We start from the raw sequence: 144179 nt of genomic DNA on the forward strand, positions 1-144179 counted from the left end.
AAGTGCATGCCCCTCCAGTGTGTGCGGCAGTTAAGAGAATGTAACTTTAGACACATTTTTGTAAACAGAAAGCCAAGGCTGTTTATTTATGTGAATAATTTAGTATACAGTTAGTAAATTAACTTTCAGTCATTACTAAATGGCTGTTCTTCCTTTCATTTTGTTTCCATCTCAGCTTGTTTAAGTGAAATAAAAGTTAAAGCATTGTAGTTACAGCACATAAATTGCCATTTTTTGTAATTTCTTGTAAACTCATTTGTTAAAGACTTTCATTAAAATGTTTGATGGTTGGCCATTAACATGTTAGCTGAACACTGAATCTAACCATTCTCAACAGATTCATGTCATTCTGAGGGATATGACTTGACAGTAATTTATAGACATTCAGAGAATTTGTTGTTTAGTTCCTTTTAAGGGTGTAACAGTTTACGTAGCTTATTTGAAATCGCTAGCTTTATTTTACTAATCAAACTAATGCAGAGAAAATCTGTTTTTAAATGAGTGAATGGTCCTTTCATAAAGGTTGCAATCTGAACATTGACATTACAGAGTGTGATATCATTATTTGAGTTTTGTTTAGATGGTTGGTTGGTTGAATCACTCAGCAACACTCCCATAGGGTCTCTTGTTGTTTATAATCAGGAAGTTTTAGCTACTCTTAAACAGCAAGGTTTTGTAGTCTTGGGTTCTCCTTGAAACAGCAAGTCACAGACTCACACCATGAGTAGATTGCCCTTAGTTGTTGCGAGTCCTTTCAGTTATAATGTTAAAGCAATCACTATACATTCATTTCAAGATGATTACAAAAAATTTCATAAAAGTATGGTTAAGACAAATTCATTCTAAAGGGTCAATCACACTACCCAAATTGAAACTACTCTACTAACTAAAGAGAAAAAGGTTTTCTTGATTATGCTGGTTGTGGGTTTGTGGCAAAAGTCATCAAATAGAGAAGTTATTGTTAAGAAAATAACTTCACAGGCATTTAAATGAGATGTATAAATCATGTTGTCAAGTCAAGTCTTATAATGGAGCAATAAACACAAGGCTTGATTACAGACAATGATGCTTATAGTTTAGGCCCCTTTCCTGGGCGCCTGATGATTATGTTTTCCTTGTGTATCAGCTAAATGTCTGTGGGAAGATCTCCTCCAGATTAAATGCAGGTTGAATGCAACATGTTTGTTGTAGATGGGATAAATTATAGATCTCAAGTAAAAAAGGAACTGTTGCTCAGGGATGTTTTGATCTCTGACAAAACAACCAGCTAAACATATTTCACAATAGGTTTTACAGTCCTTACGATGTGTTTAATTATGTGTATTTGAAGTTAAAAGTCATGCCACAAGTCATGCAAATCGCCAATTAATTGACAGGAGTATGTTAAATGTGAACTTAACTGCCAGCTTCAACATAGATCAGAACCAAGCAGCAAGCCAAGAACAATGCACTGTTGTTCTTTGTGAATGCGTGACAATTGAGGCCTCATGTACATTTGATATGGATTCCACAGCTGAATTAAGCTGTAATTATTTTAACCACTAGGCTCATTTAAGTTTATCTGTAGAAACATGCAAAGCAAGTAGAACCACACCTTCCCTTTAGCCACAAGCAGGCGTTGCTTAATGCAATTTTCATAATGGCGTGTGGATAAACAGGGAAAACACAAATCTCTCAGGGGATATGATGGTAATATTAGGCCACACCACATCATTATACACAATTTCCAAGCACACTATGACAATTACAATTGTTTTGCACATTAATCTTTTTTTTTTTTTTTTTTTTTTTTTTCAGATCCAATTAATTTAGTCTTTAAGCAGAATATGAGGCAAATGGCTGGAACTTTCTGGCTGTACAGTACTTCAATCATTTCGATAAGCAGTCTTAAAATGACAAAATCATTTCTGAATTCTGATTGGCACCACCAGCAGGTGGGTGTGTCTTTAAGACCCAACCTATATAATCTAGTAAGGGTGCAATAGAATCAATGCAAATATTAAATTGCATCAGATGGACCCTTGCATCTCTAGATGTAGACTTGATTCTTTTTAGAGTCATAGCCCACACTCCCTCTTCCAATGCCAAATGTAGGTCTTTCTCCCATAATCTCTTGAGAGAAGACGAAGCTCCATCCCAAAACTCTGAATTAACAGGGAGTAATACACCGATGCCCCATGACCTTTTCCAAAAGCAGTAATCACCACTTCTAGAGTATCTGCCACTTTAGGGGGGTGTATACTACTCCCAAAAATAGTACAGAACAGGTAGCACAGCTGTAAATACCTAAAGAACTGAGATCTAGGAATCTTAAAATGTTGAACCAAATTTTCAAACGATCTCAACACAACACTCTCATATAGGTCACCGAGTGTAGTAACCCCCCTCACAATCCACTCTGACCAACAGAAAGGGGACTTATTAATATGTAATTCTGGGTTCAGCCATATGCTCGAGGCTACATTTAAATAAATGTCTGAATTAAACACTCTGGACACTTGTGTCCAAACCGCGTGCAAATGCGAGATAACGGGGTGTGACTTAACTTCTCTGGTTAGTTTAATATAAAGGCTTTGCAATGGTGAAATAGGGGCAAGGACTTCCTGTTCAATAAAAAACCAGGGAGGGGCTCTCAGGTGGAAGCATCCAGTGACCCAAATGTCTGAGACCGAATGCATAATAATAAAACAAAATCTTGGGTAGGCCTAGCCCACCTCTGTCAATCGGCCTATGTAACTTGTTGAAATGTAATCTGGAACGTTTACCATTCCAAATAATGGTCTTCACTATGCTATCAAATTGCATGAAGGAAGAGAGGGGGACATCTACAGGGACTGTAGCAGGTAGTTGAATTTTTGGAATACAATTTATTTTAATAACATTAACCTTCCCAATCATAGATAAATGTAATGAAGCCCACCTACTCACATCACTCAAAAAACCTTTTTTATTAAAGGGTCAAAATTAACTCACACAAATTTGCTGGGAATAAAATGTCCAAATACTTAATGCCCTGTTTGGGCAACTGGAAGGCACCCGGTTGAAAAGCCATTACTGGGCAGTACGTTATCAGAGCCAAAGCTTCGATTTAGACCAACTGACTTTGTATCCTGAGAACTTAGAGAAAGAATTAATAATTCTGTGGAGGCAAGGCATAGATCTAATGGGGTCAGAGATGAATAATAAAATATCATCTGCGTAAAGCAAAAGCTTATGCGCCACACCTCCCGCCATTGCCCCTGGAAAATCATCCTCCTTTCTTATCGTGGCTGCTAATGGTTCCAGGGCAAGACAGAACAACAATGGGGAAAGTGGGCAACCCTGCTGGGTGCCAATATCCAGAGTAAAATAATCTGAAATTAATCCATTTGTTTGTACCGCCGCTACCGGGTGTCTATAAAGTAACTTAATCCATCCAATAAAAGTATTCCCAAACCTGTATATTTCCAAAAGCTTTAAAAAATAATCCCATTCTACCATATCAAACGCCTATTCGGCGTCAAGTGAGATGGCAGTGACCGGAGTCTGATCATTCGCCACTGACCACATGATATTGATAAAACGCCTAATGTTATCAGAAGAGCTGTGGCCCGAATAAACCCCACCTGATCTATATGCATAAGAGATGTCATAACTTTACTTAATCGATTAGCCAAAATTTTGGACAAAATGTTAACGTCTAGCTGGATCAGAGAAATTGGACGGTAACTCTTACACTCGCTTGGAACTTTGTCCTTTTTAAGAATCAGACTGATCCGGGCTTGTGTCATGGTTGGCGTAAGCTTTCCATTCTTTAACGATTCCATATAAACTTCTAACAAAAGTGGAGCCAGTTCTGTAGCATAAGATCTTAAAAATTCAGCGGAAAAACCATCTGGCCCCGGAGCCTTGCCTGTAGGTAAGGCCTTAATTACCTTGTCAAGCTCCTCCAAGGTTATCTCAGAATCAAGAGAATTTTTTTGCTCAGTCGTCAGTTTAGGCAGATCTAATGGTTCCACACAGTTTCTAATATCTTCATCAGTAGACAAAGACGTGGAACTATAAAGATCAAGATAGAATTATTTTTCACCACTTACAGTTTTCACTGAGGAAATGATAGAAAAAGACTCTCTCTGCTTTATATATCTAGCCAAAAGCTTCCCTGCTTTATCCCCCAACTCAAAGTATGACTGTCTTGCCCTGAACAGCCAAAACTCCACCTTCCGTGACAAAATAGTATTATATCTGTATTTCAATCGGGTCAATTCTCTGAGGCCATCAGACGACATTCGGCACTTCAGCTTTGCCTCGGCACTTTTAATATTCCCTTCAAACTCCACGAGTTCTCGTGCTTCGGATCTTTTGATGAATGAGGCATACTGTATGATCCGACCTCTAAGAACCACCTTGAGTGCCTCCCAAGCCACACCCACAGAGGATACTGATGACCAGTTGGTCTCCGTATAAACATTGATTTCAGCCTTTAACATTTGTTGGAATTCAGGATTTTGCAAAAGGGATACATTAAAGCACCAACTATATGAACACCTCTAAACACACCAGGGTGTGATCTGAGACTAAGATGTTTCCAACTGAGTAATCAACAACAGATGAAATGAGGGACTTAGATTTCAGAAAGAAATCTATTCTAGAATAAATCTTATGGACTGATGAAATAAATGTATAGTTCCTAGCAGACGAGTTCAAAAGTCTCCAAATATCTGTTAGACCAAAATTTGTACACATACTATGAAGTGTTAATGTTGCTCTAGGGGGCTTGCACACTTTTGCTTTACTATGATCAACGATTGAGTCCATCAAAAGATTAAAGTCTTCATATTATATTATATCATGAGGGGTGCCAGCGGCTTGCAACATCCCTTCAAGATCTATAAAAAAGCCCTGATCATCGATGTTAGGTACATAAATATAAGCCAAAATCAACCTTTGCCCCTGAATTTCTGCTAAAACAATAATGACTCTTCCTAATTTATCTTTACTCTGTTTGAGACATTTGAATTGTAGATGTTTACTTATCAATGTAATGACTCCCCTGCTCTTACTTGAGCCAGCACTAAAGAAAAATACCTTATCTTAAAACCCCCATATCTTCCCAAATTTTTCAGCTTCCTGCGGGGAAAGATGCATTTCTTGAAGAAACATTATATAATATTTCTTACGTTTAAGAAAAGAAATAACCTTCCTTCTGTTTATGTGGTGTCCCAACCCATTCACATTTCATGTGGAGAGAGACAATCCACTCATATTAACATTTGACATTTGACATATTAGAAAAAATATATTGTGTGGCAAAAATAAGATCATAAAGACCACATTCCAACATTAGTACAACAAACAAACCCCGAAAAAAAAAAAAAAACAGAAAAAAGAAAAACGTGCGCATTAACCCCGCGCATGACAGCGCCAATTGGTGTCCATCCCTCTAAACTCAAACAGTCCATGTACGCCTACGAGAGTCCCCGTGACAACTTTGCCATTGGATTGCTCAAGTCCGGTGCTTCTATACAAATTTTGTGAGACAGAATTACACAGCAAAAATTAATCTATAAAACAAGCTCCAGCCAATAAGCAGAATAAACACAAAAAACTTGTGGATTCATCAACATAACTGTCCCGAAGATGCATTCCTCCACAGAACAAGCTCCAGCCGCAAGCGGAACCAGCACACACACACACACAAAAAAGGGGGCTGTTCAGTTCAGTAAGCTGGCCCATTCAGCCGATACCTGAGTGCACCAAATGACCCGCTTGGTTACTATATTAATACTACATTAGTTCTGGATGATTGTATCAAAACCATCATTTCCGCCAAAAAGGCTGCAGGGGGCTTAAGTGAATCAGTGAATCATTTATTTGAATTAGTTCATTTACATGAACCATCTGAAAGTACCAACTCTCTAAAATGAACTTTGTTTCCAACACTGAAACTGTAGCTTCGTCGCTACTTTTAATTCACCACTCCCCTATACACTGTTCTCTTCCATGCTCAACCCTGCTTTATACACTGAATGTAACTTCAAAGAACTTAAATACAATACAATGCAGTTTTTCAATCGAGTTTAGTTAGCTTCTTCTGTTCTCATGTCTAGAATAGATCACCATAAATATATTTATCACTTCTTTGACATTCAGATTCAGTATTTTCTGTTTAATGACACATTACGTTATAACAAGTCTTTGATGCACAGGTTTGATGTGGTTGGAAGCACACTGGGCCTGGCAATGACAATGACTTAGAAGACTGTAGAGCCGAGGAGGGCGGGGCCGGGCTGGAATGAGAGACACCCGGTCCCCAATCAGCCTGATGGGGCGCGCGAGGGATAAAGGCGGCCGGGGACGACACACCCACGCCGTTACCCCCGCCAGCATTACAGAAAATGGGGGCGGCGGACGACCCCGAGTCTTTCCTGGATTTGTTTGAGCGGACCGCCGAGATCTGGGGCTGGCCGCTCGGCCAATGGGCAGCCCGACTGATCCCACTACTGTCCGGGGAAGCCCAGCTCGCGGCTCAACAACTGCCAGCATCGAGCCTCCTGGCCTACGGAGATCTAAAAAAAGCCATCTTGCAACGGGTTGGTCGCACTCCGGAGGAAAGTCGTCAACTCTTCCGGAGCTTGAAGTTGGAAAGCTCTGACCGCCCGTTTGCCTTTGCCCAGCGGCTCCGTGACACCTGCCGATGATGGCTGTTAGCGGGGGATCACGACGTCCAGGGAATTATCGACCAGGTGGTACTGGAACAGTTCATAGTTCGACTGCCAAAAGGAACAGCGGAGTGGGTCCAGTCCCACTGCCCGGCGTCGTTGGAGGAAGCTATCCGACTTGCGGAGGACCACATGGCGGCGATCCCGAGGACGGAAGATCCCTCCTACCTTCTCTCTCCTCCCTCTGTTTCTTCCCCCTCCCCTCTCTCTCTCTCGTCTGCTCTCTCTCCAGGTCCCGTTCCTGCCCCACGCAGACGAGGAGGAACCCAGCCCCTGAGACCAGTTCCCCGGGTGTGGGAGGCGACACCTTCCCCTACTCCAGTGCCCCGCCGCTCTCCCCCTCAGGGGGGGGCGCCCGCCGACGCAAGTGCGGGCGTGGCGCCTGGGCCGGCCTGTTGGAGGTGCGGAGACCCGAGCCACTTCCGAGATCAGTGCCCTCTGATGGAGCTGGGTACGGTGGTGCGGGTCTCTGACCTCCCACAGGCTGCCCCCGACCGGGCCGGAGTGTACCGGATACCGGTAAGTGTAAGGGGGTTTAGAGGAAAGGAGGAGGCGAGAACCGGCTTGACAACTTAAATAATAATTTATTAACCAAAAACACACAACCAAAAACACACAACCAAAAACACAGCACAGCTGCCTGCAATTCTCTCTCTCTCGAACTGTCGTCCCCGGCCGCCTTTATCCCTCGCGCGCCCCATCAGGCTGATTGGGGACCGGGTGTCTCTCATTCCAGCCCGGCCCCGCCCTCCTCGGCTCTACAAAGACACTTTTACAGTACATACACTGGAACTCACACTTCATTTCCCTCAAAGCTTATTTCCCTTAACAACAGAATCCATAATTAATGAAATAGCACCCCTTGAACAGTTGGAATTAGTTCTGAGGCTAAAAAGTTTTGTGTTTGAGGCACATGGGAGGAGTTATTGTGAAAGCTTTAGGCGCTTTGTAGTTGTTGCTAGAACACTGTTATTCCTCCTATAATAATGGGCTGCTGCAACTTTTTCAGATTGTGCCTTTAAATATATTGCATGGACTCATGGAAAGCACCACAGGGAAAAAAGCAGGACATTCAGCTTAGCCGTGCTTTGGTGAGGCCAACATTGTTGTGGAAAAAAGTCCAATAGGATCAAATTCCTTATTGTGAATGATATACAACTACAATTTAAGACAAAACAGAGACTATAAGGCTTCATTTAATAGATGTTAACCACTGACCCTGGCTGAAGGCAATCTCATTAACCAATGTTTTATGGGCTTTAATTCATAATGTGACAGAGAGCCATAAAATTCTGTCTACCTCTTGAATTATAAAGCATGTTGTAAAAATAAGTCCTTGGTAGAAGCACCCAAGGTGGGGTTGCCTGTGTAAAATGTGAGGAAAGGATGGCTGATACCATAAATCTATCAGACATCCCTCAAAATGTGATGCTCAGAAGCCACACCATAATGAATCTTAGGGAAATCATCATCATCATTACACCTTACGTTTTGCAGAAATGGTCAGCATACAGGTATAATTGCATATTGCCGTGAAGAAATGGAATGATGTCAGGGAGAAGCCTTCAAGCGCTTTGCATTGTGCAAGAGCTGATGAGGGTGTAATAAGAACTTGGATCCATATAGCCAAGAGGGACACACAGACAGGCAGTCCAGCTGTGTCAGAAACATTAGACTTGTCTCAGTTTTCTATTGGTATGTGAGCGCACACTCAAATGGTCACAACAGCAGTTCCAAGTCAAGTTCAGTCACAGTATAGTGGCTCCCTTCCTGACTGGCACTGCAGATTTCACCATATGGGGTCTAATGGAAAGAGCTATCAAACAAATGCTATTAGCGTGCAATTGTCCTGAACGTCATTCTTGGTAGCCATATGTTGTTATAATGTGGCAAAGGGCCTCATCTGTTGGTCTGTTGTTTTTTCCATCATCAGAAAATTGGGGTCAAATATGATTCTGTGTTTCAGTTATGAGCTGAATGTTCCCGAAGTGCAATTCAACCCTAAAAGTGGGGTTGCCTGCTGCATCAAATGCTCCCTCTCTGGGGACCTGGATTGAACATAATGGCCTGCTTACATTTAAGTGTAGCTTAACGAAGAGAAATGAACTGTTTTAGGGCAGTGAAGAGTGAAGTTGTTATGAACTTCAAATTTCATTTTGCAGATATGCATCACAATCAAATATTTAATTCTGTATATTTGAAGAATTAATAGAAAAGTGTCGTTTTTTACTATTGGTTTCAATTATAAAATTATTCTAATATAATTATTCTAGCTTTCATCATTTTATATATATATATATTTTTTTTAAGGAAATGGTGTTTTAAACCATGTTTTTAAACCATTTTAAGTAGTACAAATTTACCCTTAATTGCTTTAATCATTACAGACCAGCAGATGTAATTTTGTGGTTATATCCAATTTAAAAAATCTAAATTTCACCATTATAGCATGGGCATGAAGACTTTTTTAAATCCACCTTAAGTACTTACTAGGTAAAAGAAAATTATTACTGGCCAAACTGTGCCTTTCTCTCCACTATTGGCCCAGTGTCACTTGGAGCCCATTGATGCAAACAATAAACATAATGTGTAAGGTGTTTATATTACGCTCCATTATCCTGTGCATTCTCTTAAATGACATGGTGCTTTGTTACTCATCACTTCTGCAAATGTTCTCATGCTCAGACTGAAATAGCAGTTTGATTTTGTTTTTACAGTTGTTGGTCTCTATTATTTGGACAGCTTCCTAGCCCCTTCATCTGGAGCAAAAGCCAAACTATTAAAAATAATTCAAAATCCACTATTGTATATTAGACATTTAAGAGGTTAAAAAAAATAAAATAAAAAGAAATTATCAGTATGGGTTAAAGTCTTTTGCATTTATTTGGCATGGTAGTTGTGCCTTTGTTTATGTCAAGCTTTGGTTTTTATGTTATGTTTATATGCAAAATTACAGAAAAAGCGTGACTTGACCTAATCAATTCTGCCACTTTAATCAAGACTTATCTCCCTTTATCTGAATAAATTCTTCTCATGCACCCTCTTTATAACAATCCACCTCATCTACCTTTTTAAGCTCTTTGTAGAAATACTGTTGGCCACTGTCTACAGTTCCCATGGGCCACGGTAGGCAAGTCAAGATTATCTGTTCAAACTTTCCTCTGTATATATTGTTTGTGTTGCATACTGTATTATGTGAGTATTGATTGTTCTAAAAGGAATTCTGCAATTCTGCATTTTCTCCTTGACAGCTAATTAGCAATACGCACTGAAATCTCGTCTTAATTACATTTTTTTTTTCATCCATTTATATTCTCTTATTTAAAAGTCTAAATAACTTAAAGAAATCACGGAACATAAATTACTCTCACTGTTAACCCTAAGATTGCCCACTAATCACTGCTATTACAGAGGGGAATATGTAAAGGTCAATGCAAAGCATTTAAGCAAAGAACACAAGTGATGCGAACACAGTGATTCATGAAGCTCAATGAAGCCATAAGCCAAGGCCTTTGCCACAAAATTAAACCTGTCACGATTACAGAGCACAACTTCTCTGGAGAGCTGTAATAATGGTGCAGGAGCCCAGACTTGGTGGAGACACTTAAGTGTTAGTCTTAACAGGACTGACTTGTTGTGCTGCATTCTCTAGGAATCAAATAAAAACCACAGTGTGATGCAAATCCTGCAACGGAGAAAAGGGAGTTGAATTTCTTTGATAATCATAGGAGTCTGAAATGTGCAAGAATCCTTACTTTTAATCAGGGGCGGACTGGGAAGAAAAATCGGCCCGGGATTTTACATAGGATCTGGCCCAAAAGTCGTGGGGGGGTGTCGCTGTCCTTTTCTGCATATCGCTGCCCACTTCGGCATATTGCGGAGACATTTTGTGGCCCGTTCTGCATAACACAGTGGCCCATTTCAGTTTATCACGGCCCATTCGGCCCCGTTTGGCGGCCGGCCCTTCGGGAAAAGTCCCGGTTCTCCCGATGGCCAGTCCGCCTCTGCTTTCACTATAGGTAGACTTTAAATAGTTCTGGAAAGCTGACATGTCCTGTGGTGTTACATTCTGTGCACCAGCTAAAACTATTTTAAACAACATTTTCCCAATTCTTTTGTATTAATTGTAGTGTGTATACTCAATTTAATATACATTAATATACTGTACACTTTCCCTTGAACACTCTAAAAACTATATATTTGGCTGAATTTGATTCAGTCATGGACAGTGAATCCACATGTTTGAAATTAGTTTAGTTTCTTAAATAAAAAAATGACCATGTTCAACTTAAAGTAGAGGGAATCTAACTGAATAAAGTAAACCTAACAAAATTCAACACATCAAAATAACGCAAATAAAAAAAAATTTGTGATATGCTTGCAAGTGATAATAAATGTTAGCATGCTAAATATAGTGCAACTCGGTCAGTATGCTATGGTTTACTTAGCAATTGCTCAATGAATAAAGCAATATTTACAATATTCAGAATGTAATGGTCCTATAGGCTTAATCTCCACTCTTCACCATGATGGTAACCCCCAAAGCAAAGACATAACAATTCTTCTAAATCTCAACTTAAACCTTTAAACACTAACAAGTCTCCCGCTTTATATTCATCTAACAAACACACATAAAACACTTAATTTTAACATTTATCCTCCCTGTTGAGTCCCATGCAAAGAATAAAATCCTCTGACCAGTTTTAGTTAACCAAACAAAAATTGTTCATGTTGTCCAAAAACAAATGGATTAAGTAAAGCTTTTTTTTTTTTTAGATGAATCAACTCAGTTAATTTAAATTCCCTTGGATTTCTTTTGAGTAATCTGAACATGGGAGGACTGAGTAAAATTGACAATAGTGAAAGTTTTTTTTTATTTATTTTATTTTTTTTTTTTGAGTGTACATTCATATACAGTACATGCTAACTTACAATCCTCGTTATTTAAAAAAAAAATCATGGACATGTAATGCCTCTTCAACCCATTTCACAAAGCCTCTTCATCATTCAACTCCTACAAGAGTAGGAGTAACAAATCGTTTTCGCTTATACTTTCATTTCAGTGCATTCTGTGGCAATTCACTTGACAGCATGCAACTGTCAGAACTTGTGAACTGTGAATCCGACATGACAAAACAGAGCAGAGTTCATAGCCTTTAAATTGACAGTCTCGGGCTGATATGAGTGGGCGCCATACACCATGAGAGGGTAGCAATTTTCCAGTATTACAGTTAAATCCTGGTAAAAAAGAACCGGATTCTTGGGGCCTAATTACAAGGTGTTAATAGTAACAACAATATAATTACTGTAATTTACATGCTAGCCTGAAACCTTCATTCCCTTCCAAGTTTATGTCACATTCAGTTTGTAAAGAGCATATCATGCACTCTACCTTTATCAATCATACAGTAATACATGTTTTGCTCTGATAATTATGTTATGATGCATTTTTATACTTAAAACGTATTTAGATTACTAGGCAACTTTTGAGTGAGTCAATTTGTTCTCAGCCAGTAAAATACTTGAATGAAACAAAAAACAAACAACCAAACAAATAAATGATGGAATAGTTTACCCAATTTACCCATTTACTCATGCCATCCCAGATGTGTATGACTTTCTTCTGCTGATCACCAATTAAGATTTTAGAGAAATATCTCAGCTCTGCTGTCTCATTCAATGCAAGTAATTGGTGGCCAGAACTTTGAAGCTCCAAAAAGCACATACAGGCAGCATAAAAGTAGTGCATACTACTCCAGTGGTTTAATCAATGTTAAACTGATATCATAGGTGTGGGTGAGAAACAGATCAATATTTGAAGGGTTTGTTCACACAGAAATGAAAATTCTCTCATCATTTACTCACCCTCATGCCATCCCAGGTGTGTATGACTTTCTTTCTTCAGCAGAACACCTTTGTAGAAAAATAGAACAAAATCTCAGCTCAGTAGGTCCTTAAAATGCAAGTGAATGATGACTAGACCTTTGAAGCTCCAAACAGCACAGAAAGTCAGCATAAACATCATCCATATGACTCCAATGGTTAAATTCGAAAAAGATAAATATTTACAGTAAGTACTTTAATCATCTATAAATCATACTTTAATAACTATAAATCATCGCTTCCGGTCAGCAGCAGTAAGCGCGTGTGACATATTTGTGTTGGCATATTCACACGAGAACTGACGCATGTGTGACACACCAGGATGAGCAGCGCTGTTTGCAACTGAGTAGGAGGAACGCTGTACAGAAGCTTTGTTGGTTTTGATTTAGATCTGTATTTGTATCTGTATCTGTTTAATTACTCACAATGGTGCGTTTGTGCACCAAAAGCAATCGTTTCACTTAAGAAGACATTAATTTAACCACTGGAGTCATATGGATGATGTTTATGTCAGTGCTTTTTGGAGCTTCAAAGATCTTATCACCATCCACTTTTTAAGGACCTACTGAGCTAAGATATTTTTCTATTTTTCTTAATGAGAGTATTTTCATTTTTGGGTGTACTATCCCTTTAAGTCCTTTTTTTACAATAAATTCTCCTCCCTTCCCAGTAGGTGGCAATATGCACATGTAACCAGTCCTGCTCGACCCGCTCCGAATGGGATTCAAACCGACGTCTCCGGCATGGGAGGCAGACACGGTGACGAGGAGGCTAAAGGCTACAGCCTCTAGCGTAAGTCACTTGTGCGCCTCTTGAGGCCAGTGAGGTGAGGTTTACACGCACTGCACAGCTATCACATACCAGCTGGCTCTCATTACACTCACACCCCTAAACCTCACTCCCATCCAGATCAACAGCACCACTGTAACCAGTCCTGCTCAACTCGCTCTGAGAGGGATATGAACCGGCTTCAGCCGGCATGGGAGGTGGGCACGCTAAAGAGGAGGCTAAAGCCTACAGCCTCTAGCATCAGTCACTAGTTCCTCTTGAGGCCAGGGGAGTAAGGTTTTACACATACTGCACAGCTATCAAGTACCAGCTGGCTCCAGTTACAATCACCCCCCTAAACCTCACTCCCATCTGGGTCACGGCACCACTGTGGGTCCAGCTTGGCCCACTCTGAACAGCATTTGAACCGGCATCTCCGGCATGGAAGGTGGATGCGCTAACGAGGAGGCTAAAGGCTACAGCCTCTAGCATCAGTCACAAGTGCGCCTCATGAGGCCAAGTGAGTGAGGTTTACATGTACTGCACAGCTATTACGTACTAGCTGGCTCCCGTTACACATGAAGAATGTGAAAAAAAAAAGAAGATAAACTCTTAGGAGAGGGAAGCGCTAAGGAAGGCTGGCGAAAGTGAACATTTATAGTTAAAACAGTATTTATATTGATTTGTTTCTCACCCACACCAATCATATAGCTTCTGATGACATGGATTAAATCGCTGGAGTCGTATGGATTACTTTTATGCTGCCTTTACGTGCTTTTGGAGCTTCAAAGTTCTGCCCACCATTCACTTGCATTGTATGGACCTATCAAGCTGAGATATTCTTCTAAAAATCTTTGTGTTCAGGAGAAGAACTGGGATGGCACAAGGGTAAGTAAATGATGAGTGCATTTTCATTTTTGGGTGAACTATTCTTTTAAAAACGGTCATTTTAAACTAAATAATTACAATAATCTTTGGGATTCTATCACATTTTTCATACATTTAAGAGATTAACTGTACTTAATTGAACTCTTAAAAAATTGTCGAAGTGAGGGTATATGGACATTATTGGAAGTCTTTTGAACAAATTTCAAGAAAAACTTCGTCTAATTTTAGCATATTACCCCAGCAAGCCTATATAAACACCACATTATGCTCTAAATATAATTCCCGTTTATCTTTTAAGAGTATAATTTAACGGCTCAGGAACTGAAACAGCAGATCTCTTGATGAGGCAATCACAAGCCCTCAACCTCCCTAAACACTCTGGCTGTGTGTCGAAACCTAGTGAGCTGCCTACCTAGACAGCATTTGTGGGATTCATCTTCAGTCCATCTCAGGTGACACGGAACGCGCCCAAATATGCTGCACGCGCCTGAAACCGACCAATTTTCGCCACACAATGCTCAAAAATGATGTCAAAGTAGGCAGCCCACTAGGTTTTGAGACACAGCCTCCGTCTGAAAGCTGATTGGCTCAAACTTTAGGTGGTCTTGTAACTTTTTAGGCAAGTTAGTTTTGTTAGTCAGTGTAAAAGTTAAGCAGCAAAGCGCGCGCACCCATGCAGTTACATGACTCTTCTCAGCATCTTTAATGTTATATGTGGAATGATTTCAGCTCATCATAAAGATACATTTTCCTCCGACGATGATGATGAAGGTTCACGGTCATCTCCGACGGAGCGTTCAGTCCGGACTCCAAGTCTTTCATTCAGCGTTGAGTCTCTCATGTCGAAGAACCGAACAAAAAGTGAATTAAGTTCCCCGGAGTCGATTCGGATGCCATGCATAATAAATCGGGATGATCGATCAGTGATAGCCAAATATTCAGAAGTGCCAGATTCAATGGATTTTCCCAAAGATTGTTTCTCCGTCAATAAAGACTCCTTATCCTTAATCAGTAAACCCAGGTCATCAACACCACCACGTAAGTTTCCAAATTATTGCCGATTCCTTATTTATTCCTTATATGTCCCTTATTATTTAAGTATTTTACATTATAAAATACATTAAAATATATATATATATATATATATATATATATATATATATATATATATATATATATATATATATATTTTAAAAAATCGTATAAACACATAATCATTATTTACAGGTTTTAAAGTCAGCCATTAGCCATGATAGGTGAATTAAACTTATTAAACACCTAGTGAGTCTTTTGCTGTTCCAGTACGTTTACATGCACAATATATTGCAGGTATCTGGTGTGGGATGTATTTGCAGTCTGTCATACACTGTAAAAAAGTGCAAATGTGCAGTAGTTACCTTAACAGCTATTTCTACCTGATCTGAAACTTAAAATGCTATTTGTTGGTGCAGCCTAAGGTTGATTTAGTCATATTAATATTTTTGACTTGAATAAAAATGATTAATTAAGATGTTAGCACATTAATAAAAATTTTAGGTCACTTGACCAAATATATTTCTGAGTGTGCCTTGTTAAAACTATAGTAGTCATTTCCCCTACAGTAGCTGTTTATTACTGAATGAGTGAACTAATTTATGAACTTATTTTACAGGACCACAGAGTCCCACTACATGCGCTCTCCGAAAACACAAGACCAACCGTAAACCTCGAACCCCTTTCACCACCACTCAGCTCCTGGCCCTCGAGCGGAAGTTCAGACAGAAGCAATACCTGTCTATCGCAGAGAGGGCCGAATTTTCTAGCTCTCTCAGCCTGACTGAGACGCAGGTGAAGATCTGGTTCCAGAACCGGAGGGCGAAGGCCAAACGACTTCAGGAAGCAGAGCTGGAGAGGCTTAAAATGACCACCAAACCTATTTTACATCCTGGCCTCACTCTTTCATTTCCACTCTGTACCCAACCCCAGACAGCAGCGCTATTCTGCGGACAGTCTTTCCCCTTCCACAGACATATAATGCCCATTCCACCTGTTGGAATATATTCAACCACAGTGGGCTACAATATGTGTCCTCTCTCCAAAGATGGGTACTCTGTAGAGTCAGTCTAGAGGATCTTATCAGAACTATTGCATTAATTTTAATAATTGTCATGGAAACACCTGGTTAATCTGCTGGACGTATTGACATTGCTTAAATGTTAAAAGGTGGTAATTGAGGTGTGATGCATCATTTCATATATTCTTAAAATTAGTTTTATTTTTATTTTGTAAATGCAATATTTACATTCGAATATGCCAAGGATGCACTCAAGAAGACAATTTTATGTATTTCAATTTTGTTACAAGATTCAGTTCAATTGAACTGAGTAATCTTTAATCCTTTATTTTTGTTATACATTACACAATTCAGTTTGATGGAATTTTGTTATGAAATTAAAATGCGTAAATCTTAAAAATAGGTTCAAATATTTTTGTGGTTTATAAATTTGTATCAGCACAAAATCTATGGTAAAATATTAATATGATAAAATATTACCCAATATTTAGAGACATTGTGACATATTTTTACATATATCTTTTAATTTACACATATAATTCATTGCCTTTGTGAATGAAAATAAGTGTAATTTAAAAAGTAAAATTACACACACACACACACACATACACCGATCAGCCACAACATTAAAACCACCTGCCTAATATTGTGTAGGTCCCTCTCGTGCCGCCAAAACAGCGCCAACCCGCATCTGAGATGCTATTCTTCTCACCACAATTGTACATCTCGGTTATCTGAGTTACTGTAGACTTTGTCAGTTCGAACCTGTCTGGCCATTCTCTGTTGACCTCTCTCATCAGCAAGGCATCTCAGTCCACAGAACTGCCACTCACTGGATGTCTTTGGCACCATTCTGAGTAAATTCTTGAGACTGTTGTGTGAGGAAATCCCAGGAGATCAGCAGTTACAGAAATACTCAAACCAGCCCATCTGGCACCAACAATCCTGCCACGGTCCAAATCACTGAGATCACATTTTTTCCCTATTCTGATGGTTGATGTGAACATTAACTGATTGCATGATTTTATGCACTGCACCACTGCCACACAGTTGGCTGATTAGATAATCGCATGGATGATTGTTGGTGCCAGATGGGCTGGTTTGAGTATTTCTGTAACTGCTGATCTCCTGTGATTTTCACACAACAGTCTCTAGAATTTACTCTGAATGGTGCCAAAAACAAAAAACATCCTGTGGGCGGCAGTTCTGCTGGAAATGGCTTGTTGATGAGATGCAGGTTGGCGCTGTTTTGGCAGCACAAGAGGTACCTACACAATATTAGGCAGGTGGCTGATTGGTGTATATATATATACACTACCAGTCAAAAGTTTTGAAACACTTACTTATTCTTTATTATATATATATATATATATATATATATATATTTTTTTTTTTTTCACATTTTAGAATAATAGTAAAGTCATCAAAACTATGGAATAACATAAATGGAACTATGGGAATTATGTTGTGACTAAACAAAATCCAAAATAAATCAAAACTGTGTTATATTTTAGCATCTTCAAAGTAGTCAACCTTTACCTAGAATTTGCAGACATGTACTCTTGACATTTTCTCAGCCAACTTCTTGAGGTATCACCCTGGGATGCTTTTTAAACAGTACTGAAGGAGTTCCCATCTATGTTGGGCACTTATTGGCTGCTTTTCTTTATTATTCGGTCCAAGTCATCAATTTCAAAAACTGTTTTTTTTTTATTTTTTATTAAATTTTAGATTTATAATTAAATAAATTCATATGGTGGCACAATTATATTTTTGTCTACAAAACTAATTTCAAACATTTAAGTATACGCCTTCAGATCAAAAGATTTTTAAGATCATGAGAAACATTTCAGTCCAGTGTTTCAAAACTTTTGACCGGTAGTGTATATACATACAGTACAGTGTAAAAGTCTTGGGCACATAAGATGTTTCACAAAAGCATTTGTCTTAAGATGGTTATTTATATCTTCAACTTTAGTGTGTCAATAGAAAATATAAATGTTAGACTCCCAAACATTACTTTTGCAAATAGAAAAGATTAGAATAGAAGAACAGGGAGCCCTGCAACAGATGTCATGTCCCCCACAAAGCCCCCCACTGAACATCATGTCAGTCTAAGATTACATAAAGAGACAGAATATATTGAGACAGCTTAAAAAGATAGAAGAACTGTGGCGAATTCTCCAAGAAGCTTGGAACACCCTATCTGCCAACAACCACGACAAACTGAGTCCAGGTGTACCTAGGAGAATTGGGGCTGTTTTAAAGGCAAAGGTGGTCACACCGAATATTGATTTAGCTTTTTTATGTTTACTGGACTTTGTATGACATTAAGTGTAAATGAAAACTATTTATGTCATAATTTTTCCTTACTATGCAACATTTTTCACAAGTGCCTAAATCTTTTGCACAGTACTGTATATATATATATATATATATATATATATATATATATATATATATATATAAATTTAGCTCTGAGGAGGTGTGAGTGTTTTAGGGAAGCTTTGGGGGAAGGAGTTCAGCTCACCCTTCAAGCCTCAGGATTGCTAATGCTTTTTAAATTGAGCTGCCGAAAAGAGGCTTTTAAGCACCTATAATCAGTGGAAATGTTGAGGTTGACCTGTTCAGCTCTCTTCATGCTGGTGGTCCCAGGAAAGTTAATTAAACGGTGTTATTACACAGCGTGCTAAAACACTCGCTCAGCCATGTAGGTATTTTAGTTAGTAAATCTCCCTGTGTGCTGCAACAGTGGAATGTGTCGACCTATCACATTTCTACAATGATCTTAATCCCCTTTATGTATCATTCAAGATGGATTTATTGCCTTTGTTGTACAGCTGGCTTTCCATTAAATAATCTATAATCTTCTATTGGTCTAATTATATTTTTCCTAACTTAAAATCTGTCTGAGCTATTTTAACATTTACCATTAAAAAAGTCCAATATATTTGTCCCCTTAAGTCACAGCACTTTCGCAAGAGTGAATTGAACACACATGCTTATTCTCTATTCTCCATAGAAAACTGGCTGTTTTAGCATGCCTCATGATACCATTGAACAGAAAAGTCTACCCTGTCTGGTCCACCCTTTTGAAAATATCCTTGCCTTTGTGTTGTGATTTAACTCAGTGTCCTAACTGATTGTGAATGTTGACCTCTACATCAACCAACCCTTTCGTAATTGCCCTTAGCCTTCAAGTCTAACTGCTCCAGTGTGAAATGGTGTATGTTAGTGATAAAGAGCAAATAACATTACATGATTGGGTTCACCTACTTTTGCTCGCTTAACTGTAGGCATTGTCTGGCACCGACTAACTGTTTTTGGTCCTCTAGAAACATGTTACAATTATCAGTTGTTTCACAGCCCATTTCTATTGCTTTGTTTTTAAACCAAGCTGCAATATTAGTATGATGACAGATCTTTCTGTGATACAAAATGTACCTTTGGCCCGAGAGGGTAGTTTCGCTACTTTTTTGGTTGAAACTCAAAGATTTTCGTGCCAGGCTCTTCTAATTGTCCAAGTCCACTTAGTGGAAGGCTTTGATCCTAGTGACTATGACGAGGGAGGTCTACATTTGATTCGTTTTTAATTGTTTTTATTAATCCAAATGTGGCACTACAGACTATTGAACAACTGAGCCAGTCTCAGGAAATTTTTTAGCTAAAAAAGGAACCATTTAGGAAATAAAAGCCTCCAACTGACCCAATTACTCTTTTACAATTTAACTTATTCAAGTAGCCTTCAAATGAAATGCAACTGGTTTCTTTCAACTACTCACATCTTGATATTTTGTTTTACAATAGAAGCACCCAGATGCTCCTAAAAAAGCTGTTCTTAAGTCCTTTTATGCCACGGTCCTAACAAACTGCGCTAATGACAGAAGTAAATAATCTGTGACTAAAGGCCTTTTCACACCAAATGCGAACCTTCGCCGTGATTTTTTTTTTTTTTTTTATGGAAACAAAGTAAACTTAAATAATGATAAAGTAACATTTTGTCCCACATCTGAAATCCTTTGAAACTGGCTTTTTAGGGCTACATAATGCTGATATAATCCTGTAGTGCCACGTGCTGATTTTAACCATGTCCACTAGATGTAGCAATTTCTTTGAGAAAATAATGACAAAGAAGCTCATTTACAATGCACATGATAAAAAAATAAAAAAATAAAACTACATAAAATTTGTGCGCTTACAGTAAAATATTTTTTAAGCATTTGATTTTAAAAACATTAACTACAGTATTGAAAAAACTCCCTTTTGTCTGCTTGCACAAGTGATTGCTGTTTCTGACATACTGTAATACTAACATCTGATCGACCCCAGGATATATTTAATGTCATACAAGTAGATCTTGTGCAATGCTGCCTTTTACCTTCTCAAGGTTGTATCTGTGAACAAATCTCTTATATCTGTCATTCTTTTATAGACACACCAATACGACTTCCGTCTTTAGAGGAACAGAAAGTTTGTCTGCCATGTTGACTGAGAATATACGAGGTGCATCTGGGGTGGAATAATCCACGGTTATTGTTCAAAGGTATGCACAAATGATTGACAAAGAGCACAATGGCTCTGATGGGGAGCAAAAGAAGGCAACTGATGCCGATGTGCTGAGATCCACACACCTGCCAACATGACCAGTGACTCATGCATCTCTCTCTGCTTAGTAGAGCATGCAACAAAACTTCAGACTTTGTGTTTTCCTCTTCACTAAGCTTTGAAGAAACATGTTAACTCAAAATGAGAGGCTGTCTGAATTTGGATTAGGGGTTACATTGAATGATGAAAAAAAATTTAAGCCCTTTTTGCTTAATGAATAGCGATAATAACAATATATTGACAATATTCCTGCCATATATTTCTATATTCTCTAGGAAGTCTTTGGAACAATGCATTTGCACATTAATAGTTCATATACTGATTTGTTTTCTCTGTTTATATACATCAGTGTACAGTAAAGGGACCACACAGCTCAATATGTCTATATAAGATTAAAGGTGCACCAAGTAATTTTTTTCTCATTAAAAAAGCTGTACTCCTTAAGAATTGAATTGAAAAATATGTAGGAAATTATGACCACTCACATTAAAATGAAGACTCCAGTCATATCAGTAACCTTATTAAAACTGTTTTATTCTACATTGAGAGGGTCCGCACATGGGGGCTGCCATGTTAGAATCACATGACCAGCCAAATACTGCTGGCTTAATCTGAGTAACCATCCTGTTATTTGACACTTTCACTTATTGATTAAAATAATCATGGCTTAACTGTGAATTGTGAATTTTTACATTGGCATCAGTAACTGAAAACTATTGAGTTTGAATGATGCTGCATCCAGGACACAAGGTGTCTAAGACGACATGAACAAGAACTTACTTAGTGCACCTTTAAATAACACATTTAGATGGAGGAGGGCTTGTTTACACCAATTAAATCTATATTTCAGCCGAAACACAACACAAAAGAAGTCACATTTGAGCGTATGGCGACTCTCTGGAGGCTGGAATGAAACACTCAGTGTTTTTATTTCAGATTCTGTCATTATAGAAATCCCTTTATCTTGCCTTCAAAGCCCTTGAGCAGGTGTGTTTTATGAAACAGTCACTTTATTCAGGCTCTTAATGGCTGGGGAATGAGGCTTGTCTGAAAGCAGTCCTTCTAGTTATACAAGTGATGTTGATGTTTATGTTATGAATGTTGTGTTTATTTGCATTTTGAACTATTTTTTTTTTTAACACAATTGAAATTATCATTAAATAATACTCATATATATATACATATGCTTAAGGCTAGGAAATATTTTTGTTTCCCTAAGGCAGAAATGTGTCAGATTTGAAGACATTCACATAGAGTGAGGACTACCTCCCCCTGTCCAACACTTTGTGGATCACAGCTCTACCCCCATGGCTATTTCTGTCTGTGAATGTTATATCTCCGTCCCTGCAACTCTCCATCACAGGATGTAGAACAACCCAGTTATGGCCGTCTGATGCCAGTGGTGTGGACATTGTTGTGCTGAACGAGTGCTTGCACTTCATTGACTTTGATCTCTGGGCTAGAAGCATTCTCGTGTGCTGCTATTTTTTCTGTATGTGCAAGGTTGAGAGGTCTTTGCTTGGAGGTTGGGACCATTATAAATATTTCACTGGCAATGCAAATGTGCTAAAAAGGAAAAAAAGTTGGTGAACTAAAAATACTACAGCTTGAAATAACCATGACTGTGAACTATGAATGTAGTACCTTTATTATACCTCAGCACTCCAGGAGCAAGTCATCTGTAAAGGCTCTTGGGTCAGGACTATTTTTAGGAGAGACGCAATACAATATACAGCCCCAAAGGATGTGTTCTGTACATGCTTTAATAATAAAGCACTGCGTGTTTCGTCCTCTCTGTTAGGCAGTGTTTTCAGCACACTGAATATGATGACTGTGGGAATGCTCTCAGAATCTTCTTGCCTTTGATTTAAATGTGTGTATAAGGATTGAATTCTGATGGGATAAAACTGGATTGATCAAATGTATATTTGGAGAATCGTGTGAACATTTCTGCCAATGCTAATCTAAACCAGTTTCATAAGAACAAATCCAATTTATATATAACATGTTATGGCAGAGGTTTCAACACATGTTTAGGGGTGCGCAAGATAACGGGGATTTTGATTCATCCCACTGACTCGAGACTTTTGAATCCATTCACCAAGGAGATTCATTCAGCAGCCATTTCTGTATATCAGCCCAATTGTTCTTAACCAGGGGTCAGGACCCACTAGTTGGCCTCAGCAACAGAGTGCTTCTATCAACATGAGCCAACAAGTTTAGCAATGCAATGCATATTTGACGGTACTCTGGCGAGGAGACAGGAGGCAGTTTTTTGAATGAATGTCTAACGAGGTAATGCTTCAGTGTGCTGAATAAACTGCTTCTGTGAGGAAAGAGCACGTCACTTAATTAATTGACCGCATGTTCGCTAATCTTCAATATGTTTTACACAAAAAATCCTTTTGGAATGAACTATGTGTGTTATTTACTACAATAAATCGCTGTTTTATAAGAGAAGACATGGACAATTTTGCGACAGGCAGGTGTCAGTGTAAGGCTCTCTCCATTCATTTGAATGGTATCCGCAGACGGTGACTTGCTGTCGTAACACGCTAGTTTCCCGTTACGCTCTTTCCTATGGTAAAAACGTGCCGGTTGTTATCAAGTATAAACTTCAAACTTCCAAGAGGATCTCAAGATGACTTCAAATTATCAAAAATAAGTTAATTATCTGTAACATAATAATCTAACTTACTATAAGAATCTAAAAGTAAAAAGAATAAAAACAAACAAACAAAAAAAAAACACTAAAAATCAAGATGTATACATATAAACTGACATCATATTTCTTATTTTAATTCAACAAATCCATTCAAAAACTGTTTTTATTGAAGAATATATAGATTTTGAAACTTCAGGAATCATAAAATAAATCACAATTAATCATTTTATCTACTGACATTCCATGTCGAGAACCAATGTGTTAGCCTACATCTTTAGGCTAGCAGGTGGCGACAGTATGTAATGAAGGAGTCGTTGAATAATTTATTCAACCGATAAACACACACACACACACACACACCACTTAGTTGTTCACGAACGAAACAATGGAAGTGACGAAGACCATTCGTTCACTTAAAAGATTCATTCAAAAACATTAGTGTGTTCACGGCTGTAAGTAATCATGGCTGACTGAATACTACATTTCTACAATGGCATCTGAAACTGAAAACTATCAATTTTAAATGATGCTGCATCCCAGTCGCTAGGTGTCAGTGTCAGTCCAAGGTGACATAAAGGCAAAAGTTACTGAGTGCACCTCTAAATATGATGGTCTGAAAGGTTGAAAACCCCTGTGTTATAGAATCTCTTAGATGTTTGCTTCACTCTTGCATATGGTGTGGGGTGAATTTGTGCAGCTGTCCCCTCCCTCTCTTCTTCTTCTGGAAGCTGTTGTGGTTGCTCCTTATTTTCAGTGAGTCATCAGTTTCTCCATTGGACTGTGGGGCGCATGTGACATGTAAAGATACAGCTCGTCTTCATCCTTTTTATCAAAGAGCACAGACTTTCACAAGAATGGTGTTTATTTGCTGAATGTTGTAGAGCAACAATAAAATGGTTCAAGATGAGAGTGTCTCTAATGACCACAATCAGTAATTAAAAGACTTTTGTCTGAAGCAGTAGTTTGTAGATCACTTTGTTAGTTACAAGGACTTAATGGCTTTTAAACAGTTCTTTTAAATAAAGTTACATAATGTTGTAGGTACAGAGCAGATTATAAGATTTAAGTCAGGGTTATTATAGTTTTGGACTATTTAGTTTTTTATTTCTGTTTTGTAATACATTTTCATTTCAGTTTAGTTTAGCTTTCATTAGATTTCACACTTTGCCTTTTTGTCTTGAAAATCAATGGTAAAGAAAATGACAGAAATTTGAGGTAAATCATTTTAAGGTGATAAAGTAAAAGTTGGCTTAATGTTTGTAAATGTTACATACAGTATGGCGTCTTTTGATCTGAAAGTGTACAAGAAAAAAAAAGTATTCAAATAATTTGTAGACACAATAATTTTTAATCTGTCCCACTTTACCAATACTGCCTAAAAAATCTGGGATTTGGACAAAAGAGGATCTTCAAAGGTTCTTCTTCCCAGTACTGAGTATTTTTGCTTTTGAATAAGGTAGGAGACATCCTAAGTTTCTTTGATGGTATAATGTCAGGTTATGTGGCATTTGGATCATTATTAAAATTGTGAAGATAGTAAAGTTCTCCAAAGTGTCCCACTTTTAACATATTCACCCTACTGTGTATTAAAAAACTAAAACTTCTTTGTTGTTGAAAAGTATTTTTGTTTAATTTAATTTGTTTTCAATCATTTCCAATTTTTTTTTTTATTTCTGTTAACAAAATGTTTTATTTAGTTTTCTTTTTTTTTCCTTTCTTTTTTTTTTTTTCGATAATAGCACTGATTTAGGTTAGTGATAATTTGAAATTACATTGCTATTGCCAATAATATTTTTGCAGTTTGAGATCTCATATGAATTGCGAGAATACAGACACTTTGTCACACTGCAGGACAGTTTAAGTGAATTGCAAAAAGTGAAAAAAAAAAAAGAATAAATAAATAAAGCTTGGTGATTAAAAAAGGTTAAAAAAAAACGGTGAAAAAGAAATGGTGATCAGTTACAAAATCTACTGTAAATAATTGCATTTTTTCCTCATAGATTCATATACATTTAAACCTAAAACCTTTGTTTTGCAATATTTCATGCTGTAAATTCTTAAAATGCTTCTTAGCACCACACAAAATCTCACTTGCAACATCACTTTCGAGAAGGTCACAAATGCATTCAGTGTGTAAATAATGACTATATACTAGACTTGCTCAGATAACCCTGGCACGGCATTAAGGGCAATTGTTTTGCTTGTCGAAGTGTCTGTTGAAAGGGTAGGCCTAAACTGAGAGAATAAAAAGCCCTTGTTCATGATGTCACTGCAGCCATATTTTCTAGATTACATTGCAAATGAAATATTCAAGATGCAAAGAGCAACTCATACTCTACACAGCTGCAATTTATTTGACTCTTCTTATTCCGAGGGGGTCAGCTTTCTCCCAGGAACTCATCTGACACGAGCATTTTTCCAACAGAGCCATATTTAGCCTGCTATTTGCTGGTTCCATTGTGAATCTGGATTTTCTAGAGAGGTAATTACTGTATATTAGGGCACCAGTCCAATATTCTTCAAGTCAGTTTTTTGGATGTTGAAATGTTTGTGCAGCTTGTTTTTCATTGTTATTTAAATTGTTGTGTATGACTCATGCAGCTGGACATTTAAATTCAGGTGTTCCCTAAGGTGAGCCTGATGCAACAGAGGTGCTTTAGCATCATTTGAGTGCTGGATGCCCTTGTTAGAAATCTAAATGTTGGCAGAAAGCAGGTATCTCAGTTATGCTTGATTGTGCGTATCTTTTGAATACCATCCAAATGGCACAAGAGGTAACATTGTCTTTCACGATCTGGGAATTAGCACCTCCAATTTCAATTTCTTGCCAAGGAATTTGTGTTTTTCAGGACAGAACGCTAAGAAAAAAAAATGTCTCCATCACTTTCATCTACCTAAGTCCTTCAGTTTCTCATCCTCTCAGTGCGAGCCGAGTGTCCTATTTTGTTGATAGAGGGCATCTGTCTGGGAATGGCAGTGATTTGATGAGATTAGTCAGATTGGACAGGCCTCACTTCAAAAACAGGCCTACAGGGCAGTGCATTAGCATCGCATCCATTCAAACATGGCACAGCTTCCCCTGACTCTGTCCTTCAATGGGAACACGATTCCTAATTTTTTTGAAAGGCCAAACAATCAGCCTCTAATCTGTTACATTCATTATGCTCAGCTTCATTCTACATTTCTGAAGTATAACATGTTGCTGGCACAAACTGTATCATTGTTCAACAAGGGATGCTGTTGTTTAATTTAGACAATGTAACATTACTCTTATGCATGCTCCATGACTTGCATTGCAAAGTATAATCATAAGTATGATCATACAACTGTTAGACACTCCCTGCACAAAAAAAAATGAAATGAAATAAATAATAATTACATAATAAATCAATAACCGCTTGATCTGAACAAAATAGGTGTCATTTTAAAGCTTAGAATCTGGACTTTACAGTTCATATAGCTGATCCTACCAATTCTTAAATAATGCTTTTTAATATGCTAACAAATAAGAATGGTTTCATTCTCATCATTTGCAAATTTGTCATCACAACAATTATATTATATAATTACACTGGTGGCCAAAAGTTTGGAATAATGTACAGATTTTGCTGTTTCGGAAGGAAAATGGTACTTTAATTTACCAAAGTGGCATTTAACTGATCAAAAAGTATAGTCAGGACATTATTGATGTAAAAAACAGCACCATCACTATTTGAAAAAAGTCATTTTTGATCAAATCTAGACAGGCCCCATTTCCAGCAGCCATCACTCCAACACCTTATCCTTGAGTAATCATGCTAAATTGCTAATTTGGTACTAGAAAATCACTTGCCATTATATCAAACACAGTTGAAAGCTATTTGGTTTGTGAAGCTTAACATTGTGTTTGTTTTTGAGTTGTCACAGTATGCAATAGACTGGCATGTCTTAAGGTCAATATTAGGTCAAAAATGGCAAAAAAAGAAACAGCTTTCTCTAGAAACTCATCAGTCAATCATTGTTTTGAGGAATGAAGGCTATACAATGCTTGAAATTGCCAAAAAAGATTTCATACAAAGGTGTACACTACAGTCTTCAAAGACAAAGGACAACTGGCTCTAACAAGGACAGAAAGAGATGTGGAAGGCCCAGATGCACAACTAAACAAGAGGATAAGTACATCAGAGTCTCTAGTTTGAGAAATAAATGCCTCACATGTCCTCAGCTGACAGCTTCATTGAATTCTACCCGCTCAACACCAGTTTCATGTACAACAGTAAAGAGAAGACTCAGGGGTGCAGGCCTTGTGGGAAGAGTTGCAAAGAAAAAGCCACTTATGAAACAGAAAAACAAAAAGAAAAGGTTAGAGTGGGCAAAGAAACACAGACATTGGATAACAGATAATTGGAAAAGAGTGTTATGGATCTTAACCCCATTGAGCTTTAGTGGGATCTGCTAGACTGTAAGGTGCATGAAAAGTGCCGACAAGACAGCCACATCTATGGCAAGTGCTACAGGAAGTGTGGGGTGAAATGTCACCTGAGTATCTGGAAAAACTGTCAGCTAGAGTGCCAAGGATCTGCAAAGCTTTCATCGCTGTACATGGAGGATTTTTGGATGAGAACTCTTTGAAGTAGTTTTTTTTTTTTCAAATTGTAATTGTAATTTTTCACTTTATTAATGTCCTGACTATACATTGTGATCAGTTGAATGGCACTTTGATGAATAAAAGTACCAATATCTTTCCATAAGAGCAAAATCTGTACATTATTCCAAACTTTTGGCTAGTGTATATCAGTTAGTAAAACCATAAAAAAAGGATGATAGCCATGTGTTATGTATCGTTGGAAATGTCTCAATATGTAGAATGCAATGAGCAAATTTGTTTCACTCAGAGGCCAAACTGCAGTGAGTGTTAGTGTATGAAATGCCCACTGTCACATAAATATAATAAATAGGAGTGGCTTTTTGTAACGCTTTTCCTTATATAACTTATAACTTCCTGAAACATACATATAACAAAGACATTGACATTTCATAAGTTACAGCTGACTATCCCGATTCAAACGAGCCCAAACACAACATAAAATGATAAGTAGATCTTGAAATATTCTCAAAGAGTGTACATGGAAAGATGATGCACAAAAGAGTGCTCAACACACATTGTGTTTGTGTGTGTGTCTGTGTATGTAAATAAATTGTAAGAAAAAAGTAATCTGGGTCAAAATGACCGGAACACAACATAAAGGCTAATTTAATTGGTGGAGAACAAATTAACAAAATAACTGATCATCTCTACACTTCTCTCAATATTCTGTTTTGAACTAGTGGTGTTTAAATAGTGGTGAAACCTTTAATTGAACAAATCCTTTTCATCCACTTCCATTGTTTCAGCTGTGAACGACTGTGTTTCTTTAACAAATTATTTGATTCAATGAATGAACGACTCTCTCCTAACATATAAGACATATAAGCCACCTACTGGAGTAAATATGCAATCTCCAGAAATAGTCACTGTACGACTCAGTTGAACGATAAATCCAAATCCCAAACATTATATGGAAAGATAAGGAAAACACAGAAAAGCAGAGTGATACAAATAGTGAAGCATCCCGGTGCTGTTAGACTGTATATCAGCACTTTTGAAATGCTACTCGCCCAGTCAAATTTGAGGACCAGAACTAGCCTAGATGTTAACTTCTTATCACAAGGGTGCTAAATACAACAGCACTTTTGCTTGTGTAATATTGCTGTAAAAGCATTGATATACAATCAGATCTGTGACAGCATGTGTACCCTGAAGTGGAGGGTTTATTCTAAGCTCACTGGCCCTGTTTCAATCATTGTCAACACAGTTTATTCAACTGTTTTATTTTTATTTTTGCCAATCGATTTTGCATAATCCTGCTAACACAACTCAAACATGTTTTCATTTTTGGAGAGGAATGTGCTCATCGCTGTTAAGTCCCACTCAGAGGCTTCTTTTGGCAAAGTATGTGCAGCATTTGGGCCTGACAAGTGAATGGACTGCAAGGATTAGGATGGATTAATAGGGAAAACTGCCTGATGGCTGCAGAGATTATTTTAGTGGTACAATGTGTTATTGCTTTCAAAATGATGAACACATCCATCTTCATGGTGTAATGCCGGGCGCAGGTACAGTTGATGCCTGTTTCCGACTTACGAATTCAACACTGCTCATAGGTGTACACCGTTATTATTAGAAAAATAATCGAGATTACAATTCTTACGTGGGCTGGAATGAAGAGTGCCATTTTACAGCATATTTATCTGACATTTTTGTAAATTGTTTAAATTACACAGTAATTTGATTGAAAACTGTAGAGACTGTGATGTTTTTGTACTTGTATTTTTTTTTTTTTTTTTTGTCATTTCTTTAAAACTCTGCTTAAAACTACACAAACACACATTGCTCCCATAGACTCTCATTGGGAAAAAAGCAAAGGCTTATTAGAGAAATGGCAGACGGCAACAGTTGCTAAGATAGGATTGGTCAGAAATGCTTTTAAGGCAAGACTTAGCATAGGGTCAGTTGCAGCTGCCAGAATGAACTAACCATTAAAAGGGTCAATTAAATTATAATTATGGTAAAATTATATTAAATTATAGTAATCCAGGGCTACTCATATTTTATCAAAATTTTCTATTTCATTCTCTATTTATCGTGTGATTTGCAGTGGCTTAACATTGTAACCAATCACAGACAAGTTTGTTGCTTGCTTCTGTGTATTTATTCTATTTATTCCAAATTTAAATAACAACTTTATTTTTTGTGATTCTAAGAGGGCCAATTTGAAGTTGACCGTTTAAAAAACAAGTCTTGATTTACTGATAAAACAACTCTAAAATAATTCAAGAATACAGTTCTTTGCTAGTTTTGGACGTACAGCCTAAATAAAGAATATGGCATGCAGTTGATCCACCTAAAATGAGTATTTAATTGTAATTTGTATTAATTGTTATTATTCACAATTACAAAATCAAGGAAGTAACCGTCAATTAGGATTTCTGTCATAGTTGTACAGCCCCAGCTCATTTAGTGTACAATGGGGCTGTACTGTAAATTTTTATTTATTATGCATCATTTTCTGAAGTGGTTATTTTGAATAAGCATTATCTTAATTTGCTATGCAAAAAAGCATCTTGCTGTCTCAGAAGTATTTGCATAAGTTGACAAATTGTGCCCTATAACTAGGTATTGCCCTGGTATCTATATTATATCAATATAACCTCCCTGGGGACCTTTTACCAGGTGTGGGGTAAAAGGCCCCCTTGCCACTTTTTTTTTTATTTATTTTTTAAGTATTTAATTCAAAACAACCTTCTGTTGTAATTTCTTTCACACAAATTATGTTGCTCCATCAATCTTCAATAAAAATAAATGTATTGTTTGAATATTGATACACTTTGTGACCAGAAAAAAAGCAAGTTTTCCTTAAGGTGTGCCTATGTAACAAGGCTGGGGAAAGTGTCTGAAGGTTGATTGACAGCATCACTGACAAGTTAAACGGCTGTGCAAAAACAAACACATCGCTCACGCATGCAGTAGCATTAAGACATTGGTATGTACAGCAGTCACTGCACCCTATGACATCGAATGTGCAGCGCTGTCAGTCGACACAAGGATCTGTTGACGCACTACCGCTGCGTCCCTCGCAGTTTCTGACCCGTTACTTATTAATCTGTCACAGCAATTGTATGGGAGCTATTAGAAATGCATTAGTTCTGGAAATACATTACAGTATCAGTTGTGATTTAGCCTATACATTTTAAATGAGAATCTAAAATGGCTGATTGCACTTCCATCATGCTCCTTTCATGCCAGGGTTTTGCATACAGCAGAGAATGGACATTCTAATTTCTCCAATTTCTTCCACTAGTATTTAAAGGCAGCTATGGGGCAGTCCCAGAAGACATAGTGAAGCACAGATATGGTTCTGCCGCATTTTGCCCACAACTGACATTGCTGGAAGATTGCTGTAATAGACCGGTTATGCAAGTCTTTTTCGAAGGGGCCTCTTCCTGTCTCTCTCTCTCTGAGGTCACTAGTAGCCAGTTACTTTTAAAGACTACTTCAGTGGCCACACAGAGTATTTGGACACTTAAGCCACACTTAAAAATGTCTGAATGTCATGGCATTAGATAACAAAATATACAACCAAGTGGCTTTTATTTTAAAGAATGGTAGCAAAACAGTTCGCAAAATAAGTTTGTTAAGTTTAAATGATAAAACATATACTGTTTAAAATGACGACAAAATGTATTTAGACACTCTTTGGTTGTCAACAGTTAGTGGAACATGTCCATAGCTAATGTGATGAACTCCACCTGTGGTTACTACAACAGTGTGAACTTGAGGGGGACTAACTTCATACATCCACTAAAATGCAAGTGGGACAGCTTGGTTACAAAAAAATAGCTAAGAAATGTAAAATAAGTTCTGACAAAAGATCTGGAATCATTTGTTTGCAGATGCCACTTTATTTGATATTTTGTTCCCAATGCAATGAAATTCATACATTTTTAAATGTGGCTTAAGTGTTGAAATACGTTTTTTAGGGGCCACTGTTTATCTGAACATTACATGGTTGTAGAAGGGAAGCAAAGTCTGCTTTGATAGTTTGTCATCTGGCATTATTTCCAGTAGTAAATCTAATTTCCACTCCCCTGGTATCTGTCCATTACATATGCACATGCATGCTATACAATTTTAATGCTCTTCGTTAGACTAATTACCCTGTGTCCCCACTGTTTCCTGTCTGCTGACATGGATCAAACACAACATAGCGTATAGCATCAAATGACATTGATGACTCAGGCACTGCTGTTTCTGGATCTTAAGTACAGCATCTCCTATTTAATAACTCATCCAATATGCTTCCTATTGTGCCTCATCTGAGAGTTTGGAATTTGAAGCTGAGTGATAATGTCAGCTTTGAGGGCCCTCCCTGCTGTGAGAGGTTGGCTTTTACACATTCATAGATGCAGGTAAACAAAAACAATTTGACTCCCCGGTTCCTCTGAGCTGGGCCTGAGCTTATTATCTCTATTTATGCCAGCTTTGCACTGTGTCAAGACAGCTTGACAGTAACAAATGGAACTTTAAGGGGTTGAGAGGCATTTTCTCCTGCCTGCTATTGTTTCCTATTCAAGTTTTATCAATGGAAGAATAAGTGCATGAGTCCCAGGGAATTATGAATCCAGAGATATTTGTATGAATTGTCTAGACAGAAAGCATTGACACTGATAGAGAAATCTTGCTTTCTGTAGGTTGCAGCTGAAAGCCAAACAAGCACAATAATCACAAGGAGAAAATGAATGCTTCTTTTAATTCACCAAAAGCCAATAGAATGAGTAACACTGTGAATCCTGATGTTTGCATATACAGCATTCACTTTCTCATCAGATGTAAATTATTAGGCAAGTTAAAGGTGAAGTGTGTGATTTCTGTGCCACTTGTGTCACCAAAAGGTACTGCAAAATTAATGTGTCAATGTGTGTTAAATAGTTCGCCCCATCTGCCATTGGTTGGTTAAACAGACAGTCCGCCCCAAACTCAGACCATTGTTTGAATCAATGTTGAACCACAGCCAATGTTTACACTTTTTGGGAAATGACTTGCTTATATGGGTCACTGCATATTGAGTTGGTATTGCATTTTATCCTAAAAAAAAAATCACACACTTCAGCTTTAAATATGATTTTGACATAACTCTACTTCAACATTGTATTGGTAGATCACAGACACAATCTTTCTAAACACCACAACAGTAAATGTACTCTGTAAAAACAAGTAACAGCACCAAGTAGTGTTGTGAAATCATGACACAATTCTCTTCCAAGGAAATACCATAAATTGATTATAACATAATTAGACGTTACAGACTTATCACAATTAATTACATTCAATTTGCAGCAGACTTTCTGTGGTTCTTGCCCATGTAGCAGTTGGGTGCAATGTATAATTTTCCACATTACCACATGGCACATTGCATCCCATCCACTAGCACAGTAACAATCCAGTGTTATTTTGTACTGCCGCTGAGGATCCTATACTCATTTAGAACATAATTACAATCTTAACAACAATAGATCTATTACTTGTTAACCATAACTGAGACTTCATTGCTCACCGCCACATCTGCATTTTTATTTTATGGCCATCTGTTCTGTTAGTCTTAGTGTTTAGATTTCACAGTTTAATAATGGATCAGAGGCTTTGAAGAGAATAAGTACCAGAGAACAATATACATGTTCATTACAGCAATAATGGGATGGCCTTCTCATAACTGACCATCTGCCCACTTGTTTTGGAAAAACAAATGCAAAGTCTCATGAATAAGGCAAAGATGTAAAGAAAATGTAATGAGAGTGGATAGGATGAGGATTTTCAAGCAGTGGTGTATTAGACACTGATTGCACTGAAATTTACTAGAAATGGCTGAAATGGTTCATAATTCAATGATATTTCAAATACTGATGGAATAAGAATATATTATGAAGAATACATAAGAAAAATTCTGGGTTCAATACAAGTTAAGATCTATTGACAGAATTGTGGCATAATGTTGATTTCCTCAAAAATTAATCTGGACTTGTCCAAATTACAAGCTTCACATTTTGCCTTTTAACCCTCCATTTATTTCTATTCTAACTGTCTCATTGTAACCTCGACTTTTGCTTTTTTTTTATTTGAATAATTTTTTGTGGTTATAAACATTATGACACAAATGCTGTCGATTGAGCTATATTAAAGCCGGAATATTCCTTGAAGAACATTTTATCCACGCTGTCATTTACAGTAACAACATTTGTTCCATTGTATTGCAGTTTTGCCCGGCAGTTCAGCTTCACATACATTATTATTTTATAGTTTCTTCAAATGTCTGTATATGTAATAATCATTCTTTGCTTTGCATATCTTTGTGAAGGACTTTAAATAATTGCTTGTCTAATTTTTGCAAGTCACTTGTGGCTTCAATAACTTAAATAGCCTGTGAGCCACCTGGAACCCACAGGCCACCCTTGCGTCATTGTTTGGGAAAGTATAGCTTACATAGAGATTGGTTTTGCTTTAGGAACGTCAGAGATGCTGTCCTTGCTCTCCAGCACAGCAGGAGGGCTTTCTTCCCAGAGTCTTTATTTCCAAATCTATTTCCTCACAATTTCCAACAGCCTTCCTTGGCAAAGGTTTGGTGTGACACAGGCTCACATAGCCAATCTGTCCACACATTGAGGGTTCCCTCTGATCTAACACAGAGGAGAATGATGCTTTTCAGTTTTTGTTCAGGCTAGGTGTCTCCATGCTATTGCCTCCTGGACAGAGTCTTTGGCACCCCAATAGGATAGCAAAAGCTCTGCGAAAGTCGGCATTGAAGGCGTATATGATTGGGTTAAGAGAAGAATTTGCCCATCCAAACCAGACAAAAACATTGAATGTTGTTGGACTGATGCAGGGGAGATGAGTGTCTCTACTGGCCAGACTGTGCTTACAAAACGGCACCATGCAGTTCAGGATGAAAAAGGGCAGCCAGCAGCAAACAAATACCCCCATTATAACAGACAGAGTTTTTAGCACTTTTGTTTCCCTTTTGAACGACAGTCTGAACAAGCTCTCAGAATCCACATTAGAGCTGCTGCCCATGCTGTCATGGCGGATCTTCGCACTCTCTGCGGCCCTTTCCAGTGCTGAGATCCTTCTAATCTGTTTGTGGGCGATTCTGTAAATCTGAGTGTACGTCACAATCATGATGGCAACGGGAATGTAGAAGCTGATGAGAGAGGAGGAAATGGCATATGTTCTGTTAAGGCTAGAGTCACAGTTTTCCATCAGCAGGGCACCGTGTGAAGTGTTGACATCGGGAAAACTCACTGGCTGAGCCTTGTGCCATTTCAGCTGCACTGGGATGAAGGAGATGAGCACAGACAGTGTCCAAGCCATGCTGATCATCACAAAGGCCACCCTGGGAGTCATTTTCCTCTCATAGCGAAATGGGCTGGATATGGCCCAGTATCGGTCCACACTGATAACGCAGAGGTTCAGGATGGAAGCTGTGGAGCACATGATATCAAAAGCAACCCAAATGTCACAGAATGAACCAAAGGGCCAGAAGCCAGCTACCTCTGTCACAGCCTTCCAGGGCATGACCAGAATTGCCACTAGCAGGTCTGACACCGCCAGAGAGATGACAAAAAAGTTGGTGACTTTCGAGCGCAGGTGGCGGAACTTTGTGACAGCTGCACAAACCATTGTGTTCCCCAGTAAGGTGGACAGAATTAGGACGGAAAGAAAGCAACCAGTGAGAACTCTGGTTGTTTGGTCACTTTCCATCAAATTACTGTCAATGATGGTTGTCAAGTTCAAATCCACTACTGCCATTTTGTGGGTAAAATTAACCTCATGAGAAATAAATGTCTACTAAGAAAGAAGAAATGCTGTGGAGGTATTTATCTCACTGGTTAAATGCCCCATTTCAGAAGAGTATGTTGATATGTTGATCATGATTTCTTCTTACCACAGGTACCTTCCCCAAGATATTTGTTTTGACAAGAAAACCACTAATTATCGTGGTTTCATGCTTCTAGTTTGTGGTTCCACTGCAAATCAAAACACCCTATCGAAGTTATGTAGTTCAGTTTAGATAAGTTAGACTGGCATGACGTTTGAGACTTAATAACTCTATCATAGAAAAATAATAATAATCACAATGAAAAATAAGGTCAATGGGTTACTTTGCATAACTTTAATTATTACTCACCCAATCAGCGTTCCATTATAATTTCGGGTGATATGAGTGTCATAGGTGTCCATATGCGATAAGACGGTGGTGGATTCAAGGGCGCAATATAATTTAGCTTATGCATAACCTGTTTCTGCATTTTTATTTTACAAACAACGGACAAAAGTAATGTTAAGAGAATATATAGGCTAAACGAAACTGCAATATTAACAAAGAGAGTTTCTACCTCTTAGAAGGCTAGCTGTTTACACTGTAAATAACCGTTTTTTTACCTCATCTAACAAATGTTAGATACTACTAAAAATACTAGACACTACTAGCAATACAAAAATAATGCTCAGTTTTCTCTTTGTACCATCCCTTCCGATGGTAAAAGCACGAAAAACGCGAAACCACGATTAATTAAAACAACTAGAAGAAAAACTTTAGGAATCCGTCCATATACAGTTGTGTTTAATGTCCTCTTCGGAATATTTGCACGTCATCGGTAAATGACTCTTCTTCGAATGTCCTTCGGACAAACGGTGTTATTCCATCAGGATGCACGAGCGTTGATGTTATCGGAGGTGCAGCATGAACTCCACGCGACTAATACGCATCGTTTGCTCGTTGCGCGCGCGGTGCAAGTTTGAAGACATCCACACCAGGTGACATGACAAATCCACTTCACACACCGATACGTATCGTGTCTGAGGGGCTTCATGAGAAGTTGCACTAGCAGCAAGTCGTCCAGTCTGAGAATCGGTGCTGAAAAAATAAACAGACAAAGCCTACGATTCTACTACGAGCTATCACAGTTCATGATCCTTTTTTTTTATTATTTAATTTGAATGTTAAGGCTATTAATTACACGATTACATTTGATTATCTGCGGAATTATTACTGTTATGTTTTATATGATTCTCTGGTGCCTTCTCTTTAATGTCTTTAAAGTAAATTCATTGAGTCCAGGCACATTTTTCACTACTAATGTACACCGTACCACGTAGTCTATATTAAAATGTATTTTAAGGAGATGTCACATAACCCACATGGTCAGTCTGTAATTCAAGTCGATGAGGCCACCTAATGGGGAGTTTCATACTGAGCAAATTTTTTTTTTTTAGTCTTCATTTGATATCCAGGTGTCACCTATTTTATGTGGAAAGTACTCAATGGAAGCCTTAGGATAAAAAAAAAATAATTTTTATATATAATTTCTATCTGCTGTCTCTATTGAACTGGCTCTCCTCTTGAAACGATCAAACCTGCACTTTGGTGAAATGAAGACACATTGAAGACACACAAAGTCATTCCCTATTTTTATTGGTGTGTGTGATGCAGCACAGTTTTAAATGAGCAAACATTAGAGTGAACTGATAGATAAAGCCATCAATGCCATGTATAACAGATGAATGCTGCTTGATTTTGAATCAAGTCGTTGAGAGTAAAGACATCTATTAGAGCTAGAATAGGCTATAAAGTGGACTAATTTCTTAGTCTGCAACATCTTGCATATTGCAGTGCTTTGAAAGTGAGCTTGATTGCCAGCAATGCATTGGGAAATCAATACATTCTATCAATAAAAATTATCTTCTCTCCTTTAAAAAGGAACAGTGCATAATTGAGTCAGATTTTTTTTATAAGCATTTATGCACACAAATGAACAATTTTACTTATAACTCCTTAAATACAAAATCAATTTGTTGTTTAATGGTTTGCACATTCATTGAATGCTTTAGGACTATGATCAGGTCAGTCACTGATTTTTTTTTTTAGCAAATAAGAAATGTCTTAAGACTTTTGCCTACAGTTTTATGTTATTTTCCGCTGTCTGAATGCTGATTATAAATGCTCTTATGCAAATGGCACATACAGGAGTTTGGTACTGACCATAAAAGGTGAACTTGTATAATTTCCTTCTATGGACAGATTTCCAGACTTCTGCCAGGTTTTATTACTATTAAAAAATATATATAATGATAATAATAATAATAATAATAATTATATATATATATATATATATATTATTTTTTTATTTTTATTTTTTTTTTTTTTTAAGTGGGTAGAGAATATGTGAGTGGGCAGTAGTTTATTTCAAACTTTCAAACCGTATTAACATAACCACACCTTTATATTTGTTCGTGAGAAGGAGTGTCTGACCGTTCACCATTATACTTGTTCTCGTGTGAGACACTTTTTCAGTCATTTGAAAATATGTTAAAATGGCAAAAGGACAGCTAAGTTTGGAGTTTTTCTACAACAAAAAATCTAAACCACCAACGCCAGAGACATCAACAGAAACCGAACCTGACTCTTCTGTAGTTCTGAATGTTAGCAGCAACGAGAGTGACGATACCATTTCAAACACTCAGGTTAGTGCAGGTGCAACTGTCGAGTCAGTCAATAAAATAGACCCTTGCGTGGAATGCAGCTTTGGAATATATTGAAGAAGGCCCATATCAGCCAGTAATTGATTTTCCAGCCAGTGCCTGGGGGATCAAAACCAGAACATTCAGGCAAGTGTGGTACAAAGAGTATAAATGGCTTGAATACAGTGTACCTGATGACAGAGCTTTCTGCTTTTGCTGTCGAGCATTTGGCAATGGGCCAAACAGTGACCTGGCATTTCGAGTTACTGGTTTTAAAACATGGAAGAAAGCAAATGAAAGATTTCGGGAACATTCAAAGTGTGAAGCTCATCTAGAGGCCATTGCTAAATGGAAGAGTAGGCTGCAGTCCTGTAAAACGGAGTGTTGCATCCCAGCTTGATAGTCAAAAGAGTGACGGACAACAGAGCATTTAGAAACTGTTATAGAGAGTACTTTATTTTGCGCTCGCCAGGGTATACCTTTGAGGGGACACGAAGAGGGAATGGATTCCACAAATCAAGGCAATTTGCGGGAATTGATGAAACTGCGTAGGACTGACAACGAACTGATTCAATAATTTATGGTTAACCGAGAGAAATACTTCACCTACACAGCTTGTGACAGAATGAAATAATCGAAATCATGGCTTCACAAGTAATAGATTCAATCGTAAATTAAGTAAAAAAAAGCTGGTGTTTTCCATCACTGCAGACGAAACAATGGATCTGTCAAGACACGAGCAAGTTGCTCTCATAGTGCACTACGTAAACCAGTCATTGAAATACAGGAGCGGTTTATTGGCTTCTACAGGATGCTGCAGATGGACGGGGCTTCACTTGCCACACTGATCAAGAGTACATTATCAGCCTTGGGACTTGATATTTCAGCTCTAAGAGGTCAATGTTATGATGGAGCCGCCAACATGAGAGGACCCTACAAAGGTGTGGCCACACGGATACTTAGCGAAAATCCTCTAGCTTACTATGTTCACTGTTATGCCCATATATTAAATCTGTGCGTAGTGGACATGGTTTCCTGCATTCCAGGTGTCCGAAATGCTTTCGGAATTCTCCAGGCTCTACAAAATTTCATAGAAGTAAGCTCAAAGAGACATGCTGTGTTTGAAAAAATTACGTCACAAAAAACGTATTCTGCGGGCCAACTACTCTTAAATCACTCAGCGACACTCGTTGGAACTGTCGAGTCGAGGCTATCAGAGCTGTATTGGAAAATTTGGATGAAATGGTTCAAGCTCTGAACAAAATTGCACATGGGGGTTCAAAAGCTGGATCTGAAGCTTATGCACTTCTCAGAAATGTACAAGACTTCAACTTTCTGTACTGCATCTTTTTTTTATGTGGAGAGTGCTAATGCAAACAAACCACCTGTCCAAATTTCTTCAATCAAAAGACTTTACATATCAAACAGCAATGGTGATGGCTAAATCCATAGTGTCTGTACTAAAGGAAGTGATGATTTTGCATCCCAAACCTTTAATCACGTCAATGAACTGTGCCAGAAAAATGGTTATTCTGGCCCTTGTGTGCCATGCAAACAGGTTATTCCCACAAAACTGGGATGAGGGGTAAAGTCCTCTTTTGAAAAGCCCGAGGACTACTACAGGACTGAAATACTGTACAGCACTCTGGATACCCTTATTGAGGATGTTGGAGACCGCTTTTCCGAGAACGACCTGTTCATTTTCAAGTCCCTTGCAGAAGTTCTCTCACCTGAGAGCCCATCAGATGAAAGTGTCTGCGCTGTTTCCACCACTTACAGTATTGATCAAGAAGATCTGAACTCTGAAATCAATTTGTTTTCCCATATGTTCAAAGATGGCATTGCTGACAAGAGTAAAGAGGAAGAGGAGGGCACCCAGCTGGAAAAAAGATTGCGATTCTTTTATGAAATGGCACTGCGTGACACCCTTCCAAATCTGTCCAAACTTTACATGATTTACTTAACTATCCCAGTGACTACAGCATCGACTGAGAGAAGCTTTTCTTCTTTGCGGCAACTGAAAACTTACCTGAGGATGACAATGACAGATGCTCGTGTTTCTAACCTGGCAATACTACAGATTGAAAAAGGACACGCTGTTAACATACTGGACGTTGTAACAAGGTTTGCAAGCAGAAAGGACCGACACCTACAATTCTTTTGACAAGGTAAGGTTTTTAAAGCATGTACATTTGTTATTGAATTTGTTATTGTCATTTACATTTGTTATTTTTTAGCTAATGGTTAGTTGTAACAAAAATAGGATTAGGTCTTATGTTTGTTAAAGCATTTCGTATTGGGAGCCGCAAGGAAAACTTGCTATGTGGTTATACCCCCCCACTATCAACAGTTACACGTCGCCACTGGCTCTTTCCTGATTAAGTTCAGTCAGTTTGTGTCAAGATCAGATTCAGATCAATACAGACATGGCTACCGATTTCTTAGGCTGGAGTAATGCATGTGGACACCTTTAAAATCATCAGAGACACCGTGATCTGTGAGTTTAGACCAGCAGCACATAAATCACAGCTTCAAAAAGACGATCTCTCTGGAGTCACCAAAGCCTTAGATAAGAGCTTACACAAACTGCAGCCACTCTTGCATTTATGGACAATTTCTTTCAAAATGCAAATGACTGTTGTCTTGCAAATTGTGCCTTAAAGTTTATCTCAAGCACATTTGAAAGTATATTACTGGTTCATTACTGTGTGCAGTACCTTTATATATATATATATATATATATATATATATATATATACACACACAGACAGACAGACAGACATGCATACATACATACAGACATGTTTTGCTGAAAACATTTCAATTATTGACAGGAAAAAAACCCTCTTGGAATAATACTTCATATATTGCCAGCTTTTCATGAAACAGCAATTTTTGTCCACAACAAATTGTAATTTTGTGAGAAAAACATTACCTAAACACATTATCTGAAATGCATGATATACCTGAACAGTGAACATTTGAATTTAGGATAAGTATCAACAAATAAATAAAAATAAAAAAGAGAAGTGTCTAGCTAAATGGTAAAATATATTGATTGTGTAATGTATGGATTTTCTATAGAATGTGTCAGTCACAGTACTGCAAAAACACCCACAAAATATGAGAGTCTGTGGTGTATCATGTGAGCATATCCTGTCTTTTTTCATGTCTTTGACCAGTCCTAACCAGATGGGGTTTATAAATAAAATAATAGCAGTTCAGATGATGGCTCTATGTTGCAAGCGACTGGGTCCAGATAAGGTGACTGTATTTTTAACTTGTCCTAGAATTATCCTACATTCAAATTTTTTGAAACTTTGATATGATATAAACTACTGGGTAAGTAGTCACCTGTCAGAAAATAGCCATTATGGGATGTAAAAGTTTGTATGGAATTGTGTAAATTCTATAACACTTTAAAAAATGTGATATCTTGCCCAATTAAAATGTGACAACTTGCTCCAACCAGATATTTATGAAAAATGGCCTTCAGTGTTCACTTCTTTATCAAACAGCTATAACAAATACATGTTCGTATTGAAACTTTAGTTTGGAGGATAGAATGTATTCAAATTATTCTAAATTAAGACACAGGGTGTTTGAAACAAATTTACAAAACCATTGCTAGAAAAAAACACACATTTGTGTAGGTTTGACTTTTGACTACTATGATACAGCCCTTGTGAAATCGTTCCCATGTGTCCCCCTGTCTCCCCCTGTCTCCCCCTGTCTCCTAATTATAAGGAATCTAAGGAAAATATGCAAAAGACTAAAATCCCATAATTTAATTATGCATTAAAATTTTAAGGTAATCAATTTATGAAAGTTTTGTTATTAATTAAACACTATGCAAGACTGAGGAAGCACAATCTGTGCCATGTTTATGCAACACTCTTTTGGAGGATGGACGTTCAAAGTCACTGTTTTACTGAGGGCTGAATATTCTGTTATTGTGTTGTTAGGAATGTTCCATCTCATCAGGACTGCCAACAGCTGCAGGTCTGTCTGTTTGTATTCATCAGACTTAATTTGTATTGAATTCAAGGCCTAGATGCACTACATCCAATCAGTACAATCAAGGGAATACCATACACAGCTGTGTCAGGTACAGTTAAATTTTTGGTTATTTGTATGTGTCTTGCAGTGGCGAATTCTCAGGGCCAGCAAAGCCTTCTCTGCTAGCCTAACATGCCAAATAAATAAATATTTTTCATCCTTTCATTCTCAATCACCTTTTTGCCTATGTATTTTTAATCACTTTCCACTCTTAATTAATCTACAAACAAATAGAGAAAAACGAAAAGTTTATTCAGTCAGAATTTATTCTTTGATGCTTACAAGCAAAGTGTGACAGCTGTTTCACAAATCGCATGCCCGAATCCAAAGCAATGTGTGAGTCTGAGCTCCACCCCCTCAGGCCTTCAGAATTTCTTCAGAATCCCTCAACAGTGCAAATGAATGAGCAACTAAAGTCAGATTGTCGGATTCATCAGCCAATCAGATTGATTTATTTGTTCTTGGTGGGTGTGACCTTTAGGATATGTCGAGGCCTTCTAGCTGGCCTTGAGTGACGCAATCATGCTTTAAGTGATGTATTTAAAGAGCAAAAAGCACGAGATCTTGCTGAGGAGTAGGCTGTCACTGCCACATCACCATTGAGAAAGAGATCCTTATGGATTTAAAAACACGAGATGTTCTGCATGACCGTGTGATTGCTTAATTTATTAAACAGGAAAGGAGGGCTGATTTTCACTTCAAGTAAATTGGTAAGTGCTTTTTGCATTGTTATAGCAATATCAGGAGTTTTCTAATTGTAAATTAGGCTGCTTGAGCATTCAGTGTCGGATCAAGTTTTGAAAAGTAGTGCTGCGTTCCATTCAACTTGGAAAGTCGGATTTTACAACTTCCCACTAGGAAAAGTGCAATGGAATGCATCTTGAAGTCAGAATTACAACTTGTAGTCTCGTGCAGAAATTCTCAACTCCGATTTCTCCGAGATGCAGGCGCATGATGTCACACAAACATGTCGACACTCAGGGAGATATACAAAGTAGGTGATAAACATTCACTTTATTAAGTAATATCGATAAATGTGTTCGTTTCCACATTACATGATGTTAAACCTTGTTTAACAAACACCTGCAGAAACAGGTGTATAAAACATGGTAAATTCTAATCTCTTTTGATAATCGTACACCTGAAGCACAAATGCTAGTGCTGCAGCATTGTTTATTAGTTGGGTTGCTAGGAGACATCTCTAATGAGAGTCAAACCCCTACTAAGCTAACGGGAGTGTTGCAGTTCCGAATATCGGGGAATGGAATGCATTTATGGTCAGAGATATCAAGTAGGAATATCCCACATGCAACTTGCATGGAACGCAGCATAACCGTGTACACTGACGAAATGAAATTTATTGCAAGCAACATTTAAATCGCAAATATTATTAGATAGATTTTTCCAGGTATTATAGACCTCCTTGGTAGATTCATATGAAAAATTATGATTTTTGACATTCATTTCACAAACAGTCATGCTGCAGTTAAAATTAGGCTTGCTTGAGCATTAAGTTCTGGCTTTCGTGCGTGGACGTGTTTTTAAAATGTCAGTTGATATTATTAGTTGACTGCCACGTAATGTATGATCTTTGTAACGAGTGGCTGCTGGCAATGATGAAGACGATGACATGAAGAACCCAAGTGCAATTTTATTGACAAACGTGATATCCAAAGAAACCCTAATTACAAACGTGAAACATAAATATGAACTTGACTTGACATAAACATGGCTTGACATAAACTGACAACGTTACATTCACAATACCTGACAAACCACAATGGGAAAACATGAGGGCTTAAATACATGGACATGGGAGAACATAAACCAATGAACAAACAGAACTCTAAACAAGATAATCAAACAATGAACCAATGAAAACAAGACACATGAACATGGAGGGAAAACAGTACATCACGTGACCAGGAACACATGACATGAAACAGGAACTAAATTTTTCAAAATAAAAGACATGAAAAACATGAATCAACAAAATACATGACATATCCCCCCCCACTAAGGGGCGGCTCCTGACGCCCCAACACATGAACAAACACATAAAACATGCATCAACACAAAGTTCTGTAGAGAGCTGTGGGTGGAGGGGGGGGGTACCGTGAGAGACTTGAAGGGCGACACCAGGGAACTTGGTACCCGGAGGCAGGGAGGACCAAGGTGGCGCTGGAGGCTCGGAGGAGCAAGACGGAGCTGGGGGATCGGAAGGCTGAGGCGGAGCTGGTGGGGCTGAGGACCAAGGCGGAGCCGTAGGGATGGAGGTCCCCGGAGGAGCTGATGGATTGGAGGGACGAGGCGCAGCCAGAGGATCGGAGAGCCAAGGCGGAGCCAGGTGACCGACAGACCAAGGAGGAGCCGGAGGGATGAGGGACCCCGGCATAGCCGACAGGCTGAAGGACCGCAGTGGATCTGAGGGAACGCAGAGCCGAGGCGATGTCGAGGGACCGACAGGCCAAGGCGGAGTCCAGGGCTCGGAGGGTCCAGGCGGGGTCGGAGGGTTGAAAGTTCCCCTTGCCTGCTCAGGAGAACTAAGGGTGGGTACAAGGACAGGAACCAACTCCAGGTCTAATAGCTCAGATGTGGCTATGACAAGGTGTGGAGCAGACTTAGGCGTGGCTGTGATGTGGCATGGAGCAGGCTCAGGTGTGGCTGTGACGTGGCATGGAGCTGGCTAAGGCGTTGCTGTGAATTGGCATGGAGCAGGCTGAGGCGTTGCTGAGACGTGGCATGGAGCAGGCTCAGGATCTGGAGCAAAAGATGGCGCTAGAAGCGCAGAAGTCCTCAACATAATCCTCCAGGGGACGATTCCCCTGACGTAGGCGTATGAGCTATATTGCTGGGATCATTTGCAGTCAGGTATTCTATAACGAGTGGCTGCTGGCAATGACGAAGATGATGACGTGAAGAACCCCAGTGCAATTTTATTGACAAATGTGATATCCAAAGAAACCTTAATTACAAATGTGAAACATAAACATGAACTTGACTTGACTTAAAACTTGACTTGACTTGACTTAAAACTTGACTTGACATAAACTGACAACGTTATATTCACAATACCTGACAAAGCACAATGGGAAAACATGAGGGCTTAAATACATGGACATGGGAGAACATAAAATAATGAACAAACAGAAATCTAAACAAGATAATCAAACGATGAACCAATGAAAACAAGACACATGAACATGGAGGGAAAACAGTACATCACATGACCAGGAACACATGACATGAAACAGGAACTAAATTTTTCTAAATAAAAGACATGAAAAACATGAATCAACAAAATACACATGACAGGCTTATTCACTGTGAAACTGTGTTTTCTTAATGGCATGAATCGCACTGAAGGCCTAGACTTAAAATACATGGCCCGTGGCTGGTGTCTAGTACATATAACTATCATGCGCTGAATGATATGAAACCCATTTTGCTGAATCGGATGCAAAGCAAGTCAAAATGAAGCAGAAAAAAACATTGTCTTCAAAATATATTATTTATTCAGAATAAAATTTAACGTACAAAAAATTATGGACCATTCCAAATGTAACATGATATTTGTATTGTTACAATACAAGTCATAACCTTTAAAATGAAGTATAGCATTGATCATTTTTCTTCCAGTGATGATAATAACTTTAACTTAGTCCAGACTCTCATCCATTGCATTGCACAAACATGTGCAGGAATAGAGAGCATGGCAAACAACACAATATCCTACATTTACTGGTCATTTAAATTAAATAAATAGCTTAATAAATAAATCTATAAATAAATAAATTACAACAACAACCATCATCTCATTTAAATAAATACATGTCATTCACATAACATCTCCATAATAGGATGTCGATTTCATCACTATGCATCATTGCCTTTCAATTTGGCTCTTCTTTTTACAGTTCAAATTGTTCCACGCTCTGATGAAATTAATGCTGGGCTGAATCAAGGTCTGGTGGATTTTGTGTTTAATGCTGCTTCTTGTTGATCTTGTTATAGTATGAGTTTTCAAATTACATGTGGTTTTGAGCTCAGTCTAGAAAAGTCAAAAGGAAAAAAAAAACATATACGTTAGTGAAAGTTAAACCTATCTGATTATAAAGGACTGCTTGGTCCATCTTTTTAAGCTGTAGTCTGCATTCTCTTTCAGGCCCAGAATTTTTTTCTTTAATTGAACAGAGATGTAAAAAAATTACTGATGCCGTTTTAAATGAGAATATGCACAAAGAGCATCAAAGTGTGTCTTTAGGACTTTTGGCTGTCCTAAACTCTTTCAAGTGTGATGTGGGATTAAACATCACAGCCCAACGGTTGGTCTAAATCTTGATATGCTGAGAAAAAAGTAAAATATTAAAAGTATAATATTTGGAGGCAAATGTCTCACCATGTTGTTAGGTTTAAGATTATCCAGAATATCCATAATGTTGCTCAAATAGTCATTTTGGGATGAACTGTTAACTTCCTCCAGAGCTTCTTTCAGGCCTTTTACAAATGTCACCTCACACTCACACTGTGGTTGAAATATCGTAAAAAAATTAAAAATAAAATAAAAAAAGAATACATTTAATCAAACTTTTATTAAGATTTAAAGAGTTGTTTCAATGGAGGGAATAGCACAAAATACTCACCGGATGTTCCGTCATCTCTCGAGATGCTGACTGAAATTCTAGATGATGGCTGGATATCTAAATATTGATACAAAGACAATTAATATCAGTGAATGTGTGGAAACACCACCTATCAGAAATACTAATTCACTTTTACAATTCTGTATTTTCCCATAAGTTCAAAACTATAAAATATTCCTCCCTTAAGGCTTGGTGTTTAATTATCTTTATAACTCGAAAAAGTATGATAAATGTGGCTAACAACTTCCAATCCATCCGATGTACCTTGCTATTATGCAAAAATAACTTTTTGTGTAAACCTACTTACCGAATTAAGATCCAATTTGCATTTTTGAAGATTGCTTAGAATTTCAGAGAAGATGGTTCTATTTGCACCACTAAGTGCTAGCAGCGTGACGAGAAGAATAAATACTTTCATGTTGTCTTTCAGAGGGTTGCTTTCTAGAGATAATGATCTGCACTCTAGCCTTTATATATGTCTTACAGCAGGAAGATTTTACCACATGTACCCACTCACACCATGATGTAAGTTTCACATAAAAATTTTTAAAGGGGAAAATACTGGGGTTATATTAAACATGTTGCTGCCCACAGGGAAAGAAACATCCTTGTATTGTGTGCTATTGTGTCATGTATAGATGCCCAAGTTTTTTTCATGAAGTCCTATTAATGCCCTTTCTCTGTTTGAGTAACTAAAGCTGGAGACAGTCATTAAGATATTAAAATAATAAATAAGTAAATGGTAATTAAAAGAAGAGCAGTTAAATTTTTTTAGTAATTGTTGTCATTAACTTTTCCAGTTTATGCCATAGTAAAATCATGTTGAAAAAACAAGTTGGGATACTCTTCTAGAATAATTGGATGGAATGAAAGAACACGTCCTGTGAGAACAAGGCAGACTGACGAACTCAATAGCAAAACGTATATATAATATATATATATAAAATTTATATTGAATTATTTAATTATCTTTATTTGGGCGCCTTTCTTAGCAAATATTTAGTTCTAGTTTCATCTGATGTTAAAAATGACCCTTACACAATTTTTTTATATATGTGATTAAATGCGATAAATTCAATTAATTTATTGGCATGTCATGGAATTAATTAGACTAAAAACTGTAATCAATTTACAGCTCTGTATATATACTGTATATATACACAAGCATATAGTTTATTAGTATTAGTTTAATGCATAAAACATACCCTTCATAGCAAAGTCTATATGTTTTTGATTTGCATTTGATGGATATAGGGTCCAAGGAACATATAGCAAAATATTTGCATAATTTGTGAACATAGAAGCTAGACTTTGCAAGACTCTCTTGTTTGCCTCTTAATCTCAGTAATGTTTAGACCCATGAAATACAGCACCTTGAGAATTTTACCAAACTTTACATTAAAACACCAAATTTTAGGTTAGTATTACCACATGTTATGCAGAGTGGTGTGGACTTCAGAAATGAGGTTTGGATTTTTTAGTCCAACGTAAATGCATGCTCCAGTTTCATCTGATGTTTACAAATTACCCTTAAACTATCAACAAGCAACCAATATTATAATATTTTTAAAAGTTTATTAACATGTTATTATTTTAAACCAAGTTCCATGAAAGTCTCTTCAAATTATGCATGTTAAACAATGCTTCAAAACTGATAGCTACAATAAAAGAGCAACAAGCTAATTTTATGTTTCTTTTCTTAGTCACTATTAGCTATAATCATTGATACTCACCTGTTTGCACCATTAATAAACAAATCCTTGGTAAACACTGCAGATGTCATGAAGAGTGCAGGCAAGCAGGTACACCATTACAGTAACAGAGATTAGCGCTCACTTAAAATTGGCTCACTTTTCCAGTCATTTAAAGGGTTATGAAACATTTCTAAATGTGAACAGATTTGTATGCATTGCCCATTATGTAAGACAGTGATAGTAAGCATTCATTTTAATTTCAGGGGGAAAGAGGTTAATTTAGAGATTTTTTGGGCCGTTATTTCCTGCCTTGTTTAAAATTAATGCTGAGAAAATGTTACGTAGGTGTGATGTGTATGTGTGAGATTTACACTAGATTTGAGCACATACAAGTTATTGGTTTCACTCAATATTATTCATGAGACAGGTGCTTTCTTAGCCAGTCAGAAGCGTTGGTTGCATGATTCAACAGTCCGAGAGAGCTGCATATTTTCCACTGCAAAGCTGACAGTGACAAGCTCACTTTTGAAATGCATGTGTACAAACAGCTGGACCGATTGGAGCTCATTTTGCAAGACACAATCTGACACGAAGCAGTAGCATCATAAAAACCCTTACAGTGAGTGTGTTAACGATCAAACCACTTATACTTCTTAATCAACGTTGCAGATTTGAACTGTCTTAAAAGTTAAAACTGACTGGATGAGATATGACAGTTGGTGTCATTGTTCCCTCCTTCCCCTCACTCCGCTGCTTACCAAGCCCACTTTTCTCAATTTTTCAAAACTGTGGTGAAACTGAGCTATGCTGCTGAAACAGGGGGTTTCATGACCCTTTAAAGTTCATTTAAATTAATTTAGACGTGACTGAAAATGGGAATTCCAGTAGAGTTGTTAACGTCATGGTTACTTGCGTAACCTCCGTTCCCTGATGGAGGGAACGAGATGTTGTGTCGATGTAGTGACACTAGGTGTCACTCTTGGGAGCCCGAGACACCTCTGGTCTTTGATAAAAGGCCAATGAAAATTGGCGAGTGGTATTTGCTCCGTCTGCTGCTCCACCGTTGAGAACTGCTGGGCAAAGTCCTTGACGGTGTCGCCGAATAGGCCAGCGGAACTACCCTCAAGCAGTTCCTTTAGCGCCTTGGCGGACATGCAGGAGAGCCATGGCGTGCAGGGCGGAGGCGGCTTGTTCAGCGACATCGTAGGCCTTGGCCATCAGAGACGACGTAAACCTACAGGCCTTGGACGGGGGCTTTGGGCATCCACGCCAGGTGGTGGCGCTCTGTGGGCATAGGTGCACCGCGAGTGCCTTTATCCACCGGGGGATTGCCGAATAGCCCTTGGCCGCCCCACCATTGAGGGTATTGAGGGCGGGGAAGCTGAAAAGATCGGAACCGGGCAGTAAAAAAGTGCCTCCCACGACCTTGTCAGCTCTTCATGCACTTCCGGGAAGAAAGGAACGGGGGCAGGGGCATGGCTTTGAGCGGCGCCACGAGCCCAGGAACCAATCATCGAGCCGCGAGGGTTCAGGGAAGAGCGGAGAGTTCCACTCTAGCCGACACTCGTGACTGCCCGAGAAAGCATGTCGTCATCTCCGCATCAGCCTGTGACTGGGCAATCGTCCCCAAAGGGAGGAGCCCAGCTGAGGCTTCCGCGTCCGACTGGACGAGCCCGCTCTCAGATGCTGCGCTCGAGAGCTCATCACTTTCGCGAGCTCCGAATAAGAGGTCGAACTCGCCGTGAGACGAGCCGGTGGACTCATCCAGAAGCCCGACGAGCGTGCTGGGGAATGGGAGGTCCGCGGGTGGATACTCGGCAGAGGCGGTCCCATTGGGGTCCCCAAATCGCCCCCAGTGCTAGCTGCACTTGCCTCATACCCGTGGGTAAAAGGACCGAGGCGGGGAGCCTCTGGGGTGGCTTGCTTTCTTACGAAGGTGAGGCGCGACCGCATCATTGCCATGGACATGTCCTCGCAATGAGTACAGGACCATCCACGTACGCTGTCTCTGCGTGAGCAGTGCCCAGACACGAAAGACAGTGATCGTGACCGTCAGAAGGCGAGAGATAACAAGCGCAACCAGGAATAACACACAAGGATAGGCATTTTAAAAAGACGTGTATTTAAAAAGATGTTCTGTGTGTGCCGCTCTTTTAGAGAAATATACGCTTTTAGAGAAATATACTCTTATTTCTGCTGAAGCACCCAGGGGTATTCTCTGCAGTGCACCAGTGCAGAGGAGGGAGAAGCCGCTGAAATGCGCCGTCAGATCCAGCAGAGGTGAATGAATAGTCATGGGAATTCAGCTCAGTGAGCATGTCCGAAGAGAAAATCTGAATGAGTGGTTGAATACCAGCTCCTTTTATACCCGTATGTCCGGGGGAGTGGCATGCAAATACCACTCGCCAATTTTCATTGGCCTTTTATCAAAGACCAAAGGTGTCTCGGGCTCCCAAGAGTGACCCCTAGTGTCACTACATCAACACAACGTCGAGTGAGTGACAGATAGGGAACTCATCAATTTCCACCATTTTGACTGATTTGCAGTTGCAAACATTATGGTCGGGCAATTAGCCAATCATATTGCTAAATGGTCTCAACACATCTGACATTTCATAAGTATTTCTCCATTTTCCCTCTTACATTCACAAGACCGCCATAAGGATTTCAATAGCACAACTAGAAAAGGCAAGTTCATCAACCCTTTGCCAAAACCTTGGATGTTGGCTAGACACTTAAAGGTTCTATCTGTTGTGTTCTGGGTTGCCGCTAGGGTATTGCTACGGGCAAACAGACAGACAGTATTTTAGAAAAAAATCTTAACCCTATATATGTAGAATAACAGTATACTGGCTTTGTCAAACCATCATAATGAGCTCAAAAGATACACTGCATGAAACTTTATCCGCTGTCGTCGCAGTTGTACAGTGTTACATTACAAAAATTTGTGCTTTACACACTATTTGGTCTCATATTTTTTAATATTTGTTTTACTTTATTTCAGAACTGTCAATCTTTTTCTGATTCAAATATTCAGAATCAGAATGAGCTTTATTTCCAAGTGTGCTCACATACATAAGGGATTTTTTTGGTGATAGGAGAAACAAGCAAGTGCACACAGAACATTAGAGTGAGACACAAAACAAGGTAAGAATATAAATATACATACAAAAAAAATAAGAAAAAATAATAGGACATTGTAACAAGTTCGAGGAACGAGGAAGCAGGAGACGGCAAATCCAGCTCAAAGGTAATTTTATTCTTCACAAACATGTTCGCTTGACTGTATAACGGTAAAGCTTCTTATACCCACTCAGACGCTATATTTAGTGGGACTGGCAGCTGCCAGCACACTCGAAGCTTCAGCTGGGCTCTCCCTTTCTCACTCTGAGGTCTGGCCCCTTTTATTTCCCTCACTGTGAACAAAGAAACAGCAATTACCAGCAGTTCATCTCAGGTTTAAACCGTTACCACATCCTCTCTCCCCAGACAAACACTTGACCATGCTCTCGCCTCCACATACACCCACCACCCAACTCAGGCCAGGGGAACTGTCCGGCCTGCTCACCCACCACCCCCCAAGATCTAATCTTGGCCTGAAACACACTGCTTCACATTGTCTGGCTATATTGGTGGCAATGATTCTGTGTATCTGTCATATGCAGGCAAGCGATCCAATTCATCACTACTAGAAGCACTCAATACTGTACTTGTGTCTTTGAGGGACTAATAGCAGCTCAAAAAATAGCTGATCAGGAAGAGGTAGGCTTGTAAGCTATTACAGTATGACCCCACTGAGGGAAATCCAGTGATGATGCAGTAAGAATTATTCAATCAGGCCCCACCTCCACAAGAAATGTCAACGACATCCACTTACAATTAACTGCAAATTTAGAAACTCCAATTAATAATGACTCATCATAGTGTAATCATTGACCTTTGAAACATATTTTTCTCATGAGCGCATGTAGTGTTATCTATATATATATACATATATATATATAGAGAGAGAGAGAGAGAGAGAGAGAGAGATTATATTAATGTAGATAATATAGATAAAGATTGTTTCTTTTATATTTAGGACACTTGTTCTGTGGAATTTTAAGAATTTTAATGATTTGTTATGCCCAAAGATGGCTTATGGATATGGTGGAAGTAACATAAAAATATATTTTTTAAATATTAATAATTATTTTTTGTGCAATGGCCAACTACAGATCAACACAATAAATATGTAAAAGTGATTTATTATACACAAAGTGCAAAGTGATGAGGAAGAGATTTCTTAAAAATACTGTAGCTTCAAATAAATGTTAATAAGGAGTATTTCAATCATCATCATTTCAATCTTTTTTTTTTTTTTTTTTGCATATGTTGTTCATTAAGTGATTTGCATTGTAAAAAATGATATAAAGTTAATGAACATTAGGTACAGATCAGATTAGGTACACATTAGAGAAGAAATTATGAAATTATGAAGAGTTTTCAAAAAAAATAAAATAGAAATAAAAAAAACTAGAAATCTTTCCGTTGAGCGGCAGCTAGAAACTAAACATGTTGGCAGGTAGTTGATGCCTTTGTGTCCATGGACTATCTTTTTTTTATGAACCTTTAGATTTTAGGTTAAAATTTATATGACCGGCTCACTGTAAATGATCCCTTATGTAAATAGTTGTTAAATAGGTAATTGCCTAATGTGAAAATTGTATATTTCACATAAACCGACATATTTTTATGTTGCAAAATTGCACATTTGTGTGCCTCATATGACAATAGGAAAGAGCACTGACTCATTTCAGGTGATCAGTGTGATGACTCTACATTTCTACCACTTGTCTTGTCTTGACACCATCAGTTGAAAAAAAGAGGCATAGCTGTTTTCAGCCCACTGTCTCTATTCTGTGGAATTTACCCTACTGAGTTTTTTATGGCTTTGAATTTTATGTCCATATATGCAATAGAATGTAAGGATTTAAATGTATGTGCTTAGCGGATGCTTCCCAACTAGAGCAACTTATAGTAATGTTACAGTTACTGTATAGTTGTACTGTATATTATTTTTATTTATTTTTTAATCAGGTTTGCTTCGTTCAGTGCATCAGTCTCATGAGTATGGTTTTGTCGAAACCATAAAGCTTCCATACCTGTCATGGAGATTTGATGAAGTCAGTAGCCTTCATAGCACATTTTTTATATTGATATTTAGTGAGTTTGTTTGTGAAATCCATGCCATTTTATCCTTGCATATTATCCTTCCATTTAAAAAGGAATAATAGCACTCATCCATGCCAGAAGAACTACCCCAGTTTAATTTCTCCAGCAGACTTTGTGGGCAATGTCAACGGAAGAGTGAGTCGCCCCAGTCACTGGAGTATATGGTTGACATACTGTGCATTTCTGCGTACATAACAGAGATTGTGTGTTGATATGAGAAATGGAGGAAATTGCAACCCCAGGTTCTACCACTGCGTTGCTTCTCTGCATTTGGGTTGTCACACGAGGGAGAAAAACAGCTTACCGTGAGAGGCCCTTAACACATACACTAAGATATGACTCATGCGAAAAATGTTAATTTACTTTTCCAATTGACAGTTTATCTTTTTACACTCTGTGTGTGCCTGCTTTCCCATGACAAACAAAAATGCCCACCAGGTGGCAGTTGTTAAAATATGTATTACCCTCTAAAATGATAGCAGTGGTTCAAGGTCATGACATTTTTGAAAGCTGTGGACATTCCAGCACACTCGTTAATACTTTTTATTACATTGTTTATTGCTTAATTTTTTGTGTTTTAAATAATTTCTCCATATTAGTATTTGGAAGAATTAAAAACTATAATTTCAGAGAGTAACAAAAGCCCTATGCAACCCTAAGAGGTCAGTAAATATATTGTTTGCTTTCCTTTAATGTGTCAAGTAGGCTACTGTATGTATTGTTGTTTCCAATTTCTCATCTGAATCATGTAAGAAGGTGAATCTTATTTAGCATGTCAGAATACATGAATGTTAACCTAAAAGGTTTTTTGTATCCTGGTAGATACAAACATTTGAGAAGCTGAGGAAAGGAACTCTGAGCAAGTGGGCCACATGTCTGTGAAAATGATTGAAAAGGGGGTCCCTGCAAATACTGAGGCCATGTGACTTTTTATAAAATCTCTGGCATCAACTCACAATCTTTATCTAAATGTGACATGGTAGCATGTCATAAGAAAAACGCTGATATCTTTTACATGTAAACTATATTTCGAGGGACATTCTCTGCTTAAATGATTGTTGCTAGGAATTGTATTATGTTTATGTTAAAAATTTAGGGATAAAATGTTTACATTTTTCATAATCTGACACAGAACGTTTGTATTTCAGGGGATCCATTGCCCTTTTAGGGGTAAAAAAAAAAAAAAAATAGTTCAGTATATGAATGGAGAGTGAATGGAGAATGTTTTACTGTGTTTTACAGAAAACCAGTATAATTTAACATTACTTTCTAATGTAAAAGTTGAAATAATTAGTACAAAGGTTGAATCATGGTCCCACCAGACACTGGTTACATGTCTTTGGACACATAAAGGCAGCATAACAGTAATCCATACTCCAGTGGTTAAATCCATAAATCTGTTTTCAAACAGCCCTCCTATGCACGTTCTCCAGAATTGATCTTCTTCTATATTTGGTTGATTTGCATTCTTCGTTCATATCACCACCTACTGGGCTGTTGTGCAAAGATGATTTGTTTATTCTTTTCCGTTGCTTTATCCCTCCCTTTTTTCTTCTCCCAGCCCAGTATGTGGCAATATGCACAAAGAAAGCAAATCACTCAATAACAGAAGATGAAGAACTCGGTCCTCTCGTGAATGCGCATAGGAGGGGCTGGTGAAAGTGTAGATTTATAGTAAAAAAAGGACTGAATATTGATTTGTTTCTCACCCACACCTATTATTTTGCTGCTAAAGAATATGGATTTAACCACTGAAGTCATATGGATTACTTTCATGCTGCCTTTATGTGCTTTTCAGATCGTCAAAGTTCTGGCCACCATTATCTTGCTTTGAATGGACCAACAGAGCTGAAGCTGAATTTGTTTGTGTTCTGCAGAAGAAAAAATGTCATACACATCTGGGATGGCATAAGGATGAGTGAGTGAGACACCTGAGAGAGGATGAGAGAATTTTCATTTTTGGGTAAACTATCCCTTTAAGCTATGCTAAGAAACACAAACTGAAGTCCATTATAAGATCTATAAAGACAGACTTCATGCTTTCAGTTTGGAACTGGGTACAGCTAGGCAGACTTCCTTCTCAAACTTTGTATTGTATTTGGCAACAAAGGTGAAATTCCCAAGGTGGACACATACCTTGTCTCCAAGGGTCTACAGAAAAAAAAAATAAGTAAGGAATTGTGGCAGTGGGGGCGTGGTCAAGCATCTCTCTGGAGAGAGAGAAAGCGGTAAGGGCGCTTACACCTGAGCTAAATTATGTCTAACACCTGTCTCTAATTTCAGTGAGCACGGGGAGAGCGGCATTAAAGAGCCACACCGCAAGTAGACGAGAGAGAGAGCCTGGGTCCCAGAGATCATATTGTGAAGCCGAGAGTTTATTATTGTGAAGTTGAGAGTTTATTATTGTGAAGTCGAGAAGTGATTATTGTGAAGCTGAGATCAGTGTGGTTATTTAAAAGGACCTTACCTGTGAGTAGAGCAACCTGCCTCCCGTGTCCTCCTTAAAGACTGTCCACTATAGGAATCTTGGAGTCGTTCTGGAGTTTGACCTTAGTTTCAGTTGTCACATCAAAGCAATAACTAAATCAGACTAATATCATCTAAAAAATATAGTGAAAATGTGATGTTTTGTCAAGACATGACATTTGTCCAGTCAAGACTTAGAGAAACTTGTTCATGTATTCGTCACCAGTAGGGTGGACTCCTCACCGGCCTTCCCAAAAAGACCATTAGACACCTGCTGCTCATTCAGAATGCTGTTGCCAGGATTCTGACCCGAACCAAAAAATCAGAGCATATTACTCCAGTCCTTTGGTCTTTATACTGGCTATAAGTTACATTTAGAATGGATTTTAAAGTACTATTGCTCATTTATAAATCACTTGGACTTGTTTAATATAAATCTAACAGACCTCATTAGGATCAAGTCAGTTAGAAATTCCAAGGGTTCACACAAAACAAGGTGAGACAGCGTTTAGCTATTAGGGCTTTGGAAGAATTTTTTTCATATGAGCAAAGTCTATTCAAACATTAATACCACCATAATGCATAACAACATTACACTTATTTACATTTTATGTCTCCTATAAATTATATGCTTTCTTTGTGTGGGATGTTTTGATACTGTTTTCACTCAATATGTGTCTAAACTGTAAACATGAGCTCTTTTCTGGCTAGACATCATCATTTTTAGACCGCATTTATATTCATTCTGATTAAGCCTGGATCATTTCACGTACATGCAGCTTTATCCATGTCTAAGTTTCTATTAAAATAACATTTCTGTTCAGATTTTTGGCCAACATTTCGATGCATCCCTACTCTGTTAACTTACTGTGATAAGTCACTTGTTCAAGTAGGAAGGAGGAAGCGGGAGCCGGATAAACAATCCACGTAAATTTCTTTATTTACACTACTTTTTAGATGGAAGATGTAGATCCAATGGCTGTTCAAAGGTTTTGCTTTTTACTTAGGTGATCCAATCAGGTATTTGTGCTTTTAGCAGTTCAACCAATTGCAGCGAAGTCTGAGAGCATTTTTCAGGCATTGACCTACCTCAAGCACTAGGCTAACTGAAGCTACAATAAGCACAGCACCTCTTCAAGGGCTCCACCAGAGAGCACTGTGTAGTCAAGAAAACTAACCACCAGTTTGTCCCCACTACCTAGTTCTGAAAAACAATTCATATTAAGTCATATGTATTACAGTGGCCCTGAAAACTATTTGGACACTTAAAAATGAATGTGTGTCATTATCTTTTCCAAAGAGAATTTAACCAAGTGCTTATAACCAACTGGTGCCAAGGTCATTTTTGTGAATGTACTGTATGAAGTCGGTGTTCAGGTGGATCAACACATTAACCATGGACATATTTCACTAAGTTTGAGGACTAGAAAGTGTCCAAATACCTTTTGTCTTTGTATATTAATTTAAACTTTTTTTCTTTGTTATAATTTCATTAAATCCTTCTTCTAGGAAAAAAGTTTGGGATCTCATCTCATTTTTTAATTACTTTAACCTTATCTTTGAATTGTAATCATGGGTGCTTTAGATAAAGAGGTGTTTTACATTAAATAAATAAACATTACCAGTTATGTTAATGGTTATTAGGCTGAGAGCAAAGCCAACAGAAAACTTTGAGCACACAGGAAACTGCACAGTGCATTTCTTGAAACAGAGATAAAATCGCAATGCAAAGCCACATGTGAGCAAGAGCTGTATTACACATCTGCGTAGAATCTGCTGAAACACGATTTGCATCGACAGTTATTAGATTTATGACAGTTATTTATTTTTCCAACTAACACACTTCTCACGGGAGTAGATCAAAATGTTGTTTTTTAATGGTAATAAAATGGCTTCTGTTATTTATTACGACTGCATGTAGCACATGCATGTCTTCTGACATACATTTTTAATGATAAGATCTTTAGTTTTTCCCATGTCTTGTGTGTCAAGGCCAATTTACCTCCAAATCATTTCATTTGATCAGAATGACACGTTCTATGAGATTATATTAAAGATTACAGTTTCTCTTTTAAGAAATGCCTGATGAGACAGCTCTTCCATTTGTACACCTGACCATCTTTACCAAGTTCTCTTAACTACTTTTTATTTCTTAACTAACGTAGTGCTTTGAACTATTCTGGCAAACTTTGAAGCTTTCTCTTGCAGCACATCTAACGTTGTTGATGCCAGTTAGGGTGACCATACGTCCTCTTTTTCCCGGACATGTCCTCTTTTTCGGACCTTAAAAAAGCGTTGGATTTCTAAATTTGTGAAAATGTCCGGGATTCAGCTTTAGTTGCATTATGATGTGCATCTGGTCTAATACTTAATTGTGTGTGCGTGCATATTTGCATTGCTTTAACCCCTCTTCGTAAGTCCCGCCTTCTCGCACACCAATTGGTCGATTATAAGAGGCTTGCAGCAACTATTGGCCAAATTCCTGCCTGTCAATCTCTCCGCGAACACGCGAAGCGCTGTTGTGTTCGGCATCAAACAGTTGCTTGACAGTAGCAGCAAATGACAGCTGAGTGGAAACAATGCCCAAACGAAAGTGCAAATTTACAGAAGATTTGCACAAAAAATTCCCATGCTTTCGTCCAGGTCGAGATCCGTGGGATGCAGAATGTATGACATGTAAAGCTGGCACTTATGTGTCAGTTGCTAATAAAGGTGCAAGTGATTTAGAAGCACACATTAGCTCTGCGAAGCATAAAGGGTCAGCAAAAGGTGAAAGTTCATCAAGTAAATTAAAGGACTTCTTTTTGCAACCATGTAAAATTATCATCACATTGCTTCATTTTCCAAGGCCATTGAAAATAATAGTAATAGTAAATGAAGGTACACAATAGAGTGTCTTTTTTTATTGTATTTAAGTTTGCATTCATAGTAAAACTGTTTTGAACACTATTATTCCACCCAGCACCCCCCCACCTTAAAATATAAAATAATGATAAATAATGATTAACATACTCTCATGGCGAAATCGTCAGAATTTTTACGACTTTTCTAAATTTGGCTAATTCGTATGACTGCACTCGTTTGAATTCATACGACTTTCACTACAGCCAATGACGTCACTGGACATCGTTTCCATTTAATACATGACAATTACTTGCTTCTGTCACACACAACAGCTTCCTATCATGTTTACACACTCTACTGATTGGTTAAGTTTAGATAAGGGGTTTGGGTAAGGGCATAATATTAATAAGTATGTCCTTAACGCCTCCTGCGTGGAACTCGCTCTTAATTCCGCATTACACATCCGGGAATTTGCACGTGATGAAGTCGTTCGAGTTTATGCTAACAAAATCGTGAGAGACCATATGAAATAGCCAACTGGTAAATTATGTACTAATTTTCATGAGATTGGGTTGGCTATTCCTCACTTTTAAGTTGCTGTGGATAAAAGCTTCTGCAAAATAAATACGTTCACAGTAAATAAATGTAAATGCATGTTTAATCCCCTTTTGTTACCATGGATTAACATAAAATGGATTTACAGAAACTCCAGTTTTGAAGTAGCCTGGAAACTTATTCTGGGAATTAAATCTCTCAAAGTTTAAAATGGGAAGTTAAGTGATGTTAGGTTATTTGCTAAACTTTTTTAATCTAGCATTACACTTGTGTTTCAGTTTTCCTTTAAATAATAAACTTAATTCAAAATTCCAAGAGTAATTTGTAAAATAAACTTCATGTTTATGCTTTAAACTTTCAACTATAAGTTTGAGCCAAACTGATAATGTAGCTTGATAGTAGACAGATAGCACCCCCTGCAGATAAAAGATCAATTTGATGATTACTAGATTTTTTTCAAAATTAAAAACTTTAAAGGCATCATCTCTATTTTATTTTCCCCTCTGAAGTACAAGTTCAAAAAAACTTTAAGTAAAAAAAAAAAGGCAATGAAAACAGTCGTCATTTAGTTTTACAAACTACATTTCCACCATCTCTCTGAGCTATAAAAATTAAACAGACGGCTACTGTACCTTTAAGAGATTTAACTTTAAATGACCCAAGTTATGATTAGCCATCCTCAAAACAAGAGCAACCAAAGGATGGTGCTGCCCAAGGGGTAAAGATTTGGCTGGTTAGCATGACCCCATAAGCCCCTGCTTGGAAATGTGGAAACTACACCATATGGTTGGAAAAAGCATCTTTCTCCATTGACGGCCACTCAAAATTTGATGTGTATTCCGATTTTGTTTTTTTAAAATGTGAAGTGCTTAATCGCTAGTGAAGGTCTTGGGACTGTATGCGTTCTTGTGATGCCATCGGTCAATAAGTGTTGTCATGAACATCTAGCATCGCTTACAGCACCCACAAGCAACTTCAAAAAGTTTCAAATAAATGTCCTCTTTGAATTGGGGAGTTTCACAAAGTTTGAATACTACATTAAAAACTCTACTAAGGAAAATACACTTTTCTCATGACATGACCCCTTTAATATTAGTAGTAGTAAGGTTAACACTTTACAATAAGGTTCCATTTGTTAACATTAGTTTGCATTGCCATTAGGTATCATGAACTAACAATGAACAATATTTTAAAACAGTATTTGTTAATCTTGGTTAATGTTAATGTATGAAAATACTATTGTTAGTTCATAATGCATTAACTTCTGTAATTGAGTCCTTTTGATTATATTTATCTGATAAATAAATGCTCTAATGAAAATGACACACTCAAACTCATTTTACTTTCTGGAAGAGCTAAATGTGACCTAGATAAGGGTACATAATCACATTTTGCACTGGGCTTTTTATTGGTACAGTGTGATACAACATTTGGTGCATAGTTCAGTTGAGTTCAGTCACCTGTTGTGGTTTCGTATTGTCTTCCTAATGCAAACCCTAACTTACCACTGTCACAGCACCTACAGAAGTACTTAATTATAGCAAAATGAAAGAAAGTTATAAGGGATGTGAAAAACAGCTTAAATAGACGATGAGCGATGATGCATGGCAAAAACAATCTGAGATTGAATTAGTGCATTAAGGACTAACACTCTGCAGCCAGGGTTCTTCTGTCAGCAGGTATATAACTTATATTCAACAGTTGTGCTCAAAAGTTTGCATACCCTTGGAGAATTGGTAATATATGTACCATTTTTAAAGAAAACATGAGTGAGCAGGCAAAACACATTTCTTTTATTTCTTATGGGATTCATATTCAACTGTAGGTTATAACAGAATGGCACAATCATAAAACAAAACATGACAACAAAGAAAAAAAATGAAATGACCCCTGTTCAAAAGTCTGCATACCCTTAGTTCTTAATACTGTGTATTGCCCCCTTTAGCATCAATGACAGCGTGCAGTCTTTTGTAATAGTTGTCTATGAGGCCCCAAATTCTTGCAGGTGGTATAGCTGCTCATTCGTCTTAGCAAAATGCCTCCAGGTCATGCAAAGTCTTTGGTCGTCTTGCATGAATCACACATTTGAGATCTCCCCAGAGTGGCTCGATGATATTAAGGTCAGGAGACTGTGATGGCCACTCCAGAACCTTCACCTTTTTCTGCTGTAACCACTGGAGGGTCAAATTGGCCTTGTGCTTAGGGGTCATTGTCGTGCTGGAAAGTCCAAGAGCGTCCCATGCGCAGCTTTCGTGCAGAAGAATGCAAATTGTCTGCATGTATTTTCTGATAACATGCTGCATTCATCTTGCCATCAATTTTCACAAGATTCCCCATGCCTTTAGAGCTCACACACCCCCAAAACAATAGTGAGCCACCACCATTCTTCACAGTGGGGATGGTATTCTTTTCACTATAGGCCTTGTTGACCCCTCTCGAAACATAGCGCTTATGGTTGTGACCATAAAGCTCTACTTTGGTCTCGTCACTCCAAATTACAGTGTGCCAGAAGCTGTGAGGCGTGTCAAGGTGTTGTCGGGCATTTTGTAACCGGGTTTTTTTGTGGCACTGGCTTCTTTCTGGCAACTCGACCATGCAGCTCATTTTTGTTCAAGTATCATCGTATTGTGCTCCTTGAAACAACCACACCGTCTTTTTCCAGAGCAGCCTGTATTTCTCCTGAGGTTACCTGTGGGTTTTTCTTTGTATCCCGAACAATTCTTCTGGCAGTTGTGGCTGAAATCTAACTGATCTAACTGACCTTGACTTGGTATCAAAAGATCCCCGAATTTTCCACTTCTTAATAAGTGATTGGACAGTGCTGACTGGCATTTTCAAGGCTTTGGATATCTTTTTATATCCTTTTCCATCTTTATAAAGTTTCATTACCTTGTTACGCAGGTCTTTTGACAGTTCTTTTCTGCTCCCCATGGCTCAGTATCTAGCCTGCTCAGTGCATCCACGTGAGAGCTAACAAACTCATTGACTATTTATGCACAGACACTAATTGCAATTTAAAAAGCCACAGGTGTGGGAAATGAGCCTTTAATTTCCATTCAAACCTGTGTGTGTCACCTTGTGTGTCCGTAACAAGGCCAAACATTCAAGGGTATGTAAACTTTTGATCAGGGCCATTTGGGTGATTTCTGTTATCTTTATGATTTAAAAAGGAGCCAAACAACTATGTGATAATAAATGGCTTCATATGATCACTATCCGTAAATAAAAGAAAAATAAAAGTTTTTTTGCATGATCAGTCATATTTTCAAAATCAGTGCCAAAATTTCACAATTTCTGCCAGGGTATGCAAACTTTTGAGCACAACTGTAACTTATATTCATATTAAACATGTAATACATGATTTCAGTATTCTCCTTTGTCTTCAAACACAATGTCAAACTTTTTGTCAACCACCCATTAACTAATATTATCTTCCTATCCATCTTAAGGGGATTTTCTTCTTTCTTCACACTTTTACAATTCTCTGAGTTTTTTTTTTTTTTTGGGACAAGTAATCGACCGATCTTTAAAGTCCCCAGAAGACATCCTCTCACAGGACTATAAGTAGGTTGACCTGCATCTCATTTGGATACCTCAATAGGAATCAATAGGACTAAAGCCATGAGAACTTTCTTGTTATTAGTCCTAACTTTTGTAATCAGCATTAAATCAAAAAGACTTAACACAGAGAGGAATCTCTTGAAGGAAAGCATAGACGATGCACACAAAATACTACATAATAGTTCATACAAGGTAAGAATACTTTACATTGTAATTTAAAAATGAATTATTAATTTAAATAATTTAAAGAGTTGTGACGACTATTTACCACTGTTTTAAGTTAAAGCCTGGAGCTTACACTAACAACATTTTAACTTATTTTCATAGATTCTTCTCAACCAACATGTAAAAGATGTATTTGGGACAATGGGCTGCTCAGTAAGTTTAAAAAAAAAAATTCATCAAACTGAATTGGAACTAATTTTCATGATGTTAAAAATTCCTTTTAAATGTTCTATCCAACTGTAATACAATTTAATACAGTAAAGTAATACAATTCTTTCTTATATGGCTACATAGGACAACACCCTTTGCCAAACAGAAAAGGTTCTGAAAAACTCAGATCTGAAAAGCAGCATGCTACACAGAAATCTATTTTCCTATGCAGTCTATACAAAGGTAAGTGTTCACTAAAGTTAATTTACTGGCAAAGTCTAAAATTATCACATGAGATATAAAGATAAGCAACATGTTATTGTAAGTCTCATTTTAACTATCATTAGAATCGCAATTGTGTGTGCTGATAATCCAGGCATGATTCTCCCACTTTTCGGACCTTAGTCAGGGTGGACGCCATATATACTTAGACGTGAAGGAAAATGCGGCTGTGAGGGATAGACGTACAATTTATGGATCTTTTTTTTGTCTACTGAAATATTTTATATATACTAGAAAATACTGGAAGATGTATTTTTAATGTTTTGTCAGCTGAAAAAATGACACTATTCGACATTATTGCATTTCTTGTTAAAAGCTTTCATTTTCATCAGTACTATTACTGTTCTTTCAAGCATTAAGATATGAGATGCAGTGCTGTATTTGTATGTACTGTATAAGGGCAATGTCTGGCATGACGTAAAGTGGATTGCCTGCAAGCCCTTCAGCCGTGAATATACTGACAACATGGCACAGTTCTCTCAAGTGCCTTTTTAAAAAATATGGTTACAACATAATACAAATATTAAGGACACAAATGTTTAAAGTGTTATTTTGAATTAAAATCATTAAATGCTATCCTTCCCTTAGAAGATATAGTCCCTGATGGTAAACAGCAACACAACGTTGCTATGCACCAAAAACAATAATAAATGATGATACAAATAATAGCTCGGTGAAGAGGTCATAGCTGTGCTTAATTGCGAATAAAGCATGACTATTGACCAATCAGCATTCAGGAATGGAACTATCCATCTTATAATAACCAATAATGCAAGTTTACATTAGTATATACAGCATGTCTACACACTACAGTTAGGTTTACATCATATATTGTTAAAGAAAAGAGGTTAGGGTTTAAAAGTTCAATGTAAGCTAACATGGCTAAATGTATTTTTCCCTACAGCACCTGCATAACTGCAACATCACAGCTTCAGTGGAAATCACAATGCGGGAGCTCCTGCATTTCATCATAAATTGTTGCCAAAGCAAATACTCCAAACACGTAACTCACATGGAACCCCCCAAAAAAACATGAGAAATAATTCGACTTGCTGTTAATCAGGACAATGAGATTTTCTACAATAATTGTACTGTCTAGTATGTATTTAGTATTTATCAATAAAACATACTAAACTGATTTTGTTTTTGGAATTATTGCACCATAAAATGCAGCACTACATTTTACCTTGTAAAATAATTTAATAATTTAAGGAGAGTACAGGATAAAACACAGTAAAATGTAAATATTTTTACATAAGACTAATGGTTTTACTACAGTGCACACTTGAAATACATTACAGTTAGAATAAACTGAGCAAATGTTCACATGGCACTAAAGCCAGGGAAATATGGCATGCATATTCTTACTATATAAAAACAAAACAAAACACAAGTAGCATAGCTTGTGTACATTAAGCTAAAGTAATTGCACACTGCCAATTGTATAATACAGAGGTTGATTCAGTTCTCAATAGCATATTCCCTGACGCCAAGTTATTATTTTGGGTCTAGAATTCACAATACCAGTGTTTGTTTAAAGTCCGACGGTGAAATGTGTCTTTTATAGTTCTATCATACGAGACATTTTAGTGCGAACTATCCTCACCTTTGGAGCAGCTTTTGAAATTCCTGCATATATCCATATGATTTATTTTTCAACTCCACTTACATAAAAGTGCTCTTAAGTCACAAGAATCATTATTTCCTAATACATATACTGGACTGGCCTTGCAAATGCGCAAAATATGGTGGATGTCATTAGACGAGAGGCTCACTGCAGTAGAGATTCAATTACAGCCTCTGGTTTGGAGGAACGTTTCCTGAAAAACAATGGAAAAAATGCGGAAAATAGTACCAAAAGTGACTGAGTAGTAGTCTTAAACACTTCACTTGTACTGTATGTTACTGTTATGTTACAAACACAAATATACATGGTTTGCAATGTACTATCAATTACAGACAGTACCCTTAAACAAAATGTAAAATCGTACAGCTTTGTCACAATCAAACCAATATTATACAGTGTATATATTATATATATATATATATACACACACAGTATATATTTTTAGAAAAATGTCTCAGCTCTGTAGGTCCATACAATTCAAGTGAATGGTGTTCAGACCTTAGTAGCTCAAAAAAAGTCACATAAAAGGAAACAAAGGAGTAATCCATATGACTCCAGTGTTTAAATCCAAATCTTCAGAAGCAATATGATAGGAGTGGGTGAGAAACAAAACAATATTTAAGTCCTTTTTTACTCTAAATCTCCACTTTAACTTTCACTTTCAGATGTGATTTAGAGTTAAAAAAAAAAAGAAAAAAAAAAGTACTTACATTTTGATCTGTTTCTCACCCACACCTATTATATCACTTCTGAAAAGTATAACTTTTATGTTTCCTACAAAAGGTCTGATCACCATTCACTTACATTGTATGGACCTACAGAGATGAGATATTTTTCTAAAAATCTTCATTTGTGTTCTGCTGAAGAAAGAAAGTCATACACGTCTGGTATGGCATGAGAGTGAGTAAATGATGAGAGAATTTTCATTTTTGGGTGAATTATCCCTTTAATCATTGTATAGATTCAAATCCAGTAAACCAGTATCTGCAAAGGTGCAAACCAAAAAGTCCCAGACTTCATTAAAGCATAACCTCACCTACGACCAGTTTTAGGCCTGGACTTCCCACTCTTTGATGTCCGAGGCCTTTCTAGTTTCATTAATGACTGTCTCATGCTCTCCTCAGTGTAGGCCAGGTAAACATGGGAAAGGTCCACTTCAAACGGCTGTGTAATAAAGAGGGAAAGTACATGGAGTATTAAACAAATTGAAAAAGCAGAATATGCTGTGCGTGGATATGAAAAAATGATGCAAACTGTCTGACACTTACATCTTTTTCCTTCTTGTCCGACACGGGTGTTTGTTTTCTCATGTTGTTGCCAGTGTAGGCCACACATTTCTGGAAATAGTAATCAAATTAAAAAAGTTGTATTGTACAGTAGTTTTTAATTGCATCCAAACACAAAGTCAGATTTGGGAGATTTGAAGCAAGTAATGTGTGAAAGAATCTCACCAGCTGCCACTCTCCAATGTCCTCATTCCAGTGCACATAGTTCTCAATCATCTCCTGAGGAAGACAAAAGGAGACAGATGCTGATAAAGCATAAAAGTACAAGTGCTGTTCCTTAATTAACATTAACTAAATTAAATGAACATGCACAATAGTGCACCAATAAGATGCTAAGACACAACTAAGGCACAACTAAGGCACATGTTGCAAAGGTAAGCCACTGCAGATGTTTTTGTTTTGTTTTTTTTAATTAATATTATTTATCTTTTATTAAACTTTGAGGATCTAAGCCAATGATCAGTATGTTCATTTGTATGTTTACTTTTTACAGACTCAAAATACACATTTGTCTTTTTTAGGCAATACAGGGTTCCCACCCTTTTTGACCAATAATTGTTTTATGACTTTATGACAGTCGTTTGTGATTTCTGGAAAGCATTAAAAATCCTTTTGATTCAGACTGGGTCTCAAATAAATCGTTCAGACCAATTTGCTATCTATTTCAACAGAATTAAATAAATTAATAACCTACTCAAAAGAAGGATATGCTTACAAACAAACTTCACTAAGGCTCACGAGCAAATTCTCCTCGACAAGCTCTAACCAAGAGCAATATTTAGGCAACAAAATATTCTAGAGCAGAGCTAGGAACTAGAACATTTGATTCTTTATAGAAATTTCTTTATTTACTTTCCATGACTTTCACAGACCTAAAAAACACAATTTTAAAAGTTCCTGACCGTGGGAACCCTGATGATAAATACATGTAGCTAATTAATATAGCTCCTGTTTCGAGGAATTCATTTTTTAAGAAAATGAAATTGCCAGTCATTTTTTAATTGCCAGTCATTTTTACTTTGTGAGTGCAGCAGTTCACACTACATTTTATCAGCAAAAATATCAGATTAACCAAAGTTTGATAAGCGGGAAAAAGACAAAGAAAAAAAATGATCTGCATGCTTATTTATGCACATACTGTAGCCTAAAGCCTGGCGTGCTGTTTTAGCGTAGTAGATGTTTGAAGTAATGCTGCCTTGTATGGAAGAATTTGAAACAAGTAATAAACTCTAAATAAAAAACTATTTGCAGTGCGATTGCAGTGTTGCAGCAGCAGAAACTAAATGATCAGAGTATCCTGCACAAAATATGTTTGTCCATGTGCACAGGCACACTTTGGCTTTGTTCACACTGACTTTTTAGACTGACTGTTCAAACTGCAGGTTATATGTGGACAGATCTGATTTTTTTTCTGTTCAGACTGCAGTTGCTTTTGCTAACACGTTCACATTAGTTGCCATAGTAACAATGGATGCAAACTGGCATATGTTTACCATGTGTGAGTGTTGAGCAGCAATGGATGTTATGACAAATTTATGTTTTTTATGAGCAGTATCCAAATTAGGGCTGTCGCAGAAAAAACTCCACATAAAAATGAGGAACACCGGTATTAGCGCTGGCTGGATGCTTGGTGGTACTATGCGGTAATTTTCATTAAGCAGGGTTAGGGTTAAGCCTACACAATAAAGACACCTTGATTTCAAACTTTGAACTAAAAATTCAAATGAAACTGGAAAAAAATAAGTACAATTAAAATGTGTGTCGTTCAACTTTTTGAAAGATCGTTTTACAACAGTTGTCAAAATCTCTCTGGCAAAGAACTTACTTCATCTGTGCATTCTCTACCGGTCGGGTATTTCGTTGTCCAGGAAAATACATCATGTGTGTGAATAAATTTGTTTTGTTCCCTCCTTCACGATATATATATATATATATATATATATATATTGCAATATCCAATTATATCGGCAACCCCTGGGCTGAGAGATCAGTGAATATTCTTGCTTTAGTGATTTTGCATTGAAAATTAAATTGAATTATTTAAAAAATGAAAAACTTAAATCAAATACATTTCTAAATTCAAATTGCACTTCAAACAAAACGAAAAAGCTAATAAAATAATGAAGTGATAAAAGAATTATATATATATATATATATATATATATATATATATATATATATATATATATATATATATAAAACGAGCCAAATATCGTCTTGACATGGTCAAAGGCATCAGCTATTGGCGATCCCTCTGATCATTGTCGATCCCTGAGATCATCGTCTGTCGGCACAACCCTAATGTGCATTTCACTCTATAAATTAACAAAATGTTCAGACAGTCTCCTTGCTGGTTTTCCAACACATTCAGAATCATTACAGCTTTTGCCGGTGTCGCTGCGGCTCGCTTCGTGCGTGAGCTTGTAAAACTTCTATTTTAAAGTCTCATTATAACGGTTTAGTATTTCTCCGTCATGTAGAACAGTGTTAGCAATATTACTTATAACATTATTTCTCAGCCCTGGAACTCAAACCATTTTCTGATGCCCCCCCAAAATATATATAAGTAATTAAATTAATATTATAAACATGCGACTAGTCGACTAATGGCTTAAATTAATGCCTACTAGTCGACTAGGAAAATCTTTGGTCGGGGGCAGCCCTAATCCAAATATTAACACATTTGTCACAGACAATGGCTTAAAAATCTGGAGAGGTGGCATATGCAATGTCTGTTGCTGCTAGGGTTTACAACTGTCCCGTTTTAGCCAGGACGTCCTGTATTTTGGCCGAAATTACAACGTCCCAAATTGTCCTGTCTATCCCATTATCGAAGCGCTCAAAAAGATAAAGTGTCTTGTATTCGCATGAGACAATCAGTACCGTATTGCGTTGTGGTGGCTCCCAGCCGATGTGTATTATCGCACCTTAGTGCATCTCTTTGGGTGGGTTAAGCCATTATCTGTATTATTTTAAAATATGTTTGCACTGCTTTGGCTGCCCTGTGCATATATATGACATATGGGTGCGTTTCATTCAGAAATGCCCTATTCCCCTCATAGACTTCCACTGTCAGAGGGCCGAATGATGTAATAAAACGGTAATTCAGAACTCACTTTTTTTAAGTAATTTTTTATTTGTAACAATCCTACAGCGTGGCCATCATTACTGTATTCCCTTCAAAGTGCCCTGTGAAGGCACCATTTATGTCATTTGGAACACAGTATGTGTCTTCTCATCGCAACACCTGAAGAAACAACCCCGTTGTGCACAACACATGAAATCCGATCTGACCACCTACAAACGTGGTTTGGATCAGGCTTTTAAAAATTGGATTTTATGTGTTTTTGTCCCGTTCAGACTACAAAAACCTAAATGGATTTGCCTGTGTGAACACAGCTATACAGACCTGATATTCCTGAGGAATAAAATTATCAATGATGAGCATCTGCAGACGGAGCTCTCTGCTCAGCTGCCGGATGTTTTCCAGGAGACCTTCAATCTCCCTGTGATGCTCTTGCTGCAGATCAGCCATCTGAAACATAAGAGAGACATCTGAATAAATACACTCATGTGCTTTTGTTGTGACCTTGAAACGTGATCTCATGTGGTTCAGGTGAATCACTAAGAGTATACACTTCACTTCATCGCACCTCAGATTTTGCTGCCATCAACATGGTCCACACTTTCTTCAGTTTCTTGGTCTTGCCTTGAGCCTCTTCCTGTAAACTGGTGTATTTCTCCTCAATGTCCAACCGCTCTTGCTGTTTTGGAAACATTTAAAAACATATGAATTCTTGGGTAATAATACAAAGGGGGATCTAATGATACAAGAGGTTCAATCAAGCTTAATAATCACCCCCTCAGATGAGAGTTAAAATATTCATGGAGCAGTTGTTAGTGTATTACCAGAGGTTGTCATTCACCAAATGTTTCAAAACATTGACATATAATTCCAAATGCTGTCCATCATTTTGACAAATAGAAAAGAAGAAAAAAAAAAATTAAAACAGACATGACAGATAAAAACAGACCATGTTGGAAATGTTACATCTTAGTCCGTCAGAGTGATGGATAATGATTGTTTTATTGCACCCTTTGTGTGTTTATGTATGCCTCTTTAGAGTGCCATGAGGAGTTTTGTCCTGTCTCTACCTCCTTTTCTTCCAGTTCCTTACGGAGCTGCTCGCCCCTCTTCCTCCGCTCTTCCAGCTCATTGTTCGATTCATCCAGAAGTTTCTCTTGCTCCTCAGCCTTTGCCAGTAAATCAACACCACCAACAATGACCCTCTTCTCCAGAGCGGACAGCTTCTCTAGTAATAATTGGTGTTCCTGTCTGAGATAGAGATAATATTTATACTAAATGCTACCATTATTCGTGCTTCAGATTTATTGTGTCTTTCATTCTTTCATGTTATATGGTATCTCACTGGGCTTTAAGAAGGTCCTTCTCCCTCTTCTCAAGTTCTGCACGTGCTTTGTTCCTCTCTTCCTCTTCCATGTCCAGTTTGGCCTCCAGGGCCTTCCGTTCCTCCTCGATCTTCACCTGCATCTCCACCATCTTATCTGGGGACACCTTCTTCCTCCCTGAGCAGGACACATTTTGAAAACAGACATCAAAATAAACACAAATACACATACACACTTGTGCATGGTGCAAAGGTTAGCAAGAGAACTCCATTTTAAAATGTACCCTACAGTTTCCTTGTTAGCTGAAGGAAGGAGGAACATATTTTAGCATGTAAAACATCTTTAAGCTTTCTGTGATCTTCTGGAGAGCTTACTGGCTTACACTGTCCACCAGGACACTACAAACCAGCTCTTTTTCTGCCAGACTGACCATCTCACTCAATGATGTTTTTGCATGATAAACTTACTGCTACCAGGAGGTTCAGACATTTTTCATACAATGTGTCCATATGCCATTGTGGTCCAAGATAAACCACTGTCTTTAATTCATAGCTTTCATGGAGTTTTATTAACATTCTAACACATTTCTGGTAGTAAATAATTTTAAAAAAACTCAATATTACATGAAAAATATAAATAAAGTTTTTTGACACATATAATTTACAGAATAGAAAATCTGACACAAACCTCAATACATATGACAAACTATTGACAAGCTATGGTGACCGTCTTAGCTGTGGGACAGTATAACACCCATGTGATACAAATAACTAGGATTTAAAAATTACAGTTTATTACAATGAATGCACAACAGTCAAACAAAGTCTTACATTTTATGTTTGTTTACTTTGCAATACTCAGGGTAAAAGCAAACACATTTCTACAAAAATCAGTTCGGAGGTGACGGGAGGTTGGACTGCTGAAGAATTCATAACACCAACCTCTTTGGTCTTGAATTTAGAGCAGAAAAGTCACATGGGCCAGCACATTGGATCAGATGAGAGAAAACAGAAGCACATCATATCATCATCTAAATGTCTTAAAGACAAGTAATATTTGCCAAAACAAGATAAAACCCAAACAGATGACGGTAATTGGGTCAGCGTGAAATGAGACAGCACACATTGAATAGGGGGCTGAAGGAAAATGAACCAAAAATATAAACATGAAGTAATCGGATGTGAGTATCAGTGATGCCTGAAAGCCATTTAAAGAGTTCCTGTCGGAAGACTGTGAGGGTTTTTATTCATCAGCTTCTGCTGCTACCTACTGATTCAAATTATTAAACACCTGTTTTAAGTTGAGTAAAATAAAGGCTTGATTGTTGAGTAATTACATTTCATTTCATTTGTAAAATGATATTAGATGGGCAGATTGTGTGATTAGCAGCGGGTATTGCAATCACAAACAGTAACAGCTCTGTCATGCAGGGCTGATGGGTTCTCGAGAGAAAAGTCAAACTGAAGGTGTGAGTGGGTTTTTGTCTGTCTACTTGAACTGTGGTGGTATGAATCACTGTCTGGTGTAACCCTGCAAGCTAAATATTGAAGTCTGGTCCATTTCGCAACTTTTTCTGGCCCAAAAACACCAATTTAGATTGGATGAGGCTTTCTGACTGATATGTTGAATGATAGTTCACCCAAAACTGAAAATTCTCTCATCATTTACTCACCCTCATGCAATCCCAAATGTGTATGACTTTCTTCTGCAGAACACAAAGACATAATTTAGAAGAATATTTTAGCTCTGTTGGTCCATACTCTACAATGCAAGTGAATGGGTACCAACATTCTGAAGGTCCAAAAGCATATAAATGCAACATAAAAGTAATCCAGTGGTTGAATCCATGTCTTCTGAAGCGATATAATAGGTGTGGGTGAGAAACTTTAAGCCCTTTTTTACTATCAATGTCCACTTTCATTTTCTTCTTTTTTTTTGGTGATTCGCATTCTTCATGCATATCACCACCTACTGGACAGGGAGAAGAATTTATAGTAAAAAAGGACTGAAATATTGTAAATATTGAAATAAATATCTGAAATAAATATCTGTTTCTCACCCACACCTATCATATATGAAGACATAGCTTTAACCTCTTAAGTCGTATGGATTACTTTAATGCTGCCTTTATATGCATTTTGGAGCTTCAAAATTTTTGGTACCCATTCACTTGCATTGTGAAAACCTACAGAACTGAAATATTCTTTTAAAAATCTTTATTTGTGTTCTGCAGAAGACAGAAAGTCATACACATCTGGGATAGCATGAGGGCGACTAAATGATGAGAAAATTTTCATTTTTGGGTGAACTATCCCTTTAAATGATCATTACACGTCTCTCTGGAAAGTTGATTCTAATTCTTATGTGGCATTTTAAATCTGCAGTCAAATTATATTTCTGTATAAGGATTACTATATTTGACCTTGGTTGTCCCTGGTAATCAACCTCATACATTGTGCTGGTTTTATGAACTCTATGCTCTTTTTCTTCTCATGCAATACAGTAACTGCACATTAAAATACCACATCCATATATTTACTTATTTGTAAAACAGCTGTTTAATAAGCAGGATAATGTGCAGTCAGCAAGTCATTAACACAAAACAAACCCTGACAGTACCCGATCAAAGCATCAAGCAGGACGAATTTCAGGGCAAATCGGTCAAAACCAATGTTATGTAAACTGTCAAATTTCAATGTCGCAATCCAATGTTCAAAGTTTTACTAACTATTTCCAGATTCTTTGGTTTTGCTCTTGTTTCATGAATGAATTTAGTGAAAAATGTGTACAAACTTTGGGTCAGAATTTTAATCTGTCCACGAGTAATAAAAACCAAGTATTTAACGGACATAACTCTAAAAACAAAGAAGAATATAAAGTTGTGCTCAGCAGTATCCTTTTTACCTTCACGTGACAACTCCAGCAACTACTTCCTCGAAAGCACTCATTGTTACAGCCCTGTACCTTGTAAACAAGATTTTGTTTCTCGGGGTGGCTGAAACATGTGCACCCTGATTTGTAAGTTGCATAAAGTCCGCCAATCAGATTTTTAATCTAATTAAGACTTTGCCATATGTGTTAGACAGTCTGTGACCCTGACGTCTGAATCTGACACAACAAGTATGTACTCTGTTTACATGAGCATTGGTGCTGATGCCTGAAGGCCAAAGTATATTTCTTTTTTCACATGCCGTAACGTCTTGCGCACAGTGCGTCATGCAAATTTTGTCATCAGCACAGTACGTGCGGACTGTCCCTGTGCAGCCTAGTTTTTCTAGACATGTGGACAGCCCTTGTCTGTGCATTTGCCTGTTGTCGACTGTACTAAAGAGTTTCACAAACCAGTCGTGGTGCGAATGTGGTGAACGCATCCATATGTGGTGGCAGTCAAAAGAGTACACTTTGAAATGCTACCGCGCTCGACTATAAGCAAGACAATACAGCAAGTGAAGAAATGAAGTATACCCTAGTCTTGAGTGGAGGTAGGGTTGTTTGTGGGGTGAATAAGGGAGCACTGGAGGTGGGAATGACTTTGTGGGCTATCCACGTGCTGCTCCCAAGGGATGCACCGAAATTTTAGCCGAAAACGGCATACATTTTTTTTCAATTTTAGGCCAAAAGAGAAAAAAAGCCTGAAATTATTGGCTGAAAATTTGAAGAGAAACCGACCATTACTTTAAAACACGGAAACAGAAACACTGACATGGAGAAAAAGCAATGTTTATGTAATTTCATTTCATGTAAACGGCATTTGATTATTGATGATGATACAGTACATTCACTGTAACCTGGTCATGCTTGCAGTTGAAACACACATCTGTATCATGGAGAAATCCACCCGAACAAATGCAACAGCACAAAACAATTAAAAAATTGGTCAAATTCAAATGCAATTGCAAATTCGGTTAGTATTTGCATTTTCTAGTTGCACATTAAAGTCCACATCCCCAAAAATGATGAAGCGATCACTCTCTAAGTTATTAGCTCAAAAATAAAGTGTTTTCCCATGCTTGTGCAGAGGCTGTTCAAGATGACCCACCACTAAATGCAACGGTCAAATATCTCCACCTAATCAAAGGTGTCATACACACAAAGGAGTCCAAACCAACCCACTCTGCATCAAGTCTTGTGCAAACAAGCAAATTTGGGGTTTTCATCTATAACTGGATCTGTGTGTGACACTGTCACAGACAAGCCCAGTCCATTTCTCCTCAATCACGGCAATAATGATAAAATGGATGATGGACAGATCCAAGGAAAACTATTAGAAATGTTAAATATGCATTTGTCCTTTGTTGTGGCACTTTCTAGAACAGGTAAAGATGTGTTTTATATTAGCCAAAAGTCAGTTTTGACATATATAGAGTTAATAATTAATAAATATAAAAAATAATAAATATTAATAAATAAATATTTTAAGCGTGATCATATCTATAAAAATCGTATATTTATACTATTCTATACTACTTAACTATTATATACAGATATATTGTATTTTATAATAATATTATTAGTGCTGTCAGTCGATTACAAATTTTAATCGCTATTAATCGCATAATTTTTCACAGTTAATTGTGATTAATCACAGATTTTGAAAGTGCTGAAATTCTACTCTAAATATACTTCTCTTTCAGTCAAAATGCATTTATTTCCTTCTTAGGAAAGAAAACAAAACAATATGTAACAACATAATGCTTTATTTTATTTTTTTTATCCCCCTTTTCTCCCCAATTTTGGACTAGGTAATATTAATTTCTTACTAGGTCCTCGTGGTGGCGCAGTTACTCACCTCAGTAGAGGTGGCGGAGGACAAGTCTCAGTTGCCCACCACTTCTGAGACAGTCAATCCGCACATCTTATCACGTGGCTTGCTGTGCATGACACCATGGAGACTCACAGCATGTGGAGGCTCATGCTACTCTCCGCGATCCACGCACAACTTGCCACGCACCCCATTGAGAGCGAGAACCCCTTTATCGCGAGGTTACTCCATGTTACTCTACACTCCCCAGCAACCGGCTGGAGTCACTCAGCACGCCCTGGATTCGAACTCACGACTCCAGGGGTGGTAGTCAGCATCAATACTCGCTGAGCTACCCAGGCCCCAACATAATGCTTCATTAACATTGTCCAAACAAAGCCTTCAACAGTATAAAGATAGAAATGCACTAAAATAGCACTAAGTAACATTAAACGTTTCCCAAATTGGGAGGTTGACTAATTGAAAGAACTTACATATTCATTGCAATTCATCTTAAACCCTAATCCTCCACAATTTTATTCGGCTGGCAGACTGTGGCTATCCGCTTTGTTACAGCAATTGTAAAGTCGCATTCATGATTCCCGTCAGTGCCAGCATCAAGTGCCTGTTTGAACTCCACATGAAAAGTGCTTGCAAACAAAATTGTCTCATTCTGCGTTTTGGTGAGAGTTAAGACTTGATGTGCTTCTGTGGTAATTAAAATGCACCATACTTAGGCTGAAAAATACTTGATTTCTGTCACAAGTCCCATCTAGGGTTGTTTTGCACAACAAATATCGTTAAGAGCTCCTTTCCCTTTCACATTATCATTGACATAGAATCACTCGTGTGTGTTTGTGGTGTGTGCGTCAGTGTAATGAGTCCAGGCATCCACATCTCAAAGGTTACACCCTTCCAACCAAGCGTTAATCGCAATCAAGAAAAATTTAACGTGTTAATGTGATAATTTTGACTGCTCTAAATATTATATATAATTATATATTATTAAACATTTAATATAACAAAATTTAGAATTTGTTTGGATTAATTAATCATTTTCAGTTTTGGCCCGGTATGTTCAGAATGTTCGGTTTCGTCCAAGAATTTTCATTTCGGTGCATCACTACCACTCACTAGTCTGGGATCTCTCTTCAAAGTGCTGTGCTAAATAGCAGGCAGAATCTGAACTACTGTTGTTGCAACCATCTGCAAAAGAAAGAGAGAGACTGCAAGACCACCAGCCAACCACACCATAATGATCAGTGGCAGTGAAAGAAAGAAAAGAGAGCTTAAATCTTGGAAAGCAAAGGTCAGCAAGCCAAGCCAGGGAGTTTTGCTTTGAAGATACCCTTAAAAGCAGGTGTTTGATTGAATGTTAGAAGTATTTGTACACAGAGACATAAGAGAGTTAGTGCCAGGTATTAACTGTTCAACACATGATGAATAATGAAACCACGTCTGTTTGATCTGACGGCACAGACAAGCAAACCAAAGCCACAATGCTCCTTCCTTCACTGATACTCTGATATCAGATAAGAAGTGTCAGTGTACACAAGTAAATCAGATGGTTAATGGCCATACATTCAGGAAGTAGTAGTCTTTTTAGAAAATAAACTTAACTGATGGTACATTGACTTAATATGTTTTTAGTTATTTTGCATTATTTACATTATCTAATGAGGTCATTGGTGAAGAAAAAAAACAGAATACCACTGAAATTTCACAACCTGTTTAGATGTCTCTGTGAAGAAGTTTGTTTAAAGCAATATTTCTGGTCAGTAGAAAACCACTGACTAAATTATTTTAAAAAAGCTCTCTGACTAATGTTGTCCAATGATGAAACGGTAGTCAAGGGAAGTTTCATACCTCTTCGTTTCCTGCGTCTCTCTCCTCCATCGCCCACCTCATCTTCACCTTCATCCATTTCATCCGATCCACTGCCATCAGAGCCAGAGATCTCCTCACCTGAGCAGGAACAAACACAGATAAAGCTCAATACTGCATCTCTTAGGAGATCTCCATACTGCCTATTAAGTTGCCTCCAGCATTTTTAGGCATAATAGGCCCACTACCCATATGAAGGCCATTTTAACAATAGGTAGCAAAACAGTCCTGCCTTTTAAGACAACAAACTCAGTGAAAATTTTAATCCAATATGGCAGATTTGAAGAAAATTTCAATTTGATACAAGTAAAAAAAGAAACTTAATGTATAAAATATAAAATTATAATTAAAAAAAATTATATATAAAATACATTTTAGTACTGAAAAATATAGCCTATATCAGTGACTGGTCTGAACAGCCGAAGCTTGTTAACTGTCCCGCATGCGTATAACACTCCCTGAGCGTGCATATCAAACTCTGGCATGTTTAATTTTATAATATGAATAATCTATTAAATTGCATTTAAAAATTTTATTAGCTGTGTTTTTAAGTGGACAGGGCACTTAATGCCTATCTAATAACATTTCAATGATGGTGAAAGACCGTCTTGAAGGATGAAGTATTTTTAAATAAAGTAATTTCTTTCATATGGAGCAATTTAATTATTAGAGTGTAATATTACTTAACACACCAGTGAAACACACCATAAAATCGAAGAACAGCATTCCTTAAAAAAGAAATGAATACATTAAAGGAATATTCCAGGTTCAGTACAAGTTAAACTCAATCAACAGCATTTGTGGCACAATATCGATTATCACAAAAATTTATTTTGTCTTGCCCCTAAAATCTGCATTACAGTGAGGCACTTACAATGGAAGTGAATGGGGGCCAATTTTTTAATGTTAAAATACTCACTTTTTCAGAGGTATAGCCACATGACATGAACAATATGTGTGTAAACGTGATTTTAGTGTGATAAAATCACTTACTAATCTTTTCCGTGTAAAGATGTAAAATTGGCTATAACTTTGTTGCCATGACGATGTAATGTCAACAAACCCTAAAACCATAAAATGACTGTAAAAATGATGATTTAAACAACTTTAGAGCTAAAATAATACATGAGTTTTAACAGAAAAGTTCATGTAAGTGCTTTTATAAAATTATAAGCTTCAAATGTCTGCCTTTAAACCCTCTAAAGATTGGCCCCATTCACACACTCACAATTGCATTGTAAGTGCCTCACTGTAACCTAGATTTTTGCTTTTTTTTAAAGAAAAGGAGGGACGAGTAGAAATTAATTTGAATGTAATTAATAATTTTAATTATGCCACAAATGCTGTTGATTGACCTTAACTTGTATTGAACCAGAAATAGTCCTTTAACTAGAAAATATATAACTTCCAATGAAAAGTTTTAAACCATTAACACATCTATAATATGCCGGAAATAAAGTGCACAATTTACAAATCTTGAGTTAGATTGATGTAAAAATCAAATTAAATGTGACCTGGCTGTTCACACTGAAGGCACATCGGAAAAAAAAAAGATGCAAATCTGATTTATTTCCACATATGAAAGTGGCCCAGATCAGATTTGAAAATGTCAGATTCAGAGCCCTTTTGGCTGTTCACATGGTCATCCAATTAACAGATCATGTGAGTGAAAAATCGGATTTGGGCAACTTTCAGCTGCGATGTGAACGTAACCTTAGTTGAGTCTCTCATGCACTACAGAGGAGCAATATTTGCGTGGTACGTGTGAGTGATTATGAACGGAGTAGCAGCCTTTGAAAAGCATTTTCAAATCAGCTACTTTTAGGTTTGAAACAAAGCCAATCAGTCACATCCTGGAGACCATACCCCGCATTAAGGCATTAGATAAAAATGATGAGTGCTACCTTCTTCCAGCTTTTTCTTGAGCTCTTCAATTTCCTTCTGAAACTGCCGCATCAGTGCATCCTTAGGGTCTTCATTAATTCTGGCCGTATTCTTGATGTTTTTAGCACGGTTGGCATAACGAAGAGTACTAATGGTCTCATCATAGTTGTAATCTGCTGGGCCGATATTTGCACACTGCAAAGTCAGAGATGATTGAAACAGTTGTACCATGCATAGCATTGTTCACTTAAATGATTAGATTATGTTTTGATCGATACACATACCATCATGGTTTTGGAGTTCCCCCCCAGGGAGTCCTGTAACAGTCGGGTGAGTTTTGAGTTCCTGTATGGCACATGGGTGCTCTTCCCATCCACTAGTGCAGAAATAACATTTCCCAGGGTGGACAGGGACAGGTTGATCTTTGTGGCCTCTTTAAGACGTTGACCTGTAGCACCTGTTTTTCCTTGCCTCTCAGAACCCTGAGCAACAAAACATTACACTCAATAATAATAAAAAAAGATGTTATGAATGTAATACTCTACCACATGATTTGACCAGCTTACCGCAAGGTCAACCAGATGTAGTTTGCCCATGCGTACATGTTGATTGCCATCTATACCCTTCTCACTGCACTCAATAGTTATGGTGAAGATGGCATGAGAGCGAGAACTGTGTTCGTTCATATTAGTTGCACCAACAGAACCTGGAAAAGGAGAAATGACACGTGTTGACCATCATTTTGGCCCAAGTTATCCAATGAACAGTTCACAACAATATATTTGTCTATTCAAGCATTTTCTTTTGTTGCCACAGCATTACAAATTCAGCTCTTAAGGAGATTATGTATTCTCCCTTATTCAAATGTAATTGTAATCCATAACAACATAGTTAGCGGCAAATACTCTGGTAAAGTCAGATAGTTCCTGAGAAATGCAACAAAAACCACATCTAATCTTGTTGAGATTATCATCTCTTTTTTATAACCAGCAAACCAGTGAGTGAGTCAGTGCCTGCAGAAGCAAAAATATTACATATCTTCACATCCAGATCCAAGGTGCATCTTTATAGACTTTATAATTTATAATTATGCTTTAAGATCCATATCAATCTGACTTCTGAGGTGCTAGAGTGCGAAATGGTGAAAAAATATACTTACGGTTTTTATGTCCAAGGGTCATTATCCTATCCATATCATCAGCATTGTTTACCACATATCCAGAAAGGTCCTTAATATAAACTCCTACATCAGGTCTCTCCTTCACCTATTTATAACAAAAGAAAGGGGACAAATAGGATGCAAGGTAAATTAAAGCTGCAAGCAGCGATGAACGGGCCCTCACACCTTGGTGCACATTGGGGCTGCTGTGCAAGGGGAATGGCATTCAATTTTTGTAGCACTTTTTAGCACTTTATGTTATAATGTACTTCATTCTTCAGGTCATGTATTTGTATGTAATTCTGAGAGGACAGGAGAGTTAAGGAGGTAAAGGCTTTTTATTTCACAACAGATCTGATTTAATCTCTAGGAGGAGTTTGTTAAAGTACGAGGCCTGGAAATGGCAAAAACAACAGAGAAAAATAAAAATGGCTGACTTCCTGTTGGGTTTAGGATATGGCTCTAAGAGACTTTTTTGTAAGTGTTGACATGTTACATATGCCTACCAATTTTTTTACGTGTAGGTGAAACGTGGCGCGAGGGCTGCTTCATTGAAATTTTGTAGGTGGCGCTATAGAGCCATTTTGAACACTTAATTCTAAAACCAGTATCAGATGTAAATTTTCGCCACTTCTGAGGTGTGTGCAAATGTTCATGAGTTTGAGCATGTTTAGGCCTCAAAAATGTGACTCGTTTCATATCGAACTTCGTCAGGCCGCCACGGACACGCCCTTCAACGAAAACTCAAAAGCTTCACAATTTAACATCACCAAGGTCTTTAGATTCTGATTAAATCTCTGGGAGGAGTTTGTCAAAGTACAAGACCTGGAATTGGCTGTTGCCAGTAGGTGGCGCTATGACTATAACTGAATATTGGCACGTAGATGTATTCAGGCCAGGACTATTATCAAACATGTGAAGTTTGGGGCAGATTGGACATTGTATGTATGAGTTATAACAACTTCCTGTTTCATGGCGAAACATCAAACTTTGTCAGACCGTCACGGCCACGGCGTGCAGTGAAAACTCAAAAGGAATATGTGGAGTTCATTTTAGAGACATTCGCTTCAGAGGAACCTCCTCTCTCAACCCCGGTTCCGGTTTCCGAGTCTTCCACACCTCAGCTTGTTCCATGTCATATCACAGCAACGCCTCAGCCTACTCCATACCATGTCTCAGCCAAACCTCAGCCTCCTCCACGCCATGCCACAGCTACGCCTGAGTCTGCTCCATGCCATGTCACCACCAAGTTTAAGTCTACTCCATGCCATACCACAACCCAGCCTCCCACGGCCCTTGTTTCCAAGTTAAATTATCCACCACTTATGTCGGTGCGTAGGGTCACGAAGACCCTTCCTCACAGCTTGTCAGTACTCACGCCTGCCACAGCCAACGGCCATGCCTGCCACGGCCAACAAGCCTACACCCACGCCTGCCACAGCCAACGAGCTAGAAGACTCGTCCGTCCCAGTGCCAGCATTGCCAGCCCCGTCCGTCCCAGTGCCAGCATTGCCAGCCCCGTCCGTCCCAGTGCCAGCATTGCCAGCCTCGTCCGTCCCACAGCCAGCACTGTCAACTTCGGCCATCCGGAGGAGGAGAAGGAGAAGAAAAGTTTCTGTTCCCAAGTCTCTTCCCGTGTACACGGCCACAGAGGTCGTTCCCGAGTCTCCGCCCATGAACACGACCACGGAGGTCGTTTCCAAGTCTCTGCCCATGCCCACGACCACAGAGGTCGTTCCCGAGTCTCCTCCCATGTTCGCGACCACGGAGGTAGTTTCCCATTCATCCAGGAGTCTTTGTCTTGAGCTTGCCACGGCTCCGCCCTCCACGGCTTCACCCCTCGAGCCTGCTACGGCTCCACCTTCCACGGCTCTGCCCCAGAGACTATTTCCCCAGCGGCTCCCCCAGAGATGACTCCTACTTCCGCCTGACCCAGTCTCGGCCCTGCGGCCGCCTCCCAGGCCTCCTGACCCTGTCTCGGCCCTGCGGCCGCCTCCCAGGCATCCTGACCCTGTCTCGGCCCTGCGGCCACCTGACCCTGTCTCGGTCCTGCGGCCACCTCCCAGGACTCCTGACCCAGTCCCCACCTTGAGGTCATCTCCTTGGTCTCCTAGCCATCCGCCTGATCTGCTCTGGTCTCCTTGGTCTCCTGGCCATCCGCCTGATCTGCTCTGGTCTCTCTGGTCTCCTGGCCGTCCACCTGCTCTGCTCTGGTCTCCCTGGTCTCCTGGCCTGTCCGCCTGATCTGCTCTGGTCTCCTGGAAATCCACCTGATCTGCTCTGGTCTCCCTGGTCTCCTGGAAATCCACCTGATCTGCTCTGGTCTCCTTGGTCTCCTGGCCGCCCGCCTGATCCCCTCTGGTCTACTTGGTCCTCCAAGCCTGCAGCGTCGCTCTGGCTCTACATCCCTCCAACTCCGCCTTGGTTTCAAACCTCCCTGACTTTGCTCCCTGATTTTTCCTCTGCTCCCCTTGCCACTTGTGCCCCCCTGAACTGCCTGTTTACCCCTTGTGCCCCCCTGAACTACCTGTTTTCCCCCCACACTCCATGGACAATTTGTTTTTGTTTTTTGGAGCATCTGGTATCTGCTCCTTAAAAGGGGGGCTCTGTCACATATTCTCTGTTTTTGTGTTGACTTATGTTGAAATTCTTGTTTAGTTCCTGTTAGTTTGTAGTCCTTTTGTAGTTTCATTTTATGATTGGTTTTCCCCTGATTGTTTCCACAGGTGTTCCTCATTCCCTTGTTTGCCCCCATGTATTTAAGCCCTTGTTTTCCCCTGGTTTCTTTGTCAGTCTTCACAGGTGTTGTCTTATTCAGTGCTTGGTTTCCCGTGTTTTTGTTTCATTCTATTCTGAGTTACTTTGTTTATTTTTGGTTTCCATTAAAAGCTGCATTTAGATCCTCATTCCATGTCTGCCTTGTTACAATTCCAGTGATTTAAGCTGTGGTCATGTTAGACTTCCTCAATAACAATGAATCTAAACTGTGGTCTAAAATTCATACAGTTAGCCAGTGTTTGTGTATCTGTTTCCAAAGGCATCTTAATTCTGGATCAGTGTTTCTCAATCTGGTTCCTGGGCACCCAAACAGCTCTGCACAGTTTTGATCTACCACACTTGATTAATTAATTCTTTAGCTCTTTAAAGCATCGTCAAATCAGCCAAAGCATTTAATAAATGAGCATGCAAGAGACAATGTGGGTGTTTAAATTCTATTCAGGTCTAAATTTGTTGTGATACCTAAAATGTGCAGTGCTGGGGAATCCCCAGATGCAAATCCCCTCTCAGAGAAATATGTTGGTTTCTCACCTCCAGCCTCTGCATCTGGTCCTTTCCTAACAGGTCCCTCACCTCTTCGTTGTAAATTTCCAAATATGAAACTCTAACTAGAAACCTGCGGTTAGATAAAACATGTCATCACATCACTTTATCTTAAAGGAAAAGTTCACCCAAAAATGAAAATTCTCTCATCATCTTTCTTCTGCAGAACACAAACGAAGATTTTTAGAAGAATATCACAGCTCTGCAGGTCCACGCATAGGGCTTTTTCACTGAAAATGTGATGGTTCGCCTTCCTCCTTATGGTCCTTGAACTCTCTTAAGGTTTTTTTTTCAATTTGTACTTTTTTTTCTTTGCGATCTTTGTAGTTTATCTCGGATCGCCGTAGAAGACCATTTCGCAAGTAGAACGCTCATTTTCTCCATGTTTCTTGAAAACTATTGATATTTTTTATTGTTGTTATATAGTAAAGAAGTACTCCTTGCTGCAGATGGTCACTACTGTTGTTGTTTGTAAAGCTTTACCTGATGACAAAACATTATCCGGCCCTCCGCCCCTGACATAATCGGTTCCTGTGTAGAGACCAGCAAGCATTTGTGGCCAGTGCAGAACCAGTTATTCAGCCCAGGAATGGCCTTTACTGTGGTGGAAACATGCGGAACAGTTTGAGAATTCACATTCTGCGCATGCGTCAAGCACTAGGATGTCAAGCTTGAAATCATGATCGTGCCTAGAGACTGCAATTGCAAGATGTACAGTGAAAAAGGAGTTATTTTGGTCTGTTCTCACCCAAAACAGATTGGATCGCTTTTAAAGACATGGATTAAACCACATGAGTCTCATGGATTACTTTTACACTGCTTTTATGTGCTTTTTGGAACTTCAAAGTTTTGGTCACCATTTACTTGCATTGTATGCACCTACAGAGCTGAGATATTCTTCTAAATATCTTCATTTGTCTTCTGCAGAAGAAAGTCATAAATATCTGGGACGGCATGAGGGTGAGTAAATAATGAGAACTATTGAACTATTCCTTTAATAATGTGCATGATAAATCTACACCAAATCACTCAAAACAGACCAAGTTCTTACCTTCTGTCTCCTTCTGCTTTTGCAATATGGCCAAATATATGAGCAAATGAATTAGGAATGATGCCTCTGAGTTCAGGCACTGCCCTGACACCCTCCATGGTAAATGTTTTCCCTGTGCCTGTCTGACCGTATGCAAATATGGTTCCTGAGAGAAAAAAAACAAAACAAGTAAATAATGTTTAACATCATTTAATGCTTGTAAAAACAGTTAAACATACAAAATAGTGGATAATATTATGTATGTGATTAAACATTTACATATTACCAAACACATACATATTTTATACATATATACAAAAAAGTTGGCAACACTTAGACAAAAACATTTGTTTGTCTTCCACTTACCATTATAACCCTCTAATACTGAGTCAATAATGGGCCGTGCTGTTAAATTATACACATCAAGCTGTTTACTGTCTGGGCCAAACACTGTGTCGAAGGTGAACGTCTTTGGTGGCTCACTGGTTATATCAAGTTTGTTCACAGTAATAGTCCCTCTGATCTCATCCACAGTCACAGACATTTTGTGTCCCATCACCTTCTCCTTCTCATTGAGGGGTCGACATCTTACCACCACCTTGACATTATCACTCACCTCCACCTTCTCTGGTTTATCCATCTTATTACTCTGTTAAAAATGTAAGCATATTAGAGTTACAAGTGAACAGTTGAGATAGCATGGTTTGTCAAGAACAAAAATTGTAGGCAGTGTTTCAAACCCTAATGAGCTGGGTATCATAGGCATGAACAAGCCATAGCCATGTTTTTTGTCGATGCTGTCTACAACCCCAATTCTGAAAAAGTTCAGTATAGAAAACGCTAATGAAAACAAAAGGAGTGATTTGTCAATTCTAATCATCCTATGCTATATTAAAAGCTCTACAACAACACATCATTTGATGTTTTACCTTGTAAATATATATATATATATATATTTTTTTTATTATATTCACTCATTTCAAATCAGATGATTGCAACATATACATGCTCCAAAAAAACAGTCAAGTGTTTACCACTGTGTAACATCATTTCTTCTAATAACACTTAAAAAAAAAAAAAAATTATCCCCTTTTCTCCCAATTTGGAATGCCCAATTCCCACTACTTAGTACGTCCTCGTGGTGGCACGGTTACTCATCTCAATCCAGGTGGCGGAGGACAAGTCTCAGTTGCCTCCGCTTCTAAGACAGTCAATCTACGCATCTTATCACGTGGCTCGCTGTGCATGACACCGCAGAGACTCACAGCACGGGAGGCTCATGCTATTCTCCGTGATCCACACACAGCTCACCACGCACCCTATCGAGTGCGAGAACCCCTAATCGCGACCACGAGGAGGTTACCCCATGTGACTCTACCCTCCCTAGCAACCGGGCCAATTTGGTTGCTTAGGAGACCTGGCTGGAGTCACTCAGCACGACCGGACAAGTAGCCTGATTAAAATCTCAATAACGAATGTTAGCTCAATAGCGCAGGATTGTGGGGACTGAGCACAATTTTATTAATTCCCGCATGTTTCACTTTCAAAATGTGGGGAATTCCCTCTATCGTGTCGCCCTCTCTACCTCACTTGTGGTGCAGCGTTCAGCAGCTTGTGAGTGTGAGCAGTGGGGAAGTGCATATTTACTGAACTTTAGATTTTACATCTATAAACAGTAAACCTGTTAATTGGACATGCGCATGGTGTTGTACCATGTCTCTATAAGCGAGCGATGCAATAAAACTATTGCTCCTGTTTATAATCAACAAAGCGGTCTTCATTGCAAGCAAGCAACGTTGGAGAAATTAAATTTTGTCTCGTCACATCATGGCGCTCAAAATGGCAGAAATTGCAAAAATGCTTTGTGTAATAATACCATCTTTAGAGTGAAGAGAAACACTTAAAACAGACTAATGCACCCATTACATCTCTCATCTTTGTATGAGCTCCATCTAATGTATGTATTCAAGGTATTTTCTCTGCCATGTGAATCAGTCAATTTTAATAAGTATATAACAATATACATTCTAATAATATTAACACTATAACATTAATAAATTACACAATGAAAACATTCTTTAATATTTATATCTGTTTTGAATATACAACATAAATGATTCAGCAGCAAGGTTCTCTCAGGATTTTATGTTAACATTTTCAAAGCATTTTGTCAATATTAAACAGCAGTTTTTTTTTTTCCTCCCCCTTTTCTCCCCAATTTGGAATGCCCAGTTCCCAATGTGCTCTAAGTCCTCGTGGTGGCATAGTGCCTCAGTCTGGGTGGCGGAGGACGAATCTCAGTTGCCTCCACATCTGAGACCGTCAATCTGCGCATCTTATCACAATGCTTGTTGAGCACGTTACCGCGGAGACTTTGCGTGTGTGGAGGCCCACGCTATTCTCCGCGGCATCCACGTGCAACTCTACAGCCATTTTTAATGCAACTGGTGAGAATTGAGATGATTTATCCAAAAATGAAAATTTGGTAACACTTTACTAACTACATCAGTTAACATGAACTAACAATAAACACCACTTTTATACAATTTATTCATCTTGGTTAATGTTAATTCCAACATAGAGTATATTAATACATTTTCATACATTAAAATAAAACGTTGTATATGTTAAAGGTGCTATATGTAATATTTTTACTGTAATAAATAATAAAATAACCATAATATGTCATTAGAGAATTAGGAAACATGCTATGTTGAAATACTGGCTTCTCCGATAACAATGCTACAGCCAGTATATTCTACTTTGAAGTTTCCAATCCGGGCCAGAATTTGTGTTTATGTTTTGGCCTGTGTGATCCCGCCCACTCACCAATAGTATTTCGACACCGCCGGGTTGCCAGTTTGAACAAGTTTGCAGGCAAACAACACTGCGTGCTGCAGCCATGGAAGCCAGCAAACGAACTGGATCAGAGATAACAGATTCCACCCGACTTAAAAAGCCTCGCCGTCCGTCTAAAAACCACCATGACCAGAGGCGTAGTAAAATAAGGATAAATACTGGAGATGCCTTTGGAAGATGGAGACAGCTTAAAGCCCAGAAATCCTTTAAAACGGATGCTAAGTTGGCTAATTTGCTTGTCAACATTCTGGCAGCCCCCATGAGCTTCAAGTCTGGGGCGAGGCAGACAACTCTCCAATATTTTGAATTTGGACTGCAGTACCCATTTCAAACGCTTGTTGTCAAGCTTACATATAGCAACTTTAACATTAGTTCATGCACTATGAACTAACAATGAACAATTGTATTTTTTTTTTTTTTTTTGTAACTAACATTGACTAAGATTGATAAATGCTGTAAAATATTGTTCATTGTTAGTTCATGATAGATAATGCATTATCTAATGTTAATGATTGGAACCTTATTGTAAAGTGTTACCAAAATTTATGTCATCATTACTCGCCTTCATGTTGTTCTAAACCTGTCTGACTTTCTATCTTCCGTGGAACTCAAAAGGAGATGTTAGGGAGAATGTTAGTTTCAGTCTCAATCCACTTTTATTTTATGGAGAAAAAAAAAAGATGCAGTGACAGAGAATAGTGACTTACTAACATTCTGCCAAAAATGTAATTCTGTGGTCCTCAGAAGAGAGAAATTCATACAGGCTTGAGGGTGAGTAATGATTTATTATCTTTCTGCATTGTGTTCTTAATCCCTATTAGGCGTAAATGATGACGATGGAGGTTTTTCTTTTTTTTTTCTTACGTCCTTTCTTTTGTTATTGTCTCCGGACAAGTAACTTTTTTACTCGGACAAGTGAATGACCAATTTACTTGCCGAAGGACAAGCACGTGACGATGCTTAATGTCGAGCCCTGTAATAGGTTTTTTCCCGACGACAGCATAATTCCAGCCAGAAAGTTTGAAAGAATAAGTCCAAATGGACTTGGTTTCAAAGCTGCATTCCACAGCTCCAGTGTGGGAACATTTTAGCTTTAAGCCGAATGAGAGAGGAGAGTCCATTAACGTGAACGAGCCGGTATGCCGACATTGGTTAAAAACAGTGGCAACGAAAGGTGGCAATACAACTAACCTAAAAGCTCATCTAAAACATAACCATCCCATCCAGTTTTCCGAGCTGGGAACAAAAACCGCAGTTGGAGATGGTGAGGGGCCTTCCCGATTTTAATTATTTTTGACATTCTGATTCCAATGTCTGAGTATACTTAAGAATTAAAAGTTCATTGCTCTTTGAAAGGGTGTACTTGCATTATTATGCTATTATATTATCATTATATCAGTGGCATAAAATGGTCTTAAAATGACAATAATATCGTTTATCGCAATTATTTCTGGGACAATATATCGTCCAACAAAATTAGTTATCGTGACAGGCCTACATCTCTTTGTTTCACAATTTCTGCCTCAATGTCTGGAAGCATTGTGCAGTATTGACTTCCTTAATGACACTAGATAAACAGTTCAATAGATTTTGAAAGGAGGAACATATTGCTCCAAAACAAGTTTGAAAACCTTAAGTTTACCCCAAGGGTAATACTACAGCTCAGGTTTATTCAAATTTCACCTGGCCTGAATTTAAAATAAAACTGAAAACTGTTCAGCAGTAATTACGGTTCTTACAATTTATCAATACAGTTGCCTGCAGTCATTACTAAGGGTTGTAGTCTGTCCTTTAGAGGTTGCTTGATAATGTTAAAGTTGTTTTAGTATCATCCCTCCCACCATTTTAAAGTTATTCAACTTTAGAATTGAGAGTACTTTAATTACTACTGAAATGTTTTCAGTTGTGTTTAACTCAAGTGATTGTTAAATTTTGAATAACCCGAGCTGTAGTATTACCATTGGGGTAAATATAAGGAGTTCCGACTTGTTTTGGAGCAGTCTGTCCCTCCTTTCAACAAATACTGAACTGTATCTAGTGCCATTAAACAGGTCAACACTACACAATGCTTCTAGACATTGAAGATTTGAACCAAATATTGTGTGCTGAAGATGTAACATGTCTTTAGGTTACCCAGAAAGTTTTCAAGCTTGTTTTAGAGTAAGTGGTTCAACCATTTAGAAAGTATTAAACTCATATTAGTACATCCCAAGTAGACATTGCAATTACCAAACTAAAGTGTGTAGTGTATATCCTGTAGAGGGTCCTTGCAATTGTTTAATTTGTTTTAAAGAACTGTGTCCAACCATTCAAAAGGTATTGACATTTTGGGGTGACTGGTGCAAAATAAAAGTTCTAGTAACCTATGATCTGAAGGAAACATTCATAATTTGTTAATTATTTTTGATCATTCAAAGTGTATTGACCATTCTCTAGTAAAATTTTCAAAATGTCATCATATCTTAACAGGCACAGTTGACAAAAGGTGTACTGTGTCCTTTAAAGGGTGTTTCATAATGTATTCAGTCTTTTTAAACACTGTCCAACGACTTAAAATGTATTGAAATTATAACTACACAAAAGTTTGTTTAAATATACAGACATTTTGAGGAGTATAATGAGGTGAATTGTTTTTTTAATATTAGTATTAGTAGCTATTAGTACCAATTAACCTGTACAACAATGGAGAAGCTACTCACTTTTTGTTTACTAAAATATGATCAGCCACATCATTAAAAATCACCTGCCTAATGTTGTGTAGGTCCCCCTCGTGCCACCAAAACAGCGCCAATCCGCATCTCAGAATAGCATTCTGAGATACTATTCTTCTCACCACAATTGCGCAGAGCGGTTATCTGCATTACTGTAGACTTTGTCAGTTCGAACCAGTCTGGCCATTTTCTGTTGACCTCTCTCATCAACAAGGCATCTCAGTCCACAGAACTGGCGCTCACTGTTTGTTTTTTGTTTTAGGCACCATTCTGAGTAAATTCTAGAGACTGTTGTGCATGAAAATCCCAGGAGATCAGCAGTTACAGAAATACTCAAACCAACCCATCTGGCACCAACAATCATGCCACGCTCCAAATCACTGAGATCACATTTTTTTCCCCATTCTCACGATTGATGTGAACATTAACTGAAGCTCCTGACCGTATCTGCATGGTTTTATGCGCTGCACTGCTGCCACACGATTGGCTGATTAGATAATCACATGGATGATTGTTGGTGCCAGACGTGCTGGTTTGAGTATTTCTGTAACTGCTGATCTCCTGGGATTTTCACACACAACAGTTTCTAGAATTTACTGCGAATGGTGCCAAAAACAAAAAACATCCAGTGAGGGTCAGTTTTGTGGATGGAAATGCCTTGTTGATGAGAGAGGTCAACAGAGAATGGCCAGACTGGTTCGAACTGACAAAATCTGCAGCAGGGTTCCCCAATTAGTTTTCAACAAGGGCCAAATTCTGTCAAAAATACAAAGCCAAGGGCCACCGGCTTCGATGTTATGACAAAGTGTCTGTGCTAATGCTATTATTAGTAGTATTATTATTGTTATTATTATTATTATTACTATTATTGTTAAAAGAATCACAACATAAATATTCTGATTTTTTTTATACAAGTTCTTTTTTCTCAGTATTAGTAGCCTGTTTTATTTATTCAAACAATTATGAACCTTTTATTTATATACAGATACACAAAACTACACAGCTTTGTCTGTTTAAAATAAAAAAAATAAATAAAAAAAACTTTAAATGAACAACTGGATCTCCATGTCCTCCATGCGAGTCAACTGTTCCTGCTCATCGCCAAACGGGATCTTCTCCCTGCATTTTCCCTAATTGCATTTTAAATTATTAGATCTATTAGCATTAATATTGTTATTGTTCTTAAAGATAATATATCAAGCGTGTCAACCAGGCTCCCCTCCATATACCAGCTCTGGTAACAGGATCACATGCATGATTAAACTGGGCTTCCCTCAATATCATGACACATAACAAACCTCACACAACCCATTTGGATTCTACATGAGAATGTTCTATTTTAAAGCGCTATGTTGGGGCAATTCAACCATTTCAATTTGGTGTGAACAAGCCTTTAGCGCGGGCCGGAACCCTGGTCTACCATAACTCAGATTACCACTCTGTGCATTTGTGGTGAGAAGAATAGCATCTCAGCGGGTTGGCGCTGTTTTGGTGGCACGAGGGGGACCTACACAATATTAGGCAGGTGGTTTTAATGTTGTGGCTGATCGGTGTATGTCAACATCCACGAATTCAATATTTAACATCCACTCAACTAGTATTACAATGGTTAAAATAATCGAAAAGTGCATTAAGGTTGCATGAAAAACAAGTTTTGATATAAACAGTATATGTTACAAGAATATAAATGTATCGATTGTCAGTACAGGAAAGACATACGATAAAGAAATAATTCAAACGAAGGTGGTTTCATCACATGCTGGTCGCAAACATAAAAAAAAATTCGCACACTTTATAGACGGTCCCTAACCTCGCCGACACATGTTCGGTGGAGATTCGGAGAAAATATGACATAAAATCGACGATCGCGTATTTTGTTTGATTAAATTAGTTGTAACTGATTGTCATGCATATTATTATAATTTACAAACACTGATGATCGTATTACATCCCTTATTAGAAAACTATTGATAAAATAATTCCGAATGTGTTAATATGAAACCAAGGTTTCTATGAAGCTAATAACTAGCAGGCTGCTAGCTGTATGTGCACAAAACAACTAGTGGTCGTTTTAAGGACACAGTCAACACTAAAAAGATCCAATTATCAAATGTAAACAATTATAATAATACAAAATCAAATAACAGTCCTACAATATTTGCATGCGATTCAGGTTGTGAAGGTGGGGCATAACAACACACACATTATTACACTGACAGATGAATAAAGAAAGACATTGCAATCGATCTTACCGGCATTTTTAGATTTGGATATATGTCTCTTGTTTGGACCTAAATAAACGAATCTTCGCCTCTGATGTGAGGAGGAGGATGAGGTCATTCGGGTAGATGTATTATCCAAGCCCAGTCGCCCATCCCAAACAATCAGCGCTGGCTTTACTGGACATGCGCGTCAATGCTTTTAGATGTGTATATTTGTGGAAATAAATTATTTAATTTTTTAACACGTAAAAAAATAATGGAATGTGAAGTATTCCCTTTCAAATGTCTATATGATTTCTCAAAGGAGTGGTAAAATAATAAAACGTGTAAAAAATAAATAAATAAACAATTGCATTGAATAGAGAAAGTTCATATTTAATTAAAGTATTTTTTTAAATGCTAAAAAGCCCATACAAAATAAAGAGAAGATACTGAAATCTTTTCAGTCCTTTATTCCTGACTGTCATCTGTTTGTTAATAGTAATTCTCCCCAAATAATAAAACAAAAGAGACTAAAATAGCAAGGATTGGGAACACGAGTTTCGCTTAATTTCATTTTCAGGATGGACCTGTTGAGGTTTAACACAACAAAACAATTCCACCATTACTGTATTGATACAACAGGGTTTTGTGTGAAAAAGACCCCCTTGAGTACTTCATGTCATCATTAGGCCTTCATTTACCCAACAGTCTGCATACTTCATTTTCAATCTCAGGATTAACAACCTCCTCACCTCTCACCCCATTCAAAAAGTGCATACAGTGATTCGACATACAAAAGGCACAATCATCTGTCAGAGCTGACTAATATTGAAGGAAAAACTTGAACAAAACTCTAGTTTTTGTGTAGGTGTGCACAAAAAATGTGATCTGTCATACACTGCAATACTTAAGAGTACAATTACACAGGATATTGCTTTTGATTTTGGTTTATTACATAATAGCTCGACACAGCGTGACTCTAAACACAGCACTGGACATGTACACAATAACATGTTCACAACAGAAAGAAAATTGTGGCACACTCAAAGGACCCTATCCAGAATTTCCAGAATGCTGCTGTGTAAAAGGCCTGTTTTTCCACTGATCTCTTGGGTCACGAGAAGCCTTCCATCCAGTCGTGGCCTTTGAACAACCACTATTTCCCCTTCCGTCAGTGTGAGTTCTGCATCTGTCTTAGTGTTATACCCCTTCAGTACCCTGTGTCTGGAGAAAATAGCATTGGTCAGTCAGAATGTGCAAAATCATATACAGTTGTGCTCAAATTTTGCATATCCTGGCAGAAATTGTGAAATTTTGGCATTGATTTTGAAAATATGACTGATCATGCAAAAAAAACCTGTCTTTTATTTAAGGATAGTGATCATATGAAGCCATTTGTCATCACATAGTTGTTTGGCTCCTTTTTAAATCATAATGATAACAAATCACCCAAATAGCCCTGATCAAAAGTTTACATACCCTTGAATGTTTGGCCATGTTACAGACACACAAGGTGACACACACAGGTTTAAATGGCAATTAAAGGTTAATTTCCCACACCTGTGGCTTTTTAAATTGCAATTAGTGTCTGTGTATAAATAGTCAATGAGTTTGTTAGCTCTCACGTGGATGCACTGAGCAGGCTAGATTGTGCTCCTTGAAACAACCACACTGTCTTTTTCCAGAGCAGCCTGTATTTCTCCTGAGGTTACCTGTGGGTTTTTCTTTGTATCCCGAACAATTCTTCTGGCAGTTGTGGCTGAAGTCTTTCTTGGTCTACCTGACCTTGGCTTGGTTTCAAGAGATCCCTGAATTTTCCACTTCTTAATAAGTGATTGAACAGTACTGACTGGCATTTTCAAGGCTTTGGATATCTTTTTATATCCTTTTCCATCTTTATAAAGTTCCATTACCTTGTTACGCAGGTCTTTTGACAGTTCTTTCCTGCTCCCCATGGCTCAGTATCTAGCCTGCTCAGTGCATCCACGTGAGAGCTAACAAACTCATTGACTATTTATGCACAGACACTAATTGCAATTTAAAAAGCCACAGGTGTGGGGAAATTAACCTTTAATTGCCATTTAAACCTGTGTGTGTCACCTTGTGTGTCTGTAACAAGGCCAAACATTCAAGGGTATGTAAACTTTTGATCAGGGCCATTTGGGTGATTTCTGTTATCATTATGATTTAAAAAGGAGCCAAACAACTATGTGATTATAAATGGCTTCATATGATCACTATCCTTAAATAAAAGACATGATCAGTCATATTTTTGCATGATCAGTCATATTTTCAAAATCAATGTCAAAATTTCACAATTTCTGCCAGGGTATGCAAACTTTTGAGCACAACTGTATAGTGTCTGAATGTTTCTTCGCATTATGACAGGAAATGTTTTTCTTAATCTGTTCATACACGTTAAATATCTGCTGACAAATTTTCTGATGGGAAAAAATCGTGCATTTATAATTTTCAACATAAGAACTATTTGATCAGATACCATGCAACACTTCCTCTTTAAGGCAGGCCCCACCTCACTTACTAGGACTGGACTGGTTGCTGATCAGCATTGGTTTCATATTTAGTGAGAGGCAGTCAATAGTGGCATGATCTTGGCCTGTACTCCTTCTGGGTAGAGGTGTTTTTGTGTCTTTAAGAACTAAGGAACTTCCATCACGACCCAGGATGGCTGATGGGTTCCAGTGGTCCAGGGATGAGAGACCAGGCTGGGAGCTGGTGGTGAGATGTCCTGCAGATGCGGGGGGTGTCATTTTTGTTGTCTGAGGCTCGTCCTGAGTCAGGAACCGTACTGACTTTATTGCCTAAAAGAACAAAAACAAACCACAGCCATACTGAATCAGTCACAGTTAAACCAGGCAGATGAACGATTTTAGGATTTAATTCACCTGAATACAAAAAAAAGTTAAATATCTGATCTGTACAAAGAATAACTCATATTCCTGAAACACATGCATGTGATTTTTTATTTACCTTCTCTGCATTGTGCTTATGAGAATCTGGTTTAACCAGAATGGACTGAGGAGTTGTGCTGGCCTCTTTCTGGGCAGGGTCCCTGTTTCCTGTTTGATATCCACCAGTAGAGGGTGCTGTTTTATATGTGCGTTGTTGGGTCTGGATGGGGTTTGAGAATAAACCATTTCTCTTTTTGGGCAGAACAGGTGAGCGACCGAAAGTATAGATCAGCCCCAAATCCTGAGGAGGAGGCTGAAGGCTGAGGGTGGAACTTGAACTGTAGCTTCCATTGAGGGGCAACCCTGAAAAAGGGCAAAGCAGAAGTGTATCAGAACATCAGACTGAACACAAACTGTATACATGCTGGTGCCTTTTCCATTTTGAAAAGGCGATTTTAAGTGACACTTCAAGGTGTTTAATACTGATATTTGTATGAAATAAACTCTACAATGCAAAGCACAATTGTACTTTGGCTTTACAATTTAAAGGGATAGTTCACCCAAAAATGAAAATTCTCTAAAAAAAAAAATTGTTTTTTATTTTTTTAATCAAAATTCATTGCAAAACATCATATTTGCACATTAATGAGGGATACAAAAGGCACCTGTGTTGTAGAATGACCCATAAATACAGACAAAAGCAAAATATGTATATAAATCACCTTGGAAGCATCTTACTGATAAGATACACTTCGATTTGCAACAGTTAAAAAGGTTAACTTACACTATATGGCCTACACTATATGTGTTCCAGTTCATCCCAAAGGTGTCCAATGAAGTGCCATTGCATTAAAATTTGTCCTCAGAGAAATGACTGGAACAGCCAAACCCGTTAATTAGAATGGGGTGTCCACATACAGTATATTTGGCCATATAGTGTATGTTGTTTTCCTCCCATAAACCAAACAGATGCTGCAAGCTAAGGCTTGTTGTTTCTCACCCCTGTGTGAAGCATGCAGGGTGTGTCTCACTGTGCCCCATCCCTGCTTCCCGCCCTGCTGCGGTGCTCTTCCAGACCCGGCAGATGACATCATGGGCATTGTAGCTGAAGGGACGTCGGCATTTACTCTGTCTAGGGCCAGGACAACAGCCTGGGGCTTGTGTTGGGTGTGTCTTTTTGTTGATAAAGTGCTTGTGCTAGGAATGGCAGGTTTGGTTTGTTCATGAAATCTTGCAGATGTTCTGTGAGAAAGACAATATATTACTGTAACCTTGAAATTCATTGTAATAGTCCTGCTCTCTTAAAGATAAAGGTTCTATTAAGAACCAAAAAGCATTTTACAGGGCAACAAATAGAACAGAATGCAGGTGACTTGTCATCTAAAAAATTTGGCACTCCTGAGCGAGAAAGATGTCCATCTAGCGCATATTTACAAAGAAAAATTATATAAATGAGGATACAAAAATGCATTCTCTGTGAACAGCCCCTAATGCTGGAGAAGAACCTTCTAAAGTTCTAAAAATAACTCTTTAGAAAATGATCTATGCACTGGTGCTTAAAGGTGCTGTAAGCAATTTTTTCATGGAAAAGTATGCAGTATACTCCCTTAAAGATATTTTAATGGAATAAGTGTCCTGAGATATCTCACCGGTCTCTGTGTCAGCTGTAGACTTTGTAAACAGCAAACAAAAATGTGTCCATGGACATTGACGCTTTTCACCTGTCAATCATTCTGCTTGTTCTCATAGTGTTGTATTTGAAGCAGATCATTGAGGCTATGATTCATAATGTTTGTCAGTTGAGGACGCTATTGTTCCACTGTTGAATTTGACAGCCACAGGAACAAACAATGCTATTCTTTTGCTCGGTTCTTGTCTCAAAATTATCTTTGGAGGACAGGGTTTTAAAATGAGGGGGCGTGGCTAACTCAGCGGCTCAGTCACGAGAAAGCTTCAGAACACTGAAATCACTTACAGCACCTTTAAAAGATCCCAGAAAGCAATAAGCTGATCTGAAGAACCTATAATTTAATATACAAATTATATAATATTCATTAACATTAGTTAACTATATTAGTTTACATGAAATAAAAAGGAAAACTAATTTTATAGCACTTATTAATCTTGGTTAATGTTAATTTCAACATATATGAACACATTTTTTAAATTTAACATTGTTAACATAAATTAATGCATTATGAACTAATATGAACTAACAATGAACAGTTGTTTTAAAAAATGTGGTAACACTTTACAATAAGGTTCAATGTGTTAACATTTTTTAATGCATTAGGTATCATGAACAAGCAATTAACAATACATTTTTACAGCATTTATTAATCTTTGTTAAAGTTAGTTAATAAAAATTGCTCATTGTTAGTTCATGTTAGTTCATAGTGCATTAACTAATGTTAACAAATACAACTTTTGATTTTTAAATTATATTTGTATATGTTGAAATTAACATTAACTAAGATTAATAAATGCTGTAAAAGTATTGTTCGTTGTTAGTTCGTGTAAACTAATGTAGTTAACTAATGTTAACAAATGGAACCTTATTTATCTTATCTTATTTAAATATTTATCTTATTTAAGAACCAAACAGCCACATCCTTGCTGTTGCTAAACCTAAGGTGTTACAAAAAACCACTGAAGAACCTTTATTTTTATGGGTGTAACTGTAACACTTTACAATAAATGTCCTACATGTTAACATTAATAAATGCATTAGGTATAATAAACTAACAATCAACAATAATTTTTCCAGCATTTATTAATCTTGGTTAATGTACATTTATAAATATATAGTTGTTCTTTGCTAATTCATAATGCATTAGATAATGTTAACATACAATTTAATGTTAAACATGTATTAGTATATGAAAAAAAAAATTGTCATTAACCAATAATAATAAAATAATAAATGTTCATTGTTAATTCATGTTAACTATTGCATCAACTAATGTTCATGTATACAACCCTATTCTTAAGTGTCACCAGTGTAACATACATGTATTTGAACAACACTGTAACATTGCATGTTTAAAGGAGATGGAGAAGAGGTGGTGCAAAGATGTTGTAATGTAACTCAACAGTTTTAACTGTACATCTCCTCACCTGAGCACAGGTGTGACATAGTTGGCTGGTAGGATGCCTACTTTGCCTGTTCTGAGAGACAGTCCACGCAGCCAGCCCTCTTTAAACTTCCCATAAACCCCCACCATTTCACCTTTCCTCAGTTCCAGCTCCTCCGAGCGATGGGGTGTATAGGAATATAGTGCTGCACACCTAAAGAGACCCATTCAATCAAGTTAAAAGATCTCTGATGAAAGAATTTCTAATCAATGTCTCTAGGCCAAAAGAGCAAGTACATAAAATGTAAAACTTTCTGCTAATGTTAGAAAATTGCAGCATTGTTGTACATCTTATTGACACATCTCAATGAGTGAGAGAGGTATGCTGTACACTCACACACTGATGGAGAGCTGTTGGGTTGTAGACATCTTGCTCTCTGAGGGTAAAGGGGGCGCCTGAGGGTTAATCAGTGCCATGGTGATGGTTGGTGGACTTTCACCATTCATTTTTTGGTTCCTCCGGTATAGTGAGAAAACAACTGGTAATTTTTTCTCTTTGAACAGACACAAAACAACACAATCTTTTGAGTACTAGTGTTTGGAAATAGAAATCATATATTAGCTTTGTTGAACTCAAAACATTTACAGTTATTTTGCCTCTTGACTTATGTAAAACGGGTAATACTTTACAATAAGATTATTAGTTAACATTAACTAACAATGAACGATTCTTTTACAGCATTTATTAATTTTATTTCATGTTAATTTCAACATATACTACTACATTTTTAAAATCAAAAGTTTTTGATATAATATAAATATATATAATATAGAACTGGATTGCTTATGACGTCAAAAAAAAATGAAGACACTGCGCCACCATATTGCTATGCCCAAAAGATCCTATGTCCCAATAGAGCGCAACAGTCTGGTTCCGGAAGTAAAAATCCCATTAATTTATCCCATAGATGAATTAATTTTCAACAATAACTTATAAACCTTTAAAGAGAGACCACCCGTCTGTGTTATTTCAACTTCATTGTTTAAAAATTGTGATTGATAGCGGAATTCATGGTAAACAACTAATTTACCCATGGTACAGCAGCGAAATATCCACCAGAGAACCATGTCCAACAAAACCCACGAAACATGGCTCGGAGTGACCACGCGCTCCCACGGCGCACTGTGAATGACGTAATCGAGTCGGTCTCCCTTCACCCTTAAACTACTTATATATTTGTACACATCGTGATATTTTGCAATAAACATAAAATATATTGTTTCTATACTTATAACCAACAGCCTAAAATCAATAGTTTTATATATTCCCATAGATTTTTATTTAAATGACATCATTCTCAATGCTTCATGGGATTGTAGTCCATGCCCTCAGTAAAGACAGTAAGCACACAGCCTTGTACCCATGGGCGGCTCCAGGGCTGGACTACCAGGGCTTTAGTCACGAATGTTTTCCATAAAGCCCTGAATGTTTTTATCATCTTTTTGTAGTGACGTCAATCAGAAGTACCAGTGCTTGGGTATCAAGTTGATAAGAAAACCTATTAAATTTTATTATTTTAACATTACATTTTAAAGGTGCAATATGTAACATTTTTCATGTGCCTTTTTTTTTTTTTTGCCAATGTGTGAACGGTGTGTAATGCAACTTAAAATATTAGCCCTTCCCGGACTTTCTAGGTTGCCTATTAAAGCCTGTAGACTGATTTTCATGCGAAGGGAGTGGGTCGCTTTTGCCGGGAAAATCCAAAGGATGTGACGTTTATGCGCACTCCCGAGAGCCTTGCCTCAGACAGTAGCTTCTCTTCCGCTATTCAACAGCATCAACAGACAGTCTGCAACACTAGGTAACGTTATCTTAGAATCCAGCAAACGTCTGGCTCCCAGCACAACACCGACTCCCACACAAACTCAGAGTAAGCCAAAAAAAAAAATTTATCTACTGAATCCCATCTGGCTAAGTGGGAACGTGATCGTGGTCAAGTGAAAACTAGAGTAAACATCGGCAGGGTATTTGATTCCTGGAGGGACCTTCGTTCTGTTTTGGGGATCAAAATCGACCCTGAATTGCCGTTCTTCTTATTAAACAGGCAACCTTACATAAGTTTAAAGCATGTGAAATATAGTGCCATAAAGATTGATCTGTGTAATTTTAGTTAACTTGATCTTGCCTGCTAACACTGATGCATTGCAAGCTACCTTGCTTCGAAACTTTCAAATGATTTCAATGATCTTCTCTTTATACTAAAAGTCAGGTTAATGTCAATGTTAATCTGTAATTATTCTGCAATGTAAACTACAATAACACATGAAATGAATGTTAGACAATGTTCAAGATAATGCAAAAACTCCATTCATTAGTGTAACGTAACTTGGTTATACAGAAAATATATACAATCTATTATTATAAAACAATAGCGCATCGATATATCAAAATGACAGTTGTGATGGAATCACATCAATACTTAACTGTGTCAACATATTTATAATGTACAGTCTATTTTATAAACAGCTACTGTCATCATCCACCAAATTTAGCTAACAGCTATTGATAAAGCTGGCTAGCTAGCTAACGCCGACATAGGCTATCGTATAAATGCAGTCAATGTATCATGCAAAGAAAAGTGATTACTTCAATCGACAGTCTCGCATAGTCAGATCTATATCCACCCTTTTTTTAGCCCTGTTCCAGCACTGGAGAGTCAAATATAATATACAGTCTCAAAGTCTGTAGTAAAACAATCATAACTGTGTAATTTTAATTATGCTACCTCATCTGTCAGCATGATGTCGGTGAATCACATTCAGCCTCTTTGTACGTTACGTCATTGTTTTGGTCGATGCTCGTGTCCCTATGGAGTGTGTGCGTGAGTGCGCGCACGAGCAACAGGTAGGCTGCAGTTCACTTAACGGCCATAGGTGTCATTAATAACAAGGGATTCTGAATATTACATACTGCACCTTTAAAGTTAGGGTAATATACTGTATATAAATGAATGATTCCTGTCTTTTTATGGTACTGACAACACCAAATACTTGAAAAAAATGTCTAGTCAGTAGCTGCTTTCCTGCGCTCATGTAACCTTTGTGTGCACATGCAAGAAGAGAGCTTGCAACACGCGATTGCGGCTGTGTGTCTTGGAAACTGTGTTGAGTTGGTCCATCCAGATGCAGTAAGTACAAAATATTTAGATGTATAACCCTGAAAGCAAGGAGTGATACAAACAGATGTATTCGAGGAATTTGCTAACTTTAAAGTCAAGAGCCAGGACATTTGCGTGTTTAGCAAAACTTATTATTAAGACACGATGCAATAAACATAGCAAACTTTAGGCGATCTAGCTATTATTTTTCATCTCTAGTACCAGTTTAGCTTGTTTACAACCTACTTTCTTGTAAATGAACTCAAATGAATTTGAATAAATGAAAACTGTATATAGCCGTACACAATACGGGTCAAAATACGGAAAGCCGAAAGGGACAAAATAGTGCTGTTGTTTTTTTTAATCGTGTTTTAAAGTATACAGTTGAAGTCTGAAGTTTACATACACCTTAGCCAAATACATTTAAACTCAGTTTTTCACAATTCCTGACATTTAATCATAGAAAACATTCCCTATCTTAGGTCAGTTAGGATCACTAGTTTATTTAAGAATGTGAACTGTCACAATAATGTAGAGAGAATGATTTATTTCAGCTTTTATTTCTTTCATCACATTCCCAGTGGGTCAGAAGATTACATACACTTTGTTAGTATTTGGTAGCATTGCCTTTAAATTGTTTAACTTGGGTCAAACTTTTTGGGTAACCTTCCACAAGCTTCTCACAATAAGTTGCTGGAATTTTGGCCCATTCCTCCAAACAAAACTGGTGTAACCGAGTCAGGTTTGTAGGCCTCCTTGCTCGCACACCTTTTCAGTTCTGACCACGAATTTTCTATCGGATTGAGGTCAGGGCTTTGTAATGGCCACTCCAATACCTAGACTTCGTTGTCCTTAAGCCATTTTGCCACAACTTTGGAGGGATGCTTGGAGTCATTGTCCATTTGGAAGACCCATTTGCGACAAGCTTTAACTACATGGCTGATGTCTTGAGATATTGCTTCAATACATCCACATCATTTTCCTTCCTCATGATGCCATCTATTTTGTGAAGTGCACCAGTCCCTCCTGCAGCAAAGCACCCCCACAACATGATGCTGCCACCCTCATGCTTCACAGTCAGGATGGTGTTCTTCGGCTTGCAAGCCTCACCCTTTTTCCTCCAAACATAACAATGTTCATTATGGCCAAACAGTTCAGTTATTGTTTCATCAGAGGACATTTCTCCAAAAAGTAAGATCTTTGTCCCCATGTGCACTTGCAAACTGTAGTCTGGCTTTTTTAATGCAATTTTGGAGCACTGGCTTATGTTGATCTAGGACTCGTTTTACTGTGGATTTAGATAGATGTCTACCCATTTCTTCCAGCATCTTCACAAGGTCCTTTGCTGTTGTTCTGGGATTGATTAGCACTTTTCACACCAAACTATGTTAATCTCTAGGAGACAGAGTGCGTCTCCTTCCTGAGCGGTATGATGGCTGCGTGGTCCCAATGGTGTTTATACTTGCATACTATTGTTTGTACAGATGAACGTGGTATATTCATGCACTTTGGAAATTGCTCCAGATTTGGATGAACCAGACTTGTGGAGGTCCACATTTTTTTTTTCTGAGGTCTTGGCTGTTTTCTTTTGATTTTCCCATGATGTCAAGCAAAGAGGCACTGAGTTTGAAGGAAGGCCTGAAAATACATCCACAGGTACACCTCTAATTCAGTACACCTCCTATCAGAAGCTAATTGGCTAACTGTCTAAAGGCTTGACATAATGTTCTGGAATTTTCCAAGCTGCTTAAAGGCAGAGTTAACTTAGTGTATGTAAACTTCTGACTCACTGGAATTGTGATATAGTCAATTAAAAGTGAAACAATCTGTCTGTAAACAATTGCTGGAAAAATTACTCGTGTCATGCACAAAGTAGATGTCCTAAACGACTTGCCAAAACTATAGTTTGCAAATATTAAATCTGTGGAGTGGTTAAAGAGTTTTAATGACTTCAACTGTAGATGTTAAAAGCATGCAATTTCTGATCTTCGAGCGTATCTGAGACAAAAGGTAGTGAGACTTTTTTAGTTTACTATATAAATGACACATCATAGATGTATTCAGGTTTTTATTATAAAGTGTATTATATTCTGATATAAATTGAATTTGCCTCAAAACAAAGTTTGTAATGTTGTGATTCACCTCGGAGCTGGTTGGTTTGGTTCATGGCTCTCAACTCTTTTATGAAGGATTTTATTAAAAGTCTATGGAAGACATGAATTGGGGAAATACTTCCGGAACCCAGACGGCTGAAAAAGTGGGCAGTCACTGTTGCACTCTATTGACTTAATAGGAAATCATCTAATTTCAGCGAGTAAACATTAGTCATTCAGTCACCGATTTTATATCTGAAATCTGCATGTACCTACCTACAACGCAAATGTCTCTCTCCTTTCAAACGCGCAGCTGATGTGCAGAGAGGGAGACACGCAAAGCAAAGCTGGTTTAAACGGCAAACGAACACGTATTTATTACATGTATCCATGAATGACTACAGAGAGCACTTCAATATGAAAACAGGCAAATCCCGGGCATTTAAGGCGATTTAGAAATCCCGGTCTGACTTTTTTAAAGTCCCGTTCGGAGGTAAGGACATATTGTCACCCTAAACAAGCAAATACTACAGCTTTTCCTACCTTTGGTGGTCGTTGTGCTGCATTGAGAGGCTGAACACCGGGGCAGGTGAATGTTCGAACATCGCGATCCGCATACGGCTGTGTCTCGTTTCGAAGGCTGCGTGCTAGGTAGGACGCGTCCTTTGAAGGCTGCAGTATACCAAGTGTCCTCCAGGTTAAACAAGCCTCGATTAAACGAGCCGGCCTTCGTAGGTCAAACGGAACGTAACATGGTTGCTATGACAGCACGCCACTCTTTAACAAGCGCGAGCGCTTTGAGTGAGAAGGGAACAAAGTCCCTCTGGAAGAGAATGCATGAGGTACAGTTTAGGAGAGTTTAGGAGAGTTATAATGATGTAAATTGAAAAGAAAATAGATTTTACAGGTGTACTTTTAGTATAATACTTTATTTTAATTATATATTAATATAATTATACATATTATATACGCTGCGCTCATCTACTAGGGTGACCATATTCTGGTTTTCCAAAAAGACCGGGGGGGGGGGGGGGGGGGGGGGGGTGAATAATAGGGTTCAAAACAGTGTGAATGAATGCAAACTTTAATACAGTGAAAAATACAGTCTATTAGCATAACATAAATATATAAATAAATACACGTTTCCAACATTCTTTTGAATGTCGATGTATTAAAATAAAATATTTGATACCATGAGTGTACCTTCATTTACTTTTACTATAATTTTGAATGGCCATGGAAAATGAATAACAATTTTGTTGTGTCAAGCAGCTGTTTGATGCCGAACACAACAGCGCTTCGCGCGTTCGCGGAGAGATTGACAGGCAGGAATTTGGCCAATAGTTGCTGCAAGCCTCTTATAATCGACCAATTGGTGTGCGAGAAGGCGGGACTTACGAAGAGGGGTTAAAGCAATGCAAATATGTGCGCACACACAATGAAGTATTAGACCAGATGCACATCATAATGCAACTAAAGCTGAATCCCAGACATTTTCGCAAATTTAGAAATCCCGGCCGGACGCTTTTTTAAGGTCCGAAAAAGAGGACATGTCCGGGAAAAAGAGGACGTATGGTCACCCTACCATGTACTGAGGTACTTCAACTTGGGAATTTGGGCGTTTGAACATCAAATTTACGGGCAAATTGGCGTCCCTTTTCTTTTTTTTTTTTTTTTTTTTTTTTTTGGACATTTCCGTTGAAGCAAGAATTGTGGGTTGTGAGTGCCCACAAGGATACACCTCATGCATCCTCCGAATTCCCGTGAAAGAAGGTCGCATTCGAAGGCTGCATTTGAAGTGTCTTATTCGCTTTTATGAAACGACACAGCCTCAATGACGTCAAATGCGACCTCCAGAGTACACAGCCTTCCAAACGAGACAGCCTATATCTTCTTCCTAGTAACGAATATTATCCAGAATGAGCTAATTAAACGTTAAACATGTTTGTCACTAGAGGGCGAAATGAGAATGTTGTATCTGGAGTTGGACGAAAGTTGTCTTATGTCACCAGCTTGACGACGCCTTCTGATTGGATGGTTATCTTACGCGGTTAAGAACGTAAACATTTGGAAGAAGATGCAAAACTTACGATCAAAAAAATTGGCACAAATCGAATTCCATAGATGCAGGGGAAAGACGTCCTAGTTTGTTAAGTTGTTGCTGCTGATTGTCAGTTTTAGAATTTCATAATTGTGTTTCTTAATATTGCTCCTGGGGCCCATGAGTTGTGTTGTGAGTTGAGGATCCACCCCTCCCCAGGGCATATGATTTTTATTTATTTATTTATTGTTGCTTTGGTAGCATTGCGTTAAAGGGTTAGTTCACCCAAAAATGAAAATTCTCTCATCATTTACTCCTCATGCCATCCCAGATGTGTATGACTTTCTTCTGCAGAACACAAATGCAGATTTTTAGAAGAATATTTCAGCTCTGTAGGTCCTCACAATGCAAGTGAATGGTGACAAGGACTTTGAGGGTCCAAAAAGCACATAAGCACAGCATAAAAGTAATCCATAAGACTCCAGTGGTTAAATCCATGTCTTCAGAAGTGATATGATAGGTGTGGGTGAGAAACAGATTTAAATCAGTTTTCTACCGTTAATCTACACTTTCACTTCCACATTCTGGTGTGGAAGTGACTTTCACTTTCACATTCAGCCACCTACTGGTTGGGGCTGGTCAAATGTGGAGATTTATAGTAAAAAAAGGACTTAAATATGGATCTGTTTCTCACCCACACCTCTCGCATCGCTTCAGAAGATATGGATTTAACCATTGGAGTCTTATGGATTACTTTTGTGCTGCCATATTTGCTTTTTGAACCTTCTGATTTCTGGTCACCATTCACTTACATTGTAAGGACCAACAGAGCAGATATATTCTTCTAAAAATCTTTGTTTGACAAAGAAAGTCATCTGGGATGTCATCAGAGTGAGTAAAAGCCTCTAGTTGATGTGCATTTACTGTTTGACAGTCACGTAAATCATAATGAAGGTTTGAGGTTAATTCAGCAATTATTTCTGTACTTTTCTTACATAACAGCAAATTTAACATTTCTGACATCAGACACAGAGCTGACTCAGATTGAGACGTTTCCTTGCTCTGATAACATACTACTAAGATTAAAAGCATGGGCTCATGGAAGAGCGATTCTAATATTAGCCAATTATGACAGCATGATGAAATAAAAGACCAGAGTCCTTTACAGTTTCTGTAACTTCGACAATCTCCACGCCTCTCTAAATGCTTACACCTTTGTCCCATAATTATATCAGAGGGAGCGGGTGATTACAGCTTACAGTAGTTAGATCAGCACTTGAAAACAGAAGGCCTTGGGAGTTTCACATACTGTAAAAGCATTACTATGATGCTGATTTCATAATCTCTTAAAAGTGCAATGCAAGTACAACAGAGCATTAACATAGGACACTCAGTTCTCCCTGTCTTGAAAACAGTTACAGTACATTCAAAGACATGTTCAGTGATTAAAAACGTTTTTTTCCTACACTCTAAGAAAACTAGAAAGGGTGTAAAGGGTTTCCTGATTGACTGATTACAGTTTGATCTGGGTTGTGACCAGACTTTTACCTTATTAGGAGACGTGTCAAGGAATAACATGACTGACCCAAGCCAAGGGCGTAGCAGCCGCGGAGGATGTGCGGGACATGTCCCCTGCACTCTTTAAAAAGGTGATTTTGTCCCCTGCACTTTTTTTAAGCTAAACCCATACCAAATGGTGGATTTGTATACAGTATTCTTTGCGTTTTGTTACTTTAAACTGATTGAGCAACCATCCAGCCAATCACAGGTGAGTTTCATGAGCCAAAACAACCCTTACATAATAGGTCGTCAATCAGACAGTCTAATCAACGTGGCTCCGCTCATTTCTACAAAGTTGCTTTCAATAATGCTCATTTATTCATGTTTTTTATCTGCATTGATGTTGATCTAAATGAATAATCTAGAGATGAGGAACACACAAACGAGAGTAATTTATCAGCATATCGTTCTTGATTGGCAGACAATCCTTCTTTTAAGCACACATTGTAAGTGGAGTTGATATCAGCACCTGAAGCATTAAGTTATGCATTTTACATTATGTTTGTGAGGTAAATGTTTGATCAGTTCTTTTTTAAACAATTTAAGCAGATTACTAGATCTGTGTTAAATATGTAAACTATTTAATATCAGCTCCTGTTTTTTTACCTCTCTGTTATTGTGCAGTCGACTGTAACGAATGCTGGAACTGCTGGCAATGACTATGATGAAGACGTGAAGATGAAGAACCCAAGTGCAGTTTATTTACAAAGTGTGAACCAATAACCCTGACTACAAAACATGGACATGGACTTGGACTTGGACTTGGACTTGGACTTGGACTTGGACTTGGACTTGGACTTGGACTTGGACTTACCAATCACATACATTCAATACTAGACAACTAGACAATGAAAACATGAGGGCTTAAATACAAGACATGGGAGAACATAAACCAATGAACAAACAGAACTCATAACAAGCTAATTAAACAATAACCCAATGAAAACATGACACAAGAACATGGAGGGAAAACAGAAATCACATGACAAGGGAAACAGGAACACATGACATGAACCAGGAACTAGAATTTCAAAATAAAAGACATGAATCAACACAATACACATGACATCGACAAACTGTAGGAAAAAAGATAGATCTGCTGTGTTCTTAGAACACTTGCGCATTTTACTGAAGTGAATAGATATGTAGACACACTTTTTTATACATGAAAACGTACAGATGAAATGTAAACTTATTTTAAGACTATTATTGTTGACTTTTGATAAAAATCATGCTCAACAATTCACAAACTGTAGGGAAATGATAGATTTTCTTTGTTCTTATAATTCATAAATTAACTAAAGTCTCTTTGTAGGTTTGTAGACATACAAGTTTTAAATGATTAATATTTTCTTTTGATCATTGATTCAGTGACAAACCCATTTCACCCAAGACACTCATTTGTCACCACCTTCTGGCATCACCAGAAATGGTCACTGAATCATTAAAAGGATCCGAATGAATGTTGGTGAACATAGTCAAAACACTCGAGCCACTTGGATAAATTTAAATCCTGCAATGCACAAGCACAGAGTAAAAAATAAAATTGTGCACATGCACAATTGGCATAATTGTAATTGATTAAATAATTTAGTCAGGACCAGCTTGTGCTCAGTCTTTTATTGTAATGTGTAAAACAGAAGCAAGTGCTCCACAAGATGCCCTTTATTTTTGCAGCTAATTTAGCAAAATTTTGCAATTAATTTGCAATACTTGAATCTTCAAAATACTACACATATTAAATGTATATAATACATATATATTAATATAATATTTATATCATACTTAACTATTAATATATATTGTAATATTGTAATATACTAATACTGCACTGTAAGTGTTGGGTCTGGGCAAGCCACCTAATGACAGCTGTGTGTCTCTCCCCCCCTCCACCACCCCACACTTTTAAAATGACTGCTACACCCTTTACCCAAGCTTGTAAGTACGTTTCCGATTACTTGTTTGGTTACCTATTTGTTTGGCTACTTATTTTGCATTCTGGTGTAGTTCAGATTCAAAGTCTGCTCTGTTAGCTGGGTCACTGGTCATTCATTACAGTACATAAACACCATGCACTATCATACAGTAAAAGCATTCAAAAGCAGACAGAAGTACTTTCCTTAATAGACAAGTTCACCCCTAAAATGAAAATTAATTCATCATTTACTCCCTGATGATTTCCCAGATGTATATGACTTTCTTTCTTCTGCAGAACACAAATTAAGATTTTTAGAAGAATATCTCAGCTCTGTAGGTCCATACAATACAAGCGAATGGTGATCAAATTTTAGGCAGCATAAAAGTAATCCGTATTACTCCAGTGGTTTAATCCATGTCTCCCAAGTGATCTAATTGATTATGGATGAGACCAGACCAAAATGTAACTCCTTTTTCACTATAAATCTTGACTTCATCAGTCATTTTGGCGATCATGCTTTCAAGCTCGATTACACTTCCTAGTACTTGACGCATGCGCTAGGAAGTGTAATCGAGCTTTAAATCATGATCGCCAAGATTGTTGATGTCAAGATTTATAGTAAAAAAGGAGTTATATTTTGGTCTGTTCTCACCCAAAACCGATTGGATCGCTTCAGAAGACATGGATTAAACCACAGGAGTTGTATGGATTACAATTATGCTGCCTTTATGTGCTTTTTGGATCTTCAGAGTTTTTGTATGGACCTACAGAGCTGAGATATTCTTCTAAAAATCTTAATTTGTGTTCTGCAGAAGAAAGAAAGTCATACACATCTGGGATGTCATCAGAGTGAGTACATGATGAGAGTGAATTTCCATTTTTGGGTGAACTTGTCTACATTACATTAATGCTGCCTTTATGTGCTTTTTGGATCTTCAAAGTTTTGGTCACCATTCACTTTCATTGTATGGACCTACAGACCTGAGATCATCTTTGTTTGGGTTCTGCAGAAGAAAGTCATACAGTACACATTTGGGATGGCATGAAGGTGAGTAAATGATGAGACATTTTTCATTTTTGAGTGAACTATTCCTTTAAATTACATTATTTAAAAGAAATGTTCACTCAAAAATTAACATTTTGTCATCATTTTCTAACCCCCATGTTTTTCCTAACCCCTTTCTTTCTTCCATGCAACACAAAAGGAAATGTCAATAAAAATTACTGGGGACTGAGGCCGTCGAGCTCCAAAGATGACAAAAAGCACCATAGAAGTACTATAAAAGTAATCCATATGAATTGTGTGCTATACACATTACCCCCATGTTTGATGTCAATTAATTTAAATGTAATTGATTCTTGCGTGTCTTGTGACCGATTGTCATTGACGTACTACTTACATAGCACAAATGAGATTTGAGAGCAACAAAAGAGCAGAATTACTTAACTTCGGTCTGTTCATCACTGAAAGCTTTTGTATGGCTTCAAAAAACTTGCAATTAAGTGCATGAGCCATATGGACTACTGTTATGATAGTTTTATGGTGAATTTTGTGTCATTGTTGGAGCTTGACAGCCCCAGTCCTCATTCATTTTCACGGAAACAAGCGACCAGGACATTCTGCTAAATATCATCTTTTGTGTCTCACGGAAGAAAGTCAGACATGTTTGAAAGAACGTAAGGGTGAATAAATTATGACAGAATTTGATAGAGTATTTTCCAGGCCATCAAAAGAACACTGCTAAGTCAGAAACAGTGTGCATATTTCCTGTGACTTCACACAGTGTTGCACAACCTGAAGAAAAACACAAATAATGCAAAAATCCCTGGGCAGGTCATATTGTAAGGCAGAGTGACTCCTCTCCCCATGATGTGATGTTATCCTCGCCTTCTATTAATGACACAGCTGATAGCAGGGGGAGAGAGAGTCACTGCGCACTGGAGAGGAAGGAGCCTTTCAACCAGATAAGAGGAAAGTGTTATGTAACCTAATATGAGTCATGAGCTTGCAAAGCGGCAATAGAGAAAGGGGCATTTTTAGCTCGCAAGCATATTGGCTTCCACTGATGCAGGAAAGAATCTTACACTGACAGAGGGGAGAATTATTTTTTAACTACTTTAAAGAAAACATGAGAATATGCAGGAAAGAATCATTCATTTTCCATACTTTTGATGGCACATGAAATACATAAACAATGAATTCAAAGCTTCATTTTTGTGATTTGGCTCCCATACAATACACATCAATACTTTCCCCCGGTTTTAAACGTCTGGTGTATAATTGTGAGATTAAATTGTGTGTGTGTTTTAACAAAGAGATAATAATTACTGTTCCTGTTTTTCAGGAAGGATCACAGACAGCAAAAACAAACATTGCCTCACTGTACCAAAATTAACTTCTCTGACACATCAACTGTTTCAGCATTAACAAATCTGAACTGGACGTGAATGTGAACTTGTGTTTCATCATCAAAGAAACAGCATTGTATGAAAAAACACGCACAAGGCTAGGTAGTCACAACAATTGTCATTCCAATACAAATGAATCAATGTGAGGCACAAATGTGAGTTCTTACCTTAGGCAAGCTTTTGCAAGAGCTCTTCAAACGTGGTCTGTTAAATGTTGCAAGTTGTGGCGTCTTGCTGTAGGCAGTGTGTGCGTTGGAGCTGATAAGAGGTGGCTGCAGGCTCTGGCTGAGAGAAGGGTAGTTCAGGCTATTGAGGAGACTGATATTTGGAGGCCTGGCTGGATTAGTAGATGTGCCAGAAAGCCGCCTGTGGGCGAGAGCCTCCGTGTTAACCTTAGTGCCGCTCCGTGGGTGTGATTCCACAGAGTCCCTCCTTTTGCGTTTTTTCTAGAAGCTTGTGCGCCGCTGGATTTGGCTGTAGTAGGAAGACACAAAGTGCGTTCGAGGTACACAATGAAAATACCGAGTCTCTCCTGCCTAAACCACTTTACCTGATGCAAATCCAGCCCTGAGATTGTCAGTAAGGAAAAATGGCAGCTCAAAGCTATTAGTCCCACCTGCTCGCCCAAAACTTCCTGTTCAGCCTTGAATGAAATTGTCAGGCACAGCTGCCAGGATCTTAAAATGGACTAGTGCAGCACATGTGGGCAGCACGGGCACGGACGCTCCCCCTCCCCTTCCCGTTCCCCATGATGTGCTGCTCTGTCACCACAGTAAAAGAAAGCATTACTGTGCCTTCACGCATGGCTGGTCACTATCGAGATGCCAGACTGAATGAGGCTGGCGCAACATTGAGTGTAAAGAGGAGGGCCGGCTGTTTTATTACACTAAAGTCAGATATAATCCAGCACACGGATAAGGAATGGCATTCCTATCTGAAGTTTAATTATCCAGCCGGACATGCAGTTCACTGAGGCAGCAGCATCAGAACAATGCACACATCAGTCACTGGACTGCAGTGTAAGAGATAGCAGGCTCACTAGCGATGTCTAAAAGCTCGTTATCACGCTCCATAAGTAGCTGCTGACACCACGAGTGCTAAAATATGAGTTCCTTTTGTTTAGATTTTAATTGCGGCATTAAACAGGGAAAAGATAAGGGGACATTGAATGGATGCCCAAATAATGATGAAGAATTCACGTCACAAAGCAATAACTGTATTAAATGAGTGATTTCATCAATTATTATTGCGTAAACCCTTAGGCCAGTCCTACATGTAAATCTACTGGCAAATACTCAAGCAACTTACATTAAAAGTTGAAGTTGGGTGAATCTAATGAAAACTGTCAAATGTCAATGTCACATTTCATCCCAAAATCAAAAGAGAAAAAAAGAAATGGCTTCATTTTGTTTATGCAAAATATGAATAAGAAGTGTTCGATTGTTACTTTATTTTCATGACAATTAGGCACCACCTCATAATTCTAAGGGGTTTTCAAATCAGGGTCCTGGGACCCCCAGGGGGCCAGAAGGGGGTGCTTGGAATCTGCTGTAAATTTCTTTCTTTTTTGTCATTACTGAATTTAACATTATTACAATGTCATTCCGCTTTCTAAAGACTGGTTGGAAATAATGTAATCACAGTTAGTAATAAAAACAAATCTGCATATAATTTTGTGCTTAAATATAAATATTCTGCATATTTCTAGAACATTTGACTGTTACCTTTAGCGTGCTTAGGGGGAGATCTAAGGCCATAATCTCTAAATGCTTTGGAAAAACCTTTCTAGTGAAAAGCACTTTACAAATATATTTGAATTTAATTGAAAATGTTTCTCTTCAGGTTTATACATCTAACATTACACTAATAGTGAAAATAAGACAATAAGAAAAAAGATACACTGCAAACGTAATAATAAACAAAAATTAAATCATTTTAGAGATATATTTTCAGATATTATTTACATTTTCTTAACTTTTGTACAATGACATTAAACAGTAAATGGCAATTATTAAATTTTGCTAACATGTTTTCTTTACAATGTCACTAACTATGTTTCTCACACAGTAGAAATGGGACTTTATACATCATATTTGGGGGGGTCATTGGCATCAAAAAGTTTGAAAAACCCCTGACCTACTGTTTTGCAAAAAACTGTAAATTTGTAAAGTACAATTTTAGAATCGTGTTAGTATTTGTTGTACTGTCATAAATTTATGATGTATGATGTTTATTTTAACATCATACCACATCAAACAACATAAATTAACTTTAAATTATCACAATTGAAGTCGTTGGCTGCACATGATTATTTTCATTACTGTATTATTGTAACGACAATGTGATTATTTCGCATTGCAGTAATAAGAATTTGGAGGGAAATGTGCTTAATTATCAAAGTTTTGTGAGTTTTAACCAAGATTTTGTACTGGCTAGGGGTTTATGCAATAAAAGCTGTTGTCTTACCTCTGTGAGCTGCAAAGGAAATATTCCAATTTTGTCTTCAAGTTTACCCTCAACCCAGTTTTCATCCACTTGTTTAATAAAGGTAATGCAGTCTCCCTGTGGGGAAAAGAGAAATAACTATGTGATTGGCAGCTGAGGGTGTATGGGCATCCCTTAAGAGCTGTACTTGGCTTGAATCATTCTTAGCTGCAGGCATTGCTTTTGATTCTTTAGGCCCATTACACCCTTAATTCGGCTCCAGACCCATTTGGACCATCTGCTCTTAAAAAAAACACACAAAAAAAAAAAACACTCGAGGAGAATGTCCTTTAATGGATGCTGTGCCTGAGTCAAAAAACTGTTATATAATTCAAGTCCTGCAGTCTAACTAACAATGGAGCTATATTATGGCACTTTTCCACTGCACGTTATGGTTCGACTCGACTCGACTCTCTGCTCGTTTACTTTTCTGAGCTTGCTTTTCCACTGCAGTTTAGTGCCTCCTCAACGTGGGTGGGATCATAGGCTGATCGTCATAGTTGCGTCGCCCCATCCAGCTCTCCTTGGATCCTCTCCTCGGCTACTAACGAGAGGAACGTCTGCACCTCGTTTATTGACCATGGCATGGTTTTGGGCACAGCCATTTCTTTTAACAATTTGAAAGTCGCGTGAACAAATGATACTGCTATCGCTGTTGCAAACTTTAAAACTAGCGGGTTGATGTCCCGTGTCGCAAATCCAGTGACGCTGGTAGTGACGATTCTCTCTTACCAATCAGTGATCTGCAGGGTTTTGACGTCACATTTAGTATCGGCTCGGCTCGCTTGGAACCTCGACCGAGGTGGTACTAAAAAAAGTATCAGGTACCAGGAACTATCCACAGTGGAAAACCCCCAAAAAGCGAGCAGAGTCGAGCCGTACCATGCAGTGGAAAAGCCCCATTAGAGAGCCCAAACTAAGCAACGTTTAATTTCTTTGCTTTCCATTTTTTTTTTATTGCGCAAAAAGGGGTGATTTTAATATTTCTACTACTTTATTTCAGAATTACTCAAAAGGTTGTGCCCTGAATGTATATATTTAACATATAGTGGCCCCAAAAAGTATTTAGACACTTAAGTCACACTTAAAAATATATGAATTCCCTTGCATTTACATAATCAAATATCAAACCAAGTGGCATTTATTTTTAATAAAGATAGCACAGGGACATTTTTCAAGCAAACCATTTAACAAAAATATGTTTATTTGGATTGCAATTATAAAACATCAGAAATAATGTATTTACTAAATTACTATTACTAATTGGACACTTTCTGGATATCAAACGTTAGTGGAACATGTCCATAGATAATATTATGAACTACACCTGTGGGAACAGATCAATATTTGAGTCCTTTCATTTACTATAAATCTCTACTTTCTTCTTTTGTTTTTTGGCGATTCGCATTCTTCGTGCATATCACCACCTACTGGCCGAGGCTGGTCAAAGGTGGAGATTTATAGTAAAAAATTACTTAAATATTGATCTGTTTCTCATCCACACCTATCGCATCGCTTCAGAAGGATTCATATGGATTACTTTTATGCTGCCTTTATGTGATTTTTGAAGATTCAAAGATCTGGCCACCATTCACGTGCATTGTGTGGACCTACAGAGCTGAAATATTCTTCTAAAAATCTTCATTTGTGTTCTACAGAAGAAAGAAACTCATACACATCAAAGATGGCATGAGGGTGGATTGATATACACTACTGTTCAAAAGTTTAGGGTCACTTATTCATTCTTTATTTTTTATTTTTTTTTATTTTTATTTTTTTCACATTTTAGAATAATAGTAAAGTCATCACAAATATGGAATAATAGAAATGGAAATATGGGAATTATGTTATGACTAAAAAAATCCAAAATATATAAAAACTATGTTATATTTTAGCATCTTCAAAGTGGCCACGCTTTGCTAGATTTTGCAGACATGTACTCTTGACATTTTCTCAACCAGCTTCTTGAGGTATCACCCTGGGATGCTTCTTAAATAGTATTGAAGGAGTTCCCATCTATATGCTGGGCACTTAGTGGCTGCTTTTCTTAATTATTTGGTTCAAGTCATCCATTTCAAAAACTTTTTTTTTTTTTAAATACAATTTTTGTTTTGTAATTAAATAAATGAATATGTTGCAACAATTATATTTTTGTCTACAAAACTAATTTCAAACATGTAAGCATACGCCTTCAGATCAAAAGATTTTTAAGATCATGAGAAACTTTTCAGGCAAGTGACCCCAAACCTTTCAACAGTAGTGTATATCTGTGGATTTCAAATGACTATTCACGGTCTAATGCAAAAGTACATGCTGTACTCCTTACCTCCTGTGTGTTCTGCCCCTGTCTGGGCAGCTGAAGTTGCAGATCTTGAATGTAACTGCTTAAAAGGTCCTCCTGATCCATAAAGCACACATATCTCCCTGATCTGTCCCTCGGTGTGCCCAGCGGATCCCACTCTCGCTCCTGGATGCTCTCTAGCAGCAGGTTGGTGGGGAGCTCCTCCACTGAACCTGAAACAGCATGGCTTGAAGGCATGGCTTACAGAACGTGTGCTGGTATGGTAAGACCTTGGCAGACAGGTCTAAGGGCTCCATACACAAAGAACACTCCAACAAGTCCAACACAGCCAGATCCTCCATATTACAGGACTCAATAACGAGATCTCAGGACACCTGACAAACATGATTAAAGTGTTTTATATAACCTAGTTATTACATACATTTATAAACTGAACTATTTCACCACGCTTACTTTAAACATGTTATTATAACAGACAGGAGCTCGAGTTGTGTACTTCCGTCAACACCTGTTACTCACGACACTAATATTGCAGACAGGTGTGAACACCGGTGAACAACAATTGTAAATACAGACACGGTATATGCTTACTTTTAGTTTATTCAAAAATCACTTACCTCAATTACAAATACGTAATGAGAACATCTGTGTTATTGTGATCTCGTAGAAATGAGAAGAATGTTTTCAATGAAAAACGCCGGACGAGTTAGCGCGTGACGTCACACCTACCTGGTTGCAACGAAACAAACGAAAAAAAAAAAAAACTTACACAGAAAACGAGTTAGATACGACGAAAAACAGTGTCATTTTAGTTATACACAGTTAGACATTTACACATCTCATGGTCACATAAGTATAGGTAAATAGAAAGAAGTACTGACGATGGAGCGAGAAGCTTTATACTCGACTATCGCATGCAGGTGTCATTTTACACTTTCATATCACTGCGATATAGCCGAAGAAATTAGTGTCGCGCGGAAGACTTTGCAAAAATAATTACTGACTGATTGCAAATGGACACGTACTTATATAATATAGGTCTATAATTTAATATAATATATAACTTAATATTACATTTAATATACAGTTGCCTATGTATATTTCTGACATAAATTTAATAAATATTAATATTTTGTTAAAAGATTGTCTATTCAGTTAGTAGTATTTTTCCATGTCGTAGATAGATAGATAGATAGATAGATGGTGTTCTGGGTGGTTGCTAGGGTGTTGCTGTTTGCTATGTGATATAATAATGTATATGTATCAGTATAGCCACTGAGTATACTGTACATGACCTTTAGATAGATAGATAGATAGATCAGAAATCAGAGCTTTTGTTGGATAATTTACATGGAAAGTTTCATGTTCATTTTGGTGTAATACTGACGCCCTCTAGTGGCGAGTAAAGACTGAAGAGTAAAGAATTATTTCAACGTTGCTTTACAATTTCGTGTCACACAAGTTTTTAATGAAAATGATTTTAATGATTTTTATTTATTTTTTTATCTTGTGGTAATGTCATTCCCGAGTTAAAAGTGTGTTTTTTTCTTCTACAAATTCTACTCAATTTATTCTGTAGATCTTTTGATAAAGAACATGACTAGCCCAATGATGATGGAAACGCGGGTGGTGGTGACTGCAGTCATAGTCAAAGCATAAATCATTGCCTACTTTACTCCACCATGAAACAATTCAGACATCTGCTTTGAATCTATGGGATTTCAATTTCACACATTCCTTGAAACCCAAAGTTGCGTTAACATCTCAGTGATCTCACAGTTAAATTATTCATCGATATTGGCTCTGTGTTCTGCACAAGTTCAGGACATTCACTTACATTTTTTAAGGGGGTGCATTAATCTTTTATCTGTTTTGTGAGTTTGAAGAGTATAGGAGTTTTTATTTTTATTTTTTAGAATTTCTTTAAAAGGACAGTGTTTTATATGTTTTTGATTTGATGTGTTTTCATGTGAAGAATAGATCTCTGTTTTCACTGAAGTACTCAATGTCTGATTCATGAATGTTGACAACCCAACAAAACTCAGAATAACACTTTGGTTTGCTGTAAGGTTGAGTGTTTATGATTCACTGGAGAGTAACAACAAAAGCTTTAATGGGTCCCCTGCAGGGTATTTGCTATTATTTGGCCCTTTATCTGCTAGAAAGGACAGTGAATTGGCCAGCAGGGGGAGCAGCCTGTTTGACAATATAAAACCAACTGATGATAAAGCTTGGCTTTCATCTAAAATTTTATGTGAGGTTTCTTCCTTACACAAAGACAATCATTGGCTCATGATAAATGTATTCTAATCTTTTCCCCCCATTTTCGAGGGGTTTAATGTTTTGTCATTCAGATTTGTGCTTTCTCTGCAGTTTGAAGTAATCAGTAAGCCATTGAGTTCTGAGACAATGGGTTTATGGGTGTTTATAGGCTTCCATTACAATCTATCAATTATTCATGGTCTGATTATATGGCTATTGTTTCCTGCCATTATTTCTGAGAGTTTATATTTATCAAAATCATCCTCCCACATGTGGGCACTCTTTCCTTGCCAAGCTGAAACCAGAATTTACTTAAACATGACTTATCACACATCATTCTATAACATTTAAAAACTGAATAAGCCTGTTTTGTAATTTAAGGAAGTGTTTCTATAAAAGGATATACCAGACTTTCAGAAGTATGTTCTCAAGTTGGTCAGGCTCAGGCTTGATTATTTACATGGCAAGAAAGAAACAGGATGCCTAAGGGATGGAACATAACAGGACCAAAATAAAGACATTAACAGGATGTAAATAAAAAGCTAAAATTTGCCTTAGCCAATTAGCCTGTGCAGGATTTTTTATTTTTTATTTTTTTATTTAATTTTTTTTAAATTTTTTAATAATATTACAGATTTCTTTAATGTTATGGGATGGAATGTTAAACCAACTAATACCACAAAACATCACAGAATTACTGTAATAAAATCCGTTACTAATACATAAAACTTACTAATGTTTGTGGCTACCTTACTAATGTTGGTTCTTTCCTGGAGGATGTTGTCATTAAAGACCTGTCTTTTTAAGGGATATAACAGGATGGAAATTGAGAAAAGGAAAGGAAAACCCTATAAATTAATTACCAAGAAAATGTGTGTTTTTTATTTTTATTTTTATTTTTTAGATTAGATTAGATTAGAGAGGGGGGGGGGGTACACTTTTTTTCATGTTAGAAGCTAGTGCATAGCACATTTGGACATTTCCACTCAAGCTAAATAGTGAAAATAATTATTAAATATATAAAAAATTCACCCCATGTTCACTTAATTGTGATATTATGAGAAAAGAAAACAAACTAATATACAGTACTGCATAACAGGAATGACCCCATTCAACCTGCATCAATATTATGCAGGCCAAAGAGAGATCAACAGTAAATCTAATAGCAGTTTAAGTTCTTTAAAGCTATATAATTCCTGTTAATTAGAGAAAATCAATCATGTGTATTGTATGTTTCATTGGGTTGAGTGTCTAGGATACTAATATCTTCTGTTCATCCATCTGTCGTGACTCAAATGTCTCTTTAATTATGGTTATACCCATATGTGCAGCATTTGTGGTTATGCAGCACTCTGAGTGTTTAACAAAAAACCTGAATATCAACATTTTGTGTTTGACTTTAAAAGGTTACAAAAGTTCATATGGACCAACAGATCAAAGTATTCAACCTGGCCTGATATTGTAGGGCATATTGCTGTGCATGTCCATTAAGAAAGGTCTGTCATCAATGTGGCATCTCTGATGTTGTGACATTCTGCCTGACCTCTAGGCGAGCCATCTAAGGTCCTGTTTGTCTTCTGGACTTGGCAGGCCATCATCAGAAATAAAACTCAAGTACTCCCATTACAGAAGACATTATGTTTATTTGCACGATAATTATCTGATATGTCCTCAGTGTGTGTGTGTGTGGGAGTGGGATGGGGGTGGGGGGGGGGGGCATATCAATGAAGATTTAGCCATAAATATTTAACAAATTTGACTCTATTGGTGTATGTGCAAAAGGCTAAGTTAGTTTATAATGATGCCACCATTTAATTGAAGAATACACAAACAGCTGTCAGAACAAGGAAAGAACCTAAATATAGGACACACACACAATCATGCATCCCAGCCATCTGCCTTCCTGTTTGTCCTCTCTCAGAACACTCTATTTTCACTGACTCTAAAAAAAAATTATGGGTGAGAGAGGGTGATTGAGTACATGATAAAATCCAAACTCCCCTTTTCCATGCCTTGAGTTAAGGCTGATTAACTAGCAAAATTAGAAGGCAAACCACAATGACCTCACACACCCCAAACACATTTTTGAAATAATTGATCTCCTCCAATAACCACATGCTTTATTCGATTGATTTCCAATGAGTGCTATTAGCCCCCAAGGAAAATTCCATCCCTGTTGAATGAGAATGCAAAAAGGGAAATGAGGCCACACTTAATATCAGTGCACACAAAAAAGCCTGGACACTAAATGCTTACTGAACTGATTTTTAGACCTTTTTGGTGCCAAGCATCACTATTACTATACTGCTTATAAGGTTAGGGATCTGAACAAACCTCTCACCCTAAGTAATACACTTTGGTGTGGTAAAGTGTTATGGACATGAATGATACCTGCAACTGTGCAGCTTGTTAAAAATATATGTGCTACTATTTTTCTAAGCAATCAGAAACATGATTTTTGCCTGATGATAAAATAGGTGAAAAATCTAATAGACTTACATTGAAGGAGGAACCTAAGACATTTCTAGGAACCAGAATATCATAGACACTTAAAGTTAGTCTCTTTAGACTTGGGCCAGAAAGCAACCACCAAGTAACCACCCAGAACATTCTAGCAACCACTTAGCCATGGCCTGGCAACCACAGACAACATTCTTGCATCATTGCAGTGAGTTTTGCATGGGCAAGCACCAAGAATCTAGCTTATTTTTTTATACGGCTACTTATAATTATATGACAAAGAGAACGGCACAGGTCTCAATTTCTAGTAAAAAACAGAGAGGGCTCATGAAAGAAAAAATATGTGCTGTGTTGTGTATTCAAGTCATGCGAAATAAACTGTCCCCTTTCATTATTTCCCCAGATACCACGCAACAGGCTGTTCATTTTTAAAGTAAAACCAGTAACATGATTACACAGCTCCCCACATGTTTGTAAATGATGAAAATAAATGCACATCTAAAATTATACTGGCTGCCTTTCCCACACTTATCAGCTGGGAAACCAACCAGCTCAATATTCATGGCTTTGATGTGTTTGTGTGGATCTAATTCCAATTCCATACAAAGATGTCTAATTTTTTAACAGTGCTCGCTCTGGGGAGCCAGACACAGTTGTTTGCTTGAAATTTTATGTTGTAAGTCTCTTGAGATTTATTTTTTATTTATTTTTTATTTTTTATTTTTTATGAAACTTTTAATAAGCACACTTTCTGATACTTGCTGTAAGTGATCTGTCTGTGCATGGTACTAAAAAAGGTGATCAAATCGGCAGATTTTTTTGTCTAGCAGACAATAACACGGCACAAAAATCCCATATACTGACATTGTAGGAGGAAAACAAGCCATTAGTACCAGAATAATACAGAGGCTTGTGAGCATTTTTTTTTTTTTTACTTGGGCCAGTAAGCAACCAACTAGTAACCACCCAGAACACCATTTTGCATGGGAAAGCACCACTGGCTTACTTTGTAGATGGACTGAAATTTTAAAATTATTTATAAAGATAATTACTTCGTTCTTCAATAGAGGTCCTAAAATCCTTTCTTAAATCTATTCAAATAATATCTTTATTTTTAATAAAATATCGTACATATAGGGTTCAAAATAAAAAAAATATAAAATTATAAAATTGTACATCAGTTGAAACCATTTAGTTGCCATACAGATGTCATTCCTTTAGTACTTTTCAAGGAAGTTATTGGGACTTTAGGCCCTACTTTGTTGTCTATATTAAATAGCTGGCTTGTGTCAGGATGTGTCCTAGAGGAATTAAACACTGCTATAGTTCAGACGCTTCTGAAGAAGCCCTCATTACATCCTTCGGTTGCTAATAACTATAGACCAATCTCAAAATTACCTTTCATCTCTAAAATAATAGAGAAGGCAGTAGTGCAGGATAACAATATTTTTTAGATATTTCAGTCAGGTTTTAGAGAAAATCACAGTAAAGAAGCTGCCCTTCTTAGGGTTACCAATGACTTATTGACGGCGGAGGATGCTGGAGAGTGCTCCATTTTAGTGCTGCTTGATTTAACTGCAGCATTTGACACAGTTGATCATTCAATTTTAATTGATACATTGAAGAGATGGGTGGGAATATCTGGGGTGGATTTAGACTGGTTTGTTTCCTATTTGTCAAATAGAAAATTTGTAGTGTCTGTTGGAGATGAGATGTCCTCCTCTTCAACTATAAATTGTGATGTTCCACAAGGATCACTGTTAGGGCCAATTTTGTTTTCTTTATACATGTTACCACTTGGTTCTGTGATTCGAAAATACAACATACATTTTCATTGCTATGCAGATGACCTACAATAGTATTTGTCATTGAATCCCAATGATCTGACTAATTTAAGTGTTCTTCAAGCTTGTTTAGCAGATATACAATACTGGATGGCATGTAATTTTCTGCAGTTAAATTCTGATAAAATGGTAGTTATAATCAGTCATGTTTTTTTCGTTTTTTTTGTTGTTTTTTTAAGTCAAATTGAGCCAGCACTTATTTACACTTAATTTACATTTTGAATATCATGTCAAGAAGGTAGTTCAGTCTTATCAGTTAAGCATTAGTGTAGACCTGGGCATACGCAGGCATACCTGTATGCCCACCTGTCTTTATTTGGATTTTGCGTATGCCCACCAGAAATAAGTGATGATACGTATGGCCACCAGAACGACGAGAAGTCTTTTGACCCAGAACATTTTCAATTTACTAACATGATGCCGCAGCACCGTTGAGTGTATTGTTTATATATATATATATATATATATATATATATATATATATATATATATATACATACACTGGTGGCCAAAAGTTTGGAATAATGTACAGATTTTGCTGTTTCGGAAGGAAATTGGTACTTTAATTCACCAAAGTGGCTTTCAACTGATCAAAAAGTATAGTCAGGACATAACTGATGTTAAAAAATCCAGCACCATCACTATTTGAAAAAAGTAATTTTTGATCAAATCTAGACAGGCCCCATTTCCAGCAGCCATCACTCCAACACCTTATCCTTGAGTAATCATACTAAATTGCTAATTTGGTACTAGAAAATCACTTGCCATTATATCAAACACAGTTGAAAGCTATTTGTTTTGTTAAATGAAGCTAAACATTGTTTTTGTGTTTGTTTTTGAGTTGCCAGATTATGCAATAGATTGGCATGTCTTAAGGTCAATATTAGGTAAAAAAAAAAAAAATGGCAAAAAAGAATCAGCTTTCTCTAGAAACTCATCAGCCAATCATTGTTTTGAGGAATGAAGGCTATACAATGCTTGAAATTGCCAATACACTGAAGATTTCATACAAAGGTGTACACTACACTCTTCAAAGACAAAGGACAACTGGCTCTAACAAGGACAGAAAGAGATGTAGAAGGCCAGATGAACAACTAAACAAGAAGGTAAGTTCATCAGAGTCTCTAGTTTGAGAAATAAACGCCTCACATGTCCTCAGCTGACAGCTTCATTGAATTCTACCCGCTCAACACCAGTTTCATGTACAACAGTAAAGAGAAGACTCAGGGGTGCAGGCCTTATGGGAAGAATTGCAAAGAAAAAGCCACTTATGAAACAGAAAAACAAAAAGAAAAGGTTAGAGTGGGCAAAGAAACACAGACATTGGACAACAGATAATTGGAAAAGAGTGTTATGGATCTTAACCTCATTGAGCTTTTGTGAGATCAGCTAGACTGTAAGGTGCGTGAGAAGTGTCTGACAAGACAGCCACATCTATGGCAAGTGCTTCAGGAAGTGTGAGGTGAAATGTCACCTGAGTATCTGGACAAACTGACAGCTAGAATGCCAAGGATCTGCAAAGCTGTAATTTTTCAAATTGTAATAGTAATTTTTCATGTTATTAATGTCCTGACTATACATTGTGATCAGTTGAATGCCACTTGGGTGAATAAAAGTACCAATTTCTTTCCATAAGAGCAAAATCTGTACATTATTCCAAACTTTTGGCTGCCAGTGTATATATTTTTTGTTTTTTATTCAAGTGTACAGAGATTCTCTCTTAACGTGCACAGAGCTGTGGGAGGGCAACTGATGGCACAGGCAAGACAGACAGTCCAACAAAGCCGATTCAACAATCAGAATGTTCATTTCGGATGCGATTGGATATTTGCTAACCAATAATATTTTCCGTTTCAGTAAGGGGCAGGACATTTCCCGCGTCTGATGCACAAGCATCCCTGGAGTAACCAACAATCATGCTGTGGTTCAAATCACTGAGATCACATTTTTTCCCCATTATGATGGTTGATGTGGACATTAACTGAAGCTCCTGATCCATATCTGCATGATTTTATGCACTGCCACACGATTGGCTGATTAGATAATCACATGGATGATTGTTTGTGTCAGATGGGCTGGTTTGAGTATTTCTGTAACTGCTGATCTCCTGGGATTTTCACACACAACAGTTTCTGGAATTTACTCAGAATGGTGCCAAAAACAACAAACATCCAGTTAGGGTCAGTTTTGTGGACAGAAATGCCTTGTTGATGAGAGAGGTCAACAGAGAATGGCCAGACTGTTTTGAACTGACAAAGTCTACAGTAACTCAGATAACAGCTCTGTACAATTGTGGTGAGAAGAATATCATCTCAGAATGCTATATATATATATATACACACACACACACACACACATTTAAATTTAACTTATGCAATTAAACTTTGTGAAAATACTGCATGTTATTGCACCCCTGCTAGTTTTTGATGCTCTTTTTTTTTTGTGCCTTTTACTGCTGTCGGTGGTGCCTTTTTCTTGTGATTTTCTTCAGATCATTTTAGTTTATATTTCTAAGTAGGAAAACAATTTCACTATACACAGGAAAGCACATTATAGTACACAATTAAAACAAAAAAACATTATTTTATGTAGGCTTTATATGTTAATACAAGATAATATGTTAACGTGAACATTACTACACTCATATTAGCTACAATGCAGTTGTACATTGTACAACAGTTTATTGCATATTATGAATTAGTTTATTAGTTAGAGTAATAATAAAGTATTAACAATTTTTATAGTAGCCTAATAACAGGAACATTAATGACACCTATTATTTTAAATACATACAGTATTTAACATCAAGTTACCATACCATGGTTCTTAGCAGTGAACTCTATACAATGCCAGCAAGAAACATACCCTGATATACATATTGTAAGTTTTTCATAAATTCACAGTATGCCCACCTCTTCAGACACTACTACACCACTGCAGTTAAGGAACATTTCCAAGGTGAGATAACTTTTTTCAGTTTTAGGGATACATAGAAGCTTATTCATGCTTTTATTTAATCTTCCCTTGATTATTGTAATGTCCTGTTTTCAACTCTAAATAAATGCACTTTAGCACGGCTACAGTCAGTGCAAAATGCTGCAGCTAGACTTTTGACACGAACTAGGTCTCTTACCCCATTATATTACCCCAGTTTTAGTTTCTGTGCATTGGCTAGCAATTAATTTTAGGGTTGATTTTAAGATTTTATCAATTACTTTAATAGGCATCACACAGTTTGGCGCCAGATTATTTAGCAGAACTTTTAAAACCTTATGAAGTAATTAGGCCTCTTAGATCTTCTTGTCATGAACTGTTGGCTGTTCCAAGATCAAGATGTAAAACTAAAGGTGATAGAGCTTTTGTAGAGAAGGCCCACGATTATGGAACAGCCTGCCCTGGGAGAATCAATCTGCTGAATCTGTGTCTGTTTTTAAGTCTCATTTAAAACCTCATTTGTACAGACTAGCTTTTAATACTTTATGAGTTTCTGTTTTTACCTTGTGTTTTACTGAGAGTGTTTTGATTTTATGTTTGGCGAAGCACTTTGTGCTAAATTGCTAAAAGGTGCTATAAAAAAAATTAAGTTATTATTACATCGGGGCTAAAGGACCTCAGGATAAAAGGCATTTTTGATCTAACATTTAATTACTTTTAAAATGTTGAAAATGTATCCCTGAAATGATCAAATACAATAGACAAAAATAATTATTAGTCATTTTAAGTTTTGTTCAAGGTGATTAAATCAAAACTTTTTAATTACTCATCCAATAAATGAAAGGATAGTTTTTAACAAGTCCCCTTGTTGGAGGGGCTAAAGGCCCCCCATAATAAAACACACTCTTGATTGGGGGAATTTATTTGTTATGAAGATTGTTTAAAGTGGGCTCACGTTGACTGATCCAATCGCAATGGAGATTAATTGGTTTATAGAATATTTCATATGTTATAAAATGCCAAATGTGTTGAAATTAACAGAAAAATGGTGCACCCTTTTCTGAAGAGGTTATTTTGAATATGCATTATCTTAATTTCTTACTCAATAAAAAAAAGCATCTTTGAGTCTCAAAAGTATTTGCATAAGTTAACAAACTTTGCACTATTGCCCCTATATCTAAACTATATCATTGTAACCCAGGTATGGGTAAAAGGCCCCCTCAACATCTTTTTTTTAGAAGCATTTTTTATTAAAACAGACCTTTCGTTATTATTTATTTTCACTCAAATTATGTTGCTCCATCAATATTCAATAAAAAGAAACATATTTCTTTCAATCTTTGACACAGAAAAATAGTTTCCTTTTAGCCATGTTGTACCCTAAGCAATGGATGCTCCACTTTTATTACAGTAACACCCAGACTTTCACATTTTCATGATGCTACTTAGTGCTGACAGTGTGGTGACACCTTTCCGTTGAGAGTGGCTGAGGAAGCTAGGCCTAACTATTGTGATATGCACTTCAGAGAGGTGAAGTGACAGAGAGAGAGCCAGGCCCAGGCCATGGCTGAAAATGAACCACGTATTCGCAGTGTGGCAAAATAGCATGAATAAAATGTCGACGGCACCCTCAGGCATTCATGAGCATCTCTCATGTGTCGCAAAGCACCCCTTCAACACGGGATACACCCCAAGCCAAGCCAGGCAATCCTACTGTATGTGTTCATTTTTCATTACTGACAGCTTGCCCTCTCTGGAACATGTTAGACAAATAGTCCAGTCTGGTGCCATTTAGAAACCTTTGAGGTCACATATATTTCCTCTTCCCTCTTAAACGTTGTTGTTGAGTAATCAGTTTTCCTCTTGTTTACCCTCGGCATCCTGCGGCTCACGTCTCTGTTTACCTGTACTTTGCAGAGGGGCCTTTGAGAAATATCTGCAGCTGGGAAACAACATTGACCTGGGTCAAAACAAGTCAACCAGTTCTCGGCATAGGCTGTAGATTTAACTTGTGTTCATTAAGTCCAACAAGGCTCATAGACTCCCTCAAGGCTCACCTTGCACCATAATGACTGTGGTGCCTCAATCTGATGAGTCAGTGAATCTTTGAACAGGCAAGCCAGCCTTTATGTGATCCGCATCCATAGATTAAAGGACAAAGTAATCATCGTCAAGTCTTTGCCGTGGACTGTATTGACACAACAGAAGCATAAATTTAAACCAAATGGTGCCATCCATCTCTACTTAGAACCTGATTTTTAACCTTTCTAAAGAGAAATCGCTGCCACACTTGAAAACATTTCAACCCACAACAATTGAAAACTTAAGTTTAAGTGGTCCCAAAGCCACACCCTGCAATTATATTGTAAATTCGTTGCACTTTTTGCACCATTTTTAATTTAACAGATGAAGACAATCGAGACAAAAATCTGAAAACTCATGAAACTGAGTGTGATATGTGTGGCTGCCAGGGCATCACTCTGCAGTTGCTAAGTTGTTCTGGGTGGTTGCTAGGGCATTTCTAGGGTGCTCTGGGTGGTTGCTTACTGGCAAAAAGAGCCCCCAAGTCTCTATGATATTCTGGTCCCTATGGTGTTGTCCCGCCTTCAGTGAAAGTCTATGGGATTTATTTTGCCTGATTTATGGTCTTCCAAGCAAAAATCATAAGTTAAATGGCTTTAAAATATATAATAACACACCTCTCTTCAATAAGACGTACAATTTGTGGTATCATTCATGCCTGTAGCACAAACAGTGTGGGACCAGGTGCATGCCAAAGTTGAATTCTTAAAAGTATTTGCAATAATATTAGTGATTCTTATCTTAGCAAATAAAAACCACAAATAAATAAAATGTAGAAATTTCTGAAAGTGCTCTTAGTCAGACTGTGAGTTGTGTGTGGCTCCTCCTTCTAATGAGTGGGCTGAACAGATCACTTGAGGAGGAAAGTGCAAGCTTTTATGACAAATGATCTCTCCCTCTGCCCCCCACCACACCGTCAAGGAGGTAAACATCATCTGTTCTTGGCCTGTTTTCTGATGGGTAGATAATAACTCACATCAGGAGGCTAAATGAAACTCACAGAGAAAAAGGAGGAGCAAATTACTCTGCCTTTCTTCCCCTTGACACTTATACCAATAGAGATAAATGTGAGGGTGCTTATGAACCACCTCGCCACAAATATTCTCACCTGATTATGTACCACCAACAGCGGATTCCTTGTGATAAACTCAAGCCATCAAGCTTTTCATATCTCACAGTGTCTACGTTTATATACATTTGAAGGTAAAATATTAGTGGTGCGTTGAAGGCAAGCAGCACTAATATAATTCCTTATACTTAGGGTTAAAGTTTTTGCAAAACACCATAACTCATAGTCCAGCTACAGATATTTCTTCATACTGTAGCTCCTCTGTGTCATTACTTTTCTAAGCATTTTCTAAGCAATCTGACTTACTATTTCTACAGGCCAGTCATTACAACAGGCAAAAAAATCCCATAGACTTACATTGAAGGATAGACATGAGCCATATTTGGGCTGTTTTGACTTGAAACAGTACCTAGCAACCAAAGGTGGTTGAAAAAAAGAACACCTTAGCGACCAGATATCAATGACCTAACTTTTGCCTGGGCAAGCACCACTCACATTTTGTTCAGAAAGAGTAAAAATCTTTTTAAAGAGTAAAAATCTATTTTACCTGAAGAACAACATCACTGGGAAAGTTGGTGAACAGGACAGTATTTAGAGCAGAGGTTTCCAACCAGTGGGACAAGGGGATGTAAGCACTGGTCAAGTGTGGCACAAGATTATAGGGACATTAGGGACTTCCCACTGACTTGAGTCTTTTGAAACTTTTCACCAAAGTGATTCGTTCAGATTTGATCTCTGATGCACTCAGTAACCATTACAGAAGGTTTCAGTTGTTAACATGCATTAGGTATCATAACAATAAACACAATTTTTGAAACAGCTTTACAGTATAAATCTTGGTTAATGTTAGCTGATAAAAACACAGTTGTTCAATGTTAGTTCATAATGCTTTAACTAATGTTAACACAACTTTTAATTATATTAGTAAATGTTGAAATTAACATTTATCAAGATGAACAAATGGTGTAAAAGCATTGTTCAATGTTAACAAATGTAGTTAACTAATTCTAATAAATTAAAACTTTTGTAAAGGGTAACACTTTACAATAATGCATTAGGTATCATGAACACACAATTAACAATATATTTTTTTTACAGTAAACAATGGAAGTGAACTAGAACGATTAGTTCATTTAAAATATTCTTTTAAAAACTGATTCGTTCAAGAACGAAACACTAGTGTTTTACGCATACACAGAAGAGAAACTTAAAAGATTGGACAAATCGATGAAGTATGATTAACAGTACACAAAATACGGATTCATGTGCATCACAATACATAAACACACAATGTTAAAAGTTGACTTTTCCTGCCGTAAAGAGTCAGAGTCAGGAACTAACAATGACCAGTCAAGCCACAATGCAAAGCCATTTTCCAGATTTACAGGTTTTCCATATAGTACATCAAAACAAGTGCTGAGGCATATCTAACTATGTTGTATGACTGCTGTAGCTGTGTTGGGTAGTGAAACAAGGATTGGTATGATGTGCTACTGCTTTCAGAAACAGGCTCAACTCTCACACTGAAGATAGTATAAGCAAATGTTTTAGTTGCACTTTATTTTACAGTACGGGTACTTTCAGTATACTTACAGTGTACTTACCCAAAATAATACTGAGTAATATTATGTAACTACATGTACTTAATATGGGTTAAGGTTAGGGTTGAGGTTAGGTTTAGGGTTAGTACCTAGTAATTACTACAATTTTAACTGTAAAAGCTGTAAAAATGCTACAGAAAAGTATTAACTGTAAAATATACAGTAACAGTTTTTATATATATTTTAAACATTTTTAGATGTAAAAAGTATGAATTTCCTGTATAATTAATGGTAAAAATTTACATTATGTTTAACAAGAGAGTACATGTAATTTTTACAGTAAATTATTGTTAAAATTACAGTAAAAAATCAAAAATAGGGCGTTCCCACAATTCCCTGCATAACCCATCATATTTCATTATATTTTATGGAAATAGTTATGTTTCTTCTTATCTTTAATATCAGTTACGTTTTATATTTAATTTAGTTTAGTTCATGTTTACTGCATTATTTTAATTTCACATGTGTTACCCTGATGGTGTTTAGTGTTTGTGTGAGTGACACTGAGCACTGTCTCTACATGTTTATTGGTCATTGCTCCTGGAAGAGCCATTGATGAACTTCATGTCATCATGTGCTCTTCTGTAATTGTTATGGTGATTAACAATACATTATGAAGTAAAAAGCAGATTTCTGCAGTTTCAGAAGGTTAATATCAAGCTTATGATGTTTTTTTTTTACTGTAAATTTAACAGAATTGTTTTTATTATTTTTTTACAGTGCCAGCGTGGTCATGTAAATTACAACAGTTTTAAACTGTAAAATGTAAAGGTTGTTCTGTAAAGTTGTTTACATTTTACTGTATTTGTTTTTTTTTTTGTTGTTGTTTTATTTTTATTTTTTTACATAATTATTCTGGCAACCACAGCTGCCAGTATTGTTTTTTTTTTTTTTTTTTTTTTTTTTTTTTGTAAAAACAATAGGATTTTTTCACAGTGTGTAGTTGTTTTAATTATAGTAGTACATGTAGAACAGTACTGTAAAATGAAGTGCTACCAATGTTTATACATTTTATGTATCTGTATGCATATAACGTGCATATCTTTAGTTATATTATTTAAATATGGTTGGAAGGTCATTAGACAAGTGGAGGGAGGTGCATGTCCTGAAAGTTTGAAAAACCCTGGATTAGAGCAATGTTTTTGATTAAGCGTTACAGTATTTTTAGGCTAAATAATGCTGTCTAATAGTCAGCATTTCTCCTCAAATTAGCTGGCTGTGCTCAACATTAAACCAATTTCCTTCCCACCCTCAGATACTAATAATAGCATTCTTTCTGACTGTATAATGTTCAGCTGCATTGATGTACACATGCACAGAAAGTAATGAACCCATATGTTGCTGTGGATGATGGTGACAGCTTGAGTATTCTCTTAAAAAAAGAGAAGCGATTCGGGACGTCAGCTGCCACATTGCTTCCTGGACTGACGCATTAGTATTTGAAATACAAATGCAAAATAAATGTCAGGTTGAAACAAAAATAAATGATTATTTAAATTGTCTTATGTCATCTGAGATGACTAAAGTGCTTGTCAGCATGATCAGCATTTCCACTGTAAACAATTTACAGCAAAAAAATTTGGTTTTGTGCAGCACAAAAGAGATGTGAAAAGAGGGATTTATTTAATTAAACCAGAGTCATTTAATGTTCTCAAAGCCAATAGTGGTCAATATCTAGACATTGAAAACTATTCTCATTTAGGAGTTGTTTGACTATACTGGCAGCTCTCAATTGTTTCTCTCAAGGCCCCATTTAAAAAGCATGGAAAATTTTGCCTCCAAACCCAACGTTTATCTTCACACATACTGAAGGGGTAAAATTGGGGAAATTCCCCAAACTAATAAGGAATGCTTACAAAAGCATTTTCACCTTTAGCTATAATTCCAATGTGCATCTTTAATCACAGCAGGGGAATTGCTCACATAGTGAAAAATCTGCTCTCATCATATAAAGAAGTGTTAGGCAAAAACAAACCTCAATGAAAATGCATGGGCTCATTTGAAAACATTTTAGCAAAGATGTATAATGGAATGCACATACTATTGTGATAAATTAGTTAATTTAAAAGTGCTCTGCAAAGAGTAAAGGGGAGGGATTCTAAGAAAAAAGGTTTTTTTTGGTTGGGGGGGGTAGAATTCTAAGATTCCTAATTACACTCTTGGAGTGAAAAACCATAAGCTTGTGAAGTTAAGCAGACAAGCTTATAGGGTGTGAATTTTTTTTAAATGTTCCAGGTTCAATACAAGTAAAGTTCTATCGATAGCATCTGTGACATGCTGCCCATTACCCCAGAAAATAATTAATATATGCACTTTAAAAAAAAGGGGGAAAAAAAGCTTCACATTTCTTTTTTTAAACCCATAATGTCTTGTCCAATGGACTTCCATTGTAAAACCATTACTGCAAACACAATTTTTGTTTGTTTTACAAACTGAGTCCAAATTATTGTCTATTGTCTATTCCTTTAAAACTAAGAAGAAAGCTGGGTGCCTGACATGGTCCATAAAATATTAAGACAGTGATACAATGACCCCAGAGTTTTCCTTCAATGTCCGACGGTCATTGTTTATGACTCGCTATGGTTGCTTGTCCGTATGATGCACATGATCTTGGTGCAAAATTACAAGGTGATGACATTTGCCCCATTGTCCACTTAGGCTAATGAGACCCAATGATGTATGAACAGATTATGCTAATTATGACTGAGAATCACATTGGGCAACACACTGAGATGTTGCTACACAGATCCATCTCTTCTCTTATACAGAGCATCATCTAACCACAAGGATATAAAAGATAAAAATGCCTAGGATTCTAAAATTCAATTCCCAGGTGCTGATACAGCCAAAGATGACTGTTCTGATACCCCTCACCTCTGTCCATGAAATCAGTCTTTCAGCAGCAAACTGATGAATGTGTCACACATGGGCTGGTCATGATGAGAGCTTCTCAGAGACCGTGCAGCTCAAGAATACATATTAACTCTCAGTCAGACTCAAAATGATAAAATACAGGCGTTAGCGTTATTTTCAGTTTTCACAACAAAACTCTCTGTCTCCATGAATATGTTTGGTTTACATTAGTGGTGCTTCCTAAACCATGCATAACCGTTACTTTTGCTCATACTTAGGGTTAGGGATTTGAACAAACCCAAATCTAGGCAATCTAGGTACTTTTGACTTGGGCAAGTAAGCAACCACCCCCATAAAGTCTATAGCAATTGGATTATAGCAACGTGCTAAAAACCATTAAAAACAAATTTAGCACGAATAGCAACACCCTTGCAACCACCTACAACATCCACAGTGCTGGGTGTATTCTGATTACAACATAATAATTAGTAACTGAAATCTACTTTTTTCTGAAAGTAGTGTAAATTGTAACAATTTAAGTTTGTGTAATCAGATTACAGATACTGATTTTTAATTAACTTAATTACTTAAATTATTCTACTTGGGTTACACATATTTCTAAAGCAATACTATTTATGTAGATAGAATACATTTAAAACATGAATTATGTTTATGTACATCTTTTTGCATTTCTGTGACAGCTAAAGAGTCACTAACGAATCATTGTAAGGGAGAAACGTGCTGCTGAGTGTATGACTTGAGTGCGACAATGAACATGGAGGAAACATATAATTTGTTTTAATCTGAGCGGAAAAACTTTTCTGTGAAAAGTGTATTAGATAGTCACTTAGTAATTAATGATGTGATTAACTTTTTCATGAAGTAATGAGTAGTGTAATCTGATTACAATTATAGAGAAGTAATTAGTAATTTGTTGTGGATTAATTTATTGAGTAATTTACCCAACACTGAATACCCTTGCATCGTAGCGATGCATTTTGCAGGCAAGCACCATGGAAATTAAAAAATCGAATTTTGAAATTACCGTCCTTGCGTGATAGTACAAGGTACAGTGTACAGTGTTTTAATTTTACCAGAAAGTCTAATTCAACATTTTTCATACCTATACCAAAGTGATGTGGTATGATTATGTACACATTTTGAGTATTAACTTGGTATTTTGGTCATGCACAAAGTGTGAAAACCTGTAGTTTGTCAATTTAGCCACGAGTGTTTGTATTGCAAGACACTGGATCCTGAGGGTGCCCAGATTATATCTAGACATATGGCCTGTTGTTTCAGCGCATTGACATATTTCATTTGTCTCTCCAATTCTCTTTATGGTGCACCATAAATTTCACAGTATCTTGTACCTCTGAGTTGAACGCAGGCCCTGTTTGTTCAGCTCCATGGCAGGGCTGATAAGTAACTCTGGGAAATGATTAATAGCCACTGGGAATGCTGGTCAGAATGGCTTAATTGACTTTCTGCAAATACAGAGGCATTCATTAGGTAATGAGGTGGAAAATGACAAGCCACTGCAGTAAATCACTCCTCCTCCAGCAATACACAGAAACAGCATGAATGAAAACACGGTTGCGCTGCTCTTTAAGACAGCACAGCTCGCTGACTCCAGTGCAGGCTGTTTAAAAGCATCTGTGCACCTTTCTATCTGTCTGTCTCTCTCATGCATTAATCTATAGTAAGAGGCTTGCCTCTAAGGGGGGAAACAGATAAGCAACAGAATTTTACAAGCCCCGAGTCCTTCCCCCTCGTCCCTTTTGCTGGGACCAAAGGCACCTCTCTCATTAAGGGCGGCTCACCTGCAGTGCTGGCAGCCCGTGCTGCTGAGAGCGGGTCTCTGAGGACGACACTGAGAGTCATGGACAAGAGTCAGGGCCTGCACTGCTGAGCACAGAGAAAATATTAAGCACATTTAGAAGAGGGTGGAAGCACTCTTAGGATGGAATAATGGTCAGCACTCTCTCTTAGAGCACTAGCCAACTGATGGACATTCTCTCTGCCCAGTTATTCTATTCTATTCTATTCTATTCTATTGCTCTGTTTTAAAAGTTTGTGAGATGCCTTGTTGCCTACCTGCCTAGACAGCATCCTTCTGAGGCACCATCCCAACCAGCATGGACCATCATGTCGCTGTTGTTAAAATTACTGATTTGTAATACTCTACGTAAGCTGCAACTCTGCACGCATTGCAAATATCGCTCTGCACCAGAACCTCAACTCACAATTGATTTCAAGAGAGTTTGACAAGGGCATGTAGCTAAGCTAATGCCATGATACTCTAATTAGCATAAAAATACATAGCATGCACAAACTGGGTAAAATAAAATGTTTTTTAGTTACACTGAACTAATTTTTTTATTTGGTATTTACTGAATTATATGTTGATTAACAATTAGCATTTCTTGCAACTGCCATCTTGGATTTATTTTTATGGTATTGTCTATCCTGAAGTAAATCAAGCTTTATTTATACAGCACCTTTTAAAACATTGTTTACAAAGTGCTTTACAGAAGATAAATGTCACACACATAGAATAAAATAAATATAAAATAAGAGACTAAAAACAGAAATAAAGGGGGCCTGGGTATCTCAGTGGTAAAGATGCTGGCTACCACCCCTGGAGTTCGCTAGTTCGAATCCAAGGGTGTGCTGAGTGACTCCAGCCAGGTCTCCTAAGCAACCAAATTGGCCCGGTTGCTAGGGAGGGTAGAGTCACATGGGGTAACCTTCTCATGATCGCTATAATGTGGTTCGCTCTCAGTGGGGTGCGTGGTGAGTTGTGCGTGGATGCCGGGGTGAATGGCGTGAAGCCTCCACATGCACTAAATCTCCACAGTAACGCGCTCAACAAGCCACTTGATAAGATACGGGGGTTGACAGTCTCAGACGCAGAGGCAGCTGGGATTCGTCCTCATTCATAGGAAAATAAAATGCATAAAACACACAGAACTGTAAAAAAAGAATTAAACTGTTGCCTTGAGATACTTTTTAAAGGATATGTGATTCTGTATTAGAGTTTGGCTAAAATTAGGCAGTAACACTTTACAAGAAGGTTGTATTAGTTAACAGTAGTTAATGCATTGGGTATCATGATGTTTTACAGCATTTATTAATCTTGGTTAATGTTGAATATATCAAAATATTATTGTTCAGTTTTGTTCGTCAACATATACAACTTTTAAATGTGAACAATATATTAGTTTATGTAGAAAATTAATCAAGATTAATTAATGCTGTAAAAGTATTGGCCATTGTTAGTTCATGTTAACTTTTATGTTAACTGATGTTAACAAATACAACCTTATTGTGAAGTGCTACCAATGAGGATAATTACAGCCATTGTGGAGCCTCTTTGGTGGAAAAGTGATGTGCTGTTCCATGTGACAAGACCTGCCATCCTCAGCTAAATTGATAGTAATTGAACTGCATTTTTATAACCTGATTATCAACTTGCTTTCTCTCTCTTTCTCACACACACACATCTACAGACGTAGGCTATACGAGATCAAGGACATACGAAAACAGTTTTAGGTCAGGAAAGAAACCTTAACCTGAATCTGCCGGTTTGATCCCGTTCCAGGGACCGCAAGTAGAAGCCTGAGTTCTGCAATAAACCATTAAAGGGATAGTTCACACAAAAATTGTATTCTGTCATCATTTACTCACCCACATGTTTTTCCGAACCAGTCTGACTTACTTTATTTAATGGAAAGGAGTTATCTAGCAGAATGTCCTAGCTGTTCATTTACATCCATGGTTCTTCTATTGTATGGAAAAGACCAGCTTTGACATTTATTTAATTTTTGTGAGCTATCCCTTTAAAAACAAGAGTCTTGTTGAAATTAGTTCAATTATTGAGGGAGTACTGTGAGCGCAAACAAAGTTTCTCAATAAAGACCTGAAAGGGAGATGATAATACAGCTCAGTCTGAGAAATCAGCGCAACTGTGAATCTCAACAGCATCCATAAGACCTCTGAGGGCACATTTCTGCTAAACCATATCATTTATTCTGTTACTTTATGAGAGTTGCTATAAGGCACAATCTTCTACTGTGCTTCTATGTGGTGCTGCAGCTAAAATAAATACATTACGTAACACACTTTTTTCATGCAAGAATAGAACTTGAAGTCCTCGTAATGCTATCATCCTAGACAGTACATCATTAAAATTCTGGAAAAACACTGATACAATTTTAGAGAAACTATGAAACACTGATACCATGAAAATTTACTTTGTTGCCTTTTTTGGCAAAAAGTGGAGACCTATTTCAGTTATATCTATCAGGTAGCAGTGTTGGATAAATCTCTTAAAAGTAATCCATTACAAATTACTAATTACTCTTCTAAAATTTGTAATCTGATTACACTACTCATTAATTGAAAAAGTAATCAAATTACTAATTACTTTCCTTTTAAGCTACTTTCTGAAACACTTTTCACAGAAAAGTTTTGGTTCCCTATCTGTCACTCACTCGACGTTGTGTCGATGTAGTGACACTAGGGGTCACTCTTGGGAGCCCGAGAAACCTCTGGTCTTTGATAAAAGGCCAATGAAAATTGCTGAGTGGTATTTGCATGCCACTCCCCCGGACATACGGGTATAAAAGGAGCTGGTATGCAACCACTCATTCAGATTTTCTCTTCGGAGCCGAACGGTCATGCTCATTGAGTTGATTTTCTACTGTTCATTCACCTCTGCTGGATCTGACGGCGTATTTCAGCGGCTTCTCCCTCCTCTGCACTGGTGCACTGTAGAGAACGCCCCTGGGCGCTTCGGCAGAAAAAAGAGAGTATATTTTCTGAAAGAGTTTACTCTCTAAAAGAGTATATTTCTCTAAAAGAGTGGCACACACGGAACGTCTTTTTAAAGATGCCTTTCCGATTATGTGTTATTCCTGGTTGCGCTCGTTATCTCTCAACTTCGGATGGTCACGATCGCTGTCTTTCGTGTCTGGGCGCGACCCACACGGAGGCAGCGTTCGTGGATGGTTCATGTTCTCACTGCGAGAACATGACCATGGCAACGTTGCGGTCGCGGCTTACTTTTCCTTCTACCTACAGGTATGAGGCCAGCGCGGCCAGCACTGGGGGCGATTTGGGGACCCCAATGGGATCCTCCGCAGATATCCCCCCGTGGACCTCCCATTCCCCAGCACGCTCGTCTGCCCCAGTCAGGCTTCCGGATGAGTCCGCCAGCTCGTCTCATGGCAAGTCTGGCCTCTTGTTCGGATGGCTTTTTTTTACATAAGTAATGTCCTGACTATACTTTGTGATCAGTTGAATGCCACTTTGGTGAATAAAAATACCAATTTCCTTCTGAAACAGCAAAATCTGTACATTTTTCCAAACATTTGGCCGCCAGTGTATATACACTATATTGCCAAAAGTATTCGCTCACCCATCCAAATCATTGAATTCAGGTGTTCCAATCACTTCCATGGCCACAGGTGTATAAAATGAAGCACCTAGGCATGCAGACTGCTTCTACAAACATTTGTGAAAGAATGGGCCGCTATCAGGAGCTCAGTGAATTCCAGCGTGGTACTGTGATAGGATGCCACCTGTGCAACAAGTCCAGTCGTGAAATTTCCTCGCTACTAAATATTCCACAGTCAACTGTCAGTGGTATTATAACAAAGTGGAAGCGATTGGGAATGACAGCAACTCAGCCATGAAGTGATAAGCCACGTAAAATGACAGAGCGGGGTCAGCGGATGCTGAGGCGAATAGTGCGCAGAGGTCGCCAAATTTCTGCAGAGTCAATCGCTACAGACCTCCAAAGTTCACGTGGCCTTCAGATTAGCTCAAGAACAGTGCGTAGAGAGCTTCATGGAATGGGTTTCCATGGCCGAGCAGCTGCATCCAAGCCATACATCACCAAGTGCAATGCAAAGCGTCGGATGCAGTGGTGTAAAGCACGCCGCCACTGGACTCTAGAGCAGTGGAGACGCGTTCTCTGGAGTGACGAATCATGCTTCTCCATCTGTCAATCTGATGGACAAGTCTGTTTTTGGCAGTTGCCAGGAGAACGGTACTTGTCTGACTGCATTGTGCCAACTGTGAAGTTTGGTGGAGGGGGGATTATGATGTGGGGTTGTTTTTCAGGAGCTGGGCTTGGCCCCTTAGTTCCAGTGAAAGGAACTCTGAATGCTTCAGCATACCAAGAGATTTTGGACAATTCCATGCTCCCAACTTTGTGGGAACAGTTTGGGGATGGCCCCTTCCTGTTCCAACATGACTGCGCACCAGTGCACAAAGCAAGGTCCATAAAGACATGGATGAGTGAGATTGGTGTGGAAGAACTTGACTGGCCTGCACAGAGTCCTGACCTCAACCCGATAGAGTACCTTTGGGATGAATTAGAGCGAAGACTGTGAGCCAGGCCTTCCTGTCCAACATCAGTGTCTGACCTCACAAATGCGCTTCTGGAAGAATGGTCAAAAATTCCCATAAACACACTCCTAAACCTTGTGGAAAGCCTTCCCAGAATAGTTGAAGCTGTTATAGCTGCAAAGGGTGGGCCGACGTCATATTAAACCCTATGGATTAAGAATGGGATGTCACTTAAGTTCATATGCGTCTAAAGGCAGATGAGCGAATACTTTTGGCAATATAGTGTATATATATATATATATATATATATATATATATATATATATATATATATATATATATATATATAAACTCAGCAAAAAAAGAATGTCCCTTTTTTCAGGACACTGTATTTTAAAGAAAATTTTGTAAAAATCCAAATAACTTTACAGATCTTTATTGTAAAGGTTTTAAACAATGGCTGTGTCTCGTTTGGAAGGCTGCATGCTAGGTAGGACACGTCCTTTGAAGGCTGCAGTATACCGAGTGTCCTCCTTTAAACAAGCCTTGTTTAAACGAGATGGCTTTCGTAGGACAAACGGAAATGGAATGTAACACAGTTGCTATGACAGCATGCTACTCTTTAACAAGCGCGAGCGCTTTGAGTGAGAAGGGAACAAAGTCCCTTTAGAAGGGAATGTATGAGGTACATTTTAGGAGAGTTATGAAGTAAAGAGAAAAGAAAATAGATTTTACAGGTGTACTTTTAGTCTAATACTTTATATTAATTATATATTAATATAATTATACATATTATATACTCTGCACCAATCTACTGAGGTACTTCAACTTGGGAATTAAGCGTTTGAACATCATATATACGGGCAAATTGGCGTAATTGTTTTAGACATTTCCGTTGAAGTAAAGAATTGTGGGTTGTGAGTGTCCACGAAGGATACACCTCATGCATCCTCCGAATTCCCGTGAAAGAAGGTCGCATTCGAAGGTTGCATTCAAAGTGTCCTACTGGCTTTTCTGAAATGAGACAGCCTCAATGACGTATGCGGCCGACAAATGCAACCTCCGGAGGAAGCATCCTTCCAAATGAGACACAGCCAATGTTTTCCATGCTTGTTCAATGAACCATAAACAATAATGAACGTGCACCTGTGGAACGGTCATTAAGACACTAACAGCTTACAGACGGTAGGCAATTAAGGTCACAGTTATAAAAACTTAGGACACTAAAGAAACCTTTCTACTGACTCTGAAAAACACCAAAACAAAGATGCCCAGGGTTCCTGCTCATCTGCATGAACGTGCCTTAGGCATGCTGCATGGAGGCATGAGGACTGCAGATGTGGCCAGGGCAATAAATTACAATGTCTGTACTGTGAGACGCCTAAGACTGCACTACAGGGAGACAGGAAGAACAGCTGATCATCCTCGCAGTGGCAGACCACATGTAACAACACCTGCACAGGATCGGTACATCTGAATATCACACCTGCGGGACAGGTACAGGATGGCAACAACAACTGCCCGTTTTACACCAGGAATGCACAATCCCTCCATCAGTGCTCAGACTGTTCACAATAGGCTGAGAGAGGCTGGACTGAGGGCTTGTAGGCCTGTTGTAAGGCAGGTCCTTAGCAGACATCACCAGCAACAACGTCACCTATGGGCACAAACCCACCTTCGCTGGACCAGACAGGACTGGCAAAAAGTGCTCTTCACTGACGAGTCACGGTTTTATCTCACCAGGGGTAATGGTCGGACTCGCGTTTATCGTAGAAGGAATGAGCGTTACACTGAGGCCTGTACTCTGGAGCGGGATCGATTTGGAGGTGGAGGGTCCGTCATGGTCTGGGGCGGTGTGTCACAGCATAATCGGACTGAGCTTGTTGTCATTGCAGGCAATCTCAACACTGTGCGTTACAGGGAAGACATCCTCCTCCCTCATGTGGTACCCTTCCTGCAAGCTCATCCTGACATGACCCTCCAGCATGACAATGCCACCAGCCATATTGCTCGTTCTGTGCGTGATTTCCTGCAAGACAGGAATGTCAGTGTTCTGCCATGGCCAGCGAAGAGCCTGGATCTCAATCCCAGTGAGCACGTCTGGGACCTGTTGGATCTGAGGGTGAGGGCTAGGGCCATTCCCCCCAGAAATGTCCGGGAACTTGCAAGTACCTTGGTGGAAGAGTGGGGTAACATCTCACAGCAAGAACTGGCAAATCTGGTGCAGTCCATGAGGAGGAGATGCACTGAAGTAATTAATGCTGCTGGTGGCCACACCAGATACTGACTGTTACTTTTGATTTTGACCCCCCCTTTGTTCAGGGACACATTATTCCATTTCTGTTAGTCACATGTCTGTGAAACTTGTGCAGTTTATGTCTTAGTTGTTGAATCTTTTTATGTTCATACAAATATTTACACGTTAAATTTGCTGAAAATAAAAGCAGTTGAAATTGAGAGGACGTATATATATGTAGAGCCGAGGAGGGCGGGGCCGGGTTGGAATGAGACACACCCAGTCCCCAATCAGCCTGATGGGGCGCGCGAGGGATAAAGGCGGCCGGGGACGACAGTTCGGGGGAGAGAGAATTGCAGGCAGCTGTACTGTGTGTTTTTAGTTGTGTGTTTTGGTTGTGTTTTTTTTGGTTAATTAATTGTTATTTAAGTTGTCAAGCTGGTTCTCGCCTCCTCCTTTCCACTGAACCCCCTTACACTGGTGCCGAAACCCGGGAAGGAGGAGGGATTCCCGTCGCAGGATCCTTGACACTGCCGTCCACCCAGGGGAGCGCCGCTGCCGTCCGACGGGGGACGGAGCAGCCCGACCACCCGGACGCGGGGAACGGCCGCCGTCCGCGAGGCGAGTGGGGACGGGACTCCCCGACCGCCTGGAGCGAGGGAGCCGCTGCCGGGGGCGGAGGAGTGCCCTGCCGTCCCCCGGGAACGCGGAGGGGTAGAGAGAAGACCGCCGTCCGCGGGGGGGGGAGGAGGGAAGCGACTCCCCGACCGCCTGGAGTGGTAGGGCCGCTGCCAGGGGCGGAGGAGAGTCCCCACGGGACGCCGGGAACGCGAAGGGGCGTTCTGTCCGCTGGGGGTCGGGGGTCTGACTCCGGTCCGCCCGGGGAGGAGCGGCTGCAGTCCACCTGAGAGGGTGGAGTAGTGATTGAGGACCATGCGACGGCGCATCAGAGAACCGGTGAGTTTCTTTTTCTCTCTCTCCTCTCTCTCTCTCTGTCGCTCCGTGTTGGCCTTTCCATCGCCATTTTGTGTTGTTGTGTTTTCCCCTCCTGTCTCCTCTCAGGT

General features: G+C 38.0%; 4 protein-coding genes and 1 long non-coding RNA gene across 5 annotated transcripts; 2 read left to right on the forward strand and 3 right to left on the reverse strand.

Annotated features, from left to right (window-relative positions):
- The first annotated feature begins 14857 nt into the window (after nt 1-14857).
- Nucleotides 14858-19158, forward strand: msx2a (muscle segment homeobox 2a). Its single transcript, XM_051658167.1, has 2 exons — nt 14858-15278; nt 15892-19158. The coding sequence occupies exons 1-2, from the start codon at nt 14924-14926 to the stop codon at nt 16344-16346; spliced, it is 810 nt and encodes a 269-aa protein (XP_051514127.1). The 5' UTR covers nt 14858-14923; the 3' UTR covers nt 16347-19158.
- A 14641-nt stretch (nt 19159-33799) lies between these two features.
- On the reverse strand, nt 33800-36124 carry LOC127417907 (D(1) dopamine receptor-like). The gene has a single exon (XM_051658171.1). The coding sequence runs from the start codon at nt 35940-35942 to the stop codon at nt 34839-34841; it is 1104 nt and encodes a 367-aa protein (XP_051514131.1). The 5' UTR covers nt 35943-36124; the 3' UTR covers nt 33800-34838.
- A 25067-nt stretch (nt 36125-61191) lies between these two features.
- LOC127418198 (uncharacterized) lies at nt 61192-65426 on the forward strand. The gene is made up of 4 exons (XR_007893383.1): nt 61192-63882; nt 64018-64068; nt 64210-64308; nt 65252-65426. It is a non-coding gene; the product is annotated as an uncharacterized LOC127418198 (long non-coding RNA).
- Nucleotides 65427-65524: 98 nt separating this feature from the next.
- Nucleotides 65525-93665, reverse strand: LOC127418197 (kinesin-like protein KIF3A). Its single transcript, XM_051658646.1, has 17 exons — nt 93512-93665; nt 86056-86338; nt 85711-85855; nt 84648-84732; nt 81339-81444; nt 80746-80885; nt 80464-80661; nt 80200-80374; nt 78278-78376; nt 71691-71847; nt 71416-71596; nt 70914-71024; nt 70670-70795; nt 67426-67479; nt 67243-67311; nt 67011-67138; nt 65525-66167 (listed from the first exon to the last, which is right to left on the reverse strand). Exons 1-17 carry the CDS (start codon nt 93515-93517, stop codon nt 66119-66121), a joined length of 2112 nt encoding a protein of 703 aa, XP_051514606.1. The 5' UTR covers nt 93518-93665; the 3' UTR covers nt 65525-66118.
- Nucleotides 93666-94394: 729 nt separating this feature from the next.
- LOC127417830 (E3 ubiquitin-protein ligase SH3RF1-like) lies at nt 94395-118146 on the reverse strand. The gene is given in 13 exon segments (XM_051658076.1): nt 94395-94687; nt 96002-96285; nt 96455-96738; nt 97376-97617; nt 99493-99663; nt 99847-100003; nt 105247-105436; nt 112799-113074; nt 113076-113105; nt 115098-115193; nt 117442-117615; nt 117651-117791; nt 118035-118146. Coding segments are annotated over 12 exon segments (2193 nt in total). The 5' UTR covers nt 117759-117791; nt 118035-118146; the 3' UTR covers nt 94395-94506.
- Nucleotides 118147-144179: the final 26033 nt, after the last annotated feature.

Source organism: Myxocyprinus asiaticus, chromosome 27, assembly GCF_019703515.2.
Source record: "Myxocyprinus asiaticus isolate MX2 ecotype Aquarium Trade chromosome 27, UBuf_Myxa_2, whole genome shotgun sequence".
Lineage (NCBI taxonomy): Eukaryota > Metazoa > Chordata > Actinopteri > Cypriniformes > Catostomidae > Myxocyprinus > Myxocyprinus asiaticus.

Coding starts and splice junctions, on each gene's coding strand:
- LOC127418197 (XM_051658646.1), bottom strand. Junction 81,445..84,647: donor ACCAGATGCAGAGGCTGGAG/GTGAGAAACCAA, acceptor TGTTATAAATAG/GTGAAGGAGAGACCTGATGT. Junction 80,886..81,338: donor GACCCTTGGACATAAAAACC/GTAAGTATATTT, acceptor CTCCTTTTCCAG/GTTCTGTTGGTGCAACTAAT.
- LOC127417907 (XM_051658171.1), bottom strand. CDS start 35,942: ATGGCAGTAGTGGATTTGAACTTGACAACCATCATTGACAGTAATTTG.
- msx2a (XM_051658167.1), top strand. CDS start 14,924: ATGACTCTTCTCAGCATCTTTAATGTTATATGTGGAATGATTTCAGCT. Junction 15,279..15,891: donor CAGGTCATCAACACCACCAC/GTAAGTTTCCAA, acceptor CTTATTTTACAG/GACCACAGAGTCCCACTACA.